Source organism: Amblyomma mixtum, chromosome 3, assembly GCF_055824585.1.
Source record: "Amblyomma mixtum isolate Tamu chromosome 3, ASM5582458v1, whole genome shotgun sequence".
NCBI classification, from domain to species: domain Eukaryota; kingdom Metazoa; phylum Arthropoda; class Arachnida; order Ixodida; family Ixodidae; genus Amblyomma; species Amblyomma mixtum.
Genome location: NC_143014.1, coordinates 130,664,395 through 130,808,573, shown reverse-complemented (window position 1 = coordinate 130,808,573; position 144,179 = coordinate 130,664,395). Strand labels below are relative to the sequence as shown.

The 144,179-nt window shown below is 44.5% G+C and overlaps 3 protein-coding genes across 6 annotated transcripts in view; 1 reads left to right on the top strand and 2 right to left on the bottom strand.

Moving 5' to 3' along the window:
* Nucleotides 1–15,275, bottom strand: part of LOC149351829 (lysosomal alpha-mannosidase-like) — a 347,210-nt gene extending 331,935 nt beyond the window's left edge. Inside the window, exon 1 of the mRNA XM_089581157.1 lies at nucleotides 15,086–15,275. Within this exon, the coding sequence (XP_089437283.1) occupies nucleotides 15,086–15,235 (150 nt within the window). The 5' untranslated portion in view covers nucleotides 15,236–15,275. The remainder of the gene's footprint in view (nucleotides 1–15,085) is intronic.
* A 33,789-nt stretch (nucleotides 15,276–49,064) lies between these two features.
* On the top strand, nucleotides 49,065–107,867 carry LOC149351828 (uncharacterized). 4 transcript variants are annotated; one of them, XM_089581152.1, is made up of 18 exons: nucleotides 49,065–49,210; nucleotides 49,869–49,941; nucleotides 52,644–52,709; nucleotides 58,227–58,256; nucleotides 58,337–58,411; nucleotides 62,964–63,008; nucleotides 68,950–69,000; nucleotides 71,246–71,343; nucleotides 74,063–74,171; nucleotides 74,666–74,745; nucleotides 75,342–75,509; nucleotides 79,618–79,799; nucleotides 84,351–84,477; nucleotides 86,656–86,798; nucleotides 87,655–87,694; nucleotides 93,656–93,733; nucleotides 94,389–94,502; nucleotides 97,165–107,867. In XM_089581152.1, the coding sequence occupies exons 1-18, from the start codon at nucleotides 49,131–49,133 to the stop codon at nucleotides 97,421–97,423; spliced, it is 1,818 nt and encodes a 605-aa protein (XP_089437278.1). In that variant the 5' UTR covers nucleotides 49,065–49,130; the 3' UTR covers nucleotides 97,424–107,867. The 4 variants fall into 4 exon arrangements, with proteins under 4 accessions (XP_089437278.1, XP_089437279.1, XP_089437280.1 ...); XM_089581153.1 differs by lacking the exon at nucleotides 58,227–58,256; XM_089581154.1 differs by lacking the exon at nucleotides 68,950–69,000.
* A 4,469-nt stretch (nucleotides 107,868–112,336) lies between these two features.
* On the bottom strand, nucleotides 112,337–113,951 carry Trmt112 (tRNA methyltransferase subunit 11-2). Its single transcript, XM_089581156.1, has 4 exons — nucleotides 113,704–113,951; nucleotides 113,525–113,626; nucleotides 113,066–113,158; nucleotides 112,337–112,541 (listed from the first exon to the last, which is right to left on the bottom strand). Exons 1-4 carry the CDS (start codon nucleotides 113,779–113,781, stop codon nucleotides 112,440–112,442), a joined length of 375 nt encoding a protein of 124 aa, XP_089437282.1. The 5' UTR covers nucleotides 113,782–113,951; the 3' UTR covers nucleotides 112,337–112,439.
* Between the last annotated feature and the right edge of the window lie 30,228 nt (nucleotides 113,952–144,179).

Genomic DNA, 144,179 nt, shown 5'->3' with positions numbered 1-144,179 from the left:
CACTGCGGTATACATGTTATGCCGTCGTCGTTCGCTGGCATATTAAGGTAGTTACACAGCCAATTGAGCGTGCGATCACTAATACCAATAGACTTCAAGGCTGAACGAATAACCTCGTGTGCTATACGCGTTGTCAAATGCTCTTTTTGACAGCTATATATAGGAAAGCAGTAATGGTTATGTACTGCTCTGTTTTCCTGTTTTTTTGCGCAGCTTGCAAGGGCGATGACATTTTTGATGCTGTTGAGACCTTTCCGAAAGACTGACGTCGGTAAAGAGTGAACATGTTCGTCAAGTTCCACTTCAAGCATAAGTGCTTCCGATCCAACTTAAAAGTGTAGTGAGACGGTACAGGCGCTTATATCTGTAGGATGCTTGCCAGGCTTGCGGACTGGCATAACCCCTGCACTTTGCCATTACTGTAAAACGCGACCATGCCAAGAGCGACGCCGGCAAGGCAGCAAAGAGCATAACAGCAAATATAGGGCAGTTTAAAGCGAGGATGCTATTCATTCAAATGAATAAAGGGAAAAACGCAAGCAATGCGATAATTTAGGGGGTGCTATCAGTATGACGACCGAAATAATTCCCGACTATTTTCCATGTCGTCTTTTTGCTACCTTTGTTTCCTCACTTTGCTCGTGAAGCATTCTTCTTACTACTGGCAGCGCACTTTTGCGGACTAATGCATTTACTAGAAGTTCCCAGCGAATATGTGGCGTTACGCTGCAGCACAACGGGATGACACTTCGGCAGAAGCTGTCTGTGGCAGTCTATCAAAAGGCACTTCCTTGTTTCTTTTTAAAATTTTGCTGGCTATACTTCCAGTCATCCTTCCGTGTTCTTCTCGTCCTTGCCCCAGCAGATTTATTCATCATACACTCTACAGGAGTTGCTGCAGCTAGCAATGCGACTTTATATCGAGAGATTTATTGTGCCCTGCGAACGTAGTACGTATGCAGGGTGAGTTGAATTAGGCCTGCTGCCTCTTAGGGTATACCAAGGAATCGTTTGCCACACGACCAGCCACGACGATTGCGTCATGTTGACCGTTAGGTGGCCAGCCGCCGCCAATCCGAAAACTTTGCGCCGTACACTCCCACATTGCATTTGCGCAACAGGCTTTGTGAACCTGAGAGCGTCACGTTTCCCTTTAAGCTCCTCGCGTCCATATTTTGGGTTTTTACCTTCGTTTTTTTTTCGTCATTTTTCAGCGTTTTTTTTTTTTCGTTCCCTTCGGTGCAGGGCAGTCAACTGGAATCCTCATCTGGCTTAACGGTTCTCCTTGTTCTCTCCAGCACTCTAGCTCATGAGCGGACACGGCGCAACACTGGGCCAGCACACCTCGAGCGTAGAGCTCCGGCTGCGTGCTCGAGCCCATTGCGCACGGCCAGCGGCCTAGTCCGACTCATGCACCCCGGGTCGTAAAGATAAGCGTGAGAGACGGCGGCACAGCTACGTGGGAACCCCGTGCTTCTCTCAGGCACTTTTCCACCCTGTCGTTGCGCTCACTTCGCCGCTCTTGGCAGTTTTCCTTTCGCGTTCACCCGCAGAGGTCAGAATATCCGCCCTCATTTTACACTGAAGCCAATTACTCAGATTACCGTGTTAACCTGAGCTCGAATACACGAGGCAGTTAAATACAATAAACTACCACTATCTAAGTCAACTCATCGAAGCCGTTGCCGCTTGACAGTTGGGTGCCGCGGAAGTGCCTGCGCGCAGACACCGAATGCAAAGGTTGCGACTTCTACTGCGGCAGCCGCACTCTGACGAGGCCGGGGCAAACCGACCTGGTTGTTCCCCACGTCACGCGATCGTAAGGTCACTCGCACGGTCGTCATTACTTTCTCCGCCTATAAGCGAGGCACGGAACCAGAAGGATGGGCGGAATCTCTCTCCCCTCCCTTTCACTACGATGCGGCTGGGTGTACGCAATAGCCGGAGCCCCAACCAGGTCCTCTGACCTTGACCGTCGGGCAGCGCAGCCGACGCGGCGCCGACCGGCAAGCGATAACAGCCGACGCCGCCGCCCCGGGGGCGGGAAGGGCCTGGTCCCCCGCGCGGCCCCCTCCTTCCGCACAGCGCGCACCTAGGGAGGGCGCACGCGCCAGCTGGACGGGCCATCCCGACGTGGGCGAGGCACTGCACGCGGCGGCGCCGATGATGGAAGACGCTGTTCCGCGCTGCGCGCGCCCGGGCGTAGCGACACACTTTTGTGCGTCCCTCCCTCCCTCACCCCCTGGACGCCGAGAGAAACGCGCGCGCTGACCTTGGAAAGTGCCCCCGTGCCTTCCCAACAAACTTTTCCTATCGAGCGGCGGCGACTTTCGTCAGCGCTGCACGCGGTGCCGCCACCAGCGCCATGCCGTCTTATTGTCCGGCATGAAATCACCTGCGCTGGAACTCAACTCGCGATTACGATTCCCTTTCCTGACTTTCGATTGTTTAATTTCTGTTCTGTTTCCTCTTTCGTGTGCGAAAGTTATATAACCTTCGCAACAACAGTAGCGGAGGTTACAAAAGTCGGCAAAGTTTGTGAACAGCCTTCAATCAACGACGCATCAAGTGTGTGCATGGGGGGAGGGAAGCAGTGCTTATTTGTATGTTTCTAGTTGCTTTTCTGTAGGGCGTCGCGAACAGGTGGCGACGGGTGTGTATAAATCCCTGCACCTGTGCACCAGAGGACGCTGCGATGGAATCACCAGCATCCTCCGTAAACAGCCGAGGAAAAGCTAGGGCCGACCAGAGGAGAAGCACGAGCTGAGCTGACAGCTGCGCAAGTCATATGAGTGTAACAGTGACGACGCTGTAAACAGAAGCCAACGGAAAATCCACCGTGCTGTAGAGGCGCAACTGGAGCGTACAGATATTTCTGCCGTTTCTGTTGACAGCATTCGGCAGTCATCATCAACGCAACCTCATTTAGTAAAGAAGGTGATCGACAGGTTAGGCGGTGAAGTAAAAAGGAACGGACCGTAACCTGGCCTCCCTGGCTTATTCGAAAAAACAAACAAACAAACAAAAGAAGAAAAACGTACTGACTGAAAGCAGTCAAGCAGTACATGGAAGTCCGACATTGATTCTCCCTTTAGGCGTGTAAGTCCGACAGCGGATAAAAATAGCTGGTAATTATGTATGCTACATCGCTAGATATGCGCTGGCTGCACGAAACAAAAGAACAAGCGAAATGAGATCAATAAGTTTGTTAAAGATTTTAAAAAAATCTCCGAAACCAAAAGCAGTCTGTGCAACATTGCATGGCTGGAGCCGAGACCAGGATGGCTGCATCACACTGGCGCCAAAATGAGAAAAGAATGATAGCCAGAAAGAAATAAAAAAATAATCGTAGCAGCCTGAAGATAACCGCGCAGTATCGATCAGTCGTAAACTCTACAGTGAGGCAATGTCGGAGTATCCAAGTTTCCTGTGCGAAACGCATGCATTTTATCGAACCACGAATGTATCTGGCGCGTGAAAGCCATGCCATAAAATCTGTCTGCATTGCGCGAGGATCACATACAAGCTGCTAAATTTTGCAAAGCCTAGCCTTTCCTTTGATTTTCATCAAAAAAAAAAAAAGATGTCAAAATTGGGCAACCGTACTGCCCCAAAACAACTGTCTACAGGGTGGAATGAACTTCGATGCTTTTTTCCACTGCGTATGCGATATAATATGGCTCACGACAGGAATAAATTTAGAATGCAAGTTCAAAGCGGAGACAAAGTCACTCGCTGCATGTTTACCTGACAGGCTGGTGCGGAAAATTGCATTTTCGAGTTTTCAAGCGAGTTTAACTCGCGTTATCCGCTCGCTGAGAAGGAATTGGTGAACTGCGTCTTATGTATATATATATGTCAGAAGGACTTCGCTCAGGTATTTTCAAATTCTAATTTTGAGGTGGTCAAATGTTTAGGGGAATCCCCCAAGGTGGAGTATATTTGTAATAGCTTTCCTTTGCGCTTGGGTAGATGCCAATGAGTAATTACTCCCTTATTAGAAATCTACTCCACCTTGAGGGATTCCCCTAAAACATCTGACTAACACTGTTCCCACTTCGAGTTATTGATTAGGTCGCTGTCGCCCTACCGTATGCTAGCCGTCCCGGTTAGCTCAGCTGGTAGAGCGACTGCTCTGGTGAAGCGGTGGTCCCGGGTTCGAACCCCGAACCAGGGCGAATTTTTCAGCGAAGTTTCTGTGGAAGCTGTCATGCTTTCTTTTGAAGACGTATGGCTGCGCTTGGGAGGATGCGAATGAGTAATTTCTCCCTTATTCTAATTTTGTGGATCGATACTTTAATTTTGAAACACACCTCATGTCGGAAATTTCCAGACGTCGGTCTTCGCGTTGAACCTAATTTCTACATAGCACAGACAAGGTGTCAGCGTTAAGTCTCATGTCTAGCTTTCTAAGTACATCCAAAACTCACAAATTATTGCTCTGCTGTAGTTGCAACACCGATTTTGATGAAAATCTTTTTTAATCGGCATCATACGGAACTAAAGAGGGATACAGAGCGGGGAATTATTTCCTCACTGCTTTTCACCACAGTTGTATGGCCCCAGTGAAAGTGACAAAATTGCGCACGCTAAAGTTGAAGCTTCGTGCCACCGCCAAGTGAAAAAGAGAAAAAATTGGTATTAGAGCGTTCAGATCGGGCAAACCTGGAACCAGTACTTAGACAAACAAGCGAATTCAATCGACTGCTTGTGGATGGCGCTTCCGAAAATTGGCGAGTGGAAAAAAGCGGCTTGACGGACAGAGTGACTTAGGGTGGAGTTCCCCGATACCTGTAATCTGCAGTCGTGTTCACATCAATTCACACAGTTACTGTGCAAGATGATCCCCTTTACCTTCCTGCTTTCACGCGCAAAAATTCGTGGCATCTCCTTCTTTCCTTCCACTCTTCATTCGCTCTGAATGTTCGTCTCGTCATTCTAAACGAAGAAGGCATCTTCTCTTTCTTGAGATGGCAATTTGAGCATCTGTAGAAGGAGGTGATGAAATCACCAGTTCTTTCGTTCTGCCAAACAAACAGCGTCCGCTTTATATGTTGCAATGGTATTTTACTTGTATTTTTCAAATTCCACGTTGCCTTTCGATGATGATGTACAAAATTGAAAGCGGCATTTTAAGTTAATCATCAGTTTGCACAGTAAAAAATCTCAACTTAGTTTTGAAAGTCTTAATCAGAACGTTAGCTAATCGCCGGCAAATTTTTTTTACACTTTGTTCTTTTTTCTGTGCTGGAAGAGACATACCAGTGGCTGCAGCGGTACCCGAATACACCATTCGAGACGCTCAGAGATGAAGCGTGGTATAGCTATAGCCGCGGAAAGATAGGAGAGGGCACTTTTTGAAGCGTGGGGCAATATTTATCCATGCACGAACGCTTTGGAATTTTCGAGTCTGACATTCTGAAAATAAATGAGCCTTCACCGTTATCGCGTTTAACATTTCCCTGTTAAAGAGCGAAGCGTTTATCTCCTTGATAAACAGCCGTCTGTGAGCAGCTGTCAAGAAAGCTGCAGGAAAATGCGTGGCCTCGCAAAATAATCGGCTTTCGAAGGAACGAACCGCCGTGTGTTCGAACGTAGAGTCTGCCTTACTGGCTACACATTGAACAACGGATATTGATGCACCAATGCATTTAGTATAATACGCACCTTCTGTTCAGCAGAAATAAGACGATCCGCGCACTAATTTCCCGTGGCAGAACCTTAAAGCGCCGCGCCAGCGACTGATGTATGGTCTTGCATGTAAGAAATGAGAGCACAGATGGGAGCGTATAGGAAGTGCCAGACATCACGCTCGCACATCTTGTGGTGTACAGCGTTAGGTAGTTAGATTTAGTAAGTTTTGCACCTAACCAACGGCAGCACCAACCCAGTACGTATGCGCCTAGCGCCCAAGTCAATACTGCCACGAGTACGGGTGCTGATCATCTACTTTGAGAGGCACGGGGATCGATACCCCGCACCTCCACCAAGATGTTACGCCCAGGGGTTTATTAAGACCGGGACAGAGGATTGAAAGCAGCTGGGCCCGCTTGCCGAGCACGAGACGCCACCAACCTCGTTCTCCTCATGCTCGGCTTGTCCAGCAACGCCGACCACGCAGAATGGGTATCGCCTTTCCATGGGCGTCACAATGTGCTAATTCCTGGTGGGTGGCCAGTCACTGTGTTTCGCCTTCTCTTCAGCTGCGAACTAAACATGGATGCAAGAAGAGTAGCCGAGTTCACTAGAGCGTCGTCAAACCGCGAGGGGGGAGTCTCGGCCAAAAGTGTTGGAGGCAGAGATTTTTCACACCCAAGACCGTTATTAGAGGGAAACGAGCCTGTATATGCACTAGCTTTTAAAACAATGAAAAAAGGTCTTATCTCCTGCATCCTGTACTGCCGGCAGCTTAATATTGTTCGGTTTCTCGCCTTTTCGAAGAAAGGCAGCTCTTCGTTACTGAGACGCAAAGCTTTGAACGCTTCTGCAATGGAACGGCCAAACAGCGCGAGACCAAGACGGGTCAAGAAAGAGCATTCATCGACACGAGCGCTGACTTACAACTGTTTGTCTTGCTTACGCACTGTGTAGATACAGACACGAAGCGGTAACAAAACATGAAAAGACCACACAGGATGACTGACACAGAGTGATACCGCTCATTACTTTGTTGATCGCCATTCATCTAAAAAAAAAACATAGCTTCATTTTTTCGGAAGCGCGAGCGACGCCACGCCTACGCATCTGTTCCCCTAAACGCGGAATTTTCACCGCCTCGATGATCTCCCGTACTGGCTGATCTCTGTGACGGAGATAATCTCGCTTTGCTCGAACCCAGGAAGGTATCGCCTAGACAGTGTCCGTCGCTTAGACTGAGTCCCGCATTCACGGCAGTGCGCGCTAAGGTGGCCCCGACTGCTTTCAGTAACATCGTAACCATGATCCTCCAACCCGCTGTTTACGCACTTGTCTGTCTGTCCAGTATACTTCTTTCCGCAAGACAACGGCACGCGATAAGCGACACCCTCATCGCACGTGACAAATCGTTTCTGGTGGACCATTTTGCTTGCTTTTTCGTGCTGGTTTGTGCGCGGATTTGTCTTTTTGCAGAGAATTTACAATTTCAGCGGTGCTGAAAATACAGCTTGAACGCCTATTCGTTTGCCAATTGAGCGTTTAGGTTGCGCAAGATCTGGTGAATATTAGGGATTACAGCTGTTCACTTGTATCTTCTTTATTTCCTGAATACCGCACTTTTTTCATTTTTTTTTCTGAAGATGAGAGAGTTATTTATTGCTTGCCGTTGTCTTGTGGAGACCAGTATATTTTACAGACAGGCAGATGCCTAAACAGCAGGCTAAATGAGCATGGTTACAATGTAAAGAAGGGACGCGGCAAATAAGACAATTTCCAATATTTACGCGTAAAATGCAATCATATATCGTACATTTACTTTAAGCAGTTTTTATGCTGATTCTAGAAGTGTAATCAGATTTAAAATATCTAGTATATTTTGCCCCAGTAATAATAAATAACACTATCGTGAAGTCACCCCCGGGATATTAACTAAGAATAAAATGCGGAATTTTTTAATATTGCCTTGTTTACGATACGCCGTTCTGTACACCAAAGTTTATATTTTGGGAGCACGCTAATGATAAAAATGAAAGTTTAACTCTACCGCGCATATTTACCTGAAAACTGTTTCTACAGAAATAAATAAATAAAAGAAACTGCCAGAAATGCTTATGATATGAAAAAAACTGAGAGCTTTACTGCGCTCTCCAATGTTTCAGGACCCGTGTGCATCAAAGAGAATCATTCTATTTTTATTCATTAAGTATACGCGACGGCATCAGTGACAGCAGAAGAAAGAAAAATGAAAGCTGAGCAAAACTGCACTCAAAATTTCTCATCCCAAATTTGCTGCGCCAGCAACCTAAAATTAAAAAAAAAAAAAAACACCCTGTCCCGCCACCGTGCATCGTGTAGGCCTTTTTCAGGCGCCGCGAGTTCTTTCCGGCTGCTTGCTGCAGCGAACGTGATTCTAATGCAAATGTCACTTTCGTTGCAAAGCTTGCTCCTTCGCAGCCGGCATTAAGCATGCAAACTGCTTCTACCACGCCCCTTTCTACGCTCAAGAGGAACACAAAATTATTGCTTTGACCAGATCGCTCAGGGTTTCGGACCCGGAGACATCCGCACCTGCCGGTGGCCCGGTGCCGCTCGCAATTTTCTACGACCGCACATAAAAAAAAACGTCATTTTCTAAATTTCTATTGAATATTTCACCGCAGTATTTCGTCAAGAGATAGATGGAGGCGCGAGAATCAGGACAAAAAATATACAGATAAATCGAAAGTGTTTCCAAATTGATCATTTTGGACTGCCGTCAATGTTCGGGACTCAGTCTACAGGCGACGGACTTGTTCCAGGCGACGCGTGCCTGTGTGCGAATCACCAGTCACGGAGGTGAGTAAGTTAGGGAGACCATCGAGGCGGTGAGAACTGCACGTACAGGAAACAGGTGCGCGTGCGCGTGACATCGCTCACGCTATCTAGAAAAAGAGCTTATGTTTTTAGATGGATGTTGATCATCAATGAACTGAGCACAGTTACTGCATGTCAGTCATCATGTGCGTTCTTTTACTTTCTTGCTGGCGCTTTGCGTGTTTATCTGTATACCAGGCATAAAGAAGACAAACAGATGGAAGCCAGCGCTCGTGTCGATGAGTGCACTTTCTTGACCCGTCTCGGTCTCACGTTGTTTAGTATGAACAACCAACTCGCCCGACAAGCTTCAACTCAATTTGCGCAGCGGGGATGTCGTGATCATGTGTCGGCGCTTATAGTTCTCCATAAGTTCACATGATTTCCGCCAAAATGGTAGGCCGCCGCGGTGGCTCAGTGGCTATGGTGCTCGGCTGCTGACCCGAAAGACGTGGGTTCGATCCCGGCTGCGGCGGCTGAATTTCTTTGGAGGAGAAATTCGAGGCCCGTGTGCTGTGCGATGTCAGTGCACGTTAAAGAACCCCAGGTGGTCGAAATTTCCGGAGCCCTCCACTACGGCGTCTCCATAGCCTTAGTCGCTTTGGGACGTTAAACCCCATAAACCAACCAAGCCAAAATGGTTTCTGTTTCTTTTTTCTTTTTCTCTTTGTCCGGCTTCCCAACCGACTCACGCGGACTGCCTACCAACTGGTAAAGCATTGTCATGACCTTCGCCTTGTCACAATGGACGTTACGCAACGAATAAAAGCAGGCCGTTAAAGGGGGGAGGCAGGTACCGTATGCTGAGCACTCCGGCGCAAAGATCAAGTCAACATATGCGCGCAGTACGTGATGCAAGATAACATGCATTGTAAGTCGAATGTCTCATGCTGTTAAGCTATGCTCGCTACGATTGCGGCAGTAAATCTAGCTTGGCGAGAGTAAAGTGGACTGCGGAAAAGGTTGCCTCTTGCGAGTGACTTCCAACGGGACTGTCCTGAAGCGGCTGAGATAAGCGCCCAGAAATTTTCTTGCTCCTCCTCAGCCGCCACAAGCTCAACGCAAGCTATCCAATCGCGCAGCCGCGCTCGTCTCCAAACGACAGAATATTCCGCTCTCTCTGTTCAAAACGTTTTGTTTGCAGAAATGTTTACGCGCGGTTCTTTACTATATCACAGAGCCCTTTACCCAGCAATTAAATTTTGGGAGTCCCCCGTGTACATTCGAATTCAGTGATCACGTTGAAAAGGAGGAGGGAGCCTTTGCCTTCAGAAGGTCGCATGGATGATCTAAAACCGTTCTCCTTAAACAGCACTTGTCGCTCCGTCCTTCTACAGCCGCAACGAGATGTCACGCGACGCCACTGCTTCCAAAGGCTAGCCTTAACTTAGTGCGCTAGTTTCTTCACTTGTTTTCTGCTTTTGACGCTGTCTTCTGTCTTGGCGACGGTGTCCGTCACCTTCGCTCTGGGGTTACTATCTTATGAAGGTGCCGCTGCGCGCAGCGTTGACGAAATTTGACCACAATCAATCAATCAATCAATCAATCAATCAATCAATCAATCAATCAATCAATCAATCAATCTGAAAATGCGACAGTGCAACCACGTGTAAAGGAGTACCAACGTGCCGTGTCGGCATTCTAACCGCAGTCTATACTTCTGTATTCCGCGCGGTCCCATCAGTGTAGTTCATTCCCTCCCTTCGGTCCCGTATGTGAAGGGCATTCGGTTAGCACGTTTTGACGTCAACCGCTTCCTTGCAGAGGGTGACAGATGAAAAAGTTGGTTTCTCAACGAACTGACTCATTCACTCAGAATGGCCACAGTTGTGCACGTTCAAAACGAACGTCCTGTGTCCGTTCTCGCACAAACGCGAGCTGTTGTTGATGCTGCTGTCACATCTGCTCGTTGATCTTCGAGCTTTTCAACTGGGCCGTTGTATCAAGCAACCCATAGCTGCTGCGAGGCCGCAAGATGCAGCTACCAGCGGGCACAAAGCAACGCTGAAACAAGAAACAGCCCTCCACTGTTCGTAACAAACAACCAGATCGCAGAGGACGGCTCAAAGCTGCAATGCGGCAACCAAAATAGCCGCGCAGAACGAGCACGAAGCTCAGTGGGTGAATGAGCGAATAACGAAGCGCGCTGTGAAGCACTAGGTGCGTGAGGTGCCTCATAATGATCACGGAAAGGAAAAAAAATAGGGGGGGGGGGGGGGGGGGAGGGGGGGACTTGTTAAAACCTAGTCGCGAGGGAGAGGGCTGGTGGCTGCGACGGGGCCCTCGGGCAGACACTCGAACAGCGGCTTTACAGCAAATGCGTCCGAACGTGGCTTCTTTCACTGCAGAGCCGTTGAGTTCAGCAACGAAGGCAAGAAGCCCTCTAGAACGGAAGGCAGGGGAAGCGCGCGTTGCTGTCTTGAAACGCATGGCGGTTAACGCGCAGTGGTCCAGAAGAGAGCATGTGGCCAGGACATCGAAGGGCACAAAGAACCAGCGCTGCATTTGGACTCTCGGCTGCCTTGTATGCGGCGGTAGTAGCCGCTGATCCCGCAGGCGCACGTCTATGCGATTTGTTCGGCCTTTCCAATTCGGTGCGTACGTGGAGACGAGATTAAACTGCGTGGTTACTTCTCAATCGAGCTAGTTTCGTTCTGTGCTCTTTTTTTGTCTTTTTTTTTCTCCAGAGTTCAGGCGTGCTTCTCAACGCCTGATGAAATAGGACGATAACAGGCGGCCAGCTAAGGTATTTAAATACTTGTCCAGAAAAACCACTTACTCACACTGGCGAGAGGACTAGGAAACTAACCAGTAAATATGCAGGAAACAAAAAGGGAGACATAAAGAGCTTTAGAATCGTAGAAGATAAAAACTGGATTAATTCAATGAAAATGAAGCAGACTGCAGAACTATATTGAAATTGGAAAAAGCAGACCAGGAAGAAATCGTTAATAACTCAAGAAGCAGTGCTCTACTCTTTGAAGCTAGATCGGTTGTCTGAGAACGTGAAGCTACAAAAAGAAATTTAACCAACAAGATGACACATGTGCAGTGTGTGGTAAATCTGTAGAAACAGTTGAACATCTTGTACTAGAATATGGTGTATGGTATCCATCCGAATGTTGATGCAGGCATAGTCACTGTCCCCGAGGCACTGCTATTTAGAGATAAAAATGGTCATGTGAATGAATCTGCGGTGGAAGTTAGCAAAATGCGATTGGTAGATTAGTGGCTCAAAAGCAGAGAGGAGACATGAGCTTAGAAGTGTGGGATTAAAAGTTGTACGCAAAGAAAATGGCGAATTTATAGACCGATTTATTACACCGTCAAATAAGTATAAAGAAAAAAGGCCCACCATGGTGGCAACTGCCACAGCCCCGTTTCAAAGGGGACGCTCCTGTCTTCCATCCTTCCTCCGCCCGCCTCGTTGTACGCCTCAGCAGGTGTTAAAATGCACACAGATGCCTTATGTGGGCCAGCGTGAACTCTGGGACGCAGGGACGTAGAGAGGCATTGAAACACGGAACACAGCGCTGACTAACAACTTTAATGAAAAAAGGGGCGAAACGGGCGGAAATATATACAGTGGCATAAAGGCGGAGAGAAGGGTGGAGAGAGGGCAAAGCGCATGGCAAATGGGGCCATAACAAAAGCAAAAACGAAACCTTGGAAAAGATGACGGAACAGCCGTTAATCGAGAACGCGAGCCCCAGTGAAACGAGACAATCTGAGGCCGCGTTACAATTCTGTGTTTCAATGTGTCTCTACGTCCCCGTGTCCCAAAGTTGACGCTGGTCCACATATGGAATCATACCAACTGGCCCATAAGAAGGCCATTTTGCACAGAGATGGCAGCAGTGCGACGTGGACTTCGCCCAAACTGTGTGTCACCCCTGTCGATATGATTCTCGGCCGCATCTTTCCGTATCGCTGACGGGCGTAACAGCTTGTTGTTAAGATTACTAGAGACTGGGAATCCGTGGTACTCTGCCACCCATACCCCTTTGTGTTTGGCGCATTATGGCCTGCGTTACTTCCAACTACTACTACTACTATGCTGCGGCATACAAGGTTACTATTGCCACATGCGATGGCGAGGGGTGGGGGGAGGTGCTTTAATCGTCGAATGCGGCATACCGTCGCGCAAGCCATGCAGAAACAAGCTAACTGGTGAATTTTGGCCGACTTAGCGCGCGTCAGTATCTCGTTGGCGCAAAAAGCGTGAATGCGCCTTTTTTATGCGAATAAAATGTATGGTGGGATTCATGCTGACGGGTGATATTTACCGTCATAGTAAGAGTCTACAAGACCTTCAAAGGTGTACTTAATGCGACTGTTTTTGTCGACTATATTCTAGTTTATTAGCACACCGCCAGTTTCTTGTCCTTATGTATCAAACGGCAGCGTACTACCCTTTCGTCATCTTCTCTATGCAAAGGTATGAATGTTCTCTCTTTCATCTTCGTCTATTTCAAACAAGAAAGGCTTGTCAAGAGAATGAAAACAAGTTAACTTTTTGGGCTGTCCATTTTTCTCACGCAGAGGTGAAAGAAAGCCCTCAAAGAGATATTTCTCCGCCTGTACTTTTGGTTCGGATTTTTGCACCCATAGCATGCGCTTCAAGTTCCTAGTACTTACTCCTTACTTTATTCAGTCCCCCGAAAACAATCCGAATACGTACTTATACCGTCGCGGGCGATTTATTTGGCGCGTATTTCTGCACCTTCTGGATAACTTTTGTGTCGTATATATATTGCTATGCTTTCTGCGTATATCCTTTGTACGTTCATTAAACTAAGGGGCCTTCAGGGCTTATCCTTCCAAAAGGACCGCGCCGGCAGGGAGTCAAGACGTTACTTTCTCGGCCATTCCTTATGGGATTAGAAAATATACGCTATTTTTCCCCCCCTTTTTGTACCACCCAACGAATCGAGCAGTACTCCGTCTATAATACCGCGTAGGAAACGCGCTCAGAAAGGCATAATTATATTCTTCGACGCCGGACAAGACTCGCACTGACGGCTCATTCGAAGGCAACGAACGTCGTGCGCGAATTTCTTGAGGCGCCGTTCTTCGGCACGTGCGCAGCCTTTGGGCAGGGAAAACGAAGGCAATGAAATCACTCGAGGTGCCATTGTTCTCTCGCTATACATGTGCCCATCTCCATCGCCGTTTCTCTAATTCGGTTTTCGGAATAACAAGCGCTTTGAGTCGGACGGGCGGCAGTAAATTCTTTTTTTCAATGCGGAGAGCCTCGAGCGTGAATCACGAGTGCTCCTTTATTCTCCATCCTTTGGACGTGTCGAACAAAAGCGACGAAGCCGCTGCCAGATGAGGCGCGAATTCTGCGCGGCTGACTTGACAAAAATCAAGGCTCCTATTTCAGTCTGCTCGCAAAAAAAAAAAAAAAAAAAATACAGAGAAGAATCAAGAAAGGCGGCAAAGGAGACGGGTCTGGAGTTGTTTATGCGGCTATTCCGTGGGCGCTGCGGCTTCTCGGGGTATCGAGCGAAGTGCGCTTATGCTGCGTGTCATTATCCCTTGTACGTGTCCATGCTTGATATACAGCTCCTGCCATACGGCAGTTTAAAACTTCCTGGTATCAATAAACATTAGCCTTCGTTTCGCGATCTCGAGATAAATGAAACGACGAACTTGAAGGTCGTCACGAATGAACTTATTGTTTTCTACGTCGTCAAGGCGTTCAGCATCTCGCGGCCTTGACCCGAAGTGACGAGAGAGCGAAAAAACGTCGCGAAAGACCGTACTTACCTGCTCCCGCGTCAGTGACGTTTGGTGAGTCAGTTTTTTTTTTTAGGTAAGTTCTTACGTGGTATATAAACGAACGTTCTGAATGTACAAAAACAAAAAAAGTTTCGCGCCCGTGAACGTGAAAGGGACGCACACTAGACGAGGTTCGTGTGGTGTGCGTCCCTGTACATCGAAGACCTGGCGCTAGCAGTTATGAAAAACAAAACAAGAGCAGTCGCAGAAAGCGCTCGAGAGTATGGAGCGATCGAAAATAAATTAATAAAAGAGAAGAAAACTCAAACCTTCTCAGGCGTGGTACGGTTACTTTAGACCTTGTTTAGACATCATGGTCGCACAGCTGGCACTATTAGTTCTTGTTTCAGCCGCAGTATATCTCTTTCGAGAAGTAATTACGTTGCCGATCACATTGCTCTGTCAGTTCTTTTGAGCAACAGAAAAACGCCAGTACGAATCAGTAAAAGCATGTCCTTCCAGCGCTTTCTTTACTTTCTTTTCTCGAGCATTTGAGCTGCGCTTAAATCGACGCGCACTTATTGCGCTAGGAAAGAAAGACTGGCATTTAATTTTCGCGTTTGTTTCACAGCGTGAAAAGAGAAGTCTCCTTAACGTGCTTCGGATCTGAAATGGAAATAACTGCCAATGCTCATGACAGTCCAGTGCTCATAACCTACCCAGCTGACCTACGACACCCTGCCGTCTTCTTTTATTTATTTTTTTCGACTCATCCTGCTGACAGCGAGTCGACACTTTCATCGCTTTCGGCCGCAAGCAGACGACAAACGAGTGACGCGCGCGGAGCAGACGACGCCGTGAGCGCGCTCACCTTGTAGATGCAGGCGGTCTCGTGGCGGCGTTCACGCTGCGCCGCCTGCCGATGCTGGAGGCCGGCCAGCGCCGAGCAGAGCACGAGCGAGAGCATGCCCGAGAGCAGGAGCATAGTGGCCAGGCCCTGCACGACCGGGTCCCTGCGCATATCCAGGGCGACTGACACCAGCAGCGGGAGCGAGACCCGCTCCTGCCCGTCCTCCTCCCTCAGCGACGCCGGACGCCCGCTCCGCGCACCGTCCGCCGCCACCGCCTCCACCGAGATGGCGCCACTGCAGAGAACAAAGTGAAGTGACGTCATAGAGGCGCCAATTTCGAAACTTGTGTTCCGTTTCATCGATCAGCTACGCGTGATGTAACAAGGTAGATGTGCCGCAGGGTGATAGAAAGTCTTTAAGCCTCATATTTCTTTTCTTCTCTTCAAAACTGCTGCAATAGGCCGCTTTACGCTACAATCCATGCCAGACCAGAAACACGCGCATACAGCTGCAAGTAATATGAACGCAAACACACGCTGCTGGCCAATTGCGCTTCTGAGTATGTTCTAGACACAATGGGAATATACCGTCGCGTTTCAGTGCAGTTTGCTTGACAAAGACAGACAGCAGTCAGAGGCATTATTCTCGATATTGCAACTGCTGCTTAAAATTGGTGGCATGCCACGTCTTGTTTGCGACGGGTCTGGAGTGTTTTACCATAGCCTAGGAGTGCTAGTTCAGGCGTATGCTGGATTAACGGACGCCTCCTGCGCCTGCACAGTGCCAGGTGCAGTACCATACTGGGCTACTGCGCGTGTGCAGCCGGCTTCCGGTAATCCGGTGTACGTATCCACTATTATGTCTCCCCTGTGCTAAATCTATACATTTAGAAAGCCACGGGGGTGCGGCTAGCCCGCATCGGCATGCATTCGCTTGTTCCTTTTCATATGCATATTGCATATTGAATATATTCATATTCATCAGTACACGAAGAAAGTGCGCTCGAAGCGATGTGCACCGTGAAACGACGGCAGTGTGGATATAGCACTGACAAGAATAAGGACAAACGAAAGGGCACAAACAATACTCGTCCTCGCTAATCTTTTGTTCTTTCTTTATCCTGACAACTCTAATAAAAAAAATAAACTTGAGGACGGCGGAAAAAAATTCTGAGGGCACTGAAGTCTGCTTACGTGCAGTAATGCGAAAGCATGTGTTTTGAGGAAAGGAAGGGTTTTTGAGGAAACGAAAGGATGCAATAGCTCTGAGATCTCGACATCTCTGTGGACACCTCAACCACGCCTTAAAGCATACAACTGAAGGTGCATATGTCATCGATCCGAACCCCTGTCGCAAGCTAGCCTCCAACTTAACTAAAACATGTGAGCTATATTCAAAGAGCAATGCTATGGCACCACCCAGAACTCTGTACGAAGAACGAAAATTTTGGCGAATGCATTCGTGAATACTGCCGCCAAATTTAGGTCAACCAGTGATGACATCGCTGGGATTTCGTCTGCACCTGCGATATCTGTTGCTCAAACCAGCGTCGTCGCTTCGGCGGACGCGGTTTAGCGCCCGCGCGTCTATTTCCATCATTCTTCCTTTTTCCTGTTTGCACATGGCAGCGACTGACTCAGCTCGGGTGCGACGTCATCACTCTCTAAATTATGCTTCATCCCGTAAAGCGACTTTGACGGTCATCACTTTAAATTTTGTAAGTAATCATGTCACGTGACTTTTGTATGACGCCATCACCTTGACACGTGACTCATTTTTAAAAGTGATCTTGTCACGCAACCAATTACTTCACTTAATTAGTCACGTTAATTAGTGATGACGTTATCGTTTTCATATCGTTATTTTCAACTTTAATAATTGCCTCCTTTTGCTTTGTTACACTAATTTTAATTGATTTTACTAATCAATGGTTGACAATATCCTTCTTCATCACGGCATATAACACTATTAATTTATTACTCATTATTATTAAACTTTTACACATTCATTCTTCTCGAGTGATGTCATCGTGTGCACACATTTTGCGGAAAAGATCTGCGGACGCAACTGAGCGTACATAATGATTTCACATTAATAAAGCTAGTGCTGTGGTCTTTCCTCCGCCCTTGTGCCTTTTAACTATAAAAATGAATCCCTGTCAGCTTGTTCCTTTTTTATATGACTCCATGAAGAAAAATACATTGGAAGATACTGTTGAAGCTGTGCCCGCGATGAGAGCATTGTTTCGTGTCATCTTCCAGCGGAGGGACATTCGTTTCTACACGGCGAGCTCTATCAGTACCGAGCTCATATTCCAAACTTTACCTGGGTCTGCGGATTTAAAATAATGTTCTTGATTCAGAACAATGAAATGAACACGAGTTCAAGTGATAAAAGGTAACCTTCTTTGGGTCTTTGTTCACTGACAGAAATACTCTGTTTTCGTTTTAGGCAAACAGTTCGCCAAGCCATTGGCGCAGGTCGAAATTTCTTTCAAAACTGGGATAGTGAGGTTATAATGTATCAAGCTCCTGGGAAACGGCGTTGAGTAAGGAGTAGACGTTACTATTTTCATCGTGCCTCCAGAAGACTAGAAACTAGAGGAGGAAGCAGGTTTTATTTTAGTTGACCTAACGGACATACGAGTCGCCGTCCTGTTCGGGTCTATTGTTGCCATCCCGTTGTTTAAACATTTTCATTTGTTCTCCCGGTTACATTTGCACTGATATAGAAAAGGTTCATCTTTCACAGAATCTGAGCATATTCTTGCTTCTCTTCGTAAGGTTTCTTGACGTTTAACTATGCAGAAATTGTATGTTGTAGAAAAACCGAATGCAGCGATGCAAGCACTTTCAGTTTTATTAAAACCATTCGTTTTTCTTTCTTAGTCTGGCCTTAAGCAGAAACTCTGTGTGTGTTCGTATGCGTGTGCTTGCGCGTGCGTGTGTGCATGCGTGCGCGCGCGTTTGTTACAATCCCTGGTTTATGAAACTTATTCCCAGAATTTACGATTAAATGACCCTCCATAGTTTTACGTACCTTTTGCCAAAAAAAAAAAACAAAAAAAAACAAAGTAGTAGTGATTCTAGATTTTTGGCGGGGACTAGCTTTTTTCCAAACAAGCGGCGCTAAGAGCGAGGACGAAGGAAAGATGAGAAAACATCATCTCATCCCTGCAACAAACACTGGCTGACAAATATGCAAGAACAGATGGTCTTTGCCGTCAATACACACAATACAGCTTATTTAATTCTCTGCAACCCCCCCCCCCCCCCCCCTCCCAGTTCAGAAAGCAGTGCAGCTAGCGAGAAAGAAAACTGCTTTAATGTTGCAACTCACGAGCAACTAGTCTCTTGCTCCTTGCACCAATGTGTCGGCTTCTCCGTGCGCATGGTTGCTCAAAGGTGAAAACATCAAGCGTTCCTCAGGGTGTTGGCGGCACTGTGAGAACATAATGAGTAAACGTCACTGCCGTGGTCATTTTATTTTAGTGCGAATAGCACTCTTTAACGACGTCTAAGCCCAGCCAAGAAAATTGTGTGAAGCTTGACCTTGAGGGTGACCCCCGCGACCGGAGCTGGTTACTGGCCGCGCTGGTAGATGGCGCCGCAGCTGCAAGGACTCTTGCTGAAAACGTTTCGATACCAGGCTAAACACACGCTTTCGCTCGTATACTCGGTTTAACTTACGTTAAGACCCTACCAGTTTTATTGTTAATTTTTTTTAGATGTTTGCGAATGACGGTGGGAGTGTTATGTGGACTACATTTACCACGCGCTAGGGACGGAGTCGGAAAGTCTTCATGACGTCCTCCTGACTCCGCACGGCCACAGTCATATACGCGCTCGAGCTGGCAGTTTTGTGCTCCTCCGGGCTTTCGGGCGTTCGGTTAGAGTGTGGTAAGACATACCAGGTCGCCATTGGAAAATGCACCTGGCTACGCTTAACGCAAGAACCTTATCCGTTAAAGGTAGAAACCGGAATTTGGCCGCCAACTACCGACCAATTACTGTGCTGCCAATTTTTTCAAAAGGAATAGAAAAGATAATTTTTCTCGCAAAAGTAAATTTCTTGAAGAAAGATAAGTTATCACGAACTCATAATATGGTTTCCGGAAAGACAGATCTACGGAGACAAGCTCCACTGGCACTAAAAGAAATTATTTAAAAAATATTGATAAACAGATGCTTACACTTGCTATCATCATCGATTAAAGTAAGGCCTTCGACTCCCTCGGTTACAAAATTCTTCTCACTAAGATGCAAGTTTATGGACTTCGTGGCAATTGTTTTAACGCTACTAAAACCTTAGGTGAGGAGAAGGCAATAATGCGTACTATACAGGCTGTCACATTCCTTCGTCTTTGCCCATTACACATGGCGTACCACAAGGAAGCGTATTAGGTCGTTTATTATTTAATATATATGTGAATGATATTGGAACGTAGACACTACAGTTTAGTTTTTTATATATGTCGACGACAGAACCGTGCTCATCTTTGGTTCCAATATTTAGCGCGTCATTACAAAATGGAATGAGATGCTTTATACGCTTTCTATTTGGTCGAAGCTCAATCGGATTAGGACCAACCCATCTAAAACAAAAGCTGTAATGTTTCATTCAAGGAATGAACCGGTTTAAACGATCGAAGTTATTAATTTTGATGGTCAGAAAATTGATCGTGTCAACCACCATAAAATACTCGGTGTCCATTTCTCTTCAACTTTAAGCTGGGATGTACAAGAAAAATACCTTAGCACGAAACTTTCTTCAATTGCAGAGGTTGCTTCCGACAGCAGTAAAGCTTCAAATATATAATGCATTTAACTTAATCTGCTTCTCTTTAGTTTGAGGCGCAAGTACTAAGTATAACTTAAACAAACTCGCAGTTATTCAGAAGAAAGTCGTCCGTTGCATTACAGATATTGAACTCAAGTCTTCATGCAAAGAATCATTTCCTTCCCTAAACATCGTGCGCGTATATAATATATACGAATTTTGTTCGTTACAGGCAGCCTACTACTATTCTCCACATACAGCAAACACTATAGCATCACTTGCGTCCTTAGAATAGCGCATTCCAAAAACTAATATAAACACAAGAAATACAGATAAATGGGTGATCCCGCGTTTTCGCACTTACTACGATATCACTCCCTGACTTATAACCTTCCTGTTACGCTCAATAAATATTATTTCGCTGATGACTTGAGCTGTAGGAGATTGGTATTTCCCTTGTTTTCAAGTTTATTTTGTTTTCAGAGTAACATTTTTGTATTGCATTCCAGATTGATGTTTTTGATTATTTTGTTGACTTGAGCAAAATTTTTTTTTCTGTTGTATATCTTATTTGTGCAGTGAAAAGTGCGAAGTGTATCCATGTAAGCTACTTTTTATACATTGTGGGTGAAGGTTCCCCCTACAGTTTTGTATCATGCACTATTACCATGTACTGGGTATCTTGGACCTCGCAAGCTTTTAGCCAGGAGACCTTTACAGTTCTTGGAAGAATAGGCGTGTGTGTGTGTGTGTGTGTGTGTGTGTGTGTGTGTGTGTGTGTGTGTGTGTGTGTGTGTGTGTGTGTGTGTGTGTGTGTGTGTGTGTGTGCGTGCGTGCGTGCGTGCGTGCGTGCGTGCGTGCGTGCGTGCGTGCGTGCGCGCCCATTCGCTGCCACTCCCTCACCACTCGCAGCACTAATTGAGGAAGACGATGGTGTGCAATGCACAGCGCGAGAGTGTGTTGCATTTTAAAACGAGGCGCGATCGGCTGCGACGATGATGATGACGGGCGACTTATCTGCTGTGACCTCGCAATTTAGGGTGTACAGTGGCGAATTATTTTTGTTTATGCCCCTTTAAAGCAGCAAGATAGCTATTTTTTCTGTCCTTAGTCGACCATATGTGCACGGATCGCAAAATTATACTGTTGGGTGATTTCAATTGTGTTTGTAGAGATGAGGACTGAGCAGTGTTAAGTAAGCGTTATGACCCTAGCGCTGACTGATTTCACATGTGAATACAACCTTGTGGGTGTTGGACAAGATAAGAGCGACAATATTCCTTTTGCTCACTTTCATTGTCCCTCTACTGCTTGGCTTCACAGGATTTACGTTTCATAGAACAGGTTAGCCAGCGCTTTTAGTTAGTGGGTGCGGCCCATATTCTACGGTGATCACTGTATGACGTCTCTTAAGATAAAGAGGTACAGTCGACGCATACTTTATCCTCGATGCGAGCTATGGAAGATGAATAACTGTCTGCTCTCAGATGAAATCTTTCAACGTGCTGCACATACTAGCTTGAGGGACACATCGTCACGTGGTGATCTCTCATTTTTGCAGAATTGAGAGTTATTTAAACAGGAAACAAAAAACTTGGCTATGGAAGCCATAGCAAGAATCGCGTGTTTGAAGAGACACCACCTTCGTGAACTTGGGCGTACTTCAGTTGAGCTACAGAGCTATAGCGGATTAGCCCAGGTGAATGTGTAGAAAATATCACCACCGTAAAAGCAGAGCTTCAACAACTTGAAACCGAAAGATACAAGGGGGCCTTCTTAAGGTCTAGGTCCCGTAGCTTTCTGGATGAGCAACCATCTCGTCGAGCCCTGAGTAATGAAAGGCAGACTGCTGTTGCTAAGGGATTATTGGAAATTCATTATGGAGGTTGCACGTACAGCGATGCTCCTGGTACTCCTGGAGCTTTCTTTTACTATTAGCGGAAACTCGTAGGTTGTGGGGGCAAAAAAGTGAGATCAGGTAACAGTTTCTTGTTTGAAGTCTTTCCTCGACTTGACAATGAGCAGCGGGCTGTAGTGGAGAGGCCTATCACTTTGGACGAAATTAAATCTGTCATTTCTGACCTGCAGGGTCAGAAATCTCCTGGAACATATGGTATTAAAAGCGAGTTCTATAAAAACTTTCCCCTTGCCTTGCGCCTTTTTTGATGTAGGTTTATCAGGCATCTAATGATGTTGGTTTTTGCCTACTTTCTATTCCGGGCATACTATATTAATTACAAAAAATACAGATACTAATCGGTTGAAAACAGTTGGAGGATATCGTCCCATTTCCCTCTGTAATGTAGATTACAAACTTTTTGCTAAGGTCTGCAGTATCAGAGGCCGCAGTGTCCAAACCTATATTCCTACTGCACGTTCGGTATTGGAGACAGTATCAGATGAAACTGGCCAAGTAGCTCATTCAGATTGACCTTGCAAAGGAATTTGATAAAGTTCGTCACGATTTCTTGTTTGCTCTCTTAGAGCATACAAATATTGGAGACGTTTTGTTCAGGGGCATAAGATTGTGCTATAAGGAATCCTATACAAGACTAATCATTAATTAAGAGCTAATCAAACCTATATCACTGAAAGCGTCTGTTCGCCAAAGCTGTCCATTATCGCCTTTGTCGTTTGCGCTATACCTTGAACCCCTTTGTCTTAGTATTATTAACAGCCCAACTATCCGTGGTTTCTCTCTGGCACAATATGAAATTAAATTTCAGTCTTTGCTGATGATGTCTCCCTCTTTTGTCCTGACAAAAAGTGTGTGCTTGAGGCAATACATTTGACTGAACATTTTTTGAGGTATCTGGTGCGACTGTAAAGTTAGACAAATCCAAAGAATTTTGGATGGGTCATTGGGGTACGAAGTCATTTTGGTGGCATAAGCTGGGACTGCGGCGCCCTTCCGTACCTATGGGCTCCTCTGCGCCAAATTCGCAACATTGGAGCTTACTGGGATTCACAGGTAATATCCATGAAGCGACAAGCCCGCGCTTGGATGAGTAAGGAACTGTCAGTGTTTGCTCGGGCTCAAGTTTGCAACATTCTTTTATTTGTGAAACTTGCCTATGTACTGCAGGATCTCCATTCTGCGAGTGGGAAAATGCAGGTGATGCCCATAATCTTCGCTACCTTCGTATGGCGTTCCCAATGGGAACCCATGCGTCGTGACAACTTGTTTCTTTTCCTAGAGTATAGTGCAATAGGCCTTGTTCACTTATCCGTGCATCAGTTTGTGTCGCGTTTTAACGCGATAGCGTTGAAGGCCCCGTTACCCAGAAAATGCGTCGTCGGTGATGTCGGCGTTGTGAGCGAAAAATAGGGCGGCTTAGGGTGACCACCCGCCGGAGAAGCAACCTAGGTGGGCCAACTATGTCACGTGACCTTGTGACGTCATCACAACCTGCCCACCGGATTGCGAGCAAACTGTCCACCGTGGCAGGTAGCTGTGAAATTAATGATTGACCGCGAGAATTTGCTCAGGAAAAGCAACTTGGGGCGCACAAGCCCCACCGGTGGCAGCGCCTGCCATCCCAGGGCAGTGGTGCACCCCTTAACCGCTGCACCATTGCGGACGGAGTGGTGTGAGGACTCCCAGGGATCTAGAATGCCAAGTTGAGAATGACCAATTCCACATACATGAGCATTAACTCATGAACGCTATCAAGTCATATTCTTAAGGCAGAGCTTAAGTGTTCCCACAAATTTTTGGGGCGATAGCACTTATAGTCGCCATTCCCCGCATTTAGGCGTTGTGCGTTTGTCTGAAGACGGTTCTGTGGCATGCTGCTCACCTGCCCACCGTGTGATGGGCAACTGGCCCAGGTGTGCCAGTGTGTGTGTGTGCGCGCGTGCGTGCGTGCGTGTGCACACACACACACACACACGCACGCACGCACACACACACACACGCACACGCACACACGCACGCACACACACACACACACACACACGCACGCACGCACACACACACACGCACGAACGCACGCACGCGCGCACACACACACACACACACGCACACACGCGCGCACACGCACACACACACAGGATAAACTATCTTAAGAGACGTCATACAGTGATCAGCGAAGAACTGCCCCTTTTTAGTAGTTATGCTTATCGCTGAAAGGCTGCTGCTATCTACTGGGAACAAGCACCGACAGCCATCGCTTCGTGTCGCGCGCATCCTCGACCGCGACACCTTACGGACAACAAGCCGTACATAAGCCCTGCCCATGGCGCGACCCTCCTTCACTGGCAGCAGCGGCAGCGCCCAAAACGCACCTTGAAATTTCCGCTGTCTCTTCGCAGGTTAGTTCTAAACACATTGTTAATACTTCCAACTGACCCCAATCCGTCTGCTGTTGCTGCTGCCATTTGATTTGATTGCATTTGATCTGATTTTGCTTGCCCTTTGCTTATGTGACAATGCCCGACTTCGTGCGTTCAAGATGAGTTGTGCGTTGAGGATGACTCTGTTGCATGCACTAGTGTCTTCCACGTAGGAACTTGTTGCGATGTGACAGAAAGAACGCTTCGTTGAAAAAATGATACTGCTCGCAAAACTTGGAAATGTTCAGCATGTCGGGGAATGACGGCCGCCGGCAGTAAGGCTGAAAAACGAAAGGAATCTTTCGCGAGAGCCAGTCTAACACTGCAGCTGGCCCTGATAAACGAAAAGCTGGAGCAGCTTATACCATTAAAAGATACCTTTGCTGAAATGCAAAAATCAGTGCAGCATACGTCACAAAAGTTTGATGACATCGTCACTCGCTTGGACAAGCAGGACAAGGAAATACATTCGCTCAGGAAAAAGATTGATAAGATTGGAAACGGATGCGCACTAGAAACCCAGAAACAGCTACAGGATGTTGTCAGTCAATTGTAATGGCGCAGTAGGCGCCTCGACCTAGAATTTCATGGTATCCCTGTCACACCTGAAGAAGAATTACTTCAGAAAATTAACAGACTCGTAACTGATCTTGAATTTCCTTGCCTGCCGCCAGGTGACTTCACGGCTCTTCACCGCCTACCCGCAAAACCAGACAAAATCCCTGGAATCATTGTCAGATACGCACGCCAGGCGGAACGTGACATGTGGCTGGAAAAAAGGAAACAGCTGAACGATACGAAAAATAACGCATTCATTTTGGAAAACCTAAGAAAACATAACCGTGAGCTACTGCAGAAAGCTAAAGGCTGGGATAAAAGTAACAACTTCCGCTTTGCATGGTATGCGAACGGAAAAGTGCTTCTGCGAAAGAACGTTGGAGATACGGCAATTGTCGTGATGTCGGAAATGACGTTTCAAGAACTTGAAGTTTGAAATCATAGTGAGTTGTGATCAAAGATGGTTGTCGCATCGTCGTATTTTTTGCAGTATAGGAAAAGATTTGCACCTTATCTGTCTTTTTTAAACCTTAACTGCCGCTCTGAAAGCACAAAAATTGGCTCTGATTTAGCTTTGGCTAAACCTAGTCGAGCAGCTATAGCTATAGACCCCCGGCTGCGCTTAGGCTTCGCTTGTAGTTAGACATGTTGTTATTAAACTTAGTGGTTTCCCACTAGACTAAGAAATGAGAGACGTTGTGGTCAACGAACGGGTAAAACTTTATTTTTCACACCACTGACGCTTTTATGATCCGTAAATTAATGGGCTTTTGTGGCGACATCGTCAAGGGCGCAGCGAGCACCCAACGGCAGGAGCGGTGGCCGCGCGGCGACAGCGACGAGCCGAGTAGCTGCAGAATCGAGGGCCGTTACGTGACCTCACAGTGCGGCCACGGCTCAAAATGCGGCGACGGCGAAGAGGCGAAAACCTGGCGTAATGTAGCTATCGCTACAAAAATTGTTTATCTCGAGCTATTCTTGGACGCACTCAATTTTACGTTCACGGTTGTCATCTTGACGGAGACATGGTATCGGGAGATTCAGAAATGTTTACGCCCTTAGGGTATTCTTATTTTTTTTTTTGTCACTCGACAAACTAAACGAGGTGGTGGTGCGTCACTACTTGCGCGCAACTCTTTCAATTGTTTTGTGGAAAACGATTACACCACTGTAAATGATGACTATGAAGTCGTAGCTGCACTCTGCGATGATCAACTGTTCGTTGGTGTGTACAGACCGCCTCATGGTGGTTTTGACCAATTTTGTACTTTTTTAAGGCGGAAGCCTTTAATGCCTCATCGTTGCAAGCAGGAGCTGTCGACAGAAATGTCACGCTTTTCAGTTGGTCGAAACAGTCGTGACGTCACAGTGCGCGAATTCCAAACGGGGCCAATTATACTTAGGCTACTAACCATGCAACCAATTAAAGGGATCGTATAATCATGCTCCAAGTAAGTGGGAATGAGTTCAGTTAATTGCTTATTTAACCAATTGGTTTAATTAACCTTTCTAGTCAGACCAGATAAATAAATAAAACCGAGTAAGAAATTGGCCGAGCTTGGGATTCGAACCCCGGTCTCCGGAGTGCGAGTCGAGCACGCTACCACTCCGCCATGCCAGCTCGATAGTTTGGAATGAACAAAGGTGCGTCTAGTGAATACGGTGTCTTCGTTCGCTCCCATCTTCCTCCCTTCCCGTTACGGCGAGGTTTAGGTGTCCACCGAGATATGAGAGACAGATACATTTCCTTTCCTCAAAAACCAATTTGCCAACGAGCAAGACGGATTTGTCCGCGTTTCAGATTGGTCCAAATTGTCCTGACGTCACCGCGCGCGAATTTTGACGGGTGTCCACCGAAATATGTGAGACAGTTACTGCGCAACTTCCTTTCCTCAAATAAAATTTTCGTTTTCTTCATTACGGCCCCTCTTTCTTCTTTCACTCCGACTTCCTCCCTTCCTGTACGGTGCGGTTCAGGTGTCCACCGAGATGACAGAGAGTTACTGCGCCATTTCCTTTCCTCAAAAAGCGTTGCGTTCAAAGGGCAACGCATCGCGCCGCTGAACGGGTGGTGGCGTTCCTTGGACTCCGTGGCAGCGCAACAACATGCTGTCGCGTTCCACTCCTAAAGGCGAAGCTTAAGCGTCATTAATTGGCAGTTAATTAATGCACCAACAGAATGTGAAGTGAACAGTCGCGTCGCAGAATGCAGCTCTCAGGCTTTCGCCTTTCACCGCTTTAGCCGCTAAAGTTCCTCGTAATTTTATGAACAAGATCTTTCTTTTGCTACAGAAAAGAGGCTGAAGCTGGTAATTTGCGGAGATTTCAATGTTAATTTGCTTGTCACTGATACAAAGCATACATTACAGACTATTGTAACTACAATGTATGTACGGCACTGAAATCATTTACACAACACCAATACACAACACCGATACTATAGCTGCCAACATTAGTGATCACTTACCTGTTTATATGACTAAAAACAGCAGCGCGTACAAATGGGAAGAAAGAAAAATACACCTTTGAAGACATCTTTGAGCTAAACTTAGAGAATTTCAAAACATCCTTGGGCAAGCATAATTGGGTAGGTATATAATAATTCAGAGACGCCGAGACGGCTTACGAAACTTTTTTGTCTAACATAAAGGTCATTTATAACGAGAGATTTCCTCTGAAGACCGCCAAGCAGGGAAACCGAATCCGGAAGCCTTGGATAACAAAAGATAGCCTAGAAAAAATTGATCATAAAAACTGTCTTTTTCAGACATTTTTTGAAACAAAAGACCAAATCGTCTTTCAAGATTTTAAATATCATCGTAATAAGCTTGTCAACATTCTCCGGGAGGCTAAATGCGCCTGCTATCCTTATCTATTTTCACAAGATACTAAGCGATCTGATCTAACTTGGAAGAAATTAGACGCTGTTCTTGGTCGTACTTGTGGCTTTAAAGAAATTCATTTGTCACAATGGCACGATGGTCTCAGAGTATCATCTAGCTAATCTCTTTAATGACTACTTTATATAGCAATTTTCACATCAAAATTTTGTCTCAGCAGAAAATGATGCACCACTTACGGACACTTCCCCAAACGCGAGTACCATGTTTCTGTACCCTACGGACGAGGATGAAGTTGCTTCCACATTAATGAATTTAAAGAACAGCAGCGTTTGCGATGCTGATGATCTACAGATAAAGCCTATCAAACACGTTGTAGAGAGTATAAAAGCTCCACTAGCGTACATATTCAACCTCATTCTTTCAACCGGCGCCTTTCCGCAATCAATGCAGACTGAGAAAGTTATTCTAATATCCAAAGGTGGGGAAAGAAATCTGATGAAAAATTGCAGGCCTATATAAATCTTTCCTATTTTTTCTAAGGCTATGGAAAAAGTGATTTACTGTAGATTATCCAGCTACCTCATTAAGCACGCTATGCTGCATGACTTTCAACACAGTTTTCGTAAACAATGTTCTACAGAAACAGCACTACTAGTGCAGAAGGAAATAATAATAAACAGTTTTTTAAATGACAACATAACACTTGGAATATATTCAGACATATCAAAAGCCTTAGATTCTCTACAACATGTAGCTCTCCTTGCGAAACTGAGATTGTACGGTATGCGCGGAGTAGTTTATAAGTTAATGGCATCTTACCTCAGTCAACGTCAACAGTTTGTAGCAATTGGTAGGTTTTCTTCAGATACTAAGGCGATAAAAACAGGTGTACCTCAAGGAAATATTCTCGGTCCGTCGCTTTTTTGCTTGTATATTAATGACTTATACAGCCTATTTAACAATCCGCAGGTTTCTTGAGTATGCTACGCTGATGACACAAGTCTACTGATCACAGCCAAGACAACACAGGAAATAGAAAAAAATTTGTGATAAGTCACTGCCCCATTTCACAGTATGGGCAAAACAACGTTAATAATAAATGCGGAAAAAAACTAAACTTGTCCTATATCGACCTAAAAGCAAGTATGTTCCTCACTTAAACTTGCGCTCGATAAGCGCCCGATCGAAATAGTAGATAGCATGAAAGTTCTTGGGGTTCATTTTTCTATTCACTTGACCTGGGATCACCACAATAATGAAATCTCTAAGACAATGTGACGAGCAATCGGCGTAATGAACAAATGTAGGCATATGCTACCCGAACAGATAACGCTACTGTTATATAATTCCCTAATTCTTCCACATCTTACATATGCGCAGTTGATGTGTGGAACAGCTACCAAAACAAACTTAAAGAAATTGTCGCTTTTACAAAAGAAAGCAGTAAGAATAATAGCTAACGCATCGTATGACTCTCACACAAAACATTTCTTTAAAAATCTGTCAATCATTACTGTTTGGGAATGTTACAAACACCGACTTACTGCATCGTATTGCAACGCAGCAAGGAATAATAACACCTTCTTTATAAATATTTCCACAATATAGAAAAATGCAATCGCATATAAAACGCGTCATCCGGAAAATGTGGCACATACGAACTCCCAGCAAAAGCTATTCGCTTCAATCAATAACCTACACGCTTCCTGTCGTCCTCAATAAATATCCTCGGCAGTCTATTGATGTCACCAAACTGCCCAGGAAATCATTGAAACAAATGTTTTTGTGGTGCAATTTACTTTATAAACCTATGACTGTGTCTGCATCATGTCAGTTCTTTGCAACTTGTGTGATCTTGTGGCCCTTTTCTTTCTTTTTTAATTATGTGTAGCCATTGTCGCTTTTGTTTTCCTCTTGTGAGATACCCATTTGACCTTCATGTTACTTCTGTGAATGAGACGATGTATAGTGGGCCAATGCTGCAGCTGTGAGTGGGGCAGTCGCCTCGTCAAGCTGCTGGCAGCAGCAGCTTTTTGCGGCTGCTCCATCGTTGTACCTTGTACGAAGGAAAATAAAATTTGATTTGATTTGATTAGGCGTCTTAGTGCTCATTTGCCTTTCCTATTTGCATCGACTGCACACATTCGTGAGGGGCCTTTATAGAGATTCCTTAAGGAAGTTGCTGACACCTACTTTGCGCTTTTCTTTAGATTACCTGTATAGCCTCTCCAGAAGGCAGATGACTCACATATTTACTGGGTATTTCTTTCCTATAGCGTTGTATCGGCAACCTTTTCTGGAGTTTCTTCACACCAGTGTTTTAAAATAAGTTAAGCGAATGTGCATTTCATCTCCGGCAAGGCGTTCTCCTTTAAACTTCGCACATCGACACTGCCTGCAAGGCATGGCTTCATGGTAAGGAGATGTTTGTGCCATAGACAGTAAATTGCCGCCTGTGCAACACGCCAGAGACCACTGACCATTGCTGTATTCTGTGTAGTGGTGCTATGTTCTTCTGGAACATATTACAGCGAACAAAGAACGACATTGAAAGCACACCCTGCTGAGTATCCGCTTTTCTGCCTGTTCAGAAAAATTGTGTTGTGCCATGTGATCTATTTCTGTTGATGGGACTATTTATTATCTGCATGGAAGAGCCGTATGATGGACCGCCATGCCGAATCACCGCGGTCATCGAAATCTTTGTTCCGCGAGCAGTGCGCTGGTGCGGGGAGCATATGCTTGCCTGGAAGAGGCGCCTAGCTGGCTCCCCTATCTAGATGCATGCGTGTGCCTCCACGAATTTTGATGTTTGGGAAGTTGGGGGCGTGCGGGGGTATGGTGGGCTCGCATTACGCAGCGTGGTGTTTTGTGGCATAAGCTCACCTAGATTTTCCTTTTCGGCAACATTTCCATGCAATAAAGAAAAAGCTATGGCGATAACCTAGTGCTCTCGTGCAGTGGCCAGTGAAGCTGATCGGTTCGCTGAGCCGCGGGTTTGAATCCCAGTCACGACAATGTTTATTTTTATTTTTTTTTTTATTTATTTATTTATTTATTTATTTATTTATTTATTTATTTATTTATTTATTTATTTATTTATTTATTTATTTATTTATTTATTTATTTATTTATTTATTTATTTATTTATTTATTTATTTATTTATTTATTTATTTATTTATTTATTTATTTATGGTTTGGCTCGGTTACACCAACGTAAGCGACGCGGCTCAATCCACGAACGGGCACTTAAGAGCTGCTCTCAAAAACGTTTTCCTCATGTTTTGCTTCTGTCCCATAGCCTCGCAAATATGCCTTCAGAAGCGATATTACCGCAGGATCAATCCTCCCAAAAGAGATTCTGGCAGCACCCGAGACGCTGTTTCATATCATTGGTGACTCATTTCCTGCAAGAAATTTTCGTCGTCCCTCTGTTATTCCAGGTTAGAGCTTATCCATGTCTGCACGAGCGGTTCTGTTGACTACGGCGCAACTGCACCAACGTTCTCGCAAGATCCTAGTTCACCCAATGGAAGCTTTCATGTCCTCTTTCCTGCCTTGATGCTGCCAGAATAGGCGATCGATGGTAGTGTGTGAAATACAGCCTTTGTCGAAATTAATCAGCCACCGGGTTTGCAGTGTCAGCTGCTTTGCATCGTAAGGGTTCAACATATATAGAAAATGAGAGGAACTCTCGTCCTCACCTCTTCGAAAGTTAGGACTTCCCTCAAGTGCTACAACAGCCCGATACTCGTTGGACTGTGTATTTACGACAAAGGCTGTACGTTCGGATCCCGGAATGGTGTTTTAACGCGATAGCGTTAAGGATCCCGTTACGCAGAAAATCTAGTGTCGGCGTTGTGAGCGATTAACAGTGTGGCGTAGGGTGGCTCAGGCAGCCATCCCGCGTAGAAGCAACCTAGGTGGGTATTCACAACATACCCACCGGATTGTTAGCAAACTAACCATCCTGGCAGGTGGCAGTTAAATTAATGGTTGATCGCGAGAGGTTGCTCGGGAAGAGCATCTTGGGTCGCACAAGACCCATCGGTGGTAAGGAGCTGTTATACTTGCGTCAACATATGAACGTGTCACCTACTGCGCATGCGTGATGTTTGCCCGGGTTTAGAAAAAAAAACAGCGTTCATATGCTCCATGCGTCTTCCTTGTGTCCTCGTCTGCATTTGCGCTGTATACATTTCCATCATTAATCACCAGCATGCGCAGACTGCCACCTTAGTGGCCCACAGGTGGCAGCACCTGCCATCGCACGGCAGTGACGCATCCCTTAACCACTGCACCGCTGCGCAAGGAGTGGCATGAGGGCTCCCAGGGACATATGACTGTAAAGTTGAGAAAGTTGAAAGTTGAGCTGTCGTATTAGAGGTCATCATGAGCTAGTGAGAGTTCGTTCACATGTAGCACATGAAAAAGCAAAAAGAAATGGGCGACAATTAAAGATGTCCTTTGTTCGCAGTTTCACAGTGCATAAAAGCCAGTGTGCAAACAAAGCACTTTCGTGAAGCTTCCTCCAACCACTATGCTTTTAGTGGCCGGTATGGCTTCATACAAATGCTCGGCGAATTTTTTTATGGTTAGACTGACTAGCTAAACATTGCCAGGATTGCAGCGTGAAGGGTGCTAGCATTCTGGATACTTATACTCAATCTCACAAGTTGTTCGCACCACTTTGAAAGGTAAAGCTCTCTCGTCGGATCAGGGCCAGGGAAAACAACAAATATTTCCTCAACTATTTGAGCAATGTTGCTTCTATATTATAAAGAGTTATTGCAGTAATTGAAAGGGTAGTCCAGGAGGTGTACGAAAGTACAGCGAGCATTTCATTTACCGGTTAAATTAACAGAGAAATTCTGTACGTGCACAGCACTGCGGAGGCCTTCTTCGAAGTGGTGCGCCGCAATTCGTAAACATGTCGTTCACCGAGTCGGCCAAGTCTCCTGCGCGCAGCAGCTGGACACTGGTGCTCTTTTCTTCCCAGTGATGGAGCCACCAGTCGCGAAAGTCGCAGCGTGATGAGCGCAGAGGAACACGTTTTGCAGCGCACGCCATTCTGATTGGTTCAGATCGCGGCAGCCTTCACAGCGCTGCGAACGACTTGTGTGATCGAGTCTGACATAAATGAGAATTCCGGCAGCCTTTCCACTCTTGAGAGTTCAGACACCCACTGAAATTCCTCCATAAGAAGACCCACCTCACCCACCGCCACTAGTAAAGAATGTGTCATCCCCTCATGAACTTTACAACAGCTTACAATAGATCCCAACAATCACCGTACACTCAAGCTTTCTCAGCCAAAGCTGACTTCCCTCGTTTTAAACGAATCACTCCCACCCTCCAGACAAGAAGACGTACCACCGAAGAATGCCATCTCCCCCCGACACACATAGGAAATTTCATACAGCCCCCTGAATGTGCCGTCTGTGGTCATACAAATTAGCGTGCTTGCTTCTCTCCGCAGCCTTTCTTTTTTTTTGCCTGCAACCTCCGGTTTATATTGACTTATTTAATTTCCAACGTTTACAGCTTTCTTGGTCACGTCCAATAGTGACTTCCCAGCCTCCCGTTTTGTAAGCCACCTAATAAAGATAAGAAAGCAAAATAAAGTGAAGACTAGCAAAACGGTAGGCTGGGAAGTCACTATTGGACGTGACCAAGAAAGATGAAAACGTGGGAAATTAAATAAGTAAATATAAACCGGAGGTTGCAAGTAGTCTTCATTTTATTTTGCTTTCTTATCTTTATTTTGGTTAACCTCCCTGCCTTTCCTCTTATTCCTCCTCCTCCTTATCTTTATTTATTTCTTCACTATTTTGCCGACAGAAGCCCCTTTCTGTCCCTTTCTTTTTTTTTTTCCTGTCTTTGATTTTCCATTTTTTGTTGTTCTCTACCATCTTTCTCTCCCTACTTCGTTATTTAAATCTATGAGCATTGTCTGCACCTCCATTCCCGATGGAAGCCGGCTTCTGGCGTCGACTTAATAAATGTTTCTCCAAGAAGCGTTTACAATTTTCACTCTATATACATATATGTGTGTACGTGTTGGCGCTTCGCCCCATCTCCTTGTCATCGCTATTTTTTCATGCTTTGTATGCCACACATTTGACAGCGCGTCGTTGTTCAATTGTCACCTATATTTTATTTTATTGCATACTTGAATCTTCTGGCCATTAAAGCTGATGCTGATATCATAAGCATATATTTAGGACGCTGACGGTAATTAACATCGCTTTTTTCTGATGAAGGCCGGTAACTGGTTGCCAGTAAGAGCCTCATCAGCTTTTAGAATTTCGGAAACGCAATTATGGTCGGTGCTGTAGCGCAACGAATCCTGGCCATTTTGCGTGTCATTAGAATGTCGTTTGGCTGTGGTTCGCGCACAAGAACTCCCACCAGTGCACGTCACTCTATACAGTCGTGCTCCTTTAATATGCACGCTTATGGCCCCGTCAAAAAGTGTCCATAAATTGGATCGTCCACAGAAATGAATATCCGGGAAGAAACAAGACTAATTTAGTGAGAAAAGTAGTTGGTGATAAGTGCTTGCATCCGTGCATACCGAGCAGAGCATTAATTATTCAATTTAAACAGAAGCTGGGCTGTGTGAAGGTCGTTCTGTAGGTCGGCATTGTCTTAAAGAAACCGAAGCGTTATGTGTGGCGACTCACTAGCCATGGCAGCAGGCTTCAGTAACTAGATTTAGCCCAAGCCTTTTTGTTTTCTTCATATGCTGAATTATTAGCTTATAAAACATTCGTCCGACCTAAACTAGAATTCGCATCAGCAGTATGGGATCCTCATCAATCTAACCTTTCTATAATCCTTGAAAAAGTTCAAAACCGCGCTATCCATTTTATTTATTGTGACTACTCTTACTATACTAGCGTGTCCTCTTTAAAATCCAGAGCATCCTTGCCTAACCTTGAAACTAGAAGAAAAATATCTCGACTATGCCTATTCCACAAGTTCTATCATTCACCTTTAGGATCATCTATCATATCAACAGCTCATCGTCCTTCTAGCCGCAACAACCACATCAAGACCGTATACCCACCCGCTGCAAGAACTACATCTCATTTCCGTTCTTTTTTTATGTCATATCATCTCGGGACTGGAAGATCTGCCGCCGGAAGCCGTACTCATCGTCAACTGCATCGACTTCAAGAAAAAGATTGGTTGGTTGGTTTGGTTGGTTTATGGGGTTTAACGTCCCAAAGCGACTAAGGCTATGAGAGACGCCGTAGTGGAGGGCTCCGGAAATTTCGACCACCTGGGGTTCTTTAACGTGCACTGACATCGCACAGTACACGGGCCTCTAGAATTTCTCCTCCAAAGAAATCCTAGCCGCCGCGGCCGGGATCGAACCCGCGTCTTTTGGGTCAGCAGCCGAGCACCATAACCGCTGAGCCACCGCGGCGGCAGAAAAAGATTGAGGCCATCCTTATGTGATCAGTAATCTTTATGTATCCTGTAATCTTTATGTACTCTGTAATCTTTATATAATCTGCATGTAATCCGCCCATCCCTCATGTAACGCCCCACAACTGGGGCCTTTGAGGTAATAATAAATAAATAAATAAATAAATAAATAAATAAATAAATAAATAAATAAATAAATAAATAAATAAATAAATAAATAAATAAATAAATAAATGCACGGATTGAAGGTCTTTTCGAATCCCATGCCACTTCGTTGTCACCTGTACTCGTCAATCTGGCGCTTTACAGCAGCATTCAGTTCCGTTCTTTCGAGCTTCATGCTGGCAATTTTAAGGCTCCGACGGGCTTCGTATCACCCTTACTAGACAGCTTGCAAACAATTTTCTACACATTTGTGAACAACCTGCTTGGTTGAGATGTAGGACGCTCTGGCCGTTAAGAAAGAGTGATAGCTAGTGCAGTGACTCCGTCGAAGTGCATCAGTGGGTCAAACTGTAACGGCCTGAGATCGCGGCGTTTCCACACCCCTACACGCGGTGATCGTGGCCGGGCACCAACAGGCGCTGGGTCTACGTAGCCGCGAGCACGGTGCCGCGAGAACACCGCCTTGAGCATTCGTACCGTCTTGCTGGCTTCAAAACTGTGCCATCGGCATTCTCAGTCTGCCCAAGGACTGAGTCCACCAGCCTGTCGTCTAGGGATGGTTGCGCCAGTGCAGTAAAATTTCTGTCTGGGCCCATCGATCTCCGGAACGCGCTGTACACCGGCTTTAGCAGGCCAGGAACCGACGTAACATCTTGCTGCCTTCAATACCCGCGCCATATGCACGCTTGCCTGCACTCCGCTAGTTCTGGCGGCGACCGGAGAACAAAACACTAGCGAGGCAGCAGTACAGCTCAGGCCTCCTTGGCGAACCGCTGAAAGGTGCAGAGGCACGGCCGGGCGGCAGCGGAGTTCTTTGAGGGCTGCGGGTCCGTTGAGCGCACGGGTACGTAACCCGAGCCGCTCAGGCAGCCCTGCCGCGCTGTTGATACTTTTGACTTGGGGGCAAGTGCTGTCTCGCTTTTGGAAGAAATGACGATATTCGGAGCGCTTCTCCCGAGAGCTGCGTGTAGTTGAGTGCAAAGGCGTTGCCGCAGTTTTCTCCCTAGCCGCAGACAAGCCAACTGTAGGTGTTCACTCTCTTCTTTTTGCTTTTAGAGGAACCGCAGCACAGGAGACAGCAGCGAACGGGCACTGGGCACAATCCAACCACGTGACGACTATCATTTCTTTTTTTTGTTTTTGGATCTTTTATATCGGTTGTACATAAACTTAAGTTCCTCGTCTCCGTGACCATTCTGCCTCTATCAAGCTCCGTCCCTGATGGGTGTCTCCATGGTGAGGGAGTTCATCGGCCACAAATCACATCAGCCTCCGGCATACCATGGTGGGGAATCGAGGAAAAGAAACTTTCACGCGTGTGCTGCCACGAAGTCGAGGTTGCTGTTTTGCATTGGTCGAAATACTGCTCAAACGCGGAAAGCATTAGGGACACCGCCATGGGATTCTTAGCTTTGGTAGCTAATGCACTCTCCATTGTCAAAAGAGCCAGTTTCCATCTAAACGAGGCGTATAAACACATTGGAAAAGATTGGTCATTGGAAAAAATTGCCCATGATTCGGTGTATCCATAATGAAGTATGTATTAACGAGGCACAACTGTATCTATGATCGCGAACCATGGCAACGCCGAAACAATAGGCTATATGTGATATATAAGCGTTGTATTTAACTAGACCAGTGGGAAAACAATGCAAATGTATAAAGAAGGCATGATGGGACAGTATAGCTAATACTATGCGACTGGCATACGCGACTGGCATACGCGGCAAGAGTTGACTGATTCGTTGACTTCTTAAACAGTGCCACATTTTCCAGGACCATTTGAGTTCGGAACTCTTATTTAGGCTCTGAAAAGAAAAAAAAATATTATATTCGAGACGCTGTATCACACATACTTTCGAAATTAACCACGACATGTATTTTTTGCAGCCACTTTTTGCATGTAGATGGGCTGATTATGGGTAAAAAATTCGTGAAGTTGGTGTCGCACAAATATGTGCATTTTTTTTTACTCAAGATTAGTGAATGGAACTGATTTCAAGCTGACGTTGTGGAGTGCAGTTCTGAAGCGCGCAGTTGTCCTCTCTTGCTTTTATCCTGCTGTTCTCCCGTTTTAGTTCGAGGTTTTCGTTTGCATAAGTTCATCATTCTTTCCTTTTCTTGTCCTTCTCTCGTATGGCATGAATTAGCTGTTGGAGAACTGCTCTGCATAGGATTGCTCAAACTGTGCACTTTTCTTCAGATGTTTGAATAGGCTTCAGGTGCTTTGCGGAGGAGAGAGTGGTTTCGCTCAGACAGACTTTGACAGGCACGAGCCGATGTAAAAGACGCGCATTGCAGCCTATGTGCCACTGTGGCCTAGTAGTTTTCACAAATGTAATAAAAAAAATTGCGCATTCGTGATAAATAATAAAATATAATAACAGCCGAATATACCAAACGAACCCGCTGACTGATACACATAAATGAATGCAACTCGTCTCTGTCACTGCTTAATAATCAGTACTCGAGCGAGCACGAAGTTGGCTGAAAAGGATGGTTGAAAGAAAAGTTTTCATCTAGCGGTCTTCTTTCGCTATGCCGGAGAGAGGCTGTTAAGTCAAACATACTGACGATATGTTTGTGCGTATCCGTCATATCGGCAAGTACATCGATGACGACCAGTGTTGTTACATTCTATGCCTAATCTAAAATCCAAGCATATCGTACGTAGCATCCCTCCCTCTCGGTAGTTTAACTTATAGTCTATGGGGCAGAACTTCAGGATTAGTCGATTATCGGTTCGCGTGTGGACAAGAGCCGTGCCGAATAGGCTGCCGAATATTGAGAACAGGTTCCAAATATTAAAACCTATATGATTTCAAATGTTTACATTGAACTGAACGTAATTACAAAAGTACCCTTGACATACTAGTGGCCGCCTCGGACACCACACCCCGGTCCGCAAACCGTTAGGACGGTCGGCCAGCTACATGACTGGCCAAAACATACACAGACCTCGAGCAACTACAGGAGGAGACTGTTAAGCCGATCGTAGAAGTCATAAATAAAGCGTTCGAGCTCTCATGCCAGAATTCGAGTATTCCCTCCTGCAAGTACATTGGATATTGTATCTACACTGTACATATCTATTGATTATACACCCTTAAATATCATAACTAGTCGTTACCAAGATAGTCTCATCATTTTAGCGTGTTTCACTCACAGGATTCTCGGCCGATAGATTTTTAGTTGCGTACTCAAATTTCAGTTTTTTATTTTTTATTTTATGAGGTCCAGCACCCGACCGCAACCGCACAGCTGGAGTGAGGTTGAGTGAGGTCGGTAGTTGCGTCTGGAAAAGTAAGCTGACGGTGGCTGAGGAGACCTCAACCTCAAGTGTAGAGGTTGAGGTTGAGCGATGTCACCAAATTTTATGTGAGGCTGAGATGAGGTCGAGGCATCTGAAGTAAAATGCCCACCTCTGCCTCCTACCCGGCAACACTTCCGCCGTTAACGCCGCTTAGGTGAGTACTGGTAACATAGGTGAGTACTGATACAGCTGTTTTATACTTTTCCCTTGGGGGATATTGGTAAACTGCCGTGCATGATCTGAGGGTAAAAACCAAATTTTCTTCACCCCATGGTTATTGTTCTAGGTTCTAGTTATTTCAAGTCCGGATCTTCGGCCACTACCTGCCGTAAGTGGACGTATTCCCTTACTACTTCCAGCGCCTCACTACCAATCGTAAACAGTTGTTCCCTTCCGAGACTGTTGAACATCACTTTCGTTTTCTCCATATTATGTTTTGTACCTGCCGATCTGCTTTGCCTGCCTAAATCATTGATCATGCTTTGCGAAGGTATTCTCCTTAACCCTTATTCCCGAAGGTTCCCAATGCTGGTCGCTGAATATCGCCTGTAAACAGGCATTGGCGAGACCGTTTCTCGCCGCCTGACACCCTTACTTTTTATTCCTGTCTTTATGGAGGACTATGGTGGCTGTGCAACCATTATACATATCTTCCAGTATGTTTGTAAAAGACTGTTCTACACCCTGATTCCGTAATGCCTGCATGACAGCCGAGGTTTCGACCGAGTCAAATGCTTTCTCGTAACCTATGAAGACTGTATATAGAGGTTGGTTATATCTGCGCATTTCTCTATCACCTGATGGATAGTGTGAATAGGTTCTGTTGTCGACTAGCCTTTACAATAGCTGCCTGGCCGATTTAAGTCTAACGTTTTCCTGACTCGTAGGCAACGGATAGTGAGGTGATCGATCTGTAATTTTTCAACTCTTTGACATCCCCTTTTTGATGAATTAAGATTATGCCAGCGTTCTTTCAAGATTCCGGAACGTTCGAGGTCACAAGGCATCGCGTATACAGGGTGGCTAGTTTTTTTAGCACAATCTCCCCACTGTTCTTCAATAGATCTGCTGTTACCTGATCCTCACCAGCTGCTTTCCCCCTTTGCATTGTAGATTGAAAACTCGGCGCCTATGCTTGCGGCATTTTATCTCGAAAGTTCTTCGGCAGCTTTAAACTGAGCGCGGCCGAGAATGGCGGTGATTCTGTTCTTCGACGTACGACCGCCGAGTACGTTTGCTACCACCGCCGCCGCCGAGTTGTTGTTCACTTCTTTGTGGCCATAGTCAGCCGAATAAAGATTCGTTCCAGCGCCACTGAAGTCTGCTCGTCCATTGTTCTCGGGATTGTTATCACCACGAGACAATATTAACTCTATAGCCGGCATGTCATCCGCATAGGAAAATTACCTTTTGTCACTGATGGCGGCAGTGAACAAGCTAGAGCCAAAATTTCAGTTGATGAGAGTGGCGAGAGTTTGAGTCGTGGCCTTTGATGTCGGGCATGAAGGTAGGGTTTTCTAAACCTACTTGAGCCTTGCTGCGTAGCCCTATCTTGAGGTCGTATATGCGAGCGTTATGGACGCCGCTATCCGAATTGACCGCATCGCGGCACTGAACCCTCCTTTCTTGTTTTTCAAAGAGTCGTCGAAAAAAAAACTACGGCGTGCCCTATTCTATGTACTAATTAGTCGTAAACTGTTTGAAAACAAGAACTATATTCACAAGAACAACGTGAACTATATTGATTCGTTCAGCGAATCGAATAGAAGGGTATACGATTCGCTATTCTAAACTTTCGAATATTCACACGTCGCTACTAAATACCCATTACGAGGCATCTTGCGAGATATTTTTGTCAGGGTGCCGAACCAGAATTTTTTCGGGTTCAGCTCCGTGTTCGGTTACGGAGAGGCATTCCGTTCCCGTTCGAACCGGTTTGAAACTGCCCGAACCGGTTCAACGGCTTCAGGACCCCCCAAAAAATCTGAACGTACTTGGATTTTTAGTCAACCTAGTTGTGCTCTTTTACTTTTCTGTATGAACTGGTGTACAAAAAAAAAGGCAGAATTTGTTTTATACAAAATGTTTTCATTTTACCCACTTTAATTAACTATTCGCGGCAAAGTGTACAGGAATTTACGGCAACAGCGGCAGAATAAAATCAACTAAAAAATTATGTAAATCTGTATGCATACAGTATGCGATAGAATCCATCTGATGAAGGACATAGGACGAATAGTTGGTGGATTTTGCTTCTACAATACCCTCCAGCTTCAGCCGTTTCGGAGACCCCGTTTAGCGAGTAATAGGTGTCCCCCGATGCTTGAGTACTTACGCGGGAGCCGTCAGGATAGGGTGCCTCGATATATGTCAGGACAGCCGCGTGCGCTCTCTACCGTTACCGCACCTTATTGAGAGAGGAAGCTGTCCTGCAGCGGCAGCTAGACACAGGCAAATTTCCGCAGTACCAAAACCAACTTGCCAGTCGTCTCACCGGCACACCTCCACCATGCATCTTTTGCGCAGCCCCCCCCCCCCCCCCCCCCCCTTTTCCAACAGTATGCTAATGCGTGATGACCCCCTCAACTGCCATCCCCCACCAAACAAAGCCCTCGTGGGAGCACTGGCTCTCCCTAATGCCTAAGAGCTTACCCAACACAGTTTTCTTAAAGCACCTGTTCGACATCGCCTTTGTCATTCGCTTTATACCGGGTGTCCCAGCTAAATGTAACCAAACTTTTAAAAAAGGCGAAGTGTCCTAGTCCAGTGAATCCAATTGAGGATTGTTCATAGTCACGTGGCCTAGTCTTGAGTATTTTTTCGCTCTTCAAAGTTAATTAATTCGGTAAGTTTAATTAGCTAACTTTTTAATTATTGACTTCAGGAAGGAAGTGTCAATGAAAAAGTTTTAGATCGCCTCGAAAAACCGCTAGTAGTGCTGTTTTCGTCAAGTTCCGATTTACGTAGGTTCATTTATTGGCCTTAAAAGAAAGTTATCACGTGACCAGCTGCTCGCTCACTTCTCTGCCCCAATGTGTACCCAAAGTCCCATCGAGGAGAGGACTTCAGAAAAAAAAACGGATTTTATTCTTTAAGGCGCGTCTTGGGACGTTGAAGTGGCACAGTTGTCATGTGAAAGCTTTTTCTTATTGTGCGGGTTATGGTTAAAGGCCGGTAAAAAAACTACTTTACGTAAATATTACTTTGCTGCAAATGTCTCAGTAAGCTGTTTCTCAAAGCGATCTACAACTTTTTCATTCACACTTTGTTCCTCAAGTCAATAATTAAAAAGTTAGTTAATTAAGCTTAACTAATTAGTCAACCTTGAAGAACAAAAAATACTGCAGACTAGGTCACTCGACTCTAAACAACCCTCATTTGGTTTCAGACGGCTAGGACATCCCGTGTTTTTTAAAATCTTGGTTTCATTTAGCTGGGACGCCTGGTATACGAGGTCTGTTAGAAAAGTATCCGACCTTTGGCCGTAGAAAAAAAAATGGCATAACTGGAGCGTTTGAAACCTAATTACCTTCAAAGTAGTCTCCTTGGGACTTCACACACTTCTCCCAGATGTGCTGCCACTGTTGGAAGTATTCCGAAAAGGCCTTTTTCGGAATGGAGTTTAGCTCAGCTGTCGTTGCAGCCATAATGTCCTCTCTTGTCTGAAATCGCGCTCCTTTCCATGGCTTTTTTATTTTGGGAAACAGCCAGAAGTCGCAGGGAGCCTTACCAGGAGAGTAAGGAGTGTGTTGAAATACAAGAGTCTGGTTTTTTGCCAAAAAAGTAAAAAAAGTGCGAAGAATGTTCAGGAGCATCGTCGTGATGGATGCGCCAATTTCTTGTTGACCGCAACTCCGGTCTGTTGCGCCGCACAGCATCACGTAGGCGACGGAGGACATCCCTGTTGTACTCTTTAATCATTGTTTGACCCTGGGGCGTGCGTACTCGTGGTGTGCCACACAGCGAGAGTCCAAGAAAGCAGTCAGCATCACTTTGACGTTGCTGACCACTTGGCAGGCCTTCATTGGTCGTGGGGACGTGGAATGCTTCTACTGTGACGACTGGGATTTGGTTTCCGGGTCGTACCCGTACACCCAAGACTCATCACCAGTGATTATGGTGTTCATGAAGTCGGGGTCACTGTTTGTGGAATCCAGCGTGTCCTGTGAGACTTCAACACGAAGCTGCTTTTGCTCCACCGTGAGCAGCTTCGGCGCGAATTTCGCCGCAACTCTCTTCATGGCCAAATCTTCGGTGATAATGGAATGTGCAGAAAAACTACTGATGTCCACCTCTTCCGCAATTTCTTGGATAGCCACACGACGGTCCCGTATCACCAGAGCGTTCACTTCGGCAATGATCTGGCCATTTCGGCATGTTGATGGCCGACCGGAGCGTGGCTCGCTCTCCATCGATGTGCGGCGATCTTTAAACCAGTTGTACTATTGCTTAATTTGTGTGCTGCTCTAAGCATCATCACCGAAACCCATCTGAATATTTCGAATGTTTTCCACTTGGCTGTCGCCCCGCTTCTGGACAAAATTTGATGCATTAGCGCTGCTCCTGTCGCACCGCCATTTTGCTTGCACTAAAAAACCGACGAGAGCACTGCGCACTACCTCACTCAAACGCTGCCTCCCAGCGACTGACGCTATCGGCAGGCGGGAAAAAATTCGTGCATGCGCACGACACTTCAAGGTCGGCTTATGCAAGCCCGCTTGCTTCATATCCATCAGGTGTTCGCAAAAAAAAATAAGGTCGGATACTTTTCTAACAGACCTCGTATCTCGAGTCCCTATAGCCTAGTATCTACAAAAACACAGCTAATCGTGACTTATCGGTAGTGTAGTGTGAAATTACGACTCTGTCTTGTTCTGATGAAAAGAGCATAATAAAAAAAAAGTACGCTTGGAGGGGTTGGGAGCACTTCGTGTCTGCACGGGCGCAAATCTGCAGCATCGTTGGGACACTGCTGCAAGTGCTGCATTGTGCGAGGAATAAGGTATGTACATGCGCTGCGTAGAATTTTTGTGACTTTTGCGGGGCGCTCTCAAAGGGAGCCTATGCGTCGACAGAATTCTTTGCTCCATTAGCAGTCTGGTGAATCAGTCGTGCACTTTTGGTCCACCGGCTTGTTTCTAGACCACAAACTTCCCCGATCCTTGTAGCTGTGCTTAATAGACGTCTAAGTGCTCGTATGTCTTTTCTGAACATGGTCATGAGAAAGGCCCCGCCGCGGTGGCTCAGTGGTTACGGCGCTCGGCTGCTGACCCGAAAGACAAGGGTTCGATCCCGGCCGCGGCGGCCAAATTTCGGTGAACGCGAAATTCTAGAGGCCCGTGTACTGAGCGATGTCAGTGCACGTTAAAGAACCCCAGGTGGTCGAAATTGCCGGAGCCCTTCACTACGGCGTCCCTCATAGCCTGAGTTGCTTTGGGACGTTAAACTCCAATAAAGCAAACCAAACCATCATGAGAAAGTTATGTGCGTATACATTTGATTCCCTTACTCTTCGCTTTTTCTTAGAATATATGTAGGGCCTCTCCAAAAGGCAGATGACAAAAGTTCTTATCGGTCGTTACTTTCTGTCCCATATACCTGCAGCCTTATTTAGCTTTTCTTGACGCCAGTGTATTAAAACGAGTTCAGCGCATGTATATTAAATCGGCTCCAGAAACCTCTTCTAGACTCCACACGTGGACCTTGCGCGTTAAGACGTGTCTTCGATCCAACGCTTTAAACTAGAACCAACCAAAATGGGAGTTTAAATGGTTGGCGTCACCCTTTAAACTCCATATGTGGAAACATTACTCCATCAATATGAAACAAAAATGAGAGAAATGACATGCTTCAGCAGACTCTTAAAAAAGGACATTGCGATCACGCCTTACACTATATGATCGTGTACATGTATTTTATGTTTGGAAGTGTTTTGTAAACATGCATTGCTAGTAGAAGTTGTGCACTTATTCTTGTATTCTGTTCGTTTACATATTCTTGCACTGTAAAAAAAATTTAATAAGGGGGTGGGGGGATACAGTTTCATCCTAGATATCCTAGATGAGTGTCAAACCGCTGCTTGCCATAGGGTGGCGTGACCTCGTCGGGCACTTTTCTGCCTTTTGTCACGTCCCCCAAGACAATAGTTTTGTATTATTGTTTTGAATAAAATTGATTGATTGATTGATTGATTGATTGATTGATTGATTGATTGATTGATTGATTGATTGATTGATTGATTGATTGATTGATTGATTTCTGCCTGTAATAGAAGGCTTCGGGATTCCGTGCGAACTTTTCGTGCATGGTGGAAAAGGCGCGTAAATACGAAGACGGAACGAAGGAACAAGGACGAGCGCTACTCCTTTTCGTGTTCATATGACTGTTTAGGGTGTAGAGAAGCCGCATAATGGATAAACACGCTGCGTAAGGTCTGCCTCCTGACTGGTTGCCCTTTCTTGACGTATGCGCCTCCCGAAATTTTGATGTGCTGGCGGAATAATGGAGTGATGGTGGCGTGAGGCTGTATGTCGAGACCACTGAATTCGACCTGGTCGCACAAGGAGCGTCAGTGAGGCCGCTGTTCTTCCATGCAGCAACGATAAAAGAGGCTAAAAATGAAAAAAAAACAAAAAAAAAACGCCAAGTGGTCTAAGACATCGGCAAATGAAGCTTTGCTTGCGACGCCATTGGTTCGAATCCTAATCGGGGTTAGAGTACGCTAGCTTTTTTTATATATATTTACTGAGCTAGCAGTATAGCCTTCTTTCTCAAAATAATCAGTGGTGTCTGTGTGTATCTGTGCGTGTGTGCGTGCGTGCGTGCGTGCGTGCGTGCGCGCACGTTTATGAAGCCTCCCCTCTTGAAGCACACTGCGCATACCCAGGCGCTCACTGTTAAAAATGCATACCCGAACTACGAGCCTTCAACTACCCCCCACCCACTTAAACCCTTTAGAAGCTACTCCTTCCACCAACATTCACCCCGCCACCACCTCCAGCTTCTAGAAAGCCTCAAGCGACCAACCAGCCCCTACCACCCTCCAGCCTCTGGAAGCAGCCTCCAATTGGTCCCCTTCAGGGCGCGCACTGTTAAAAATGCATCTCCCAAAAGCGAGCCTCCACCCACCACCCATCCACCTCCAACATAGGTTTTTGGAGGTCTTTAGAGGCCTCCCAAAACAACCCTTCCACGCTCTTCACCCTCCTGAAGACATCCACACACTACCCACTTCCACCTTCCGGAAACATCCACTGATGAATGTGCAGTCTTGATAAAAAGTCTTCAGGCCAGAGGCTTTTCGCTTGAGCAGCATAATGGAGTCATCACGGCACGGATAAAGACCAAGAGGTCTTGAAATGTTGGCTGAAGGTTTCTACTTGCAGAAGAGAAGCTTGCTGCTTGACCTACGCTTTAAAATGATCCGCTACTCGGGGCCTTCAGTGAACATTCATTTCACTAAAAGGGAGCGCTGTGGCCCGAAAACTTTTGACGGAGGGTGTAATCTGCTCACGCAGATTAGTCGCATCACATCACATCGTATATTAATTTTTTTTTGGCCAATTCCATGCGGAAGAAATTTTTTCGAATATTTCGGATAAATTCTGATTCATATTCGGCTTTGTTTGCCATAATGCTCTGCTTCAAGTTCTCCGCCGTTTCCAGATGATTGAACGTTTTTTTTTTTTTTTTTTTGCCGAGAATGAGTGCTAAAGACATTTGATTCAATGCAGCCGAGGCCTGTGCTAGCGAGCGCATGCATTTCCGCATTACCCCTTTGGTGCAATCGGTATTTAATTAGTTTTTCTTAAGCCTGTGTTTCCTTGCTTACTTCCGTCACATGAAACAAAGAATACTCGTATTCTGAAACAAAACTGGAGCAATTTGTGCAGTCGTTATTTTGCAATAATAGCAATTATATGGGGTTTAATAACATGCCGAAATGACACGGGGGTTATAGGGGACGCTGTACTGGAGGACCCTAGACTAACTTCGACCACGCGTGTTTTGGCATTTCGCCACAATCGAAATACACCCATCGCGGTCGGAGTCGAACCCGAGACCTTCGGGTGAGCAGCCGAGCGCTACAGCCACTGCTCTGTCGTGGCGGGTCTTATTTTGTGTCTGAAGTCTAATACAACGAATGCCTCCGGAAGTAAATGTTGCACGACGTGGTTGGGTAGTTGCACCTATGTTTCACGTATTTATGATACATGACACAAAGATAGGGACGCTATTCTCATTCGGTGCTTCATGAGTTAAGTGCTAACAATTTGATTGTAGCTATCTTCAAACATATGGAAGACTGAGACTTTAATAAACTAACGATTTCACTTCAGTCTGACGTACACTGCTTTAGAATTGTCGAAAGCACAATACGTATTAGATGCGCCAATTATAGGTTACTTACTCCTCTAGACGCCAGACTTCCAACAGTTTTGTTCTCGCGCGCTGGGCGTCATTTTCGCACTGCCTAGCGCAGACAGCTTTCGGTGGCAAAATTTACGCGGTAACATATCTCATTTTGTGTGAAAAAAGAAATAAGAAAAGTATGCCGTGTTGCTAAAAAGGGGGACTAAACCGAGTCCCGAACCGGTTCGGAACGGTTCCTTAGAATCGTTCCGGTTCGGGTTCAGCTCCAAGATGGCGAAAAAAATACAGGTTCGGTTCCAGTTCAAGGCAAATATACGGGTTTGATTCCGGCTTCGGGTTCAGGTTCGATTCCGGTTCGACGCCCTGGTTTTTATACGTTTCAAGGATGCCTGGAATATCTAGTAAAAAAAACCTAACAAGACTTTTGTTGATGCATTACATCGTGAACCACTATTTTGGGTCGGCCCGCCGTGGTGGCTCAGTGGTTATGGCACTCGGCTGCTGTCCCAAAATACGCGTTTTCGATCCCGGCCGAGGCGGTCGAATTTCAATGGTGGCGAAATTCTAGAGGCCTGTGTACTGTGCGATGTCAGTGCACGTTAAAGAACCCCAGGTGGTTGAAATTTCCGGACCCCTTCACTACGGTGCCCCTAATAGCCTGTGTCGCTTTGGGACGTTAAACCCCCATAAACTTAAAAATTTTAAAATAATCTTGGGTCTCAATTGGCGCTTAGCTCTCAATTAGTACTCGTATGAGTGTCAACCGCGTCGTTGTCACACATGAAATAACACAAAACGTCAAGCAATACAAAATCTTACACTCATTTCATTCTACGATGAAACCTTTTCGCTGATCCGTATGTACTGCACCAAAGATTCGTCCTCATATGTACATGGGGAGAACTGGTGATCAACAAACTTATCTAAGATATACTTGCGTCCATAATTATTATTTTGGTGCTCGGCTGCTGACCCGAAAGACGCGGGTTTGATCCCGGCCGCGGCGGCGGAATTTCTTTGGAGGAGAAATTCTAGAGGCCCGTGTACTGTGCGATGGCAGTGCACGTTAAAGAACCCCAGGTGTTCGAAATTTCCGAAGCCCTTCACTACGGCGTCTCTCCTAGCCTGAGTCGCTTTGGGACGTTAAACCCCATAAACCAAACCAAACCATACTTATTATTCTTTGTGCAGTAGAATTAATCAGGCTTAAATGCGACATTCTGAAGCTTGAAAGCCTGATTCCTGCCTAAACACAAAAAATAAACTGAATGGTGGAAGGCGTTTATGGGCACAGTATATATAGACGCATTCTACATAAAAAGGTCCAATAGAAATGCTGTGTAGACGTCAGCCAGACGCTTTATTGTTGGCTAAAAATTTCCTTTACACGTCCAGTGTAGTTTCAGATATATTAAATCGCTTTAGCTTTTCATAGACATCCATGGGACGTACTGTGCTCAACTGAAAAGTTATGTTTTAACAGACTAACATGAACCTTTTCATAATGACCAAAGCGCTTTTCGGCTGTCGTGCACCGTAACCATTTACGTGTTTGAAGAAACGCACAACAGACACCGCTGACATATATGTAAAGGGCCTGAAGAACCAGAAGAAAATAGTCACCTAGAACGGCACAGTGAAAATGTCATGATGTGGCAAAGCAAACGCATTTTGCCGATGTCTTCGCTTTGTCAATGTGTCTTCCCCGCCCACCCTATCTCCTTTTTCGAGTAAACGGGAAGAGGTTTGTCTACTACTACTTATTGTATATAAGCGGAGCTTTGCCTCCTCCAAGACGCTAATGTGTTTCTGCGCTCATACGATCACGTATATTATGCGCGTAGCATTTTAATGGAATTATCAAAATACCTGTTGGTACCTGTTTATTTATTATTTATTAGTGGCTGGTTAAACTTCGCGCGTAATTTGAAGCATTGTGTGTACTCTTCTGGTTCCTGCATTGTTATCAAGCAACACTGCCTTTCAGAAAAAAACTGTCACTCTCTGCGATCTTCAGGACATGAATTTTTGCAGGCTTTCGGCAGTATTCACTAGTGGAAGCCTGCTAAAATTTCTTCTTTCACAAAGCTGCCTGTAAGCGTGCTTTGCCACTGAACGCCAAGATTCTGCTCCAGAAGATGCCGCAGCGTCCCGCCAGACGGCGCCAGGTGAAAAGAGCGTGAAACGCAGCGGCGCAAAGCGCGGTGCAAGCTGCGGACGGAAACAGCAACAAGCGCAAAACGAAAGCAACGCACGCGGAAATGGCTGCTGTTCACCCGGAGCCGGCGGAGACCCTGCCGTCCGGCTGGGAATGCCGTTTTGACCCAAGAACGGGCCGCAAGTGAGTGGGCAATCCGCTAAGTGTGGCGGTTACGTGCTTGTCGCCTCAACCCAGTCGGTCCGCTAGTCGATCTGGTTCATCCGCGCTGTTTTAGGCCTAAACGCGCGCTACATAGGTCGGCAGTCTTACGGCGCTATCGATCGGATGCGTGCCGTGGTCTGCTTTCAAGCGTAACTAGAGTGCTATGATCTGGCGACGCTTCCAAGCAGACCCTTTGTTTATCAGCACACGTAGCCCTGTTTGAACCACACGGTCGCCATTAGCACCGGTGTCTTCGAAATGAAAGTGCCGAGGCCTTTCGGCCCGCCAGTTCTAAAGATTGCGCAGAGCGTGCGTTGTCAGCTGTCGATTAATGTGCGGTTCGTCAGGCTTGATCAGCGGTTACGTTTACGCGCGGCCGTGTCGGGCTGTGTACGATCGCCAGCTTTTGCCTGAATGTAAAATTGTCACATGCAGTTTCCATGTACGCATTCGTTGAAATTAAGAGATGCATGTATACTCGACCATCTTGTTTAATCCGATTTGGAGTAAACTATAGGCTAGGCCTTTGTAGGGTCATTAAAAGACAGCAAAATTTCTTTGTGAAATAGTCTGTGCTTATTTTTACTATGTAACATGACTGATACTGATTTTCCGCCTGGTTTCTTTTTGATCTTAGCTACTTCATAAACCACAGAGAGCACACGACGACGTGGGAAGATCCACGGCTGCGATATCCACAGTTGCAGCAGGTATAATCGGGCATCCACTCTTGTAATTCTTCAAGAACATACTTTAAGAAGACAGGTGGATGCGTCTTCTTGCTTTGTTCGATAACCTTGTACCCTTGTGCAGTGAGCAAAATGTTGCTAGAGGAAGGGAACTGAAAATACCAATTTCTGTCCCTTTTCTCTGATGCTTCACTATGAGTACCCAGTGTGCTGGAGTTTCTTGGTGCCTCTTGAGACAAATTTGCATGGATTGATCAATTGCATAGATTGGAAAAGAAGTTGCTGTATTATATATGCTACAGTGTTTTTAATGCGTCATTAGCAGGAAGCTTTTTGGAGGCGTTCTTACCGAAATGCGTGGGAATGGAGAGGTGTTTCACAGCCACTGATTTGGTCCAAACATTTTTTCTAATAAGGCAAATTATAATGTGTTGTCTGTTGGTAACCAAAGTTTTGATTGAGGCCATTAATGTTTTGTGCAGAATTTCCAAAAAACAGAAAAGTTCATAATATCAAGTTTTAATTCCACAAATCTGTCATTGAGTAACAAACACAGCTATTAGATTTTGTAAACTATAACTGTTAGAACACTTAAAAAGGAGAAAATTGACATTTTGAATTGAATTCTCTACTGTATTGTTTTCTAAAAACGACTTTTTAAAAATTCTTGTGGCTGTTTAACAACATTGCTGTGTAATTAAGATGTTGGCTTTATAGTTTGCAAAATTATAGATTTGCTTCCATATTTCAAATCTGGTAGCCTCGGGTGATTTTTGATACTACATTGAAAGCACAAACCAAAATTTTGCTTCCAGCAGATCCTGGATTTTCATTTTTTCTGTGAAATGTAGTAATCTCTACCAAATTTTGTGTAGCAGTCACCTGTGGAGAGATTTCTTCATCGTTTGATATTTTAATAGCATTAGCAAGTTTGAGTTACAAAGCAAACGTGGTTCATCTGTTCCTGTTCTGTGTATGTGTTTTCTGTATCAGTTAGCACGATATCTCCACTATGAAACACCAACTATCCCCCGCACTTGTCTTGAAAGCAAAGCTTTTAGCTAAAACACAGGCATTGTTAGGAGCATTGTTGATGTGTATGGGTATGTGTGTTTGCAATGCATTATTTTACTTATACTGAGAAATTGTTGATATGCATGTTTAAAAGGATGTAAGTGTGATCTGTGGGTGCTCAAGCTCTTTCTTGACTGCATGCAGTTTTGGACTTTTCTTTCTTCTATTTTTTGAACAAAATGGGCAGTTTTATTATATTTTGCATACTGGGATATTTCTTGTTTGTGTGCAGTTTTTGTACGAGATCATGTGTTTGTAATGTTGAACTAGGTATGAAAAGGGTGTTCTTTTTAATCTACTGTTTTTTATTTTAGTTTTTTTTTAATATTTAAGGAAGAGCAGTTGGGATTGATTGCAATTATTGCTGAATGAGTCTGCTGAGTTATGAGCCACTTATTCTCATTGACTTTCTTGAACCATTTTGCATGGAGCAAAAAGCTGGTTATGTAACAAGGTGCATTTGACACTTTCGTTAAAGGAGTGTAGGTACCCAATTTTTTAGTGTGTTTTCTTTGTAATATTAGTATAGATGCATTATCACGTGGTATTCGCTAATGGCTGAATAATTTATTATCAAATTTCTCTCTGATGCTGTTTTATTTACTGTTTCAATAGCTGAACGACAGCTGTGACGTCAAAGGTCCATACAGGCCATATGAGCCATGAAAAAGCTGTTATGTAATCGCTGCTTTGTTGTTTTAATTCACTACTACACTAAAGACAGCCTGCTTGAAGAGCTGGAATGACAATACAATGAAAATGCAGCGATTATATTACGGTTTTTTCATGCCTCATGGAACTTTGATGTCACAGGGCTGTTGAAACCGAAGCCGAAACAGCATGCGAGAAAAATTCGATTTTAAATTATTTAGCTGTCGTAGGCGAAGTACCATATGGTGATCCATGTATAGTAATGTCTTGCACATCATTGCAAAGAAGAAAACATGCCACCAAAATTAGGTGTCTATACTCCTTTAATATAACTTCTGTTTTTAAGAACTACCAATGTCTTTATTGGTAAAAGCTTTCAAAGAAAACTTTCAATATCAGTCAGATATTTTTAAAATTTTGTGTTAATTGAAAGGTATGCAATGAACGGAAAGCCGAAAAAAAAATTGGCATCAAGTATTTTGTGTACTACACTTTTCTGGGGAGTTATGTTTATATTTTCATAGGAAAGAAGCAAAACATTCGGTTTCAATGTCATCCTAAATTAGACACATAATTTAATGCTGCTGTCTGCCTCAACTCTCTTTTGGTTAGCCGTATACAGATGAATAGCAATTTGCGGAGGTTTTTAACTGGTGAGAAAAAGCCGACTGTCCACTCACACTAGGTCGGACCAGTCACATTAACTATGGACTCCATTACTTGTTCATATTCATTACACCTGTAGTAAATTTCTTATAACAGCACACACTCTTCTACGGCATACAGGTATGGCTTGCTGCATTTTTGGAATATTGCTGTATGTGCTGTTCGACTGTATGATTTAAACATATTGTCTGCTGAAATCTTTGTCAAAAGAAAAAAAAAGACAGAGTAGGCCAACACTGTGGCAAAATGTCTCACCTTGGAGGCATAGCTGAGGCATGTGCCACGTGTTTCCCTCTTTCTTTCTCTCCTGTCCCCTTGCCACCCAACTGCAGGGCAGCTATGCAAAGTACTACCTCTACGGCAGTGGCAAGCCCACACCAGGGCAGGCTGCAACCAAGGTGCAGTTCCCTTCTCTTCGTTGTCTCCCTCCACTGGCCGTTGCAGCTCTTTTGCATCTCTCCATGCGCACGTCGCGCCTCCCAGCTTGCTGGTTGTTTTGCCGGCCACACGTTCTGCCGGCATTTCCTCCCCTGGCACTTGTCCAGTTCTCGCGTTTAGCTGCCGTACTAGTTGCCACCGCAAAAGAAAACACAAAATTGTGCACGCTAGCAGAACTCCCCCCTGCATGCCCCTCTTTCTCCCCACCTCACGCCTGTCTTCGCACTGAAAAAGACGGAACAGACTCTCACTGGTGGGAGAGTGAGCGGTTCCTTTCTCTATGAGGCAGAGGGAGGGCTGTGTCTCCCCCTCTCCTTCATGCTTTTGCCTTTCCTTTCTGCTCGTCTGTCTCCATTTTACTGCAAGCTGACGGGAGGGGTGACCCTGCCGTCATCGATGCAGCTCTATATATTGCCCCCTGCTTGCTGCTTGTCTCTTCCTCCGCCCACCTCCTGTCTGCTGTTGGTCTTGCTCTCTTGTTGCTCTGCTATGACATGCTTGTCTGAAACTTTGTGGCAGCTTTCTTCACTCACTTCAAGTCCCTTTCCTGCATTTTCATGAGTGGTGTGCTGTTAAAGTGAACATCCCCTTTTTAAAGAGGGACAGACAACTACATGCAATTTTTCTTGGTAAAACTCAACCTTGTGGATTTTTCTGGGTATGTTGGTGTTTGCCTTGCAGCAGAAGACACATTTATTGCTGCTGAGAAAATTGCATTTAAAACTTTTCCCACTGCTTCATTCAGACTTGTGACTACACCGAAAAGGACTCTGTGATCGCCATTTTAAAATGAATGGCTGTGTAACCTGGCCTCTGGAATCAGTGCCTCAAAAAAACTGCGTTGACACACTGTATTTTACTTGTGGAATTGGCCGTTGATGGCAACACCTTGCTCATTTTCTGGCCTTTTCTAGCTTATAAAATCCTCCATTTTCAGTGAAAGTAGCGTCTTTGTTGTTAGAGTGCAGTAATCTATGAATACGAAACCTAAGGTTTGACTACATCTTGTCTGGTTGGGTAATAAATTCATGTCAAAAAGAAAACAAACTCTGACCTAAGGTAGTTATTAAAAAGGTGAAAAGACGCTTTGGCTTCCATATGAAAGCCTCATTCACTTTGACATGAATCGATCAATACAGGCCAACTTCAGTTTGTCCTCACTGTTCCTTTTAAGCAAACCCTTAGGAAGCATATATAAAAAATGCATTACCAATGTCTGTACCACTTGAAAAGGTAATCTTACCCCATGGCACTAATTGAATTGTGCATAAGTTTTCTGTGATCAGTTATTTCTTCGTGCATCGGAGAAGTTCAGTGCATGGCTCCCTGTTTTCCACTGTGACACTTTTACATAGATGCTTCTCCCAATCTAGCATGAGGATAAGTGGTGTTGAAAGAATGAAAGACTTAAAGGCATGGTGTACAGCTGTTATAGAACTTTGTCTTGTTTATAATATTTAAAGAGACCAATTTTATCAAAAGTCCCACAGCACCATTGCAGCTGTTTGGAAGCCAGTAGCTGCAGTACTTAGCGAATGCTGCATGGCAACTATGCTTGGATGAAAAAGTTATGAAGAAAGGAAAGGCGCACAATTTATGCATGCAGCTAAGAATTGCATATTTGTATGGTGCGATTTATTTCCAGACCAAAGTTAGTCTATTTAAAAGTAGCAATATATTGTAATGAAACCAAAAGTTTTCACCAAGAAATATAATTCCAGTGTCTTTTTTTTTTGTTATCTCATTGCCAGAAACTTGTACATGAAAGATCTGCAGTGTTTATTTCCTAACTCGCCTCTAGAGTGCTCCAGGAAACACACCAACAGGCAAAACCTTTCTTTATATAAGCCATAATGTGGCTAGATTGAGTACTTGTCTCAAAGTTGTCTCACGCTTAAAAGCAGCTGTAAACCAGTGAGGACTGTAGCCACCATGGGTGCTGCACAAGCTGTGTACATATGTAGTGATGCTGGTCAATTAGTAAGACAAGCAATAAGTGCAGTGCCTTCTAGGAAGTAAAAAAAAGGCACAGCCTACACTGTCTATCAGTCTCTGCTTGATGCTGCAGAGTGAACTGCTGTGATTGCAATAACAACTGGAATTTTAGAGTGCACAAGAGTATCCAAAAAGAGCCTGTCACCTTTCAGGTGTCCTAAGTAGAGCACTGCACGGGCCTCAATATGAGGCCCAAGCCCGGCCCGGGCCCGCGACCTGAAGCCCGAGCCCGGCCCAGGCCCGCGGCTTCAAGCCCGGGCCCGGCCCAGGCCCGCTAAATTATCGCTGTAGCGAGCCCGGCCCGGTCCGTGAATCCCAGAGTGCAGCCCAGCCCGGGCCCGGCCCGGCCCGTTTCACAGTAACGCTTGAGGTATACCACTCACTCTGAGCAAGTTGACTGCTACTGGATCGATAAGAAACTGGCCGACAAAGGTTCTGAAACCACAGTTTGGCATGCAGAAAGTTGGTTCTTTTAAACCCAGAAGGAAGTGATTAAGAGTTGTGCTCGGCAGGCCCGTCTTTTGGACAGTGATCTCGTGTAGGTGCGCAATGTTAAACTCGGGGAGTTCGGAGAGCCAAACAAAAAGAGCTGCATACGCGCGCAGTAGACTACTTTGCATTCCCCCATGATTTTAATCAGTTATATTTTGCCGCCCGGATGTATAAACATTAAAGCTGCCTAGCAAGCAGTGGGATGACATTTTTTTGGTGGACGCGATCTCAGAGGTTGAACTCATAGCCGAACTGGTCGTTTTTCAGCAGAAACAAAAAGCTGAAAGGCTTGAGTATTTCACGGTGTGTGTTTTGAAGACCGTAAGCGTCCTAAACTAATATGTTCTTCCCGAATGCATTTTAATAGTGCATAGGTATGTTTTGGGATGACGAATGATCAATTTCCAATTAAGAACGGTTGAATTTTACTCTTATTGGTGGAGCAGAAAATAACGCGCGAAGCGCGTGATAACACTTGACATGACAATGAGGATGAAGAAGCGAAGAGGGGTAGACTTATGAGATCAGATTTACAAACTCTCACGAGATTTTTTGGCTATTTTATTTACGAGACGTTCCGGTCAGCTGATCAAAAAGAAAACCAAACGCGCTTTAGTTCTTGAATTTTACCTCATGAGAAAATTATAGCTATAAAATAAAAGCTATGTTTTTGGTGCTTAAGGGCCCAAGGGGAGTCAGGCTGTGAGAGACACCGAAGCAGAGAGCTCCGTATCATTTCCACCACCTGAATTTCTTCAACGAGCAATGATACTACAAAATACATGGCTGTCATGCTTGCCGCCTAAATAGAAATGCGGCCGCCGAGGTTAGGAGCAAACCGTGGTTCCCCGGCTCAGTAATCAAGCGCCTTGACCACTAAGCCACCGCGGCGTGGAAATAAGGAAATAGATAAGTCAATGAATAAAGCTTAGTTTTTTTCTCAGCGCATACCATGGCCCATAGCTCATCCGTGTCGCTGCTCCAATGCCGCAGTTGTGTACTTCACTGTGCAATAGTGAGTGACTAGTTGGACACTAGCCGTTTCTGTACGGACCCAAGCCTGACTCGGGTCCGCAGCTTTAAGCCCGAGCCCGACCCGGGCCCGCAACTTCAGGCCCGGGCCCGGCCCAGGCCCGGCAAAACGAATCATGTCTCGGCCCGGCCCGGCCCGCGGGCCGGGCTGGGCCCGGGCTTTCGGGCCGGCCCGAGCCCGTGCAGTGCACTAGTCCTAAGGCAGAGTGAGATGTGCAGACCAGAAGCACATTCAGTGAGAGCATAATTTAACTTGACAAATCTGTTACTTGTTTTTATTGTATGCTGATGGGTGCTTTTGGTCAGTTGTGCTGTGGATACAGCAGTCATTATAATCTCACAGCCCTTAATCTCTAACAGTGCTTCCTCTATACTTTAAACGGCAGTAATGTTCACTCACTCCACAAGGGGGCCACCTTGGACATTTGTTGGTGTATTTGGCAGTGAGGCGCTAATTATTGGGAGTGGTGGCTACGTCACTGTATGAGCTCCTAGCATAGCTGGCTAATGCTCCTCTACAATGCATGGCCTTACAAAAAAAAGATAAAAATTTGTCTGCCCATTTCCTGTGCTATGTCGCTAGTTGTGAGGCGCTCCCTCTTTAATTGCAAGTGCCCAGTGGGCACAAGGGTTAGTGAATGAGTGGTAGCAGGAAAGGGTAATAGGAAAGGCCTTGGTTTTGCCAAAACGGTCCCACCTGACTGGCGTTGAAATATATGAGGGGTTGGCTTCAATTACTGCTGCTAAAACTGCAGCAAACCAATTACTCCCGAAGACCAAATATAGTATCTAGTTTATTCTCCTGGCGGAAGAGTTTATTTTTTTCATGTCGTTAACCTGTTGTGGGAACCTTTGTTATTTGCCTTTTAAATTACTCACTCATGGTACATATGACTAAGCTTACAGGTTCAGTGGTGAGGCCAAGTACATAATAGTAATTAATCTTTGGAACAAGAAGTGCTACTAATTTTGAAAGACACAGGTTTGCACTTGTTGCTGAACTTCAGTGCTTAGCAGGTGTAGTGTGCATAGTACCAGTAGTGTGCATAGCAGGTGTGGGATGAAGAGAGCTAATGCTCTTAAGCTTTGACTTTATGCTGAAAATTTTATTGTTGTTGCCTTTGTTTATCAACTGTGTGTAAAGCCCTGCTTGTTCGAGTAATACTACATTTTTTTCTATATTTGCATCCCAAGAAAGTCTGCAATATTTGAGTCAAACCCAATGCCCTTTACCAAAGTGCATTTCGGTGCTGCAAGCAGCTAAAGTGAGGTACAATATGAACACTATAGTAGCTACCCTTAACCCATTCCACTCATGTTCCAGATTTGATTGCGGGCAATTGAACCTTTGTCGCCCTCCATTAATTTCCTTTTAGTACTAGTTACGCAAGGCAAGCCTTCACTAATGGGTGAGAGTGAACAGTGCTTGTAAAAAGCGGGCCAACAGAACACCCTGTATCACTGATATCACTGGATCAAGTACTACCCCTCACTGGCTCCTACACTGGGCTCCTACATTGCTCCAAGGCTGCTGTGCATTTCAAGTGGTAGCTGTGAAATTGAAAGGAATTTTGACATTTACAGCACATGCAGAGAGGCCTGACAGGTTGTGAAATTTTTTTTATGCCCGACAATGAAACGGTAGTAATCAATAATTATTGTCCTTGTAAAGAAAGTGAAAAACAAATTCTGGAAAAGTTTTAAGAAAGGCCCAGTTTCTGCTTGATTTATGACTCGACAAGTGGCACCTAGTTTTCAGTCCCCAATCTTTAAAAAATGTTAAACCAATAACGAATAATCTTTATATAATTATGCTTTGTAACAAAATTTTCCTTTCCAAGTTTGTGCATGCTGTCGTGGTTAACCATTCTTTGTCCAATGTCCGTTGTGCACCGTTTTTCTTAAATGCTACCTATTTATTAATTCTACTTTTAATTTTCTTTTCTTTCCTTGCACAGCAAAAGTATTTTCAAGATGACCTTGCAATGGTAATTTTTTCTGCCTGGATTCTAAGAGTGCTCCAGGTGCTTGCCTTCTATTGATCACTTGCCATCATTTGAATCCACAGGCATGCCCCCCGTACTATGGTATGGTCTACTACCCACCGCCACCACCTTCAACAACAGTTCCCAATTCAGCAACAGTAAGCCATGCTTTTTTGCATAACTTAATGTTTGCAAATGTTTACCTAATGTTTACTTAATGTTTACCGCAGGTGTGACGTAGAACGTCACACCTGCGGTAACTCAGGACGTTCCACGTCCGCCGCTTATGAACGTGGGTGGCGCTGATGAACACTCTCAAGGTTAGGTTACTTGTTAACATAAATACCCCCGAAAAGCAAAGATTTGACAGCCGTCGCCGTAGCTCAGAGGTAGAGCACCGGACGCGTAATTCGGAGGTCGTGGGTTTGGATCCCACCGGTGGCATGTGGTTGTTTTTTCTTCTGCTTTTCTAATCAATTAGCATTAAGCGATAACATATTCAGTAATATTCTAAATTGATCAACACCAAAAATTAAATAAATACATTAAAAAAAAATCCCCTCTGCCCCTTGGTTTCTGTGGCTGTTGGCTTCTGTCATATTTATAACGAGCCCTTCATTCCCCTTCCCTTGTTTGCTTAATTGCTTAGCGAGGGCCTCGGTTCTGGCAGCCTTGACGCCATAGGAAGCATAAGAGGGTTCTCACACAGCTTCCACCCTCTTCGTTCGTTCGATGACGTTCTACGTCACACCTGCGGTAACTCAGGACGTTCCACGTCCGCCGCTTATGAACGTGGGTGGCGCTGATGAACACTCTCAAGGTTAGGTTACTTGTTAACATAAATACCCCCGAAAAGCAAAAGATTTGACAGCCATCGCCGTAGCTCAGAGGTAGAGCACCGGACGCGTAATTCGGAGGTCGTGGGTTCGGATCCCACCGGCGGCATGTGGTTGTTTTTTCTTCTGCTTTTCTAATCAATTAGCATTAAGCGATAACATATTCAGTAATATTCTAAATTGATCAACACCACAAATTAAATAAATACATTAAAAAAAATCCCCTGTGCCCCTTGGTTTCTGTGGCTGTTGGCTTCTGTCATATTAATGTTTGAAGGGATAATAAAGGCAGTTTTATATGTCATGCATATTTGTTTGAAAGAACGCAGGCGTTCAGTACCTCTAGATCATTTTTATGAAATTTGTTGCAGGCCTTGGCTAGTTTTTTTTTTTTTTTTCTGAAAACTTTTTAAAATTCAGTGTTTGTATTTTCCTAAGTATTTAGTGACTTCGTTCATGGTATCATGCTATCACTTTGCACCTTGAACTGAAACCAAAATCGCTTCAGAGAAGTGTTGCTGCAAAGTATTTTTTTTTTAAATAAGGTGTGCATGAAAATAGCGAATTGTTTTCGAGAAAAAAAAAATATTGCATTAAAACTTCATATTGATGAAAAATACAGCAACTAAAAAAAACCTCGGAGTGTTAACTAGTGGCATGCAGAATCAAGATGGTAGTCCATGCAATGCCTGGATTAGGTTGCAAGCATTGTTGGATGCCTTCTTTATTTTTTTATAAATAAATTAAAAATCTTGACCTCTGGAGAAATGTCAAATAATGGCCTATGGAAATTACTCCACAATATACAGCAATAAGTAAAATTCACTTTCCCTGTTGCATGCTGTTTTCTTTTTATTGTTTTGCAAGTGAATATGCTACAAAGTGTTATAAAAGAAAAATGCTTGTGGAGTAAAATATAAATAACGCATATATTCAACATGCCCAAACATAGAGCTTCCGAGAAGTTTATGAAGTTCATCAAGGTATCGTAGTTCTCTTCGGAAACCTCTGAAAAAAAGAAAATGGTACTGCACTTTGGAGCTGTCTTTGTGACCATGTGCATTTTGCATAGGTCAACATTACCCTACTATAGTAAGTGCCCATCGCTAGCAGGTGTTCATTGTGTGTGTTAGGTGATGCTGCAGACGCTATATTTTCCTTAGTGAGAAGGCTGCGAGTTCATGTTGCTGGTTGGCATCATAATTGCAGATTATAACCTTGATTTCAACTGCTATAGTGTGTTTGCCATGTTGCATCGAAAACTACTGTTGCCATGCGATAATGCCTTATCACCAGAGAAAGTAATATGGAGAGCAGTGACAGGGACTGATGGTTTTGTGGTATTGGACCACATGGTAATAAGATGTCCATTCTTTTGAAGGGGCACTTCTTTGCTTTGTTGCATTTCTCTATACATGTTGTGTCTAAGCACTTCGAAGTGCCTCTGATCAAAAATGTCAGTGTAACTTTTTACACTGATACATTGTTGTTAACTCTAACTGCACCTATTCAAGTCTATCAATTTAATTGATTGCAAGGAAAACCTAGTGAACATGCTTCTGGCCATTTGTCGACACGCAATGTCGTCCTATGTAGAGCTGAGAAATTGTGCTCCAGTTTCAGAATCAGTTTTCTTGTCTTCCTGAAGGGTGCTTTTTTTTAACCTCTTCATGACAAAACTTTGTGGTTCAATCATATCGAGCAAAGCATCTTCATTCTGCACTAAACGCACTCAAAAACTAGCGATTCCACTGCGATTCCAGTGTACAAATCGCTGACTTTGATAAAAGTGATAGTGACTGGTGTGGAGACTACAACCATTCAGCAATTTCTTGGTATCAGTATTCAAGACAGTCAGACTCAGTTGATTCATGAAAAGTCTATGCACAAGCTTGATGTCATGTAGAAACATCAAAATTGCAAGGTTTGCAGTGAAAAGCGTATGGTTAAACATAAAAGTAGCATTTTTTGCAGTGCCTGTGAAGTGTGGATGTGCCTATTATAACCTTCAGGGACTTACTTCTTCATAGGATGTCAGAGTAGTCACAGTGGCTGTCCCTTGCAATTCAGGAAGACCTGAACCAAGAGTTCTGAGTTCCCATACCTTTTGCTGACATATTGAGCTATGGGATGTTTACATGCTGCAGTTTTTTATCTCCCAATTTTTGGCTTCATAAATTGACCTTTATTTTCAAGTTCTCGTGTCGGTCACTAGATTTTTGCCATTCAAAGAGCTTTTTTGTAATGGTACTCTCACTGTCTTCTTTTCTTTCCTTAAATCCTTGAGCAGAGAATAACTTTAGCTACATTATAATATCCTATTATATAAACCGAAAGGTTTGTATTTACGGCTCAGTAACTTTTTTTAAGCACAGCACTTTGAAACTACCTTTCTTCTGAAGCAACGAAAAAGTTACTGTGTTTGTTTGCTCTTCTCTGAAAAAGAATTGCAGTTACATTTATTGCTGAGTAATGAACTGCATTACCGGTAAATGGCTGGCGACAACTGTGACTAAGCCAAGCCTTTGCAGTGTAGAACCTTCAATTGGTAGTGTGGCTTATTCACAAGGCAGAGTTAATGCCTTTCTATCAGCTGGGCTGATGCTACACACTTAGGTACTACTGTGTAATACTGTTTATGAGCATGTCTCCTTTTCTTACTGTGTATGTAGCTGAGCTTCTCAAATGAGAAGCTGGTTACAGAAATGAGAGCTAAAGGCCCTCTAAAATTTAATGTAATAATATTTGTTTGTATATCTGTATTAATATTTATTTGTATTAATTTTTGTTTGTATTATTATTTTGATGACAAGCCCAGCCTAGTGCTGGGCTTTTCATCACTGTTAAATTAATTGAAGAGGAAAAACAGTAGCTTGTGTATGACTAAATGGTGGTTTTTATGTCTGGCATATGCAGATTTTGGCCTTTTATGTTGCGCTTGCATTTATTGAGTGATGTGCCATGTAGTGGTGCATAGTTGTTATGGTGATCATGGCCACCAAACTGCCATTGTCATTGTGGCCTTTCAAAGTTGGTTAGGCCTTTTGGGTGGGAAACTAACTTTACTCACTCTTCTTTTCTTATTCTGTTTTAAGTGTGGCAGCTGTTGCCAGTATTATGTCAGTGCATTTTACCCTGGTTAGGCTATGTGCCACATTGCTTGTGCTCGGAAGTATTAGGAGCATTTACAGACAACATGTCACTAATTATTAGCAGCTTATTTCTTGGATGTGGCACACACTCAAAATTGCTAAAACACCCATCACTGCCTAGCCATGCTGCTGACCGTACTACACATGTGCTGCAAGTAAAAACTGGGCCATCTGGTTTTATAAATTATGAGATGCACATATAATCATGAAGTTTTTGCTTATACATCATATAGGGAGCACCTGATAAGTAGTGCAAAAACTTGTGTGGTGTCAGAAATTATGGTTTTCAGATTTAATGTTGCATGCTTACTTGCTTCAGTTTTTGCTACATTTGTTCTTTATTGTTCTTAGTTTGTTTTGCTCTGTGCCTACATTTATGGCATTCAGTTGTAATTGGCCTTTTAATTCTGTTTGATGCTTTTCCTTTTGTATTTTGGTTTTAACTAAATTGTGGTGCTGCAGATTTTCTGGCACCATTAATATTGTTTCTGTTTACTTGTTTATACAGCAGCCTGTTATTGTGCCTTTGTTTCTTTATTTTTTGTTTCAGACAATTTCTTTGAAGTGCTGGAAGCAATTAGGCATTTGAAGAACAGGTAACATACATGCTTGACTTTTGTGTTTTTGCGCAAATAAATACAACCTAGTCTTATTCCATTTAGTGCATCTTATGGTTCCCTGTTATTTTTACATGTGCTACTTGTCTTTCAATGCTTCCATAGGCGTCACCTAGAGAAGGCTTCTACACTGCAGCAGCAAGACCAGTGGTATGTATAGACTGTAGAGTGCCTTAGCTCTTTGTCCTACATCATATTTCTGCCTTATTTTATTCTGGAGCCTAACACTGTTGTGAAACTTTTTGCTGGTTTTGGCAGCTTGGGAGATACCTTCTTACAGTCTTGCATGTGTGCTCCTTTTAGCAACCTTGTCCGACATGGTAGTTTTACATCATAATGCACTTCTACGTTGTAGTAGTCACAGCAAGGGATGCTTTGGAGTAAACTGGCTGTGCTAACAACACACAGACAGTGTGGCAGGGAAGTAGATGGAAAAACACTTCTCTGTTGCTCTATGTCTGTGTGTGCCAGTTTTATGTGTCACCTTACTTACTCTCTTGGGTGCGTCTCCTTCTGCTGCTGTGTAGAATGGCTACTGCATCCGCATCCAAATCATAATAAAATATAAGCGTTGTCAGTGTTATTGCATTACAGGATGTTCTTTTAGTTATCTGGTATTTTTACTGCGGGTGACTAGGTGGATAGCTGTTTGCAATTGTTTAGCTATAATTTCTTGCAATATCTGCAGTAGCTTTTTGTTTTATATCTGAAAACACCATATCACAGGGGATTGTAGGTCTAAGCTGATAGAAATTTTTGAAGTTGTGTTACATAGGGATGCTCGTAGCCTTGATTGCACCATTTAAGAGTTTATTTTGGTGATTGAGAGGCTGAAAACATTGGCAGTGGGAACAACGCGGAGTGAGGGAATTCTTCCTGCACAAAATTCATTTCCTGTAGAGGAATCTATGACAAAATAAAAAATATCTTGCAAGAATTTTAATGGGTGGTACCAGCAGCAGCTTGATGAGTGCATGATGCAGAATGTTGGGAAGTGCATTAACCCAGTGGAATTCAACAAATTAAGTACTGATTCTCTTTTTTTCTTTTCTTCAAATTTAAGCATAACCAACTAGCCCCGTAACGTGTGTTAATAAGTACTGATTCAGTCACCATGGACTATTAGCTGTGAACAAATGGATGCATACAATTAGAAAGCTGTCATGTCAAAAAAGAGCCCATAATCAGGTCATCGTTACATTATGAAGCCATTATATTTTGCTGTCTGGTCCATATATGGGGAGGGGGTCTGCAAAGAAAATCAATAATAGGTGATGCGTCGGCTTGCTTCTTTTGAAGGTTACTACTCCACTAAACTTCAAATTACTGGGTTGTTCATGCACAGCAATGGCAATTTGTTCGCGCAGAGCATGTAAATAAGCTCTGTGAGCTTTAATACAAGGTTCAGGGCAAGTTTTTTTCCTCAAAGCTGTGGCACAACACAGCGGAAAGTGAATATGCTGCTTACTTGGTCTATCTGATTGTATAAACAGGTATGTATGCTGCTACTGAGGAGTGTTGGATGGCACTGGAGAGTCTGCTTGGCATACCATTAGATGGAGCTGTAATGTGCCGTAAGAGGTCTAGGCACTCCCTTCCATCAGCATGTCTGCGATATTTTAATAGAAACTGCACATGCCAGTAATGAAGCCAAGCATTATTGCATTGTAGCTAAATATATTTAACACGTAAAAAGTACTTGCATGAGAGGGCCACCAGCAGTGATGTGTTTTGTCACCTACATCCTCTCGCCATGCTACTTTTTTTTATTTTTAAAGCTTTGTCCAAGTTACATGGGACACGTGTATGATCTGGGTATGTAAAAGTGTTTAGACCTTTGTGAAACTCCTAAGTCAGCTTTCCTTAAAAGCAAAAACCCCTTTTTCATGGGGAATGCAGCCATCCTAGGAGCAGAAGTTGGGAGCAGGGCTGAAGACTTCCCTTTCAAGCCTTATGTCATGCACGCATCTCGTGAGCAGCAACTTGGCATAGCTGCGTTTCACCCTTTTCGCGATTGCAACGTGGAGAGAATGAAGGGCACCTGTGAAGCAATAGCTTGGCAGAGCTTTGTGTATTCCCTTAATTGTGACTGCAATGCTAGGCAAAGGCATGCAGGGAAGGCATGCTTCATTATTCTGACAATAGGCATCCGCAGCGCTGCACCCAATTTCCTCCCCCAAAACAGGTTTGGCTGCCATGGTGAAGAGGTTTTTGTGCAGAGAAGCTGACTTTCAGAGTTTTGCAAAGGGTCCTTAGGTGTAAACCTAAGAAGAAACCAACATGGCATGTGACTGCCCTACCTCTATAGAGGGCTTACTAAAGCTGAACTGAATGTTAGGAAGCCCCATTGGGAACTGCCTGCATGATGAGTGGTTCTTAATGTGTATTATTTTCATGTCTGTATACTATGTGCTTATGCTTCAGTTTTTTTTTTCTATGAATAGCTCTGCTTCATTAGTAACGAAATTTCATGAGTTTCCTTCAAGGATGTGCTGTTTCTCGAGCCAGCGCAATAGGCTGCACATGCTTAGCATTTACTCACGGTGTAAGAGTATATTTAAGTATTGACACTGACTGCCGCCACGGCAGAGAGTGCACACAGATAATGTTCGCGCTGTAGTACATGCACCGACCGCAGCGGTTCGGGGGCAGTGTGGGGCGTGGGCCAACTAGTTGCGTAATGGGGTATGCAGCGTGCCTGGCTTTCGGTGGCATTTCAAGCAGTGTTCGTCTATCTTTTGTGCTGCCAGAATTAGGGTCTCTGTTTCTGCATTGCAGTGGGCACCATGCACAAACAAGTTCTGCTAAAACTAGGCTTTTGTGTTGCGGTTCTGTGCTTCCCGGGTTGATTGTTGCGCAAGCTCCCGTGGTGCTACATTCCAACCCTGTGGACGGTCATTACGGCCTCTGCGCCTAGTGGCTGTGATGTGTTGGTTGTTGTTGCAGCACACCTGGGAAGTCCAGCCGGGTCCAGAAGTCATCTCACCGCGATTATGGGTAACACGTGCTTTGTACCCAACTGCAGTTTGGGCTAGCAGACTTGGGTGGATTGAATGCCACTTTTTAAAGCTCCTTTGTTGCATGCTAGCCTGGAACTGTGGTGCAGGGTAATCACCAGAGCAGATAAGATATTGTAGCCGGGAGACCGTGTCTATTATGTAATTGTCAGAGTGAAATTAAGTGGATGCAGGCTTCTGAGAGGTCTAAGTACTCATAATCCAAGAGGACAGATGTAGTGAATTGTCAGAACTGCTGCCATGGTCTGGCCTCCTAGCTGCCCAAAAATTGCCCATCAAGCTGCGACGAAATGTGTTTTGTACTTAACCTTGCGAATAGATGAAATCGCATCTATCAGCAAGGATGTTTGTTGTACTCAATTTGTTTGTTACACAAAATGGCTATTCAGGCCTCAGTGGATTAATAAATGTGAATTGTGCAGTTTAACGTCCCGATTTGGCACATGGGCTATATGAGGGAAGCCAAGGTGGAGGGCTCTGGATTAATTCAGACCACCTGGGATTCTTCATTCTGCACTGACATCGCTCAGCATACGGGTGCCTTTTGCGCTTCGACTCCATCGAAATGTGGTTGCCGTAGCCGAGATTGAACCCGTGTCCTCCGGCACAGCAGCCGAGCACTTTGACCACTTCATAAAGTATAGGCGTCACGATGTCAGTAAGCAAAACAATTGGCACTACAAACGATGGTCTGGATTCTGCCTAGTCCACTAAGTCACGTTTACAGCTTCATCTTTTTGCCGGCCTTTTCTTGAGATTATCAGCAGCTCGGCATCGTCGGTGTCGGCGTAAAAGATGAGCTCGGCAGGAAGAACGCCACGGACATTTTTGCAAATCATTCTCACGTTGCTTAGCTAAGCGTGCACTGCACTAGCCACTAAAATGTCGCGTTCTTGGTTTCCTTTCGCTTCCGGCGCTCACGCATATAGTGGTGCAATTTTGTTATCAAGCATGAGAGCACGGGACTGATTCCCAGCTTCGGAGGCAGTATTTGTGGTACAGGCAAAATGTTTATCTGTTTATCTGCACGGCAGGCCTCATATTGTCACAGCGTCGGCTGACTATGCTGCTTAAGCAATATTTGAATGTATGCATAGGCTCTTTGACCCAAATGTGGGAGCATGCGTGTTGAGGCTGACCGTTTATCATTAAGAGGCGGTGTGGCTAACCATGCTCTCGCCATTCGTACGGATGAATGAAGAAACCTTGCAATGAACGTGTTTCGATAATGAGCTCAGAAAGACCACAGGGCCGGGTCCTCGCTGCTGTTCCACCCTTTCATGCAGTTCCAGCAAGTAGAACACGAAGTAGTGTAAAATGGCTCGGTGTCAACATCAGTTTCAATCCTTCTGTGCATGGATTGATACATGTGCTCTTAAACAAGCACATGTATATGTTGCGGCACTAAATGATGCCGCAACACCTGCAGTACGGCCGCCGCAGCTCGGCGGCTTGACAAGCCTACATCGCATGGCACCGTTTGTTCACGTTTAAAAGAAGCACGAGGAGTGGTGAACAAGATCTGGTCGCGGTGTCAGGCGGAGAACACCTAAATATATTCTTACACCGTGCATTCACTATAGACATATATAGTGGCATTGAAAGTAGAGCCTTTTCAGGTGAATGACCTGGCTGGCAGATGCAGAAAAAAAATAAATTCACTGTTATTGAAGTAACTCTAGTTTAGAGCATGGTTATGCAAAAGATAGTCGGGCAGCTGACTGAAAAGCACAGTTATGCTGCTCCAGAGTAACTGAGAAAAACTTCACAGTGTGCAGAACTCATACTCTAGCTGTTATTCTGTGAACATTTAGCTTTGTGTAATGACTTTTTGGGAACTTGTCTGAATTTGATGGGCAGTTTTGCAGTGTTATGCATGATAACAGGGAGTGTTGTTGGTGCTTGAAAATGATTTCAGTATTCCTTTTGAAGAAAACAGTGTGCAAAAGCATGATTTCTATGCATCAGTTTCATTTGAATCTAAATGTGAATTAAGGCATAGCCTATCCCAGTGGTCTGGCCTTGACATTTGTTGTTATGGCAATCGTGACGTATCGAATGGTCTGCACTGCATAGAAATTATTTAAGGCTTTGGTGAAACATTCAAACACAGCGTGCACTTGAACCCCCCGATATCTGCTGGCTGCAAAATTGCCCAGGAAAAGAAAGTCTGTTCCAAGTCTTGTTGAGCACTGTGGCACAGCTTTGGCAGCACTTGCCTGCTTTTGCTTCACCCACTGGCAAAATGTATGGTTTGTGGCACGTTACTCACTGCCCCCATTGCCTCACTGAGCTGCCGACCAGTTTCTTTTTTTTGCTCGGCCTTGTTGGGACTGTTCCACCTGCGAGTTTCTTCTTTATGTGTTTAACTTCTCATTCTGTGTTGCTGTGCATAAGTTCACTTGCTTAACTGATGTTTTCTCCCTCATTTCTCCTGCAGCTTGCTTTTCTTAGTGTTGTTGCAAAAATTAACGTACAAATTGATGAGTGCTGGCCTATTGTTGATGTTGTACACCCGGCCAATTCCTTAACAGTATCGTCTGAGCGTCGAACAACCAGCTGCATAGCTGTCTGTGACAAAGTGAAGGGGCGAAACAGGTGGGAATATGCACATGCATGCTAAGTGTATTCCATTTTCAGCCTCTTTTTCTGCTCCGCTTTGTCACAGAGTGCTGTACGGCGGTTTGTTCAACGCTCAGTTGATATAAACAAACAATTGGCCGGGTGTACATGTTGTTTTTACTGAATGGCTTTTCACCAAAAGTGCTTTGCTATCTGCATTTACTGTCTGCATATTTACCACTAGTTCCATACATTAAGTGTACATGTTCGATGCATACCACAAATTTCAGTTCGTAATTCCTTTTGACATGTTTTAAAAATGGTGCACGACACCAGAAACAGATGCCTGGAACAAAAAGTTATTGCCAGCACATTCCAGGCCAGCAGTTTTTTGTCAACTTTGAGAAAGTTTTGAATGCGCAAGCTTGCTTTCAATGGCCGTGAGCAATGTAAAGAGCATTTACATGCTCCCATGTTTCTTTTTCTTCCCCCCCTTTCAACTTTACTTGTAGGGCACCTATTCACCTTACTTTGGAAGTCCCCGAACACCATATCGTTTCAAGGTGACATGCTTCACTGCAGCTCTTTGTTTGCTCTCAGTAGCTTCTTTTGTGCCTGTTTCATCATTAAGCATGTGTTGTTTGCTTTTGTTGTAACTTGTGCTTTTTATTTGCCATTGCACAGCCCAGCGTGTGGTCTGCCATGCAAACAGTGTTGTGCAGCCTCTTCAAGTGTCTTTCAGTGTGTGTTTTTTGTTTTTCTTTTTTTTGTGTGATCTGCAGAAGTATTTGTTTATTGCCTGTCACCTTATTGGAAATACAATTAACCATGCTATATCCAGAACATAGATGTACTGTTGCACTCTGTATGACCTGTAGTGGGCAGGCATGTGCCAGAGTAGGCTCTCACATTAGATTTTGACGTGCTACACTCTCATGGAAAGGGAGCATCGGTGTTTCCACAATACCTAGCACATCCTTCATTCTTGATGTCATTGCAGTTGTCGTATATCTCCCTATGACTCAATACATGCATGTGCAAGAGCAAGTGCATCTCCTTGCGGCTTTACTGTTTAGTTTTGCAAGTCAGACTCTTGGCAAAATTAAAAGGGAAAGTTGATCATAGGTGGGCCATTGGTCATTTCCCATTGGTCTTGGTAGACCGTAGTGGGTAGTTCGGTGTTGGACACTTAAACATTGGAGTAAGATGTAAGCCATTTTTCTTGCAGCACTCTGTACAGGGTCGTCCACTTGCAGCTTGAACACGTGAGCAGCATGGCTGCGCTTGAACAGTGTATCCGTTGCATGTCTGTATCAAAGTAAAGTGGCGGACGATGAGAAGCACCTGCTCTAGGTCCCTCTGCTTTTGCACCACTTTGCTTCGATGCTTGGCTGTATCAGACGCACTGGTTATCCGAAAAGCACAGCCACACCTCTCATGTGTTCAATCTAGGAGTGGAAAACCGTTTAGTTTATTAGTATTAAGAACTTGCTAGTTGGCCAGGATGACCACTGACAGACTTGGGGAGATGTGCATTGCTATGCCAGAGCAGCACTTTACAAGTCTGTGGCAGCCTCATTGATATGAGCTAGCATTAAGTTTTTCTCTCTCTCCTCACTCCTTGGATCCTGTAGTGGAGCCAGACTTCCACTCCGCCTTTTACCTTTTGTCTCCCCCAGAGCAAGCCACTGTTTTGCGTTGTGTTTTCCCTAATTATATTCCGAGTGGGCCCCCTTTGGGATAGCCATTGCTTGTCTGCCTGGATAGTTAAGACGAGTCATTTGCGTTGTTAGCACAAAGTCTGAAAATTAGTGAAACTTGAGCCTGAGAGCTAAAGGTTAAAAAAAGTTGTTCATGTAACTCTGGAACCGTAGTACTTAACATTATCATAGCATGCTGAAAGCACCCCTCATTTGATCAGACAGTGTCACTGTGCAACAAAGGCGGCATTGCTTGAGATGAGAGGATGGAGTAAAAGTGCAAGTCCATGGTGTGAATGTTGGCCGTTAGCCAATTAAGTTTTGACCACTGTCACTTGGTGCTATTTTTTTAGGCAGTTAACAGCAGTGCCAATGTGTTGATGCTGGTGCTTATGACATTTGCTGTTCTTAATTATTGAAAAGCATGGTTTTCAGTACACATTTTACAGTGCAGTGCTATGCATTTCACAGTGATGGTCAATATTTAGGGCCACTATTGTTTAGCATGCATTGAAAATAACTTTTTTTGATGAGCCCTTCATCATACATAGTATTATGCCAGTTGTATGGACATTCTTAAACCAGAAGGTCATAGATACCACCATTTTTACTTGTTAATGTCAGTGTGTTCTCATTCTACAGTGCAGCATGTGGTGTTTACAGCCAATTTGTAAGCAGTAGAAGAGCCATGCAGACTTCACTGTTGCATAAGTATGTTTCGAGAGCACTTCTGGGTGTGGCAGTTAAGACCATTTTTTTTTTCTATTAATTACTCAGAATTCAGGATTGCAGTGCCCCATAAGAGTGACCACGGTATAGTACTCTTACAGTGCAGTGTAAGTGCTAAGGCTCATAATTGGGCTAGTTGAGTACTGAATCCAGACATAGTAACTAGCACAAAAATACACAGACAGGAGAGAAATGACAAGACACACACTAGACTTTCAATTGAATTTTGCTACAGGATGGAAGCATTTCTACACTAATTTCTTCTTGTTCATGCAGCACTGATGTAAGTGCTTGTACACAAACACTTATTTTCTAGCAGCTGTGTATAAAGATTTTGTAATATATAACACACCATATGTGTTGTGAATTCCTTTTGCAGTCAGACACAGCAGTTCCAGTTGATGAGCAGCTTCTGATGAAACTTTGCCTTCAATTTCCAACTGTAGAAGAAGGCCATATCTTCACTCTGCTAAAGCAGTAAGTTATTATTTACAAGGTGCAGTGTTATGTCAGTGAATCAAAGTTCAAAGTTAAATCAAAGAAATCAATTTGGAGCATTTAACCCCTTGAGCTAGAAGCGGAAACATTAGACATAGTGCAATCAAGAAGAAATACTATCTAGTAATGAAATTAAACTCTAATGCAAGCACTTTTTTGTTATTTGCTTGCAAGCAAATGCTGACATTCATTTATTGGCAGAGCAGTGATTCATTTGATGGCTAGTGGGCTCAACATTCTTTACCTGGTTGTCCTAACAAAGGAAATGCATGGCTGGGCTTCATGGTGTTGGCTGTGTGCGAGTGTGTAAGCAGTAACTGTCAACTGCCAGTATGCCAAAAGAGTTTGTCACCTCCTGCATGGCACGTGTGCAGACGAGCATTACTTCAGTTTCTTTACATCCCTGCACCGACATCCTGAAGAACCATTCTCTAAGGCCAAAATTGTCTAATTCTTTCTGACTGTGAAAAATAGTACTGATGAGGAGGTATTTATTTTGTCATTGCATGAGTGCAGCATCTCGAGAAAAAGGTGCTAAGATTAGCAAACTATGGACTTTGAACTCTGTCGATAGAGCTTAAAGGTATACTGAAGAAGAATCTGAACTCGTCTTTTTGCCGCGGGAACTCGGTCTATACGTTCCGAACGTTCTGAGACACTTCTAATTATTGCCCTGTGTGGCCAGTTTTCCTAATTTAAATTGGATTAACGTCCGGCTCCCAACTTTTTTTTTTTTTTAATTCCCCGCATACGGTGGGAGGAGTCGATGAATGCATGGAGTGCCTTTCAGGCAGTCGTGTGACAGCTTTGCTTTCGCTTTTATTATGTTTTTTAGGTTTCCGTGAATAAATAGATATAGTTAGAGACTACATAGGTAGCTGCAAATTAGGCCCATGGAAATAAAAATACGCGTTGACTCTTTGCTTTCGCCGATCACTATGTATCACTCCACTGATGAGCGGCAAGCCGCCATGGGACTGGTTGAAAGGTTGGTTCACTCCTCCCACCGTCTGCGGGGAATTAAAAAAAAAAAAGACGGGAGCCAGACGTTGAATCGGATTTAAATTAGGAAATCGGCCACACAGGGCAATAATTCGAAGTTTCTAAGAACGCTTGGAACGTTTAGGTCGAGTTCCAGCGGTAAAAATACGAGTTCAGATTTCTCTTCAGTGCACCTATAAGGAATAGAGAGCCATGAGGTTAGGGAATCAAGGAACACAATACTTGAAAGCCTCAGTCTTTCTTTATCATCTTGGTCTCTCTGCCACTTGTTTGAATAGTTTGTTTAAAGATAAAGTTGTTTTAGGTTTTGTTCGTTGCACTTTAAAGAGATACTTAAGGGAAATATGAGGAGCAACAAGAAGTTCCGCTAGACTGATAGATAATTCTGTAGCAACGGCACCAGCATTTTTTCTGCGTGAAAAGGTGACTGTGTTGCTGAAAAAATTGCAAATGAAGCCTGCAGTTTCCTCCCCGATTTACTTCTCATGTAATTTGGTTGCTATGTCATTTTTATAATGACCTAAGCTCTCGTCAAGTTAGTGAAAGTGAATGAAAACGAAACCACTTAAGCCACTGATTAGACAGCTCTTTTTTGCAATATTTATTGTCAAATAGTGTCAGAATAACGTTCATCTCCCTTTATGTTGTGAAGCAGTGAAGCCGTCCTCTTAAGACATGGTGCCCTTACTGTTCGAAAAAAAAGTGCGAATTAGCACGGTGCCAGGCTTGCACTTGTGAAGTTGCTGTGCATGACAGCTTCACACAGTCCAACTGGGCGATATGCAAAATGTACACTTCGAATTTTCAGATTTTTGTGTCTGGACAACACTAGCCACGGTTTCTCATTGTCAAAATGGTGTTGCTCATGAAAGTGATGATCCAGTCATAGCCAGTGAATAATTCTCTTGATGTAGCTAACAGGCATTCACAAGGGGCGTCACTGCATGCCTTACAGTTTTACATAATTTTCTTGTTTATCGAAGCACTTATCTCAGTGCAAACGACATATTCGCAATCTCAGTACACTAGTCACTCTTGCTACTTAGACTTTGTACTCCCCTTAAGTGTCCCTTTAAAGGAGTATGGACGCCTAATTTTGGTGGCATGTTTTCTTCTCTACTATGATGCGGAAGACACTACTATGCATGAATCACCACGTGGTATTCACCTGCGATCGCTAAATAATTTATAATCGAATTTTTCTGTCATGCTGTTTCGGTTTCAACAGCCGAACGATGGCTGTGACATCAAAGTGGGGTTATATGTCACAAGATGCATGCAAAAACGTCAGTGTAATTGCTGCTTCATCGTTTTATCACTACAATGCTGAAGCTAGCCTTCCTGAAGAGCCACAATGACAGCGAATGTTGAAGCAGCGATTATGTTGCAGTTTTTTCATGCCTCATGTGACCTATAACCACACTTTGACGTCACAGTCATCGTTTGGCTGTTGAAACCGAAACAGCTCGAGAAAGGAATTCGATTATAAATTATTTAGTGGTCATAAGAGAATACCGCATGGTAATCCATGTATACTAATGCCTTGTGCATCATTACAAGCAAAAAAACGTGTCCAAAAGTCAGATGTCTGTACTCCTGTAAACATTAATGTGTTCTGGTGATTGTTCCCAATTCCTGAAACTCATATCTTTTCATTATTCTTAGTGCCCTGCTTGTGTTTTGCTTTTCTCACTAGATACCACAATAGGGAAAATGTTGTGGTGAGCGCCTTGCTGGCTGAGGGGCACCCTCGTGCCCAGACACACCCCAATGCCCATGAGCACTTACCTCCAAAGCTGCTCAAGGTTGTTACTCTACTTTGTTCATCGTGCATGTCCTGTAATGCTGCTCACAAGCAGCTCAAGTACCCTATTCGGCAGATGTTTAGTGCGACTAGAACTATGACTAACACAGCATAATTAATAAATATTTCTCATTGTGGTCATGTGCCTGAGCATAACTGCTCCTAAAGTAAGTTGATTTTACGGTGCATTTTAGATATTTTTAAGGCGACTGAATTTCCAGCAAAATTGTTGTCATGCCCGATGGCCATTGCAATTGTAGCGATAACTGGGACTGGAACCAGCATCCTGTCAGCTGGGAGCACAGTGCCATTGCCAGTTCTTTGCTTTTCTGAGTCTCTTAAGCAATCTTGAGTGAAGGGAAGCTTGTGGGTAAAAGAATATGTAGTATAGATGAGTTTGATGTGTACTCAGCTTGGGCGTCAGTGACGTTAGCAGGCACAAGGCTATGAAGTAGAATGGTACTAACTTTTGTGATTTTTATTTTTCACTTGCAGGTTGATGAGGCTCTTGTTGCAAAGCTTCATGGCTTCTTTCCAACCATAGACCAGGAGACAATAAGAGGTCTTCTTTACAAGTAGGGTGTTTTTTCTTTTATTGCTGCTTGACCACAAACTCATTTGCTCACATTAGAAAAAAAATGAATGCTACATAAAGCCCTTTTGTGGGCAGCATTGCACAGCCACAATGTTATACTTGATAGCAAATAAATGGACACTCTTCAAATTAGAAAAAGAGGAAAAAAAATCTTTTGTTGGGCTCACATAGGTCGCTTGTTCACAATGACAGTGTGCTTGCATATTGCATGTTACCTAATACATGCCTGTGCTTGAGCAGCATATGCTAGCAGTGCCTAGGATAATGCTGCCCAGCTAAGCCCATCAGATACGTATTGTGGTGCCAACTTTCAGATCCTGTTTTCAATTTGCATGTGCTTATTGTTCCAGATACAGCGTCTGCCAGTAAATGCCGAAGTGTGTATGCTTTGAACTTTTGCTACTCAACATATGGCTGTCTGTTTTTATTTTAAGGAGGATTAGTAACGAAGAAAAACTAAATTTGAGTCTGTGGTGTAGACTAACGAGGATGTCTGCAACATTTTTTTTGAAGAGTGGATTGTGGCGGGGGATGCCATGACTTGCTTCTCCTGAAGGCGCTTGTGGCACTGTGCAGGCACAACAACCAAGAGCATGAGGTGATCCGGGTGCTGGTGTCTGGCCCAAACAACTACATCATCCGGCACCAAAGTCCAGCGCCAAGCTCACCGAAGATGAAACTGCGCTACCTCAAGCTGCTCTTTCCTGAAGCTGATGAAGCCATGTTGTTCAACATGCTCTACAAGTACTGCTCTTTCAGCTTTTTTTTCTAGCACTCTTTCCACTTAGTGATAGTCCACTGTTTACCACAATCATTGCTTTATGCTCGACTGTGAAACGAGGAATGGCACAGAAATTGCTTCGTAGCGTGCACCTTAGTAGGCTGAAGGGAGCAGTGATTGCAGCAACCTTGCCCAACCAATGCATGAGGACTATGAGTTTAGTTGTAATAGTACTGCAATGGTACTAGCAGGCCTGTGCACGTGCTCCGCAGTCTCAGGTGGGAATAATCTAGGCTGTCTCAGAATTGATGTGTATGGTCATACTGCGAGGAAGGTTTCATGAGTGGCTTGGAGGCCTGAAGAACCTCGTAATGCAGAGGAAAGGCAGATTTTGTTGCATTCAAGTAGGGTCTAACACTTGTACTGCGATAGTGTTAAAGGTCCTACTCAGTGGAAAACCCGGCGCCACTGTTGGCGTGAGTAAAAATACCCTGGAGAAGCAACCTAGGTGGACCACTTAGGTCACATGACCTTGTGGCATTTTCACAACGTGGCCACCGGATTGTGAGCAAACTGCTTACTGTGGCAGATGGCAGTTAAAGTGAGCTGGTTGGTTGCGAGAGGTTGCAAGAGGTTGCTTGGGAAGAGCACCCTGGGTCTCGCAAGCCTATGTTTGAAACAGCCACCTGCTGGGGCAGTCGTGCATCGCTCAACTGCTGCACCACTGCGTCAGAAGTGGTATGAGGACTGCCAGTGATCTATGAATGCAAAGTAGAGAGTGATCAATTGCGCATATATGAGCATTGAGCCATTCACACTATTGTGTCATGACCTTAAGGCAAAGCTTAAGTGTCCTCTTGGGAGAGCTTTGCTGGCCAAAAACTTGTGGATGTAGGGTTCAGTTTGCTAAAGTACTGGGAGCTGTTGGTGTTCTCCTCTGCGCCTAAGTGCACAGCTCAGGAATGCTTGGCTATGTTTGATGTCCCTGTTGTGTTGCTAGATGTCTTGAATCCTTTGTACTTGACAAACCTGTGATGACAACCACGTCCCTTTGGGGTTCTATTTTAGCAGCCAGTTTTTTACTTCCAGGCAAAGGATGCACCTTGTGAAAACATGAAGACGCTGTTTGAATGCTGCATGCCCTTGCCAGGAACAAGTTAGATAAGCACAATACGGACCACATAGCTTTAGTCAACAACTTTTAAGGCAGTGCTTGTGCTGCATGCGCATGATAAAATAAGAGTAGCTTGCTCACATATTTGACATGTCATGTTTTCCGTAGGAGAAAAGTTTTTTTTTTTCACGTTCCAGTGCACATTTGTACTCATTTCACAATGCTTACTGTAAACCCCTACAAAGTGTTGTCATACAGCCATCACTGTAAAATATGTCATACACTGCAGTCAAGCATTTGTAACATATGAGGCTTTGTCGTGGTAAAATGTAATAGGCAGCTACTGTTATATGCTAAAAATATTGTATGTCGGATTTCTTCTGACCAAGTGCTTTATGTAGCTGGCAGAGTAGTGGACAGTACCACAGATTTAATTCTGTTCAAGTGGCCACACAGTTGGAGCAGTCATCAGATTCATTTGGGAACTAATATTCATCCAACGTAATATGGCGCTTGTGTTCTGTCTTGTCCCTGCCGTTTGCGCTATGGAACCTCATGTCAATTACCCACTAGCCTGAACTATCACCCTTCTAAGTTAATGTAGTAGAACCCCGCTGTTACGTTCCCAGCTGCTGCGTTCCCTTCTGGCTCCCATAGGAACTTGTGCAGTACAAATCCGGCTGTTGCATCGCAACTGGTGCAGCTGCTGGGTACATCGTGAATGTCGCCTCGTGATAGTGGCTTATTCATTTTGGCAGCTTACGTTTGATACGTGCGGAACGGCTGGCATGCCGGCCAAAGCGGGACTCTAAACTCTATGGACGCTTGACCGGCACCGCGTTTTGGTGGCCTCCGACGCGCTGTGTTCAAACAAACCGACGCCGTGCACGCTTATGGGTGGCCAGATATTTGTTGTGGCTGTCTGTGCAGTTCCATTGCTTCTGCGACGTGCACGTGAACAACCACAGGCACAAAAAAACGAAACTGTGTTGTGATAGAGGTTGCACAGGCAGCGCTGTGCGAGATGCGGTTGCACAGGCAGGCTCCGAGGGTTTTGGTTCTGTCATCCGCTTTTGTTTGTGTCGCTTGTAGCTGAAAAGACGATTTTCTAGGCTCAAACAGATGAGGATTGTGTAAGTAGGATTAAAGCAGCCGCTGTGAAATCAGCGTTGAGGCGGAGGCGTGCTCAAACAGACATACAGAGAGCCATGGCAAGGTGTTTTGAACAGTGTGCGCATGCGAAATGATCGCGAGAGCCACAAAGCCTTGCAAATCCCAGACAAGCATGTTGCGCTTATGAGAAATAAAAGAAAAATTCTGCAGACATCGATGTACAGTTGTCCACACGCTTGAGTAGTGCTCCAAGGGCATGCTCTGTTCTGTGTTTGTCACAATTGCTGCTGCCTGGTGGGTCAGATATAACTTTTAAAGACATGAGGAGTTAAAAACAATGAAATAGAATGAGCATACATCATAAGGTCTTGTTTTGAGCTTTAGGCCACTCATAAATGACAGGTATGCTCCCCACTGTGCTGTTCGAGCCAGCTGTCAATGTAGACAGGTGTGTGGATGAATTTACAATTTTTTACACGCTGTATTCGGCTACGACTTTATTTTTTTCATGTTCTGGTGACAGCACAGTTGTGGAGTGCTAGTGTACGATGGCTGACCTTATATATGGGTAGGTTGTGCAGAAGTTGACAATAAGTTAAGTATGTTGCTTGTTTTCACGTTGCCATAAGATATGGGCATATGGTTAGAGGGTAAAGTGAGCAAAACTTCTGTAGTTAAAGCAATCAAATTCCTTGTCATGAGGAGATAAGTCAGTTAAAACAGATTTGCTTAGCTTTAATTGGCACATGTAGCAGAGTGCATCTAAGAAACTGTCCATAAGGCACTTTACTTGTTCACTTTATCAGATATGCTTCTTACAGTTGCTTCGTGTGGTGCTCGATGAGGGTTGATGCAGTGCTTTTCTACACCGTAATAAACCAACCCATGTCGGCTTCTTACAAAAGATCTCTTATTACAAGTGACCCCATCCCCTCCTCATTGCTGAGGAGAAGGCAGAGATTAGCTGCAGATGTTTCGCCCTTCTTGCACTAGCAAGAACTGGGGTTGAGGCAGCCTGGCTACATCTTTTATATATAACAACTCTTACCACAATTTTTAGGCGTGATACACCACTTCACAACTGTTCACAATTGGTAGCGAGGTGCTGTAAGTGGTAAAGGAATATGTGTCATTAAGGCAGGTGGTGATTGGTGATCCAGATCATGAGAGGGAAATAACTAGAAGAATAAGAATGGGGTGGAGTGAATATGGCAGGTTCTCTCAGATTATGAATGGCAGTTTACCAGTATCCCTTAAGAGAAAAGTATACAACAGCTGTATCTTACCAGTACTCACCTATGGGGCAGAGACATGGAAGCTAACGAAAAGGGTTCAGCTTAAGTTAAGTACAACGCAGTGAGCTGTGGAAAGAAAAATGATAGGTGTAACGTTAAGAGACTGGAAGCGGGCGGAGTGGGTGAGGGAACCAACGTGGGTTAATGACGTCACAGTCAAAATCAAGAGTAAGAAATGGGCCTGGGTAGGGCATGTAATGCGAAGGCAAGATAACCGCTGGTCCTTAAGGGTAACGGAGTAGATTCCAAGAGATGGCAAGCGTAGTAGGGGGCAGCAGAAAGTTTGGTGGGTGGATGAGATACGAAGTTTGCGGGATGCGGTGGCTGCAGCTGGCAAAGGACAGGGTTAATTGGAGAGACATGAGAGAGGCCTTTGCCCTGCATTGGGCATAGCCAGGCTGATGATGATGATGATTGACTTATTTTCGCCTGAGCTGACTGAAAACATTCTGTTTGGTACTCTTTGGCCTTAGATGCCCTTGCGCCAAAAAAACCCATCATCATCATCATCAAACACTAATAAATGTGAACTTTTTGCCCTAAGCTTAAAGGTCATGTTCTGGTACTTCTAGTTCACCTTGATCATTGTTGAATCTCTGGTTGTTCCAGCTGTGATAACAACGCCCAGGAGGCCATGACACGGTTGAACGACTTGGGCTACAAAAAACGCGATGCACCACTGCCCAAGGGTACACCTGTCAAGCAGGCAGCAACACCTGCCAAACCACCCACTGTGGAAGTCCGCAGGCCCTCCCAAGTTGTCCCACCTACCAAGGCAGATCGACAGAAATGTGCGTTTCCTTAGCAGAATTTGAAATAATGTATTCGTTTCTGTGTCCTGCGGCAGGCACTAGCCATGTCTTGCACTCTTAAAGAGGCTTTATAAAACACTTTTTGAATTTTTGAACACTGTAAATAAATCTCGTGAATTGGTAGATCAGGGAATACTGTGGGTGTTTTGGCTTTGCAAGGCCTGCATCCTGTTGGCTGAGGAAGAAGTCATAAGGCTCCCCAACATTTCAGCCTGACATGGGTGTTCCAAACAGTGTGAAGAATTTAGTCTTGCTCCTGAGGTTGCCGGCTGATTCTTGAGTCAGTTTGAAGCCCCTGCCATTCCTCATGCTCAATGTTTTGAATTTTCATACCATGTTCTCGTTTACGCATGGAGCTTGAGCACGAGTTTTCATGCCAGCATGTTGAAAGGAGGGGGTATTTTCGAACACAAATGTCCAGCATCGCTTTGAGATACTGTGTACATCATTTCTCATATTGTAGAGATTATTGCCAAAGAATAAGGTGAAATTCACAGGATAAGAAATTGTTGCCACAAAATGCATCAATTAAGATTGTGTCTTATGTCAACAGGTGCTTCAAAGAAATGTTTTTGATGATTACCCTATTAATTTCTGGTTTGTCACAAATTTATAGCAGTATGAATTTGTGTCTGTCTGGTATATGCTTAAACTTGTTGTGTTGAAGAACTTTTGCCATTTCTCCTGGTAGGTGATGCATACTAGAAGCTGTTAAAAGTCCAGTCAGCCAGGAACATGTGTCTTGTCAAAAAACATGCATCGTAGGGTGAACTGCTGAGACAGCATATGTGCCAGTCAACCATTGATTTCAGGCAGTAGTAGCAATAGTATAAGGATGAGCTTGACGAAAGTCATTGTTAGTCTTTGTTCAGGCTGTGCAGTACGGTAGAATCCTGATGATACTAATCTCATGCAGTTGCAGAAAATATTCATATCACCGAAAATTAGTAGTATCATCAAAAAACAAGCAAAACTCACATGCTTAAGTACCAGAGATGCAGTTACACAAATCCGCTTGCAGCTGATGGGATTTACTTGCTACCATGTGCCAGCGCTCGGTGCTCATGGGGCGTACTGCATGACGCAGTCGCAGTATCTGTGATGTGTGCCATGTGTATCAGGGCTCGGTGCTTGCAACAGGCGAAGGCTGCACTTAGGGCTTGCATTCATGGCTCGTGCGTTCTTATCATCCGTAACAGCGCAGGAAAATGTTTGGAACATAAAAATTTTTGCACATTGTACAGAACGCACTTCAGCTGGGGAATTTGCAAATTCATATCATACCAAAATTCATATCGTCTGTAATCGTGTCATCAAGACTCTACTGTAATAGAAAAATATGTAGAAGTAAATCCTGCATGCAAGCAGCGTACCTGCTTACAGAAGTCGCACATGCCTACCAGTCTTTTAAAAGGGAATGTAGTCAAAGGGGCACATTCATCTGCATACTACAACAGACGAATCTGTAAATGTAGTGTTGCAAATTGGTTTATATCATGGTGCTTTTAAAGTAGATAAGCAAAGGTTTGTGTCTATGAGCAGCCTACATATTTTTTTTCATGATGTTATTTTTACAGTTGTTCTTCTGCAGCTTCTTTATTTCAGTATATTCATGAAAACATTAAGTAGTAGCATTTGCAGAGGAATTCATTGCTTCACAAGTATTCTGAGTGCATTTTCTATGAGCAAAAACAGTTTCTACCTTTGAGAGCAGTTGCTGTTAAGCTTTAATAAGGGGTGTTTAGAATGGATAAGCATTACAAATGAATATTACCTACATGGAATGAAAACTAAAGGACAAATAAAATAGATGTACCCGGTGTGGAACTATGTGAGCAGAGAAGCTTGGGTCATTCTATGCCAAATGACCCAGCAAGTTCTTGACCATCATAGATTTTGTCGGAAAAAATCGCAAGTTCTCCACTCTTAAAGATTTCACTTTGCCAATTTACTTTTTTTTTTTAAATATTTGAACACCTTGATAGCACTTTTATTTTCTGATGTAATGGATAGAGGATGAACTGAGCAAGATTTTTTTCAAGAAGTATTTTGGTTGGTTGGTTTATGGGGTTTAACGTCCCAAAGCGACTAAGGCTAGAGAGACGCTGTAGTGGAGGGCTCCGGAAATTTCGACCACCTGGGGTTCTTTAACGTGCACTGACATTGCACAGCACACAGGCCTCTAGAATTTCTCCTCCAAAGAAATTCAACCGCCGCGGCCGGGATCGAACCCGCGTCTTTTGGGTCAGCAGCCGAGCACCATAACCACTGAGCCACCGCGGCGGCTCAAGAAGTATTTTAAATTGTTGAATACTTCTAATGTTGCTTATGAAGGCCAGAGGATTGCATCGATTGTCAGAAAACATTTTATTTCGAAATCGCTCATACCACGGGAAATATAGCACACAGAAAAACACAAAAATTGTGAAGTTTGAAATCTCTTATTGAAAAAAGGCCAAAACATAATTATTGTCTACGCGAATGTTTTATATGGGCTTATAGCACATTCAGAGCATTCATAAAATATTTCTTATCGAAAATAATGAACATTGTCATGAGGAAAAAATGGGAAACATCATAATTTTAGCAAAAACATTGCTTTTGAGGAGCAAGAAGTTCTTGGTGGTCCACATAAAGTTACACAATACTTTTAAATGCAAGAAATTATTTTTTGAAGTTCCAGCTCATCAGAGCGACTCTTGTAGTCTTACGCTATTTGTGGATGTTCGCATTTGTTCTGGTCGAGCATGCAAACCAAATTTTAGTTCTAGTTTTATGGTTTTATGCGGTTTTTAAGTCCCAAAGCGACCCAGGCTATGAGGGATGCTGTAGTGGAGGGCTCTGGACAATGTCGACCACCTGTGGTTCTTTAATGTGCGCTGACATTGCACAGTGCACATGCCTCTAGCATTTCGCCTCCATCGAAATGTGGCCACTGTGGCCGGGATCGAACAGGTGTCTTTTGAGTGTGCAGCCGAGCGCCATAACCACTGAGCCACTGCGGCATCTCAAAATTTTAGTGGCCTGACTGCACTTAGTACCTAATAAAAATGACTCTGCAGGATAAGAAAAGCACTCCAGCAAGTCAATCTCGTGTTTTCTTTCAGCCTTTCTTTTTTTTTTTAATTAGCATTGCCAAGGCACCCTAAAGCAACTAGGGTAGGCCTAAAGCAACCAGCTCTAATCGATTTGGTTTGGTTGGTTTATGGGGTTTAACGTCCCAAAGCGACTAAGGCTATGAGAGACACCGTAGTGGAGGGCTCCGGAAATTTCGACCACCTGGGGTTCTTTAACGTGCACTGACATCGCACAGTACACTCTAGAATTTCTCCTCTTTGGAGGAGAAATTCTAGAGGTTCGTGTCGCAGAGGCTATTTGTTCAGAAGAAACCTGCTGTTGCACTACATGGGGCTAACGAAGTACAGAAGTGACAAAGGCCCTTTTTTTGCTTACTGTCAGCAACTTCAAACATTATAAAATGATTCGAAAATCATTTTCAGAACATTCAAAATGATTTCTCATGTTTAAGGAAGCATACTCCTTTGAAACATGTATTTGTAGGGTAGGGGCCAAGGTGTGTACGGGTATTTATTGTGTATTTTTTCGTGGACCACAAAGGGAACTAACTGAAAAGCGACATTTTTGGTCAGAATTACGGGGTTTGGCATTATTTTTGACCTGAGTATTTTTTAATTTTCGCTGCGGTGTGCTCAGTAAGCCTATATAAAACATTTGCTTTCTTGTTCTGGTGCTTTTTCAACAAAGAATTTCAAATTCCACAATTTTTTGCATTTTTCTGTGTACTATATTTCCCATGTTGTGAGCAATTTCTAAATAAAATGTTTTCTGGCAGTTGACGCGATCCTCTGGTCTTCCATAAGCATGATTAGAAGCATTCATAAAATTTTAATACTTCCAGAAAAAATTTTTGCTGTCCATCCTCTTCCCTTTATATTGGAAAATGAAAGTGCCGTCAGGCCGTTAAAATATTTCCAAAAAGAAAGTAATCCAGTAAGCGCGATATTTAAGCGTGAGGGGGACTCCTGAGCTTTTCTTCAAAGAAATCCGTGATGGTCAAGAAAATGCTGGATCATTTTGGTAGGGAACGACCGACCCTCTTGTGAAGAAGGTCTGTGCACTGTGACAGGGCTTTGCTGACCATTACTTCATGTTGCTTTCCACTAGGCATGTTTACAGCTTCTCCCTTACTCACTAGTGGCATTGCAGCTTTTTTAGAGCGGGACGGAATTCAGACATATGACATCATCATCTTAGTCACCTTGATGTTGTCTGAGATGGCAGAAATTTAGCACTCGCTAGGTGCCAGAGTGTGCGCATGTGCACAGCTGTGTATAACCGCAGTACCTCGCACAGAGGTGCGCATGTGTTTTCAGCTATGTAGCTTTGCCAGCACTACACAGCCTTGCTAGCAGCAGTTAAATATGGGTGATCACAGGCAGAGACCAGTGGGAAAGAACATGTTGGGAATAAGAGAATTTCTCTTTTCCTAAGTGTTGTTCTGTGGTGCAGTTGTGTCACGCCTGCATGAGCAGTTCCCTGCGGTGTCCCAGACATTGCTCAACATGGCCCTGGAGAGCAGCCAGTTCAATGAGGAAAGGGCCAAGCAGTTCCTGAGAGCCATGACTCCGCAGGACAGGTACGCTTTCTACACATCTTTCTTCCAGTGCTCATATTCAAATGCATTGGTGTCATACTTTCCTAGTAATGATTTTGGTTCATGATTCAGCACTATTGAAATTGTACTGTGAAACGGTGTAAAAAGCAAGTCCAGTAATGTTATGTAAAGAAGCCAAGAAAAATAAACTGTGCACTTTGAGAGTTTTTGGTGTTAATGAAAATGTTTGCAGGGTGTAATGAAAAAGAACCTCTCCTAAAACAGGAATAATATAAATGGGCACACGAACCTACTGGGGACAGCAAACCATAGGGAGTGCTGTCAAAAGAAAATGATCCATGGTTTGCTGTTTCATTGCACGTGCTGACAAAAGTTCCAAAAAGTTTCTGCCCTGAATCGCATGTTCCAGGTTGTGTCACAGTCACTTGAGCCAATCTAGAACAGCTTCTCTACATGTGACTCGTTGCACATTCAGTGATTAGTACCCTCTTCTGTGCTCTTGCTTCAATCATATCTTGTTAGCTTGTTGTGGCTTGGATATTTTCAGGTATATGTGCAAATGTGTTGTTTCAGCTAATGATCATTTTACATGCTTGAACAAATCATGTTTTAACAAAGATCATTGAACAGATTTTATGGCAAAAGTTGCACATAAGGCATTGCCGTTAGATAAAACACACACTGTAGCTTGTTTTGCCCGTAATGAAATGCTGTTTTAAGGGTTCAATGGCTGCTTGCTTGGAGAAGTTTTTTGAAGAATCTCCGGAGAAGTCATTGATATTAAGGGAGCTAGTACTGTGGCTAAATGAAGCATCTGGTTTAATGATCATAATCCCTCTTCCCAAGTTCAAATGTTGCTCTCAGTTTGTTGCGTGTTGTTTTAGTTATGTGTCTATCACTGTTTACTCTTACTACACTCCATTTTTCCTGACGTGCTTACTTTTATATGCGGCTGCAACTGAAAAGCAATTGTTTTAGCTGTGTGTCTCGTGGGCATTGCATGGGTCACTTAAAGTGACACTCAGATGGGAACTGAGGGCTGCTATACATGTGGCTACTCTTACTTCCCACGAACTATAGTTGACTGGAATAACCTCACTAACGACGCAGTCACGCAGAAGTCATTAAGATCATCTGAAGAGCACCTAAAATAACTTAATGATATTGTTTTGCCTTTATGTATATGCATTTATGTATGTGTGCTCACCCTGCTAAGGTCTAGAACAAGGACTGCAGTATGTATAAATAAATAAATACAATAAATAAATAATTCCCCCAAAAACGGCATTCAGGAATCGCAGTGTTGGTGTCATGCAAAACACTCAACATTTACTTTCAAGAAATGGCACATGTGTAACTGCAGCATGACTCGAAAGCTGACATTAACTTTGAGGGCATTTAAATTTACTTAGAATAAATTACCTGCACATTTTAAAAATTTTGAGTGTATAATGTTGGGGGCTGATGACATTCAGATGTACAAAATCATTGATGGCAACACTGGTGCCACTAGTTCTCGATGCTTAGATTACTGAAACTCTCAGCAGACATTTATTGTCTAGTGTAATAGCAGTACTACTCTTTCTACTTCAACAGAGTTTTATAATCTCGAGAGACCTTGGCTCAGTTGCCAGTTCAGTGTGCCTGTGTGACACAAGTATTGTCATGTGTGTTATTTTCCACTTAACGTCATCTTCAACGAGTGGGGAGCCGATCGCCGGCAAAGAGGAAGAGGCTCGGTGGGAAATCGCTCGTGAGCCCGGCCGCGACCGCTTGGACTGTACCTGGCGCCTGCTCTCCTGTGGTCTCCAGTGTCCCCACGACCCGCATCGTTTGAACGACCCGTGACAGTATTACTTAATATCCTGTAAAGTGCCACGTCTAACAAAACAATGCACCACACACTTGTTTGCAAAGTTTATCTGTTTAGGATTACAGAGAACATTAAGCCGTGGCGACAGAAGTGCTAATATGCTTGTGACTTGTGCAGTTTTCTGTGTGTACACTGCGCCTATAGCAGGAAACAGTCTGCAGTACCATGCTATTTTGATTCTGGTCATTCAAATCAGTGCTGAAGTGGGAGAAGCGTAATACTAGAAGCAGCAGGCTGATTTGCATTGTGCAGAGCATATGACATCTCTTGGCTGCTTGTCTGCTAGTTCCCTGTTAGTACAAAGAGGGCATTCTATTTTTGTGCAGCCGTCCACTGCTTGGATCTGAGGGCATACAGCCGGGAGTGCTGGTCAAGAGCACGCCCCCCGTCCCGCCCCGAAGCCGCCATGCCTCCCCAGCCCAGACTGATGGTCTGACCCTTGTCACCAAATCTGCACCGTCCACTAAGGGTCAGCAGCACTTTGCTACCACAACATGCACCACATCTCTTGGCTGTCTCACGAGAATTCCCCACCTTATGCTTCTCCTCTTGTGAATGACTTGTACAGCTGTACACTTAACCATAACGCTTCAGGCTCACTGGGCAGATTAGAGAGTGTAACAAGAGTTAGGAAGTGTAAATGCTGTCAACTGTATATAAAAGTAATATACTTATATCACAAATATAAGGTACATCATTTGTTGTTGGATATATGTAGCCATGGACATGCTGCTATTTTATAACATTAAAAGGAAAACAGAAGCCAGACTTCTTGGATATCTAGTTGCTGTATGGTCTGTATTGCAAGTTTGAGTAAAGTTCCCATTTGTAGACTGCAGTACTGCTCCTGCTGCTTATCAGGAGGTTCAGCGCCTCCATTTGTCTTGCCTCGTGGGCAGTGCCTGTATGTCGCCTGAAGGAGCAAATAAATAAATAAAAAAGTACTAGTTCGCACTGTTGGGCCAGTTAGTCACTCATCATTGAAAAAACTGTTTTGCGCAAAACAGACAGACGAGAAAGAGAACTCGGGCGAAATGCAGACTTACAGCTACACTAAATTAAAACGCCTTCCACCTGGGAAACAAAAAGAAAAGAAAATAATGCTGTCAGCTTTTTTTTTTCTTTTTGTTCGAGAAGTGGGACGTGTTTTCATTCAGCATAGTTATAAGTTTGCGCTTCGTCTGTGTTCCCTTGCTCGTCCCGCCTGTCTTGCGCAAAAATTTTTTTTCACTAAGTAAAGTTATTTAGGCACAGTGAAGCATCTATTTTCAAAAATGTTTGGACTGCAAATACTGACATGTTTCTTTTCTTTTTTTCTTTTTCAGAGGGTTCCTCCAAAGAAGAGACCCAATTTATAACTGTTAGGTAATTAACTCTCCTGTGTTTTAGTTCACTGGTTTCACAGCGCTGTTTTAATTTAGTAGTTTGAAAGCATTTCATTCAGTCTGACTTCTTAGGAAGTGTGTTCTCATGGTTGTGGCAAATCATTATGAAGCGCCTGTTCTTGCGGCTGTTTCTCTGTTGCACAAGTACTGCTCTTTTAGATACCATAAAACTTGTATTTTGGTAATCACCACCACTAGCCTTTTTGAGAACAGCACTTGTATAGAGCCTGGCGATGATTGCAGTTCCTTTAAACCTTAATTTTGATTGCTACAGTGGGAGGTATGCTAATGTCGCCCAGGAATGTCAATGCTTGAAGTCTTCTTTGGCAGGTCTCTTTCGTGGGGTCCTCAGTAGCACTTGTACTGGGCCACAGGAACATTACAACAGTTGTGTAAAGTCAAGAAAAAAAATCTGTCTCCTGCAGAGCATGCCACAGTCTATTCTTGCCTGAAGGGAGAACTTGGTCCAATGGCATGGTAAAATGCACATTGTCAGAATTTAATTTAAAGATGCTATACCTAAACCACCAGACAAAGTCAGTCGACTATTAAAAGAACCATGAAATGGTATTTGCTGAGGTTTGGAAAAGCGCACAAGTGGTCAGTATTCCATCACTCGTCATTGCATCACAAAAATTTTTGAGGTGGGAGGCCACATATAAAATAAAATCGTTAAATAAACAGTTAGGAATCTTATTTTACCTGATAGAACATGTTTTGTTAACCTTATCACATTGAAATGTAAACAGTGGCACTGTTTAATTTTTTAGTTTTTTATTTTGGAAATGCCAACAGTGATAAGTAGAATAAAGAAAGCTTTGGAATTATGTAGCTGTGTGTGTGCCCTATGCAGTGAACTAGGATAAGTGTGTTTCGATTAATATTAAAGATGCAATCTTCAAAAAACTGAACAAATTGAACAGAAATGACTTAGTTTGATTACATCTACTCAAACAATAAAATGCAGTGTCAAAACTTTTACATCAATTTTATTTATCCTAGTTCATTGCAAGTCCCTGTAAGGAATAGGCACACAAAATTTCAATTAAAAATATTCATTTGTAGAAAAGTTATCAATACTCGCCTAACACAATGTTGAGCAAAAAGCTGTTTTGATAAAAACGAAGATGAAGTTTTGAAACACTGACACAGACCTATAAGTAATTACATAGAAGCATGAAATGCACCGCACTCATAGCTGGGCCACCCCGAAGACACAGTGAAGTTTTCTTTTGCTTGCGTTACTGCTCCTTTTTACATTCTTGCCTGTTTTAGGTAGCAACCTGATGGAGCTCTTTGTATCCATTGGTAATCTGTGGTGATGCAGGCCCTCTTGATTGATGCCCGCCTCCTATATTCAGTGACCAAAAGCATCATTCAAGTTGCGAGTTTACTAAATAATAAGCCCTTTGAAGCCCTTATTTGCATGTCATATTTTGCCATGTAAACACTTAGGAGTTCATCTGAGCTCGGATCACTGACTAGAGCTTTGACATTGTTATTCATCTCGTTTTGGAATACCTCTTTTGTGTGCATATCTCCCTTAACCCAGTGCTTCATATCTCTCCAATCCACATGAGCTGTTTGAACCAGGTGGTGCAAGCCGTGCCTTTGATGCTCTTGTGTAGAGGTACAGTCACAGTGACTGGTTGGTGTGGCTTGTTTATTTCTTCAAACATCTCCCACGTTAGTTCGGATGGTGATGCAGTAGCAGATTTGTAGCTGACCAACCATGGGATCAGTCAGCTTTTTTTTTTTAATTTACTTCACATGCTATCTATCCTCAAGCTTCGCACATTTCTTTTGTGGCCATTGTTCGGTAATATATGTACCTAATCAAGTGTAAGGTTGGTTGGTTGGTTTATGGGGTTTAACGTCCCAAAGCGACTAAGGCTATGAGAGACGCCGTAGTGGAGGGCTCCGGTGCCGGTGGCGAAATGCCACCCAGGTTGGCTTACCCTACATGGGCAGTCGCATATGCCCGTCTTTTTTCGCACGGAGGATCTTTAGCAGTCAAGTGTAAGGATAGCATACAACATAAACAACGTTAAAATATAATAGTGGGAGAAATATTTACCATAGAAACAATAAACTGCCAGCATTACGGACAAAAATAAGTTATATTTGGTTTCAAAATACAGGTGTATGGGTTCAACAACTAGCTGTAACTTTCAAATGAAGCAAGGTACAGATATATTTCTTTTGCAACATATTTCAGAATGTTTATAGATGTTTAAAACATAAAAAAGTAGAACACTGTTATTTTGAAAGAAAATCAAGATTTGAATGTGGCCTCCTACCTAACACTATAGCTTCATTAACACTGAAGAAATCGGCGGTTAGAAGTAATACTCCTCCTCTCCCCCATCAACTAATACTCGCCGACACACTAGAAAAAAAAAAAACTTGGGGGGGGGGGGGGGGGGGGATATTTAAGCTCCGCCTTAAGGGTATGATGCGATAGCATTAATGGGACCTTTCAGCGGACTGGGGTCCTCTTTGCACATCACTTTGCAGACATGGATACTGTTCTTTCTTTCACCATCGCATAATGCTTTAACACTTCCTCCCATGCAAGTACTCCTCTTTTGTTCTGCCTACGTGCCCATATATGCGGAATTGGTAATTCCTATTTTTAGGCATGTGTGGATAATGGTTTTTTTTTAGTTTGAAGCGAATTCGAATTGAATAGTAAATTTTCTTCTAATAATTTCGAAGCAAATATTTCGAATGCTTCTAGCAAACAAAAAAGGTTGAATGGCACTATGAGCAGTTTCAAAATTGTGTATTTTTTGAACACACAGGTCATTACATGAAAAAAAAAAAAAAGTATAATGCACTGAACTTTATCACACTCATTGAATCTGTGTCGACATCCTGCAAAAGTGGCCATCGGAAATTGGGGAAGTTGGCGTACATGCGGAGCCGACGTATTTGTGAGGTGTGAGGCCTATCTATGAGACCCGCAAGTGCTGGCCTTAACTGCGATTGCATCGTTGTGCAGCAGCTAGTGCTTTTAAGCACCGACTCCATGAACACCTGCTAGGTGTATGTACTGCTCGCTCAGCGCCACCTTGCGTCAGGCGTTGAAAAGGGGCAGGTTACTCATAACCTGGTGGGCTACCTGTTTTTCTCGACATGCCATTGCTGACAACAGGTTCTCCTCTGAAAGGAGCTCTTAATACTGTGGCATTAAAAAAATTTAAAAAAGAAGAGGTCGGAACTGCATCTCGCCGCGCCCCATCCCGCTCACATCAGTTGGGCATGTTCAAAGAAAAGGCTTGCACAGATTGCCCATTTATGTCATCGGGGTAGGGGCAGCCAAGAACGCATGGTGAGATGTGGCCTTAATAGGTTGCAAGCACCAATTTTTAAAAATTATTTGTAAATTATAGGGTTCATGCAGAGCTTTCAAAATTTGACTCACAAGGACCTCCTGTACCGATTTGTTGCATTAGAATATGACCACCAAAATAATTTCAGGGTCCCTTAAATAATGTCAAATATGTGAACTTCACCAAAGACGGAGCTTCTTTAAGAGAGAAAATGGTGTAAATGTCCAGTAGTTGTGGCTATGGGTGATGCCTCTTTTACAATGAGCAAATTAGCTGAGCCTTCAATAAAGACTTCGCTGTGAAAAACTGGCTTGAAAAACTGGGATTTCGTCACTTCCATGTTTTATTTGCAAGTGATCGTAGGATTGTATTATTTGAAGTGGTCACAGAGACTGGGAGAGGGAACCCATGGGAAAAAGTGGGCGGAAGTGAGCACCTCCGACTGCACCCCCATCCCCACGTCACCACAAGCAGCGGAATCTAAACCACAGCACATGCTGCTTCTCTCCTGTTCGCAACACGGTCGTGTGCATCTTGTAGGCTACCTCAGTGACTCTTAAGAGAGTGCCATTAATTCAAGTGTCAACAGTGAGGATTAAATGGCCAACTCTATCTAAGCCAATCCAGCCAATTGCTGCTGTTTAAATCTAAGATGGCGCCTTCTGCGGCGATGAAGAACCAGGTGGTTGCGACAGGATGCCCGCTTGCATCTATGTTTGGTCGATAAACCCAGCTGCACAGTATTGCTGGCATACATTTTAGTCTGAAAAAATCAAACTTCTCAACTCTGCAGGGTCCTAAATATTAGTCTTAAATATGTACATGGTCCTGTGAGGTGTGTGATAATTCCTCGGTAATGTCCGAAAGATCGCACACATTCAAATTATTGGAGTTCGAAAAATCTGTCAGCTACACCACCCACACACTGCACTCATACATCCACTCACTTACATCCACTCACACTTGCAGGGGCTCACATTTGTGTGAGAAATGAAATGAGTGCACTTATTAGTGAGCCTGTTAATCCATGATTGGATGATTGTATGTGTGAACAGGTGTTGAAAAGGCGTCCAGGGCTGGTAGTGGCTGGTAGTTTTGTTGAGCCCTAACATATGTGCGGCACCACAGCTCTTTGTGTGGTTTTCTATTGCAGTATTTTAGTTTCCCACTGTCTATGCTCAACCTTTTTTTTTTTTTTTCCTGAACGAATTTATTAATTCAGTCAGTTTTAAGACCAGTGCACCCTTTGCTTTCTTTTGGTTGCCTCTCAGCATTTTGTGCTGTGTGTTCAAAAATGTGTCAGCAACTCAATTCCTTAGCCACAGTGGGTAATCTAGCCAGAGCACTTAGAATTTATTCTCACATAGTCATAAGAGCTCTCGTCCTAATATGTACTCATGTACTCGCACTAGGAGTATCTCATGTCCACTCACATGCACTCCTACTTGCAAGGGTTTAATTCCACTCATACTGAAAGGAACTCACATTGACTTGTGTGAGGTCAGAAGAGTGCAGTCCTGTGTGAGCCTGCTGACCTGTTATGAGGCACACTGTGCTCTGTTATAAGAAGACTGGGTGTAGGGGTAGGGGTTTGGGGGGGGGGGGGGTCATCTTTAATATTAGTGTGCTGCTATGGGGGGAATGCCACAAGCTAGGGCCAGCGGCTTCAACATCATTTGTAGGGGCTGAACAGTGAGGAAAGGCTCATGATATGAGACCATGGGAGTCGGTGACTACAGCGGTGACTACAGCTCACAGACTACAGCTCATCTTCGCTCATTCTTCGTGCAAACTGCTCGAGACTGGAACGGCCTGCCAATCAACTCCGTGCACCACTCCGATCCACTGCACTTCAAGGCTGCCATCCAATCTCTCATTAGTGAAACATTCAGCCCATCCCTCATGTAATACCCCATTCCTGGGGCATTTGAGGTATTGATAATAAATAAATAAATAAATAGCATCACAGGCCAAGGTGGCACCCAGGAACCGCATTGAACAGCTAGGTCTCACCACATACAGATGGCAATGGGGCCAAATGATTGCTGCAGCTTGCTTGACTGGTGACTTCTTGTCTTGTGACAGCTAGGTGCTGTCACAACCTTTAGGCATGTGTTCCAGTAGGGTTTTCATTTCTTTATAGAAATAGCAAATACAGCCATATTGTAGTCAAACTACAAATGAAGGCACTGGACATGCTTGCAAAGCCACTGCTGAAAATTAATAAGTGTTAAAAAAAATTTGGCTGTTCTTTAAAATAAGAATGTTGTTACTTAAATTTTTAAATGATGTGCTAACATTGCTATTTAAAGACCACAGTTATTCACACCTCTACATTAGTCTGAATTGTCTTCAGTCATCTTCATTGCACTGTTAAGAAGGAACTGGCACTAACTAGTTTTAATTTGCTGCTACTACTGTGCTGCTTTACCTCTACTACCTTTACTGTACTCTTTGAAGCACATTACCAGCTGAAAAATAATACCTTTGCCGCCTAGGAATGGAGCTGCGTCGTGTGGCGAGGAAATTTTTTTTTGGCCTCATGTCGAGTTTGTTGACCACATGTGCCTGAAAGAATAAGCTCATTTGATGCACTTCTTTTTCAGTGACAAGGCCACATCCCCACCTCCAAAGTCTATAACCGAAAGAGCATTTAGGCCGAAGTTTCTTCGAAAGTTGTTCAAGTGAGTTCTTATTTTAGTCTTTTGTGATTAGTGCCGCTTAAATGTTCTTGTTAACTGGCCTGTATCACTGAGCGCATCTTTACATGCGTTGTTTAAATTTTTTGCAGCAGTCTGAAATTTTCTTTCTAGTCTGTCAGCGCAAGCATGCGTTCACAGGCTCAATTCCTGGTTGGCAAGGCCATGTTTTAATGGTGGCAAAAAGCAAACTGCATGTGTACTGAGGTTTTGGTGCCTTTGAAGAACCCCAGGTGACTGGAATGCATTCACATTGCCATGTGCGGCTCACAGTGCCAGGAGGCTTTGCAAAGAAAGCCAGGGTAGATGCAACTACACTAGGGCATGTTTTGCAGCAAGCAGAGAAATGAATTTCTGGCTCACTGGTGAAAAAAATGGCACTGAGCCCTTATCACCACAATTTGTTTTCTTACTTTTGTGTTGACAACCTTGCAGTTTGCAAAGAATCGGCTTATTAGTCGTGGCAGTAGCAGTCCTCTTTGTTTATTAGATCTGCATTTCTGTTGTTCGTAACTGGCGAGACTGGGGGATGTCTTCAAAATTGTCTTTGATAGCCCTTGCTGGCTGTTAAATAATTTGGCCAAACAGCTGTGTAGCTATGAAACTGTTTGTCACTTAGAAACCATTTGGATATGTGCAGGTTCTCCAAAGGTACCAGCACGCACGAGGATCAGATGACGCAACCTTCCAGCCGGATCTGTCCTAAGGGGCCTAATGCCAGTCTTCTTAAAGGGCCTAATGATGGCAACCTCTTGTGAGTGATGTGCACAGTATCTACACTGTTCTGCATTGCACTGTAGTGCAGCATGAGACACTTGGAATCCATTGCCTTTCTACTGCCTACTCTAATAATGTGCTTTCAAGCCATAAAAAGAAAACAAAGATAGAATGTTAGCTATAGGTAGCTAGTTGTATGTAGCTTCGCATACACAGTGTTATACTTAAGGCCCCTAGCATTCTGTGGTGGGAAATTTCAAATTCTGTGGATGCAGAATAAGGAATCTGAAAAATTACACAAATGCAGAATCAAGAATTGGCACAATTTTGAGGGAAGCTTAAGGCACATAAAAGAAATATGCAAATTTATTTTCTGAGCTGCTAATATTTTTGTGTTCTTGTTTTGAAGGTAATTTTTCTGTTCACATTTTGGGTTGATGCTGGTGATATGTGCAAAGGCTAAGTGTTTAGTGTTAGTAAAGCAGGGGCTCAAAAAAACTCTATTGAAACTGTCTATATTTTCGTTTGAATTATCAGGTTATACATGTGGATAGATATGTAATATGGACTGGTGTTCGGAAATTACTGATGGCAGCAAAATAGACAAAAGTCATTGGTCAGAAGGAAAATGTCATTGCACAGAAAATTCCCAACATCCAAGATGCTTAATTATGCAATTTCTGTCAAGACCTAATATCGCTACATCACGACTCAACACAGGTTTCAAGGTCTCAGTTATATTTCTTTAAACTCATTGCTGATGTAAAAAGTTTTTATGCAAACAAATCAGCACATTTTATGCATTTTAAAGCACTCATGCTTGCAAAACAAATAAAGGAAAATGCATGTGAAATCAGAAAACTGCTTTGAAAACTTTTGTTTAGATATAGTCCTATGAATGCTAGCCCTACTTTACGCCCCCAGTCGAATCAGCCAGCAACAGCAGCGCCACCACATCTTGCTAACATCGGAGGAAGGCATTGATTTATACGAGGATTAGATGGTGTTCACGTTGTGTCTGAAAATGTTAATCGAAGCTTGAGTTGCTGCTTGAGTTAAGTTCGAGGGACTCTGAAAGGGGCTCTCAATAAAATTGCGATATGCCTAGGATGCTAAAGGACGCCACTTCACAGATATGCTCCACTGAGAATTTTTGTTTAATTCTTTTTGTGGAAGCTGAGTTGTATGCAGTCAAAATTTTAATTTCCGCATCTTCACGCCTTTCTCTCTCCTCTCCAAATTTCGCACACTGAAACATCAGCGCCCCTATGCTGGGGGGGAGAGCTTCCTGACCAGCCGGGGTAGCCACGGCCATTGTAGCTGCGTTATGTCTGAAAGAGTTGGCACGGCGAATCAATAACCCCCAGCTGCTGGCATCGCTTGCACGACATGACTTCATATGCCAGGTTTCGTGCGAAAGCCTGCCACCGTTGGTCTCCGTGAGGTGGAAAAGTGGGAATTTTTAAAAATGTATTGTAAATTCTCCGTTTGCTTTTGAGGTCTTATACGTGACATGAACACCCGGTGGCCTGTACTCTGCATAATGCAAGCATCTTGTAACCAAACTCGAACACCCTTTTCAGGGACCCTTTAAGCTAAGCCTGAGTTAATCTTAAAATACTTTGTTCTGAACAGTCTGCTTCGAAACATCGAAACATAGTTGCTAAGTTTGCATGAATGGAGGGCATGGTGCACAGTGTTTCTGTATTGCATTTCTTTTTTTTGCCTTGTGAAACATGATCAAAAGTGCCCTTCAGTTAAACTTACAACCTTGGGACCATTCTGAGCTTACTTTGCTCTGTCTTTTTTCTCCTCAGTTGTTGTATTTGTCTCCAAGAATTTAGTGAGTTACTTTAATTAGTTAGCTCTAATTAAGACCCCTATTTTTCCACCATGGAAAATTTTGAAGTCTGCTGATTTATTATGAAAAATTTGATATATGTCATGGAAGCATAACACATATAAAATGAATATATCTTTGTTGTTGAAACATGCATTGCATACACCAAATGTACCTTTGTTAAAATTGAGTGTGGCTGTTGCAATTCAGTGTTGCAAGTGGACACAGCCCTGCAAAAGTCGGGCACCTGCCTGTTGCTCACTTTCATTCCTGGACGGCCTGGTACCTCAACAATTAGGAAGTCCCCAAAATGGATGCTCAGTGTTATTTGAAACCAGAATCATTTTTCACCACTACTAAAGTCAATTCCAGATATATCGAATCATTGTTTATACCAAACAGTCAAAAGACCCTCTAGAAAATTCCATGCAAAAGTATAGCTCTACTGTTCACGTTTATCAAACTTCCTTTCAGCCAAACAATCAATATATCAGATGGTATGCTGCGCCCCTGCAAGTGATGCTTCTCCTATCAGCGCTTCTGTGATCACTTTTGCTTGTGGAACAAAGTCAGGTGCATGGCCTTGGACAGCTGCTCACGGAACTAGCCATGCGCACTCGTTCAGCAGAATTTTGTTCTTTACCAGATTCTAGCTTTCAGAAGAGTTCAAATAATGGAATTCCCTGTTGTTCCCACTGATTTCTGCAACAGCGTAAAAAATTATATGTGGCTGCTAACACACCATTCTGCAGGAAATGCTCAAATCCAATTGGGAAACCAGGGTCTCGAGTCCTAATGAATAGTTTCTTTTTTTAGGCCCAGTCCAAGTGTACATTGGGTTGTTTTGTCCTTTGTGTAGGCGTGAATATGTGTCATGGCAAGGTCCGGACCCTGACAACCGACGAGGCCCAGATCCAAGCTTGCGCCGAGGCCCAGATCCAAAGAATCTTACCAGCAAAGAGGGCTCCACCAAAGCTCGGGGTCCACAGGCATCAAGCCTGTTTCGCCGGGGGCCCCTCAAGGATATCACCTTCCGCTCCTTTTTACGGGGATCCTCTATGTCCTCTGGTGGTAGCGACTCTCCTCAGGGCTCCAAGTCCTCCTCCTCCCAACAGTGATTGGGACAGAATCATACTTAGGCCCAACTTTCAGTGGTAGCTAACTTGAAAGTATAGCTAACGCCTATCACTCTCGGTGAGTGGAAACAGTACTCTAGATTTGAACTGTTTCTTTGTTATGTTTGTCTTCTAGTTTCACAAGACTGTGACTCTTGCTGGTCTAGTATTTAAAAAAAAAAAAAGTTTTGTGAACATCTGAAGCAGGCCAGCACAGCTGCAACTTCAACTGATGGCAGAACGAAAGTCTAAAATCTATATGCTGAGTTGCTTTTAATGTAGCACAGTTTTGTTCTGCTTGTTTAAGTGACTTTGTTAAAATTGTAAGAGGTTCTTTTACTGCGAATTTGGTAGTGATGTCTGAGTTCAGTTCAGGCATTTTATATAGTTCTTCATTCGTGCAACATGGTATCTGCTATATATAGACAACCAAAATGCTTGTGCAGGCATCTTAGTGCTACCACATAAAGTTGTCACTAAGTATGGGGCCTGCATAAATGCCTACTTGGTACACATGGTCACTGAAACCTTGTTTGAGCTCACAGTGTGAAATGATAAGAAAAGGCAGAGGTGTATACACACCACATACAGGGTCTTGCTGCACAGGTCCTCAGCCACTTAATTCAGACACTATCTTCATGCAATCCAAGCCTGGCTCTTAGCCTGTTTGTGATAAGTTCAGTGCAGCTGGTGTAGCTCATTTCACTGCCTTTGACTAGCATGCTGTTTAAGTTATTCCATAATTTCAAAGTATATTGAAAAATTAAGAGCCATTGAAGATATCAGAAGCAGTCATCTTTATTTCCACTCAAATGCTGCTCTGTATCATAGAGAGTTCAGCAAGTGCAGTCACGTCTTCTGTATGAGGTGTTGCATAATGAAATAGTTGTAACCTGTTATTTCCTGCCTCCACAGTTTATGCCACTTTTGTCATGAGTGCAATGTTATCAGCACAGGTATCTGCGGAAATATTGCCTCTATGCTGCAAAAGTTGTTAAGGGTTATGCAGCCTGTTTTAACACAGCTGGGATGTCCAATATACTGTGTTTGGCAATTTTATGTGATTTACATCCCAGCTTGCCACAATGTGGACACAAGCATCTGCTTTGCGGTAGTATGTGCTCTCTGAAAACGGATACAGTGCAGGCTCATGTTAAGGTTGGCGTGACTGGTAGTTTTAAGAGCACTCATAGCAAAGCTTGAGCTGCATTAATAAGCCAAAAAATAATATTCAGCACTTAATATTTCAGCCACTGTGTACTTTTTGCAGAAACATGCTTCAGTGCCTCATGATGTCTGCAAATGTGTACTCCACTTCATAAAAGACTCATCATAAACAGCCACATCAGATTACAAATTGAACACTGTCCACCCAGAAGGCAACTGTCCAAAAATATGTTATACACAACAAGAGATTCCAAAGCTGCCAACATAGCAAATGGTAAAATGACTTAGCCATGGTGGCAGAAAATGTGGAAGGTGGTGAGAATGTGAAATTTTAATGAAACCTTGCTGAAAGATTCTAAGGTAGTTGTGGTCAAAATTACTGATTTATTTATAGCACAGCTCAAATGCCCCTGTTAGGGGCATTACATGAGAGAATACTCAGTACATTAATCGTAACTAAGTAGCAGCAGGCTTCCCTTTTCTAGCAAAACGTGATGTCAGAAGAAGCTTAATTCAGCCGCACATCGAATTTTTCCAGCTTTTTAACTACGCAAAATACATTGCAATATTCTGGTTCCTTTAAAAGTTCCCATGATGCCTTGCATAGAGTCGATGGCAATGGGGCCCGAGCCCAAGCAGGCGGCTGCCGACAGGAGAAGAGGAGAAGCCACTCAAAGCGTAGTCTAGAGGTGAAAGAGGATTTATTTGACAGGGCAAGAGTATAACTAGACAAACACATAGTTGACAGGCAAGAACTTGGAATAAGCTAGATTTGGGTGACATAGGAAAGTGAAACTGAAACTAATGATACACCACCACCTTGCTTAGCAAGGAAAGCCATGTTAGTACACATTTGCTTTCTTTTTGCTGACAAACATTTTAGTGCTATTTCAGGCTTTAAAAGTTTCTTACAAGGTAATTTGCTGGTCCTTTTGCTACATCTACAGTGTGCTTATCTTATCCTGTAAGCATGGGCAGGAGCATTTATAAAACAGAAAAGTATAGACGATCAGTAATGCGATTCATGCGGCAGAGTGTGCGTTAGCATTCGTGTCCCCTCTGGACAGAGCAACTGCAGCCGCTAATGGGGTCAGACTGCGAGCAGGCAGTGTGATCAAGCGCCCGCCTCCCCCCCCCCCCCCTCCCTCTCTCCCCCTCACTCCTCTGAAAGCAGAGAGAGGGAGTTCCCTCCCTCCATTTTGCCACCTGCCAAGTGAGGCTTCAAATGGACGGACGGACATTTTTTCGACATGGGGGTTCTAATGTCAACGCATTAAAATAAAGGACCAAATCACGGTTTCTTACAGACGTGGCATTATGTAACATCGTATGACAGGTTTGCAAGGGCAGCATGCAGACTGCACAGCCAGGAAATTACTTGTATATTTTCAATACCTAATTGTGTTGGTGAGCCACTGTCATTTTACCAGAGTTAAAAATACTGAGTCTGGAAGCAAGTCACCTCTTCATTTTCTGAAAATACAGGTGTCTGCACAAGCGTTAAGAATGTGGGAGCCATTGAAAAGCTTGATTTCTTGGCAGTCTAAGCATGCAGCCACTTATTAAAGGGTGTGCTCTGCACTCTTCTGCACAAACTACACAGTGCACCCCTGAATGTCAGGCTGTGCCTCGAGACAGCTAAGAAATTTAGCTTTATTGTGGCTGTTATATTCCAAAGACTTTTGCAGGCACCTCTTAGTGAGCATTTTCACTGAAGGTAATAGCTTGTACTGCAGTGGCTTAAAAAGGTTTTTTTTTTTTTCAGCTTTTGTGGTTGTCCTGTTACTTGACTACTTTGGCGGTACAGTACAGCAACTCAGCTTATTTCTTTGCACTGGTGCAGTGATTCTCAGCGCCGTGTGGCAGTGGTAGGATGCCTACAAGATCTTTTTTTTTTTTTTTTTCTGGGGGTAGGGGGAGGGAGTTTACACACTTATTGAATCTCAGGAATAGTAGGAAGACCATGTTGACTTGAACTTGCTTTTGTTCAAATGCCATCTGAAACAACAAGGCGGGTGCTGCTTATGTTTGGCGGAGCTCTTAGATAGAAAGTAGAAGCCAGTCTGCCCCACTCTTGCGTCATTCGCTCTTTTGGTATGCCATGTCAGTTTTACCTGCAGACGGATCGCACGTAGGCTGTCATGTGGCCAGTAGGCTTGTGAACTGTTCCACTATGTTAGCATAGCTTGAAGAGCTCTCTTCACAAGTGAGCGCATTTAAAATTTTCACAGCGCTATTAGCTGCTGGCAGTTGTTTTCTGCTGGTTCTAACTGTGTGTAAATGGGAGTGGGCCAGTAATCTATTTTAGGCTTGTAAACCCCAGCTGAGCACCATTTGGCTTTTGAAGTGTTGCCTTCATTTCAAAATGCATTACCAACACTTTTCACTTCGCTATGTCTTTACACTTCAGAGTGGACAGTTTGCGAAAGGAAAAAAATCTGATCAAGCTCTTTTTGGCACAGTAATTTGGAGCATATTAAGTCAAGTTTGTCTATACCACGCAAGTAAAGTGGCAAATGCTAAGCTTGAGTTTTACTGTGCGACTCATAACAGCTTTTGTGATCCTTGGCTGCCCACGTAAGTGAAAGAAAGAGCCAAAGAAACTACAGCGCTCTAGCCTCATTTGAGTGAGTGCAGAAATAATTTTTAATACATGGCTCCGTCCCATGCTTATTCAGTGCTTTTTTTTTTTTTTTTCACCCACAACTTGTGTAATTTGCTATGGTTCTGGCATTATGCTTGAGTTTTTTTTTTTTTTACAACTGCTCTGGCCCTTGACGGAGGATAATGGCAGGTATACTTTTTCTTCATCCAAAGTTAAGCTTGCATTTGGTTTAGTAGGAGTAATAACCACTATTTTAATTGAACAAGTTCCCAGAATTTTATTCTTTTTTGGGAGGGAAAGGTTGTTAGTTCATGGGACTCTTTATCTTTACAATTTTGTCAAGTATTGTTACCACAGGAATAGTATAGTATCATTGGATGCCAGAAGTGCCCTGTCTTGCAGCATAAATCATGCATGATCTGTAATGTGCTTAGCTCAAGTGCTTTGTATGGCATTGAAGTTTGGCAGCAAGTGGGTACTGTTATAAAGTATGTTTTAGCTGAGATTTGGAAGTCATAGAACCAAAAGTACATTCTAGGGCTGCTTCTATATCACATGGGAAGACATCACCAAAACGTTTTTTTTTTTTTTTTCTGCTTTGAAAAAGAGAAAAACTGTTCCAAACATTTGTATCAAACAGCATGATACCAAAAAGCAGTGGTGCTCTGTCACCTGTAGTAAAATCGCAAATCGTTTGATGTACAGTCATGGATAAAAGTATGTGGGATGCGGGTTTGCAGAAAAAAATTATTTCTGTATAAATGAAAAGCATACAAGCATGAAAGGACATGCGTGCTCTATCGAGGCAATGTAATAATAAATTCCTTTCCACAAATTCGCATCCCATAAACTTTTGTCCACTACAGTACACTACTTGGAACAGAGCCCTTTTTGTTGTGTCAGCTGTCGGCTGACAGCTTATAGCTGTCTGTGGTGTTAGCTAGAAGCTCAAAACGCAACAGTTCACTACGGACAGTGAAGCTTAAGCAGTAAGAAAATACCCTTGGGCAAGTTCGGTAAGTGTTGTGTGTGTGTATGTGCATTTCCCGTCCAGAAAACGTACATAACAAGACAATGTGTTCTTTTTATTATGTTTAAATTTTTCTAAGGAAACTAGCTACAACCTGACATCACAGTTTCATTCCTGAGGCTGTCACACATGCATTTAAATTCATTAATTGTGCTCATCTGTTGTCCTGCTTAATGTCTCGCACATTATGTGTATAATGGTGTTCGTGTAGCATATGCCTCCTGGAATAGAAGATGAGGTGCTAAGCTTGGCGTCCATTCAGAGAAAAATGCTCATTGGTACTAGATGTCACTAGCACAAAGTACAGCTGGATGTTTCAACGTAAACTGTAACAAGTTGGCAGACTCATTTAAGGAAGCTTTCTTATTAGCATTCAGAAAAAAAAAATGCAAGGGACAAGTGAATAGCAAAAACACTATAAGTACAGATGCTACCATACAAGTTTCCAAAGAACTGGATGTTGAATGGTTATGTGAAGGTAACATATAGTTTATAACACACTTTGCCACTTATCCTGTGTGTTTTGGATCCATGTCCAGCTTTTTGAAATGACACTGAAAGGTTAAATTTAAAAAAGATAATTACAGTTTATAGTTCCTTAATGATATTTAATGTGTGTGGTATAACTCTCGACATAGCTGCATCACAGCTTACAAATAAACGAGGAATCTCCCATGGCTGAAGTGGCTCTGGGCCTTGTTATAATGTGCGAAGAGCTGTTGCATTGTTTTCATGTGTTTTTGCAGTTTTTACAATGAAGGTAGCACAGTTTGTCGTATGCTGTTTATGGCTTTGCTTTGAAGCTGTGAACAGTTATTAGTAAGTAGAGTAAAAGTGCATTTCTGGTTAATGATTTAGTCTCCGCAGGTTTTGCTTGGTTGGTATTTCAAAGCAAATGCAGCAAAAAGAACATAGAAGGCAGGACAGGTTATTGAAACCTCCACAGCTTAAGCAAGGTTGTGAACATGTGTACCAAGTGACTGCATGAAGGTGAGCAATTGAGTCAAGCGTGTTTGACAGAATCTCCAAAACTACAATACAGGGCACCCTGTGCGCACTGTTGTCACGTGCACATAAGATGGAACTATTTTTTCATTGTGTGTATGCCTGAAAGCAGTGTTTCGTCCACATCATGTATTACAATCTGTAAAGCAAACAGCCTAAAACATGATGAGAAAGATAAGATGCGAGTGAACAAGCATTGCTTGCACCTCATTGCATTATGTGCTTAATTTTCTGGCATTGCCATCAGGGACTAGGCCGAATTGGGCCTTGGCCTTTGTGTGAAAGAAAAGTGTGCTCTCTGAGTGTGGCAACTCGCATACATCTTTCACTCTTTTTGTTCCACTTGCCCTGAGAACCCTCATTGTCATGTGTGAAAAAACCTGTTGTACATACAAGCAGCAGCAGCAGATATCTATTTTAGAAATCATTGCTGTCGCAGAGTAACTGCCATTTTGTAGTGTGTGGTTGTCTGTGAAGTTGATTTTGTGTGTGCGGCAGATACCCTTTACTGAACGTAGGCCTGTACACAGTCCACTCCAGAGTGTAAAAACTGCAGCCTCGTATATATATATATAAAAAAAAAGACACAATGCACTACTGGTCAATTTTGGTTGCACCAATGGCTACATCTCTCTTCATTGGCAGGCTAGAACCATAACTGTTCTGAAAACAGCCAGCTTACATTTCTTCAACAAATGACCGTTGCCAACTGGCAAAGCACAGTCTGTTATTTGCTTTCACACGTGCCACTGTTTGAGCGCTTGATGGCTATGGTTTCAATTGATTTTACAGGCGTGAACCAAGTTTTTCTATTGGCTGTGCATTTGGATAAAAGCTTTTACTGTTTAATGTGGCTAAATTGAAAGAAAAGAATGAGATAAATTGTCAAGACATGTTTTGCAGTCATGTTTTCTCTTAGTGTGTATAGCTTGAATGAAGGCTCTGTATCACTTGTGCGCTTTGAGGAGTAAATAGTCGATATGCTGACGTACGTTTTATGGTTAGCGAGCGAGTCTGAAATGCATAATTCATCTAGCAGGTGACTGCACAGATGCCTCTGAAATTTTGTTTAAATATCTATTGACAGCATGCCAAAGTAAACCACATTGGAAATTGCTCATGTTTTAGCATGGCAGCAGTGTTTTCATGGCAGGTTAGTCTCTTAGAAAGCAGCTAAGAATTACCTCTGCACACTGATGGAGGTTGCAGCCATTGCCTAAAGTGGCTACATTTATGTGATTCAACAACATAGAAAGTGCATGATGCATTTTATGGGTTGGTGCTGCCATTTATGAGCTTAATGTTCAGTGTCCACAAAGGAAAAGCATTAGCACTACCACTAGCACATAAGTGGTCATATGTACAGCAGTGCTTTACAGAGGCAAGCTGTGGGAATAATGATGTATGAACTTTGCCAAAGTTTTAAGCAGAAGGGGTTTGCTTCTGGACCATACTGTGTGGCTTGTTTTGCAGCACTGGCATTCCATATCTTTTGAAGGTGAAAAGGACTCTTCTCATCCCTCCAGAAATTGGGAGTTTCACGGATGCTACAACATCCCCACTACACGGCTCAGAAGCAAACCCATTGGGCTCTTTGCTTTTGGCAAAGGCTGTAAATCACTTTTGTAAGAGGTATGCACACACTGGGATCGCACAGCTTGAAGTATTGCCATGTTACTTTCGACAGTCGAAGGTTATAAAGAGTTGATGTTTCAATCATTTCGTCCATGGTAACCTTTGTTGAAATTTCTTGACGTCCCATGTAAGTGGTTGCAAAAATATTTAAGCCAGGCCAGTTTGGGACTGGACCTTTGTCCATTTTGTGTACTAAACTTAGGTTGGTGGCTAATGTCATTCGTCCATTTTTGAAACAAATGCTCATTGATAGGTCCACAGCTGCTGGTCTCATGAAGTGTACTGTGTTTGGATATTTTGATCTCATGTCCAGTATTTATATTAAAGTAACATGTATGGTTGATAATGGGAGGTTGTAGGATGGTACTTTAAAATGTTTAACAGGAGCATACATTAGAGAAAAGTTTGACATAACATATTTTTCACCCCACACTTACTTTGACACATTGTGGAATAGAATACCAGATATTCAGTGCAAAATGTTGGCTGTGATTTTGTAACATTAGTGTGTGCTTTATTCTCAAACATCTGGTCTTCAAGGAATCAATATTTAAAGGGCTCCAGATTTCAGAGCTTCAAGATGCGAGCTACACTGCCTGGCTTGATGCCACAATATCTTATGATGCCCACCAGCACAAGTATCTGCATGTGCACTCCTATCTTCCCTCAATTATCAGCATTAATCATTATTTTGTTGCACCGCCTGCTACCGCAAGACATCATGGGATTCTGTGTTGTGGCTCTTATCTTCAAACTCTGTATCTGCCGCTAATAACTGCAGTATGAAACATTCCAAAAGGTGTTTTATCAAATGATACTTTACTGCCAAGTGCAGGCCTGTACTTTCATTTTTGTTCTCAGTTTATGACACACAGGAATATCATGTAGCACTTTCATCAGAGTAGCATTTTTCACAATCCATACTTCTGTAACCTAGTTCACGGTATTACTATCTTTTTTTCTCTCCCTAAGTGTTGTGTATCTTTTTAGAGAATGGCACCACCAGCACTGCAAAAAGGCAGAAAGCCACACAAGAAAAATAGCCATGCACACTTGAGAGTTCAGAGGATAGGCTACTGAGGCTTGATTTGCATGAACAAGTACTTATCAACATGTTAGCTGACTTAACAGCAGTAACTGTAGACTTTGCTAAGACACATGGGATCTGACAGATAAGAAAGAAAGCTCAGTTTGAGTTGTTTCTGAAGATGTAATGAATTTGAAATGATTTCAGAAATGTGCACTGTTACTAGCTAGGCCAAAGGGCTGCACTGTAATGTACTGTAAACCCACTGTTGCTGCTATCCCTTACCATTCAGTGAGCACTAAGAGACAATAGTCGCTTGTGTGCAGCAAGGGCTGGCTGCTTGTTGGAAGCAGTGGCTGGGGGATTCACTTTGCTGGCCAGTCGTAAATATGGTCTCCGTCCTGCTGCTCGAAGTGGCTGACTGATGTGTGTGTGAAAACTTTAGTCACTGTCAAGAATGTACGCATTGTGCTTGTATGAGTCTCGGGGCAACACAGCAGAGCCACTGAGATGCTTAGCTATGCTTGTGAGTGCTAGCATAACATCAGATTTGTACAGCTACTGACTTTGAAGCCAGAATGCCCTGCGAAGCTTGGACTTACTTTGTAAATGCTAGAGTAGAATGGTCTTCAGTGCCATTTCTTGTCAGGTAAATGCATAATTCACTGTGCTGACAGCTCCACTATGGTAGCTTAGAATCATGACAGAGCTTAGAGCTTGTCCAGTGTGAATGGCAGATGTCAAGGTGCTGCTTGTTTAAATTATGGGAAAGTTGTTCAAAGCTGCAGGCAAAGCTTAAAATTGTGCTGTGTTTCCTGTGGTAGAGTACAGTAGAACCTCATTACAGTAGCTCATTTGTGGTAAAATGCAGATACAAAAAAAGAGGTTTAGGTTATGCAGGATTCAGGTTTTTATGTTCCCTTGCATGGGTTTATTGAAAAGTAAAGGGAGAAGATTAGGCCAAAATCAAAATATGTGCAGCTTTTTGCGAGTAATGCACAAATGATAACCTTGCTAGTAAACAGATGATTATTTTCAAAAGCAGTCAGCAGGACAGTAATAGGAAAGAGACCTTTGAAATATCATTTTTCATTGAAATTAACTGTGTATAATGTCAGATATTGCAAGCAGAGTTGCACAAACTCAAATTTTTTTCAGGTGGCAGAAATAAGCCTATAATTCAGAGACTCTGTGAAGCTCTTGTACTGCAAAAGATATGTTTCCGATTAGCTGCTGAGAATTTTTTTGGAGAGGAATGGTATTACTGTAATGAGGTTGTACTGTATTGTGGACATTAATCTTGCAGTGTTATACTCAATCATTCCAGGCAGATCACAACCACTTTTTAACCGGTGTATATGCATTTAGTCTGCCAGCTATGTCTTTAGGGTTCCATATTACATATTCCACTAGTTTCCCTGGTCATCTGGCTACAGTCCTGTTGGTTCCACTAATCATGTATATTCTCTGCCTTCCTTTTCCTTTCTTTTTTAATTGGTAGCACAAAATGTTCTGTTTTCACAGTGTCGTCTGTTTATGTGACTGCACTGGTGAAGCCTTGCAGATAAATAAAGGCAGTTTGTATACACCTAGTGACAAGGAATATAGGTGTAGCAATCAGACTAGGGATATGAACACAGCCAGCATTCATAATTAAGGCCTCATCTCATGCTGTCCAAACCTTTACGTTGCCAAAACAAGGCTAAGCTGTGTCTAGAGTTTCATGTGTATGGAAAAAGTACAAAAAGATGAAACCCGTCTTCCTCCGCCCTATGAATGCCTTTTCGTGTCCCACAAAACAGGATCCCCAGGTAGTACAATGACAAATTTGCCAAATTTTTAAAGCCTATAATCTGTTTCCTGCACTGTCACCCTTCTATAAGGAAAGGCAAGACACTGTCTTATGCATAGCCTAAGAAGTGTGTTGGCACTTGTTTTGTGCTGTGGTTCCTTTTAGAATAAATGCTGTCCTGCCTGATGTGTGTGTTCCTTTATTGCTGCCTCATGTATATTCTGGGTCACATTCTATCATAGCAGTTGTTATACTTAACTTTCCATAAACATAAAAATATTATTTCAGGCATCCTGAAACATGTTTAAAAAAGTTGTGCCCCGCATATGCTGGTAAGAAGCAAGTGATGAAATTCTACCATGGCTGGTAAAATACGTCGCATTTAGCATGAAATACATACAAATCTTTTTCTTTTTTTTCTTTTAATTTTTTTTATTTATTTATTCTCAGAAACAGTACACAAACAGTTGGTTGGACCTATAGCCTTCACGGCTAATGAGGGGTCCAAATACAAAACAAGCACAATATTACTGCAGACCGTGTAAATAAAAAACTTCAAGATTAACACACACAATTGAATTCATTCCTACATTTCCATGGAAAGTAAATAGTGTTTTAAAGATGCCGAAAAGTTATTTTTTTCTTTAACTTCATTTGGGATTTCATTCCACACATGGGCTCCGCTGTATTCTAGGAGTCTCCGGCCGTACATATTGTAACAAGGTGGTCTCGTCTCACTAAACCTCTTTAGCAAGAATCTACAAGAAATTCTTTTCACTGTCGTGTGATCTCATTCCTTTTGTAGATACCAATTGCATTGTGCCCGTCTTTGTACAATTCTTTCCATGCACAATCGTTCGGGACCCCGCCGCGGTGGCTCAGTGGTAAGGTGCTCGTCTACCGAGCCGGAGTACCCGGGTTCGAACCAGACCGCGGCGGCCGCGTTTCGATGGAGGCGAAATGCAAGAGGCGCCCGTGTGCCGTGCGATGTCAGTGCACGTTAAAGATCCCCAGGTGGTCGAAATTATTCCGGAGACCTCCACTATGGCACCTCTTTCTCTCTTTCTTTCACTCCCACCTTCCTCCCTTCCCTTACAGCACGATTCAGGTGTCCGCCAAGATATGTGAGACAGATACTGCGCCATTTCCTTTCCTCAAAAACCAATTTACCACAGTCGTTCGGAGGCTTGAGACTGTAAAAAAATCGAGGATATTTGCATTGCTCTCCAAAACAATAGCGTGAACAAACCCTTCAGACATGTTTAGGTTAGTGTAGGTTTGCACTTAACGCTACGCATCTTGACCAATCAATGCAGTATTTTTGCTGGTATTGACAAAAAGTAGTGGCACACCTTATTTGTACTGTGCCCAATGATCTCGTGTTGCTGATGCCATACCACGTTAGTCTGATGTGCTAGTGGTAAATGCTACATTACCTTAGTGATTTCTTCAATAAATGTGTTAAAAAATCCAAACCAAACAGGCATCAGTTGAGCTTTTCAGTTAGAATTTGAAGCCTCAAGTGATCAGTCCTTAACAGCTTCTGTCGATACTGCAGCTATGTGGTAAGGTGTGTAAACAAAAGCTGAATTTAGTAATAAGTGTGATACAAAAACAGTAGCAGCAACAAATAACTGCATATAATGTGTACCTTTGAAATAAGGCATTGTTTAAAGTGTGTACAGCAATCTTCCTGTTCCATGCTTACACCTACTTGCCAAAAAATGGGTTCCACGCAAATTTTTTATTTGTTGTTTGGCTACATATTAGCTTGTATTGTAGAAGCGGCACATACAGTGCAGCACAGATAGTGCTTTTTTGCGTGTGATCTTGGCATGCCACGAAAACCACATAGGTTAAGAGTAATGTTGCCCTGAAGGACCCAAAATAGTATGACTTGGCTAGAAATACTCTAGTGCCAGCCGAAGTGTTACTTCATTTTGCTTCCTGCAGTATGTGGCCTACAAATTTGGCATGAAACACAATTTAGGATTTCACAGAAGAAAATGTACAGGCCTCCTGCAAGGCTCTGCAGATGGCTTCATTTATAATTGGATTTGCTCATGCTTGGAAGTCTGCCATGACAACCCTGTCAACAAAATGAAAATGGCGGAGGTGAAATTTGAATTCAGATGAAGAGCTCCCGGAATCTTCACCTTCCCCCGGGGCATAAAAGAAACAGTGATGGCTACTCCACAGCTGCCTCTTCCCACAGGAGTTCCAACTCCCAGGCCTATGTGGTTCGCACTCCCATTGGTTAGCGGGTGAATACAGGACTTTTTGGCTGCCTACACCTCATGCTGATGCTATATATTTTTTAAAGCAACCAACTCAGTAAAACTTCTTCAAAGTGGTCACTGGTATGCACATTGCAGCCAGAAATGCATTGGAGCAAAAAAGAGCAGGCAAGTCTGACATAACACTTTTTCTAGGCGCGTAACCCTTGGGAATTAAACAAGCTGTAGATGCTACCACGTGGTGCTGAAGGAATTTGTGACAACTCTACATGGCTCAGTAACTCAAAATATGGTAGGGCTCAGTAGCCCTGTCATATGCTAGCCATCCCGGTTAGCCCAGTTGGTAGACAGACTGCTCCGGTGAAGCGGTGGTCCCAGGTTCGAACCCTAGACCAGAACACATTTTTCTTTTAACTGTGAAGTGGCTGTGGAAGCTGTACAGCTTTCCTTTTTAGCCGTATGTCTGCACTTGGGTGGATATCAATGAGTAATTACTCCCTTTTAACAAGTCAAAATAAACTTCAGACTAATGAGTCTACAATAAAAGTCCATAAAATAACTTGCAAATCTATGTCTGAAGGAAGCCAACAGATACTGAAGCCAAGAAGTATAGGGGAATGTCTCTATATTTTTTAATTTGTGGTGTTCATCAATAGATGATTAATAGTGTTGGTTGGTTTATGGGGTTTGACGTCCCAAAGCGACTAAGGCTATGAGAGACGCCGTAGTGGAGAGTTCCAGAAATTTCGACCACCTGGGGTTCTTTAACGTGCACCGACATCGCACAGTACACGGGCCTTTAGAATTTCTCCTCCAAAGAAATTCTTATTTCACTGCTTAAAGATAACTGATTAGAAAATAGAATGCAAAATCTGTCGTGGAGTTTATGAACTAAGGCTGGACCAGTTTACAAATTACCAACGAAATAATATATGTTATTGGATGAATTCATGAGCATATCTGCTAAGTATCTGTGCGGGTAAAAACTCAAATATTCAAATTTTGGCTGAGGAGATAGCATAACAGCGGCTATAGACCATTTTCGTTTCGAGTAATGTGTATAGCCATGCTGAAAACACTGGGCTGTAAATACGAATATTCTTTTTCCTGCTGCACCCAGCAACACTTGCGGGTGCACAATAAGAAGTGGTTTACTGTAGTCAGCTCGGCAATCGCGCCTCTACATGATTCATATATTTTTTATTTGGAGTGTACGAGGCTGTGTGCAAGATGTGTATGACCAAAGCTTCAATAAAACATTCCTGAACATTGCAAGTCTTCCATTCTTTCAATAGGGTGGCAATCTGGGCTAGTTGGAGGATGTTCATCTTGAAAACGGAGTTACTGCGCTTCTGTTACCCATGTTTTCTAGCACAGTAACCTCATTTTCAAGATTAATTTTCAATGGGGGCTTCATAAGATGCAGCTTGTTTACTTTCTTACCCCATGTAGCCTGCCATTTACATTTCAAATTACTATGCATCATATGAAATCTGTACGGGGCACATTTAATCTGACTGCAATGTTTCAAGGTTGTGCGTTTCTACTTTTCCCAACAAGACTTTGCACTAAGCTTCTGTACCTACTGTTATATTATTTGTCTCCTATTAAGGGTCTGAGAATTTCTGCGCAATAGTGCCATAAGCAGGCTTGGGGAAGTGGTGTAGATAATGCTGTGTTCCATTTTTTTTATTTTTGTTATGGTGATGTAGCAAAAACTGGGCCGTCAAAACTGGCATGCACTGGCAGTTACATTTTCTCCCATCTCTCTTCCAACACTTCTCCCACTTCCAACATAACTGTCGTTCTTGAGCTGTGTGTGTAAAACTCCATGCAATTTTCGTCTTTTTATGCAGTGCAAAGGATTCCTGTAAAATTTCTTCCTGTCGTGTTCCTCTTTTATAGAAGTGATTTAAGAAGAAATCACAATACGAATGGTGTACCAGGTAGTGGATCATGTTTTGGGGCAACACTGGGTAGTTCCAAGTACGCCCAATTGCTGGCACCTTTCCTCCTCAAAGCAGAGAGGCTGAACATAGTAATAGCTTGTCACGCCATGATGACAGCCAATGACAAACATGCACCACAAGAAGTTCCTGTATAACTGCCATGCATTTGAAACAAGTGTTCTCAATCCTTGAGGTGTAGAGCACCAAAATGCCAACCTATGGGCAGGCACTACAGTTTGTGCTAAAGGATGTTGCTTTTCCCTTTCATTTTGAGCAGTCATAAGTCACTGGATGTTTCACAATTTTCTGCCTGATACTAAAGAAAGCACACTGCTAATGCTAAAAGCAAACGGTGTTTTTAACAGTTACAATTAATGAAATTCTTTAACTAATGAACAGACAAGCTACTTAATAATCTGTTGGCCAGCCATCCTGTCATTAAGAGATATTAATACACAGGTAGACCAAGTTCAAGTTGTGTAGGAGATTTTATATACATTTTTGTTTACTTCAACAAGAAAGAAATGACAGCTGTCAAAAGGGATGGCAGGGCACATCTCAAGAAGGGTTTCTCAGACTTCATCCTCATTCAAAAGCATGTTTGGAATACCATTGGTAATTGGAAATTTCCTTCCTGTTTCAGGGCATACAAGCTCTCCAGCAACAACCTCCACCTGAAAGAAGTAAAACAAATAATAAAGATCTACGAGGCAGACATTCAATTGTGGAATAAAAATTTGCAGTCTCAATCTTGGCCCTGTCTTATCAATGCAAGCAGCCCCAAAATGCTAATTCAGCCTGTCTGTAGGTTTGATTTTGGGAGCGTATTTTGCTTATAACAACTTAGTATCACTTTACAGCATTGTATACAATCAACATGCAACATGCACATAACCAACTGCAATTCAAGCATGTATTTAGGTACGAGATCTATCACTGAAAGCATGACTGAAATATGTCACCCTGTGCTAGCAAAAGATCCGATATCTAATCCTGCACAGAAAATGTGTTTGTGGACCAGCATACACAGTATGATGAACCAGGAGAAAGATGAGTGATCGTTCTGTAACAAGCTTCATCACTGAAAAATCTCTTACTCAATTACCTTATTTGCATTCTAACAGTACAAAATGCAAGCACTCACACAAGTGCCTTTTATGACAACGAAGCCATCCTTGGTTGAAGCATGGCCACTTACCTCAAACAATGTATGATGGACTTGCTTCAGAAATTCCTCGTTGTGCTCATAGTCTGGCACTAATGTCTTCGGCAGATGTGAACCACAGCCAATCTGGAGAAGATACAAACGCTTAGAGAAACTGCAGCGCAGTGAGCTACGAGTAGCACTCAAATCACGCGCACCATGCTCGTACGCGCACCATGCTCGTACACGACCTTAGCACGTGCGCTTGTTTCGCATCCGACGTTAGGCAGCAAGCACGACGTTAGGCTCTAGCCCAACACGTGTAACAAGCGCACGAAAGGCACCATAGACAAAGGGCATTAAAGCACAGCCGCATCAACCATTTCGCGGATTAAATCAGCCGTAGGCGTGGAAGAAAAAAAAAAGGGCTATTCAATAAGCAGCAGGTCAACGGAACCCGAGAGAAATACCGGACAAGACATAACTGCTAGCTAGGAGACCCAGCGTGCTTACGCTCTCGGCTGCTTGGTAAAGGGCGTCCCAGTCCAACTTGGGTATCATGCGGCACACGAACTCTGGATTAAAGTCCACAGAGATCACCTTTGTTTCGCTTGCCTGAAATAGAGAGGAAAACAAAAGTTTTCGCGGGGTTCTTTTAAAACAGGAATAAGTCAGAGTTAAAACGGACTTACAACAATGCCGAGAGGAAAACCGGTGTTGACTCCTTTTATGCACTTAGAAGTCATCATGTTGTGCGTAAGCAGCTTCATGTCGCCGTTGGATAACTAATACTACGACTTCACCGCCCGATTTTAAGCTATTAACTAGACCAAATCACTGTTTACAAGTGACAGTTCACCAAACTGCTTACGAAAGCGCTAGCATGGGTGAACACGCCGAACACAGACCAACGAGTACGCACATGGATACGCACGCGCACCATAGAGAAAGATATTGGTAAAGAGCGGACACTCCCATAGGGCCCAGCGGCCCATTTGACTGCAGCGCACCAAGCGGGCGGAGTCTCATAACATCCGGTTTCGATTTCAACGCGCGCAGTTTGAATGGCTGCATGCGCTGCGCCTCGCTGCCTGGGACGACTTCCGGTTCCGGTTTCAGGGGCGCCCGGTTTGAATGTTAGCATACGCCGCGCCCCGCTGCGCCGTTGGCAGCGTATAATTAAATAGATTTCGAGTGCTTTTGACCAGCCATGAACGCAGCTGCATCACAGCCTTTGCCAAATATTAGCACTCGACAAAAGACACCAGGTTTTTAGTGAAATGAGAACATTTATTTTGTGCAACATAAACAAAGCCGTGGGATGCGGAAGATGGTTCCTGGCCTCCTGCTCAAGGTGATCCTGTTGCGGCACCACGGCACCAGCAGGTGTTGCCGACGGGTGGCATCACCTGAAAAATTCGCAAGTATGGTCATTCTCAGTCACCTTATATTGTAACTCTGTAAACAGTGAAAAGGTGCGAAAGCGGCGAGGGAACGAAATTACGAGCGGAGTAAACATGTTTTTGCGAAACTCGCGTGCTGAACGTCGTTGCGCAAAGTACAATACACATACCGTACTACACGGCAGATACCAATCAGCTTTTTGCAAGCATTTCTACATTCCCCGACGTTATTGTCTACCTTCGAAAACCTAGGTGGACAGCAGAGTACGCGGTTTGTTCGAGAATATTTCGTACAAAGACGGCCACAACACGGACTACGAACCAGAAGTACACAATGTGTTAGGAGCACTGAGAAATACACGGGTGCAACGTATGTTTTAAGAAGCATAGAAAAATTGAACTATCGGCGCAACAGTTCTTGGTTTTCAAGCTCTTAAGAGTTTAGAAAGCCCGACGCGTTGCCTTTTTTGCCGGTTTTCAAAAGCGCATCCCTGTGTTGTCAATGCACGGGCGAAATGTGCGTTTCCACGAGCGCAGATAACGGACTCTTTCACACGTACTACATACAAACATACGTACTACAAGAGTAAGGTTTTCGAGCTTTTCGTGCGTCATCTTTTTTTTCCACCAGTCTTGAAAACTACGGTCCCGTACTTGCTGCGCGGGAACGGTCGTCTTCGCCGTTCGCCCACTTTCAAAAAAGTACATTTTAACCTTACACCGACAAATGTCACCCATAAGAAGTTACATATTGTCGGGGGCCATACAAAAACGTGACGTCCCGAGAAAGCGCGAAACCAAGCAAAACAAACCGCTAGGCACAGCGCGTCGGGCCACAGGCCGTGGGCAGGTTTTTTTTTTTGTTTCTACGCACCGACCGGCTAGGCTGCATCATGCAGCATCATTCCTCCCGCCGCTCCCGCCACGGCGTAGCATGACACAGCGTGCGCGCGCCCTTCAGAACTGCGCCGGCGTACTAAGCTAGAGTGCTCGAAATGCAGCGTAATTTTGCATAAAGTGCTTGAAATGTAGCGTACTTTTGCAAAAACAAAACATTCCTTCCTTGACGTTGTCACAAACTGCAAGAATGCCGTGAACAACAGCCGGCTGGCCACAGAGCGAGCGCGCCGCTTCACGAACTGCAGACAGGCAACGGCAGCCGGCGCGGCCGCCTAAATTGCATGCAATACAGCGTACTTCGACAAATAAACATTTCTCACCTTGCCGCCGTCATAAACAGGAGGAGTTCTGCGTCGAAGGGCAAGAGAGACGAAAAAAATTGCGGTCTGCCCGCACGAGCAAATACGCCGCACGCTTTCACGCGCACAAAACAGCCCACACGATGCTCCGTTGTCTGCCACTCGGATGGGTCTGAGCCGCCGCGCCGGCTACCCGCCCGCGCGCGCGCGTTTAGAGACTGGTGGCGCCATCCTGGAGTTGGAAGATTATCTAGTGGAGGAGGAGGATTGCGCGTCATTTCCTGGGGCCAGATTTCGCCGAGTGTCCGCTCTTTACCAATATCTTTCTCTATGCGCGCACTACAGAAGAGCCGTCGTTGCCGCCGAAGCCGAGGCTGCCGAGGCCCACTAGGTGGTTTACCGGAGCGGGCGCTAGTGAAGTCACCGGAAGTTGGACGGCATGTCGCAGAAGCTCGGTGTTTGCTGTGTATTTATTTGAACGAAAACATCTTCAACGGAGGTCCCCGCTGCTGCTGGCAGACTTTAGTCACCCCTCAAGAAGGGACAGAGTTGGTCCCGAAACGTTGGGCAAAATTAAAATATTGGTTGGCGTCAGTTTTTTCTCTCAACTTGCTGTGTATTTCAATGCAAAAAGTCGCGTCACTCGCCTTTCGTTCTCAGTTTTTTGTGTTGTTCTCGTGTAACGTCTGCTGTAATACCAAAGGAATAAGCAAGCTCAAAGCGAGGAATGTGAGCATTGTTTAGAGAGCCCTATAATTTCAGAGAAACCGAAGATGACAGGCATGTTCTTGTTTGGCAACGTCTGGTTAGCCTGGTGTCAGCCAACGTTTGTGTCAGCAGCGAGGTATAGGCAACCTGCAGTGTAGTTTGCAGGTACATGTGGCGCCGTCTCGTGGCCGAAGAGACAAGCACTGAGTAGGCAGCTCGGCGCGGCCCGACCGGCTCTGCTTCCCGAGGAAGGCGCAAACAGCGAGTTTGTGCAGCTTTGCGGATTTTCTGGAAGCTTTACCTCGGCCATCCTACGCCATGGATGTCGGTCGCACTCGTGAAAAAAACCAACCGGAGATACTGTTGCGTGAAGGACTGTCATACCCGAGAAGGGAACGGAGACGTGAAGCTGTTTCGTTTCCCTGCAAGGCCGTACGGGTCAACCCGGCGACTGAAGTGGATCGTCGCAGTGCGTCGTGTCAAGGAAGTTGCACTGGTGTTATAATTCACGTGAAGCTAAGAGGAGAAAAAAAGTATAAATGTGGAGCGGCTGAATGAAGCTATAATATTGAGCGTTCATTAAATTCGCCGCTAGTAGTTCTCTTCCTTGGTATCGTCGAATTGCGGTCGCGCTCCCGCGTTGAGAAGCCATTTTCTGGTTCTGTCAGAACAACGGTCTTCAAATCAGGATTCGTCGCGTTCGAAAGCAGGGCTCTTGGTCGCGGTTTTGTCCTATACTGGTACTCAAGTACGTGCGCTCAACGTTAGCGCGTACGTGTCGAGGTACCATGAATTAAAGGCAGCACGCCTCGCGGGGTGAGTCGCAGGTGATTAATTCAGGTCCCACTCCCGTATGCCGTTCCCTTATGTGTTTGCCCGTCTCGCGCAGATTTCCATGCTTTGCCTAAGGGGTGAGTTGATTTTACAGTGCTTTGTGTCATACAAATTTGGTTGCATTATATTTTAGTGGTGAAGACTTCTTCAACTGCAGCCCAAATGACAACACAAAAATATGTTCAAAACACTTTGTCCGTGGTGAAAACAGTACCACTGAAACGCATCCCGGTTATCTCCCGACAAGCAAGGTCATACATGAAACTGCCCTAACATTATTAACAACCTGAATTCAGCTGTAAACACCTCGATACCGCGGGAGTCATAAAGAGGCTCACTGTGTGGTTGCTTGGACGTTCAGTCTGGGCTCGATAGATGCAATTCTTTCTGTACACCCACCACTGTTTACTGTGCTTTCGATTACACGCTACGGGAAAAATTCACATAATCACGGGTCCCGTGCATCTAAACTTTGTCCCTTTATGTTTTTCAAAATCTATTTTCCAGATCAGTTACCAATGCAAAGCGGCGAGACGGTTGCTTACACATGCACTGTACATGCACAAGTTGAACGTCGTACACGTGTTTGCCCCGCTGAGACTGACACTTCGCCGAAATTTCAGCGCCGTCCGTTTCCTTCACTGAGTGAACATGGTTGCTCTCGTAAAGGCGACATCCTTTTTAGAGCTCCGGTCGCCGAAAATACACACCGATGGCATCAATAGGCTTGAATCCGCAATATAAAACAACCGACATTATCAAATTCCTACTGGGCATGCACGCCGCAAAGAACGACCGCCTACCCAGTACCAAAAAAACATATGGTGGCGGCGCTGTAAGCAGCGCGACAGCGGCGCCGCCTGGCTATTGCAGGTTGCCTCATAGTTTAGTTTAGACGTGACAACATATTTAAACAAAAGAACGCATAAAATCGACATAAACGTTTAGAATATTCTATTTCAGCTTGAATACTCACCTATAATAATACAATTGTTAGGTTTTCTTTTTATATTTAGTTGAAATGTTTTTCCGCCATATTTGGACACATGACCATTTTGCCATCGCTATTTTTGATGGAGGAAAAAAAAACTCTTTTTCTTCCTCCATGCTATTTTTTCTTCCTCCGTGATCGCCGGCCCTTCGGTTCGGGCCTTCTCGTTTCGACGGCTGCCGGCGCGCTGGTGCCCGGAGACGCTTCTCCGCCTCTCGCTTTGGATAACGAGCTGCCGGACGGCACAAAACATGGCACAAAATCTTAGTGTGAGTCCGCACAGAACGTGTTGGCGCTGAAAAATGTTTTCTTCAACCAAATCATTTACTCGTCCCTTTCAGACTGCCCGCATCGGCTCGAATGTGTCAACAGACCGCGGTCAGCTACCTGCGCGTTCATATATTATGCGAAGTATATTACTAGAGCTACACTACAGCCCGTCGAGCGCGGCGGTGGAGCTACCATTGACCTTTAGCGTGACCACGTGACACCACGTGACAACATGACGTCACAGCAGAGGGGAGAGGGGCTGCCGGCTCGCGCGGTCGGCCGCGGCGGTGGAGGCTCCACATCAGAGGCGCGGCGGCTGAGTGACAACATGACGTCACAGCAGAGGAGAGATGGGCTGCCGGCTCGCGCGGTCGGACGCAGCGGTGGAGGCTCCACATCAGAGGCGCTGCAGTGACCACGTGACTCTACAGCAGCGGTATAAAGCTGAGCTTGCCTCGCTCTCCGGGCTGCCACGGCAATCCTTGCTACACTTCTAGTGGTTGTATAAAATGACCAAGTATTCAACCAAGGAAAGCCATGTATTACCAAGCCTAGCCATCAATATGCTTCGCATCTGACTAGGCTTAACCTTAGCTAAGCCTCAGCCATTTTTCAGTCAGTTCACCTTCTAACATTATTGGCGGACTGCAAAACTTGTGTAACTGCCGATTAAAAGCGGGCCAATGCCTTAAAGCTTGCGTTTTAGAGCTCGATATTTTTGCCGACTGGAGGAATATGTGCTCACCGCTATCAAGAACGTTCGCTGCTCAGCACTGCACGCGACTTAAAACGGAACGTCCGCGTGCGTGCGATCGCCGACCGATTATTCAGATATCTACTTTATCCTCCGTTAACATTCCGGCTTCCAAAGAAAGAGTATGGATGTTCTTCGAGGACTCTTTCAGAAGCTCGGCGACCTTCAAAAGTGCTCCGGAGTTCAGCCCCGCAGATGTAGCCAGCCGAAATAAGCGGAAATATGCAATGTCTGGTCATGATAAATTTCACCGCTGTCCCATGCATTAGTGCACTTCTGTAGAGATTTGCAGTGGGCGACAGAATTGCATGTCGAAGTGCCTTCTTTGAGGACTTCTACAAAAGCTCAGTTGCCGCTTCCACCGCGCTAGCGTTAAAGGGGCCCAGAAACACAATCTTAGTTGACTGTTTTGCCAGTTGATCGCACACGGTGAGTTACAATGGTGCTATTAGCGTCGGTAATACCACATAATTCCGTTTTTTAACATTTTAATGTCCTCCCAAAAACAAATTCATGGCTCTGATGATGTCCCCACACAGTGGCGGGTTTTAGCAGCGGATATGACATAACCTGGCGCGAGCTTGATGATTGGACAAGCAGTAAATTAAATAGAGACACATACATTTTGTCACCTGTCGGTGTTTTATATTAGATCAATAAAAACAACTTGTTCGTCTTAGATAAAAGCCCTGCAAAGCAAGTAAAATAAAAATACACCACTAGTGGCGGCAACTGACAAAGGACAGGGTTAATTGGAGAGACATGGGAGAGGCTATAGTTCACTATAGGAGAGGCCTTTGCCCTGCAGTGGGTGTAGTAGGCTCATGATGATGATGATGAGTAGGGGCTCTGGCATGGAAACGACACTGCCAGTCTCAGCAAGAACGAGTTACAGAGAGCAGGCAACCATGGAGTGCAAACTTCCGCGACGTGCTCTGGCAGGCTGTTTTGATTGGTTGCGCCAGGTGCCGTTATTGAGAGAGCGAAATAGGAGTGGGAAGCCCCGCCAAAATCGAGTTGAGGGCAGCATTTTGTTTGCTTGTACTTTGAAATTTCTTCATTGAATAACTCCCGTTCCTGTGCATCGATTCCTGTAATTCTTTTTAAGTCAGCATCTGTGTGACATAAAGAATCCACCTGAAGTATAGCCGGTATCCCCCCAAGCAGTGTTTCGCAGCCCCTTTAAGTACGGATGACAGTTTAGTGAGCACTGTGCCGATGCCAAGGAAGCACCGATCATTGTCAACGGTGAGATACCTGACAGGTATGTACTGATGTTCTGCTATTCCCGCAGCTAATGCTGGCGCTGAAAACAACTGACTCGCGGCGTTTGTGATATGTTTATTTTTCCGTGGAACAACACATTAACGTTCTGTTCTGCTTGGAAGTAGCATGAACTCGCAAGACAGCTAATCCAAGAACGGCGCCAATTGTGTAGCTGTTTCTTTTATGTATCAAGCGCGTCTATTTTTCCGACACTGCACCACAGGGATATTAGCTCTAGATATTAATTCAACAAACAGCAAAATTCATTCACAGGTAAATTAATTCAATAATACGCATGACATCCGTATCACAGTTGGGTTGTTTAAGAGTCACTTCACGTTCGTACACAAGCTGCGCAGCAGTGTTTCGCACTGCGTGCCGGTGCTGCTAACGCCGGCTTCGAAGGCCAGAAGTGGCGGAACTCCTAGTGGCACCATCTGTCGAGTACAGAGGAAACTGCTCTCTGTAAACGGTCTATAGTTGAGGCGAGGTGGCGGCAATGGCTTGAGGCGGAGTTCGCACATGTGAATAGTAGAAAATGAATTTCGTCCAGACCATCGGCTCGAAGGCATTTAGTTCGTCCATACGGAGATACTCGATGCTGAGCAAGCGTACGACAGCGTACTGTACCCTATGCCGTGCTTTTGCCCATGTTTTTACCTCCCTGCCGGACGTGGGGCCTCCGGAGCTTCTGCTGGCCAACATTCTACGTCTCTGTGAGGAAAACACGGTCGTTGTGCACTTCGGGTCCTCGATCAGCCCCATCGCACTGAAGAAAGGTAGGCGCCAAGGGTGTCTGTCGTCGCCACTCGTATATTCTATACGGCAAGCATCGAGCGAGAGCTGCTTAGGTCGCAGATTGGTTTCCGCCTCAGCTGCCTTGGATGACGACCGCCGCGGACGATCTAGTACTGTGGAATACCCCCCAAGGATTTGCGATTTATGCTAAACAACTGCCAGAAAGTGGTTACTCGTCTGAACCCGTGGCTCAGTTCCAAGAAGACGGTGGTTTTCTGTTTGGCTGGAACCAACACGGTGGATTAAAAGTTAACCTTGGAAAATAAGACCTTTGCCCGGAGTTTATAGTTCCGATGTATGGGGGTGGAGATGTTTGCTGAAAATCCGTTACGGCCTAGGCTACCGACAGGCTGCCCTTACCTTCTGTGGCACTGATTTGATCAGCCAGTGGAGATTACGCTATGCTGAATGTGTGGGCTGTAGAGGTTGCCGAGATGGCAGGGTTGCAGAGTTGGGCCGTCTGCTAGGCCCAGCCTGGACCCATGCTAGCGGACGGAGCCGAAGCAATGAACACTCTCAAGACCGGAAGCCAAAGACCCTTTATTTCTGCCAGCGTCTTTATTTATAGGGCTGAACAAGCGCCCTCTACACCTCCCCTTCCCGACACAGATATTAGTTTGGGCTTAAAAAGAAATAAGAAAAAAGTGCCCTGCCCGCACCGACCCCCTTCCCGACACAGTGACCCCCATCACGCACACGACACAGCTCACTGTCTTGTCGCATCCATCACAGGTTCAGTCTGCGAGGTGTCCTCACACGTCGGCCGGATCATGTAGTTCGCCCAGGTGGTGACAAAGAGGGGAGAGCGTCCAGGACTTCTTCTGGCGAAGACTGTAGCATCTCACGATGAGGTGAGGGACCGTGCAACCTTCGAGGTGGTGTAGAAGCAGGGCTGCTGTCAAGTGCACTCGTCGGAGTCAACAGCGTGCTTGAACTCTGAGGTTCAGTGCTTGTGCCCGAGGACTCCCCTGATGCTGCTTGTGTTTGAGTAGGCAAGGTCGAGTGGCCGTTGTCATTCCACACAAGCTCTGTCGACAGTGGAACAGAAATGTCATTGACAAAAGGCATCAAATGAATCCTGTAGCGGACTAAAACCTTAGTCGGTGTCTCCACCACATAGGAGCGCGGTCAGGCTGCTGGATTAAGTACCACCGCAGGAGTTTTTACATCTCGGATCCAAACACGATCCCCAGCTTCTAGATCTCTCTGATGACTGACTGCATGTCGTTTCTTCTTCTGAAGCTGGCAAGCCTGCCGATCCCTGGAGTGGAAAGTCGTAGATGACGGCCATTTGAGTCTCAACTGGCACTTAGCCATTGGCAACCTTGTCCTCAGTCTACCTAACAACAGCTGCGCTGGGCTGTAAACAGTGACACCCGGAGTATTACGATAGGCCAACAATCCCAGAAATGGATCCGAAAACTTGGTGAAAATGTCTTTGATGGTGCGAACCATTCGCTCAACTTCACGGTTCGATTGCGGGTAATTAGGGCTTGACGTTCTATGTTCGAAACCATACTGACCCGCAAAGGTGGAAAAGAGCTTTGAAGAGAACTGAGGTCCATTGCCGCTTCTTACTAGCTTGGGTATGCCGAATCGAGCAAAGATGCTTTTGATGGCATTTATAACGTCAACAGAAGTAGTATTCTTCAGGTGAATGCCATCTGGATATCTAGAGTAATAGTCGACTACCAACAGATAATCATGACCTCTGTGCTTGAACAAATCTACGCCAACCTCCTCCCATGGCATCAAAGGAGTTTTTGTAACAATAAGTGGCTCCTGACGAGGAATTCGTGAAGCACATTGTCGGCACTTGAGTACCTTGTCACGGATCTGTTGAGACATGCCAAACCACCAAACAGCTTCTTGCGCCCGTTGACGTGTTCTATTTATACCCTGGTGACCCTCGTGGAGAAGTTCTGATGTCACCTTTTGGAGAGAAGCAGGGATGACAAGTCTGTGGTCCTTGAAGAGAATAGAATCTATGAGGGACAAATAACCTCTATACTCCCAATACTTTTTCTTATATTGTGGAAGCCTTTCCTTACGCGGCCAACCCTGAGTGCAGTATTGAGCTAAAAGAGTACATTCTCCATCCTGCTGTTGATGGCTGCAAACATCATCAAGACTGATTAGACGAGTCTCAGTAATTGCTGAAATATGCAGCTGTAAGAATTTTTCGACCATATCCACTTGTTGGGGAGGTGGAGCTACTGGAGTGCGAGACAGCATGTCTGCAGTAGCAAGCTGCTTGCCAAAAACATAAACAACTCGGAACTGATATCACATCAGTTTGATACGGAACCTCTGAATCCTAGGTGGCATCGTGTCAAGATCTGATTTCTCTAGAAGAGTTACTAGAGGCTAATGATCCGTTTCCACAATAAATGAGATACCACGAATGAACTGGTCAAACCGGTAAAGAGAGAGAGAGAGAGGGAAAGGCAGGGATGTTAACCAGAAGGATTCCGGTTGGCTACCCTGCACAGGGGAAGGGAATGAGGGGAATTAAAGAGGAAAGAGAGAAGTAACGGGAAATAATCACAGTCTGTCAATTAAGGCAAATTGCCCATGTCACTGCTAGAGCCTCTTTTTCGGTCTGGCTGTAGCGTTTTTCTGTCTGTGACAGAGCATGAGACGCAAATGCTACAGGACGTAGCTCACCAGTGGGCTGTTCTTGCAAAAGAACTGTGCCAATGCCAAAAGAGCTGGCATCACATGACAGAGTTGTGTCATAGCTAGGATGATACTTAGCTACACACAGTGAAGACGTGAGCATTGACTTGACCTTGTTGAAAGCTAACTCTTGCATAGGACCCCAGTACCAGTCGCTATGCTTATTTAGGAGTTCTCTAATTGGTGCTGTAGCCTGTGACAGATTTGGAAAGAAGCTACCAATGTGATTCACCATACCAAGAAACCGGCGAACACTATGAACATCTGTCGGAATTTGTAAAGAACGGATAACTTCAAGCTTGTCAGGACTCGGTGTAAAGAACGGATAGCTTCAAGCTTGTCAGGACTCGGAGAAATACCGTTTTCATTCACAACTACGCCTAGGAATTCTATTTGCCGTTGGCCAAAACAACATTTGTTTTTGTTAAGCTTTACACCTGCTTTGCTTAGACGATCCAGAACTTCAGATAACTTCTGGTCGTGTTCCTCTTTATCTTTCCCAAAAACCAGAATGTCATCAATCATATTAACAACGTTAGATTGGCCTTCCAAGATTCTAGCCATTTCCCTTTGAAAGAATTCCGGAGCAGATGTTATTCCAAATGGTAAACGACAGTAGCAGTAACGACCAAAAGGCGTTATGAATGTTGTGAATTCCTAACAATCTTCCGAAAGACGGATTTGATGAAATCCAGCAGTAGCGTCCAGCTTTGAGAAAACTTTGGTATCACCTAGTTGTCCTAGGACCCATCCAACCGTAGGTAAAATGTGCCTTTCCCTGAGAACCTCCTTGTCAAGTTTGGTCAGATCCCCACAGAGGCGGTATCCAACTGAAACTTTAAGAACTACCACCAAGCCTGCACACCATGCCGTTGGCTTGTCAATACGCCTAACAACTCCCAGTCTTCCAAGCGAGTCAAGTTCATCTTTAACCACTTTATGGAGGGGCAGGGGATTCCTATGTAGAACGCTCAGAGCAAAAGGTACAGTGTTCGGTTTTAGTCGGATAGTGTACTCCGCACCAAAAGTCCCTAAGCCTTCAAAAATTTCCTGCGTCAGCAACTCACGAGAATGAGGAGGAGCCTGACTTACTTGCGAACATGCCAGCGTATCAACGAAATGAACAACTCCAAGAGCTGTGATGGCTGGGTAACCCAGAAGTGGCGTCGACTGCGATGGCAGGACATAAACTCTCTGCTGTGAAATGCGACCTTTCCATTCGAGGGTAGCAAAAAATTGACCAGCAACCCTCAACTGCCGGTTGTCTGACCCGGTGAGGCGACTCTCCGGCGCGTCCAACCATGACGGAATGCCTGGAAAGGTGGCGAGAACCACAGTCACTTCTGCACTTTAAATTCAAGAGGAAGTCTGTTGACCTTGACACACACGAACTTGGCGTTCTCCGTCTTCTCCTTCTTGATAGGATGCACAGAAATGGAATGCGAGTGTCTTGCGGATGAGCGTTGCTTGGTGACGCAGACACTCTCAAAATGCCCTTTCTTTTTGCAGAACCTGCATGCAGCATTCCGCGCAGGGCAGGTATCACGTGCATGAGCTTCACGTCCGCAGAAGTTGCAGGGTTTTTCCAAAGCGTTTCGAAGAGCGTCTCTCGGGATGGATTCGCAACGGGCGGTGGCGTCCACATGCACAGACAAAGTACCGTTCTGCGCTTGTTCCTTGCTTTCCTTCTGTGTGTCCTCAGACAAGCGGGCATGTAAAAGCGCCTTCTCGAGAGTCAAATCCGGCGTTTGGCAAAGCTGTTCCGAAAGCTTAGTATGGAACAGGCCAACAACGAAGCGGTCACGAACCAGCCTGTCTTCGATGTTGGAAGAGACGTAGTTACATTTCTTTACCATCGAACACAGGGCGGAATAGAACTCGTCCATGCTCTCGGATGGTTCTTGTACACGCTTATGGAAGCGAAAACTTTCATGAACTTCATTTATTGGATGAATGAAGTGAGCTGTGAAGCGTTGCTTAACTTCGGCATACGACGCGCTTTCCAACTCGATGAGCCCAAGAGAAGAGAGGATGCGGTGCGCTTGAACACCCATGCAATTAAGAAGTGTGCAAATTCTTACTTCATCCGTTGCTGAAGATGCACCCGTGGCGACAGCAAAATCTTCAAATTGCTCCACCCACGATGACCAGGAGACCGAGTCATCGAAGTCGAACGCTGGTGGCGGCGCTAGGCCAGACAAACCAATGAACCAAGGTTGCGTCTCAGTCGAAGACGACGTGTCCATGTCCATGGTCTTGAGGTAGCGTAAGGATTTAAAAAAAAAAGATAAATCAGAATCCAAAGACTTCTGACACCATGTAGAGATTGCCGAGATGGCAGGGTTGCAGAGTTGGGCCAGCTGCTAGGCCTAGCCTGGACCCATGCTAGCGGACAGAGCTGCAGCAATGAACACTCATAAGAACGGAAGCCAAAGACCCTTTATTTCCACCAGTGTCTTTATTTATAGGGCTGAACAAGCGCCCTCTACATGGGCAAGCAGACAAAACTGCGGAACAATTGGCTCTCTGCTGCGAGGTCTTTCTAGTCCCCCACGGATGACAAATTGTACAGGCATTTGGGTCTCCATTTCCCACCCAGCTAGAGGAACTGGATTGCGATCACAGCAGCAAACGTAATATCCGAGCCCCAGTGGAGACCATCGATAAGTACCTTGCTGGGTGGTGGATGCTGTGTGCCGACGATGCTAGGAGCACCTCTAAAAACACTGGTTGGAGGTGTCATGTGGCAGCAGTCACTGAAATGGCACCATGCTTACGATGTGCTGCTGTCATTTCTGTTCCAGTTGTATATATGTGTGTGTGTGTGTATTCATGCATGTGCATTCATTCTGTGTAGCGAGTAACTAGTTGTGTGTGCTGTGTGCATGTGTTTGTGTACTCTGGCTGGGCACCACACCAGCTGTGCTCATCTGATTCAAAGTGCAAGTCTACTATCATCATCAGGCTGTCTCGGCTAGCTGGGTTCTCCACTGTATCACACGGTTGAAAGAATTTTCATGCAGGATCTCGGAAGATTTGGCGTGCATAGCAATTTCATGGAGTGCAATTTCTAACTACATACAGGGCTTCGATGGCGCACTGCGCTCGATGCCACTGTGAGGCCTCAAGCTGTTGAAAGCAAAGAAAGTTCCTTGTGCCCGCCCCTCAAAATTGTTTTTTTTTGGGAGGTTATGAAGATTGTGTGATGCCTTCAAATATGAAAGACCTGAAGTGTTCTGGAGCCAGACCATTTGTCTGGCTTTCATTGGTTACTGTCACTTAAAGTGAAGTGGAATATATCTGCACATGTTTTTGTAAATAAGCTCACCAGCAGTGCGGCCTGGAATAAAAGCCTTTATGTCCAACTTTTGTTTTTCAAACGAACGCAGCCTCTGACTGGGCCTTTGCACATCATCCTCATGCGCTCACCAACCCCAACATGCATCCCAACCATGAATCCTGTAAACCAATCTTTCGGCCTTTGCCTAGCAACAGCGACACCACATTAAGTTCGTTGTGTGCGAAATAAATAATAAAATAAATATTGCCGCGACTGGAATTCGAACCTGCAGCGGCGCAAACAGATCAGTTTCACTGGCCAATGCTCTAGAGCAGTGTGCTATCGCCACAGCCGATCACGCCTCGAGTTAAACTGCAACAGACTCTTGCACTCTGCATTGCACATTGTCATCTTCATCAGCTTCCAGGAGCGAATGGATCGGATCACCTTAGCCTTGATCAAAGCTTAAGCTAGTCTAATGTCCTTGCGAGACTTGCTGACGACCCAGCAAAGCAAAACCATGAGCCAATCAGGCTAAACACATGCTTTCGCACGTCTATTCCGGTTAACTATGTTAAAACCCTACCCTTTTTCGTCTATGTTCACAATAATTAGATCATTATTTCTTGTCTGACAAAGTGGGAACTGCAGTTGGAAATGGTGCATTGCATATCTTGGTTGCACATATGAGGGTGTATGCGCTGACGTAGAATGCGTGGACTGGGTGAAGGTAGCTTTGGGTTCTGTTTTTTGAAATGCTTGAACAAATTCTTCTAGGATATTAACAAGCAAAAGCTATGTACTACATTTTCCTAGCTGTGTCTTTGCAAGTTTTTCTTTCTTGAGCCCTTTTCGCAAAATTGTTTCTTCTGCTGCTGTTCCATCCACTCTTCCAATTTGAACCGCTGCAGTGGGTCAGTGGCTTTACTGCGGCACCAGGCCATGTCAGTAGGACTTCAGTCAGGGAGAAATTCAGAAATCCTCATTTTCTGTGATTTGCACGTGCACCCTAAAGAGCCCCAGGTGGTCAAAATTAATCTGGACCCATGGTATGGCATCCATCATAGCTCGCGTGTCGCTGACAGATGGTAAGTGACACAATTTACAATTTAATTTTTTTCCAGTTTCTAGGGAGCTCAAGTTAGTCTTGTGTCTGAATGTACATTTCCTTCATAGGAGAGTAGGAGTTATGTACGAAGGTGACCGGTGCCATAGGTGGAGCACAAAACTACGTGGGAACACTTAATTTCCTCCTCCTTATTATCCCTCAAAAGGATAGAGCAGGACAAAGAAAACGCCTGAAACATCTGAGCTCTAAGGCACTTGGGCTGAGTCCTAGAGCCAAAAATACTATGCTGATATGACTTATTTTGCAGTTTTTATAGTCATTTAAGTATGCCTGCAGTGCCAAATTTAAGAGAAGAACCTTGATTGTTTGGTGGAAAGGCTCCTGAGAAAGCTGAAGAAAAAGGCTACACCTTCTTCTCAAGGGCACCAGGAAGAGACACGAAAAAAGGTTGTGTCCATCCCGTATCTGCACAGTGTCTCTCACCATCCAAAAAAGATTGCAGCGTGACACAGTGTGCAGGTGGCGTACGTTCTTCGTGCATAAAGTTTGGAAAGTGTGTGCTGCAATGAATAAGAAGCTGGGACTGACCTCTTCCAGAAAGGACGTTCAGAGGTGCACTATGTCGTTCATTAGTTTCAAAACAGGAGTGGTGTGTAGGATTCCTTTGTCATGCGGAAAGATATACTATGGTCAAACGGCTAGGTGGGCATAAACGTCAGATTGAAAGGGCATGAAAATTTCCTTGACAGAAAAAATCCCCTTCTAACCTCATGCTGCATTGCTACGAATGCAAAGAACATTAAGATCATCCTTGCCTGCCTGACTTGCATAATACGTCAATATCATGCAAGAGTAGTAACCAGATAGGCAGGGAAATTTTCAAAGGATATTGCAAGACGTGTGTGGCAAAACCATCTTTTGCTTTGCAGAGAAACAAGACAGTGTTCCTTGACAAGTGCCTTGCCTCTCCAGTGTAATCCTTGATGTTTTCCTGTTTTTGTTTCGTTTAAGCGCGTTTTCACCTTATTTATTTCCTGAGTTTTTCGTTATACCTTCAGTTGTTAGACAGCACCCGTGTCATCTCCTCTTTCGTTGGTCCTTTGTATGTTTTGTGCTGTTCTTAAATATGAACTACATCCCACTCGCCCAATACAGCGTGCTGGCAAATTTAAAGCAACAACAATTTGGCTGCAGAAGCGATCTTTTCTTGTCAGGCTCAGCCCAAATCTACGGAAACTCAGTACCTTAGGAAAACACCAACAGCCCACTAGTCGATGAACACAGAGCAAATTTTTATGCTGAAAAAGTGTTGATGTCTACAAAAAGAAAATGTCTAAGTTCACAATACCATTTTGTAATTGCTGTGTAAAAAATAATCATGTGATGCGACAAAAATGCTGATTTCTAAATTTAGTTCCACGCCCCTTCCTAAAACAAAAATCACATCTGGCACGAAAAGCGCTCTGCACCCCAATATTTTTTTTTTTAATATAGGCATGGGCCAAGCAGGGGCAGGCTTATGGATCACTCTTGAAGGAGGTGATTTGGGGGGAGAATCCCATTTGGACCATGTATTTATGTGGCCTTTTTTGTCTAAAAAATAGGGTTCAGTCTGGTTTGCCTATGTAAAATTTCTTGCCTGCGAAAGTTTCCTCCCCATCCCGGCATAAATCCACCCCTAGAGCCCAGTTTATGTGAACAGAGGCAGTTCTCGCAATTTGGCAATTTTGGGCATCAACAGCACCCTTTAGCCAGATCACTACCACCTTCTAAAATATTGTGTGAACTGTGGCGGAGACGATCCAGCTTATTCTTGTTCATGTTTACTGTAGGAAAAGAAAGACAATATAATAATGCTGAAAGTTAGAGAAAACACTTAATTTCCTTAAGCATGATGACACAGTCTTCAAAAATGTGCCTCTCGTGATGTGTTGATATGTATAAAATAATAAAGTGGAACAGGGAGTCACACTTTTATTGAGATGAGTACCGAAGCACTTTTGGTTATCACTCTGGCAGTGATAAAGGAGGTGGAATTTGAATTAAGGACAGTGCAGTGCAGCGTGGAAAGTAAAATGACGGGGTAACAGTAAAGAGTATGAAGAGATCCTAATGGCTTAGTGAGCAAGTAGGAGTTAAGGAAATTCTAGCTAAAATCAAGGAAATGTGCATAGCGAGTAATGTAGATTACGGATAACCGATAATCCACTACACTAAAGGAACAGATTCCGAGGCAAGACAGGCGTTGCAGAGAGTCAGGTGGGCAGACGAGATTAGGAAGACTGCATGGATAAGGTGGCCGCATCTAGAGCAGGAGGACATGGTTAATAGGAGGGATATTCGAGAGGACTGCATCTTGCAATGGATGGAGTTCGCCGAACGATATGACATCAGATGCGTATAAGGATGAAAGTTATGTGCCTAGAAAAGTCATGCTTCCTTGAGCTAGCTTTACTAGTTAGCAATGGAGGCTCGGGGAAGCAGATGATTGCAATCATCAGCATTTTAATGGCCCAAATATAACGTTACATAACTAGCCAAAATTGACATTTAAAGGGCAACTGCATAGGTTAAATTTCAGAAAACGATGAGCTTAAAAGGGTCGAATGTATGAAACTTGAAGGTAAAGCATGCCAAGTTCTTTTGCGCTAGCATTTGAAATGGTGATGTAAATGCTACCTAAAATCCCGGTGGCCTTCATGCTTCTCCACAGTGCATAGAGCCAAGCGAGGGGGCGCATCATGACGTCATCGAAGGTACCGGTACATTTTCAATGTATAAACGCTTGTTTTCAAGGAAAAAAATACGTCATCAAGGGTAAAGGTCGCCTACCATTGTTCTACAGCATCCAACGAGGCACGGCGGGGTGTGGTCGACCGCAGCGGAAATTTGAAATCTTCCCTTCTGTGACATCACACCAACCTTCTCTGCATTCCTTCGGTGTTGAGAGGAGAAGTCTAAAATTTAATCTTCGAATACATCCTTAGTTTAAATGCTAGCGCCAAAACTCTTAACATGCTTTACCTACAGCTCATATAGATTTAAATCCTTGAATAGTGTGGAGTTCTCAAAAAGTGGTGCAGTTGCCATTTAAGACCGCATATATATTAAGCACAATTTTGAGTATACTCTAAATACAATATGAATGCTGCGCTTATAAAAGAGTAAATATTTCACATTGTTTGGTAAGCATGTCAGAATGCTTTATAATTTCATATGAAAATCGTACCACAACTCTGTATCAGTCAGATGCTTGTCAGTATCGGCAGCAAGAGCAGTATTAGTTTATAAGACTACTAAGTCATTTGTATCGGACGTGTTGCGTTATGGTAGGACAATTAAGTCGAGTTAGATTTCGTTACATCACTATGATATGGGGAAGGCATACAGCAAGTGCAAGCAGTAAAGGAAAAAAGAAAATTTACGTACAGAGCACGAAGCAGAAGAGAGGAATAAAAGTTTGAAGTGTAACCACATATGGTAAATGTTCACGAATGTTTATTAACACACATTGGACGTTTCGCTAACAAAGGACACGTGCAAACTGAAGTGCATATATCACATAATAACACTGCGGAAATACAAAGACGCTTACAGAAAATATTCTTGTAGTGTTCAGAGACTAGGTTTTTGTACTGAAAAACCTGTTGAAGTTAGTTTTTTTATTAATCATGAGGCTGTATGATGATGTATCATTTGTCAGCCATGTTCTGCAAGGCTGAAGCAAAGGTTCCAATGTACTTATTTTCAAAATTTATATAATTGTGCCGAGGTTGGCTTGAGGGGCAACAGTTGTAGGAAGATATATGGTCATGGTGAGAAATAGATTTTTTATGTTTCATGGCTTTGCTATGTGTAAGGTAAACCAACATTAGCTATGTAACATACAAGATTACTTTGCAACATGTAAATTTGATTTCGGGTAGGTTAGCTTGAATAGTATATTTCCCAAGACAAAGGAACAGTAGTTTTCCTGCCTGAAAACATAGAACAAAAGGCCACAATTTGGCTTTATCGCTCGAACCAGATTTAAGTTATTGAAAAGCAGAATGAATCACTGGCCTACTGAAGAAATTGTCTCGTCAAGGATTCTTTTATAAAGCATTTCATGCCACAAAAGCTACACGCAAGGCCTGTAGAAAGCTGGCGCCTACCCAGCAGCACTGGGGACTGAACCCAGCACCATCCACAAGCCATATGCATGCCCAAACTTCTAGGCTGCTGCCTAGCAATTACTAGGCAGTCTTACAATTTTATTTGTTAGGGTAATGGATAATTAAATCAGTGTACTTTTTTGAAGAAAAAAAAATTTTTACCACTTGCCTTAAGAGAGTAGCGTACATGAACATTTCACCTCTTGTCAAGGACATGTAGGTGTTGTGGCAGTAGTGATGTTGTAAAGGGGCAGGCAAGATTAGCCTTGCATTGAAAATTGCAGAGTTGGTCCACCTGCATCGCGTGGTCTGTAAACAAAATACAACTCCCAGCACTGCTCTACCACAGAAAGAACTGTGAGGTTATGCTTGTGGAAATGTCAGGAGCTGCCTCGTCACATTAAATAATATTTACTTCTTTTTCTCTGAAATCAAATATCTACTGAGCCATTAGAAATGACACAGAGTATTTTATGTGCTGCATGGAAACTGTGCTTTGCGGAAGAGAGGGAGAGAGAGACTTTAATTGATACAGGAGAGGTCTGCCTGGTTATTAGTGCAGCATGCTACTCCAGGTGAGGGTGAAAGATGACAAGATAAGAAGAAGAGGGTGGAAAAGAGAGGAAAAGGGAAAAAAATAAAGGGTGAAAGGTGAAATGAGGCATACTCAAAACTCACGCACTCACAAACACACATACTTCTCAAAGGGTGTCCCCAAACCCGTGTCCCAAAGAAAACCTAATAATGCTTTTGTCCCTTGTGCAGCCAAAGCCGCATCATGCCAGGGTTCTAGAACATGCTCCAGGAGCACGGGGCCATCCTGACGGAGTTCTAAAGCACTCAACAGTGCTTTGCAATAGTTATTAAAGATTTGGCAACAGCAGATCAAGCGTTGAAGATCCTCGTGCACACCACATGTCGCGAACCAACTTTATGAAGATAGAATTTAGTGAAGGCAATGTCCCGGCAAATTCGGTGCTGGCAATTGCGATGACTCTATCTAAATTGAGTAGCATGCGGAAGTCACAAGCGGGGTCGATATGAAGAAGGGGTCTATATTGACACTGCAGATCACACCACAAAAAGCGCTGCATCTGCCAGGATTTAGTAGCCAGAAGTCTCACGCCATCATTACAAGAAAGGGTATGGGTGGGAGCAAGGAGCTAGGTGTTGCCATGCGCCGACCTCGCTGCATGCACCTTCAGCATGATCGTTGTCTGTGAGGCCGCAGTGAGTGGGTAACCATAGCAGCACAACACGGTGACGTAGCTCACAGGCCTTGGTGTGTAATCTGTTCGAGTCGTCAACGATGTGCTCCTGAAGGCTTCCTGATGACTTTATCAATTATAGTGTAGAGCGAGAGTCACAGAAGATAACCCATACCGTCGGCAGTTGTTGCAGAATGTAAGTAAATGCTGCTCTTAGAGCAGCCAGCTAGGTACTCGAGGTGCAGTGACCGAGTGTCGCTGAAATTGTGGTGCACATTGACGGAACCCAGACGCTAACTGCTGATGAGATGGACATGACAGAGCCATCAGTGTAGATGGGGTGGTGCTCACTGTAGCTACCATAAATGTGCTCAAGAGCAAAGTATTTAAGTGCAGGATCGGAGTGTTTGTTTTTCTTTTAATGGCAGGGAATGTTGTCTTGATTTGCCATGCTGCATACCTCCAAGGTGGGGAGGAGGTTGTGACAGGACGCTGGTACTGTGATGGGAGAAAGTCAGAAACTTCCTCTATGCAGTACTCTGCGAGTGCACGAGCCACAAACCGCACATGGGCGTGAAACAGCTCCTGGGTTAACAGTACTGATACAGATAGACGTCTGCTCTCTGCTAGAGTACCCCCTCTGGAGATGTTCTTGGGAAGGCCGAGGCAGATTCTTTAGCTTGCATAGCTTCAAAGAGTTTCATATTTGTTTTGGAGAAACCCTGAAGAGCTGGAAGACTGTACTGCAGTAGTGCCGTTATTGGTAGCTGCCAGAACCACATGGAGTTCTTCCGTAGTGAACGGTTTTTCAAGGACGGCAGTGCTAGGTGATCGGGTAAAGCTTTGGAGAGGCAATGGCACCAATATGGCTGTTAATCGAGCAATGATCTTAGAACAGCAAGCCTCTGCTGCATCGAGACGCAAAATATTCACATTTACAACTACGCACCCGAAAGGATTTAGTGGCGCGGGCTGACTACTGCGGCTGCATACATGCTCCATAGCTCTAGAGACTGCAGGTTAGAATTCCAGTCACGGCAATATTTATTTTATTATTTATTTCACACACAGCGAATTTAATATGGTGTCGCTGTTGCTAGGCAAAGACCGAAAGATCGGTTGACAAGATTCATGATCCTGTAATGTAGCAAAGAAGGTCTCCTTGGCTAAGATCAAGGCAAAAGCCAAGAAAACATGTAAAAAGAATAATGTTGATGTCTTGAGGAATTCAATTGACAGATGTAAAGGACTCAGTTTACAGCTTTTTTTAGTTACAAGACGCACAAGCCGAAATGTCCTTTCCCTGTAATCGTATCTCAGAACGGCACGTGGCAAAAATCAGTAGCTGTATTTCTTAAGAAGATTTTAAATCCATTGACCTTAGAGGATCCCTTTCTGGTGAAAAAATCACAGGATGTAATTCAGGTCTTAGAAACCCATAAGAGCAAAGGTCTCACGGCTTGCTCATTTGATGTTAAAGACCTTTGTTACTCACTGCCGCGTGATGAGCTGTTTTCGTGCATCAAAGAATCCATCGACAAACACGACCTTGTTGCCTTCCAAAATGAGGCAGGCCTCTACGTTGCAGGGTTCTTTGAACTACTTGAAGTGTATTTAAAGCCAACATATGCTATCAGGGATGGTAAACTTTACCTGCAGAAAAAAGGAGTCTGCATCGGTTCATGCATAGCGCCCGTGCTTAGTGATCTGTTGCTCACACAAAAGGACAGAAGGCTCCATCGACAATTAGACGGGTCAAAAGCTTTGCACTGTTTTCAGTTTGTTGACGATTTCTTTGTTCAGTTAGACACCAATGTCCATAATTTTGAACCAGTTAAGCAAGAGATTCAAAATATTTTTGTGCAGTGCCGTCATCTACTCACATTGACTTCTGAAGTTCCTCAAAATGACACGATTAGATTTCTTGACCTTAGACTCAGCTTTACGCCAAATCATACTTGCTGGTTGTATGAACCACGAAGCAACAATCCTTTACTTCCATCCGCTTCGTCACATTCCCAGCTGGTTAAACGTGCCATGGCTAAGTCATGCTATAACAACGCTCTAAATAAATCATGCATTCACTCTCAACAAGATAGTTTCAACCACCAAACTGACTGCCTTGTGAAGGCAGGCTATCCCACGCAACTGCTCGTGTCAGTATTTGAATCAATGCTTGCAAGTTTAAGCAAAAACAAAAAGGACAAACTGACAGAGTCCGCCAAGGCAAAAGAAGAGACAACAGTTCCTTACATTCCTAAATTTTCCCATAAACTAAGGAAGATAGGCAATCGAGCTCACGTAAGAGTTGTTTTTTCGGCTCCCGAAAAGCTTGGAAAATTGTGCAAAGAAGTTAACGACGAATTCACACCACAAAAGTGCTCCATAATCATGAGAATCATTTTGTTGCATGTCAAGAAGGTGTCATCTACTCCATTCCACTTTCGCGCGGAAAACAGTATGTCCGCCAGGCGGGCAGATGCCTGAACGAGTGCCTGAGAGAACACAATAAGGGCATCTTGGCACCCCCTGCCGAGATTGTGAAAGCAAAACTTGCCAGCCATACTTCCAACAAACAAAAGTGTTGAGTAGACACCCCAACACGCTGACTCGAGAAATGATTGAAGCCGCTGAAATCGCCTGGCTAAAGGACGCATGTGTCAGCAGTCCCTCATTGAACGAAAGAATTAGAATTTCTGTCTGCAGGGAAGTAATGCTGCTGTATCATTATGGCTCTTCGTGTGCATGAACAAGTGTGTATCATCCCTATGTTTTCTTTTTGTTGCTTGGAGCCTGATCTATTTAATTCCACGTTCTGAGGAATAAACCTTGCAGGAATAAGTTGCAAGTCAGTGCCTGTCTGTGTGTCTTCCTTTAGTCCTTGTGCATTTTGTGCTGTTCTTCTTGAAAACAACTTTGTCTGTCTCGGACATCGAAGGGTCGACATGTTTGCATAAATCAACGATGTCTTCAATATAGCTCGGGAAAGTTTCCACCGGTAGCTGAGCTTGAGCATGGAGACGTTGCTCAGCACGAAGTTTCCGCACAGCGGAACGGCCGAAAACATTGGCGAAGCTAGTCTTAAATGAGGACCAGGTAGGTTGGCTTCATGGTTAGAAACCATAGGTTGGCAACGTCTTTGAGGCAGAAGAGGGCATTGCTCAACTTGACGAAATCGTCCGACCAATTGTAAGTGCTATTATATATATATTGTACTATCAGCTTATTGTATTATATTGTATTATTATGTTATCATTGTATGATTGTAAGTGGATGAGGCGAGCCAGTTGTCGACGTCATATTCGTCCGTACCACTCAATGGAGAAGGGTCGCGCTGGCATTGCACCCCGGAACAGAGGATAAGGGCAGGGATGGGCGGTGATGGTTGAGTCGGACCGTCTGCATGGTGGCCGGGGCAGCTAACGTTCGGTTCCGAAGTTCCAGGTTGAGGACCAGGACGGGGATCGAGACACCTCCACCAAGTGTAAAGGTGTGTCTTCGCAGCACATATCAGTGGTCGTTTATCGAAGAGCGTCACGACAGCAGGAGTCACCCAGGAACCAGAACTGCACTTTGTCGACCTCTTCATCCCACCGCTTGAACAGCTGCCGGTCGTTCCCATTACTGTATTTACTTGTGCCTTTACTTGTTTCCCTTGTTTGACCCGCTAATGACATTTTCCTATCTTGCATCCACTACTGCGTGGGTTCAAAAAGGGGTTATATCTGCAAATAAATAAATAAATGAATAAATTTTGAGTTGAAAAGTATTGTCCTACATTAACCGGTGGCTGTGAGCTGGCTGTGAGTTGGTTTCCATTACAGGGCACAGGGTGTTTTCAGTACAGCGGAGCAGTACATCAGAATAAAGGGGATCGTGTTGCAAAAATTGGGGTCGTTGAGTACTGTTAGTGAAAAATCCACGAAAAAATCCCCACCTAGGAGGCAGGTGGGCTACTTAACCTTGACATGTCATCACCACAACCTGCAATTGTGAGCAGAGTGCGTGGTTGCTCAGCAAGAGCAATTTTGGATATTTCGAGCAGTTACGTGGACTGGAGAGGTAGCTTTGCGTGCAAGCTCTTCCAAACGCAGCATTTTTTGTGGCCTGTAGGTTAGGTTAGGTTAGGTTACCTTAGGTTAGGCTAGGCTAGGCTTGGCTTGCACTACTACAACATTGCACTATATATAATAAATATTGCGGTGATACGGGTGTACGGGTGCAACACGGTCATTAATACCAATACTACATAAAATACTACTACAAAATATACCACAAATGAAAAATACCAGCTTTCCCTCTTATTAATATTTAGAAACTCTATGTAATGTGACTGTGTACTTCCCTGTTTTTGCTGAGTCATGGTCATGACTCCGCATGATCACTGACATGATCCACTCCCACACAAACCATTTATACATTGAGCACCAGACGCCGCCATACGAGCCCACGCGATACTTATGCAATCGCAAAATAAACGCCTTCGTTCGCAGGTGCCTCCAAAATATAAAACTATTTTGCGGCCGAGGTATGCAGGCTTCACAATTAATTCTTGTTCGCGGGTTTTCCACCGAACCCTCGCGGCGACAGAACCTTATCATATCTGTGCTGAGGTAGCTACATGTGCTTCAATTTTTCAATAAGCCACACATGCATCCTGAGCTCCAGTTCCGGCGAGACGCGCAGATAACTCCCCTTACGATCCATGACTGCATATTCGTGTATGATTGACCAAAGCACGCGACGAAACGGCAATGAAAAGAAAAGCCGCTTTTCCTGCTGGCTTCAAAAAAGTTGAGTGGGCAGTGAAGTGGCACCGGCAGACAAGCTAAACACATTCTTGAACTTTCTCAAGACTGAACCACCAGAGCGTGAAAGCGAAACAAGTGAACGAAACGGTGAAACCAACTTCGTCCGTTTTCAGTCGACCAGTCGGGCAACTATGTTGCGCGAACGCGCCAAGAACACAACGGAGCTTTCGAACGTGGCAACGTTTCTCTCGTGAAGCTGTGTTTTATCGGCTGTCGGTGATCGCTGAGGGTTCAAGGAGACATGTCATCCCCAGAGCGCAAGAAACTTCGTTCCAGCGGAGGTCAATTCTTCTCCTCGTGGAGCTGCGATGAGCGAGTCTACCTGCGCGCCCTATTCGAACGGTATGTCGGCACGAAGGTGCATATCATGGCGGACCTCGGAGCGGATCCTAGCGGCCGTGAAAATTTCGGTCGCTGGCCGATGTGGACCGACATGTCTGACGCGTTGCGCAAACGTCTGGACAAGTACGTGGAGCCACAAACACTGGAGGCCTTCTTTTGGCGCGTCATCGCCCGAGGCGTAGATGAGATTACGATGACCAACAGGTTGGACTTCCTTGTACTGGAAAATGGCTCGCTGTCATCAGATGAAGAGACAGACGAGAGCGTAGTCGGGTCTCCTAGCGACGATGAACAAAACTACAGCAACTACAGCCCTTCGGCAGACGAAACCGAAAGCGCCACTACAGACTCGTTCGAGTCAATGGCTGTTGACCGCGGCGCGCTTAGCGAGGAGCCGTTAGGAGCAGTAGCGTCGTGCTCTTTCGAGACGGCACAACGTTCTCACGCAGATTGCAGTGGCACCAGTGGAGCTGAACTTTTGGTCGTGCCGAAAGAGGCATGGGGCTGGGTTTTTGCGCCCGTTCAAGAGGTCTGTGAGCGGGAGGCCGATCGCGGCTGTGAACTGCCGACGGCTGCAGCTGAGCCGGCTAACGAGCAGCAAGTCGCTGAATCCGCCGAAGTTGCAGGGCCGGTTCGAGAACAAGACGTATTCGCACTTTGCAACCAGGTTCACCTGCTGAATGCAGTGGTTGCGGAGCTCGAAGATGGTGAGCTCTGCCTCGTGGTCGATGACAAAATGGGGTTCTGTGACGTGCGTGACGGAATTGATGGTGGCACGAGCGACAGCTTCAAGCAGTCGGCGTCGGCCTGCGGCGTAGCCCCACACGGCGCTCACGTGCTGAATGCAGAGGTTGCGGAGCTCTGTTTCGAAGATGGTGAGCTCTGCCTCGTGGTCGATGACAAAATGGAGTTCTGTGACGTGCGTGACGGAATTGATGGTGGCACGAGCGACAGCTTCAAGCAGTCGGCGTCGGCCTGCGGCGTAGCTCCACATGAAGCTGATGGCGGAGACGGCTTGATTGGAACGTCTAGCACGGCTTCTCCGTTCTTCGACAATGGTCACCACAACGACACCAGCACCGGAAGTAGGCCGGCCGCAGAAGCTGCGCTTCCGCTAGTGGAGGTTGCTGACAAGGCGGTCCAGTGCGATATGTTTTCGATGGAATGGGCCAATCAGATGTACAACGAGGCCCTGCAGCGTATCGAGGACTTACAACGTGAAATTAATGAGCTACTACGACGAGCTGCTTAAATGAAGCGACTCTCGTGCAACTCGTTGCGTGCGTTGTCATTGTGTTCGCCCAAAATCTCTGGGTAATCGGTGTGCTATCGGTGAGCCAACCAGTTTTCGCCAAGGGACCGTTTTTACATACTCAGTGCATTTTTGCATAATGTTCCCTCCGCCCCGAGAAAAGCTTTTGGGGCCTCTTTTGTTCATGTTTTTTCTCATGCTCATGTAAGAGCCATGAAGTTTTTTTTTTTTTGCTTTTGCCTTGTAAGGCAAATGTTTGTACCACTGTTCGCAGGAGGCTTTCAGAACTTAGAACTACCAGTATCATACTCACTGAACTGTGCTTTTTATCCATGAATGGTGTTCGTGTTGTCAACCATTGAATTCTGTTCAGTGAGGAGAGCTGCACCATAGGTGTGGTGTGCCGCAAATAAAGTTTTCAAAATGGATGTTTTTTTCTGTTCGTCTTACTTCCTACATAGAGGTGTGCGCCGACACGTCGGCGCGGCGCCGCCGGCTGTTTTCGCGGCGCCGCCGCCGCCGATGCAAACTGATCGGCGCGCCGCCGCGGCTCACAGCCGTCGCTTGGTCGTTGAAACTGAAACAGCATGAACAAGAAATTCCGTTATAAATTATTTAGCGTACCTAGGCGAATGCCACGCGGTGGTCCACGTATTCTAATGTCTAATGCACCATTTAACAGCAGAAAACACGCACTTAAATTTGTGTCTATAGTCCTTTAACAGCCTGCTGTCATCGGGCAGACGCGCTGACGGGAGCACCTTTCTCTCCCAATTGAGCGCCGCGCTTTGACGAACCTTCGCACAAACACGCACACACACGATGCCACGTGGCACTGAACATACTCGGGCGCGCGCGGCGCCCCGTTGAAAGGAGCCCCGGCCTTCGGTGCGTTCGGAGCACGCTGCGCGGGTCCTCCCATCAATCTTAATCGCGACTTGAGGGCTGTAGGCAGTGTGGTTGCGGGTGGAATCGGCGATATGTCTGAAGACGGCATCAGCGCTGGAGGTGCAACTTGCAGCGAGATAGGAATTTCTGGCCCTGATGTGTTTAAGATGCTGGTTGGAAGTTTTCGCATTATTCCGCTGCATTCGAAAGAGAAAAGTAGTTTTGTTTGGAAACATTTTGGGCACTTAACATACCTCACTGAGGGAAAGCACAAGGGAGTTGGAACCGACTACTACTGTGAAAGCTGCCTGGCTAAGTCATCAGAGGAGGACGGCTCAAAGCCTTTCGAATCGTAAGTAGAGCGCCTTTTGTTCTTTATGGAACTACTTTACTCGGCCGTTCTGCCACTTCATTGTGAGAATTTTAATATTCGCCTGTTTCCTCCGCAGCTGCAAGGTAAAACGCTACGCTAGTGCAGTAAGCACGTCGAACATGCAGAGACACTTGATGGACGCTCACAAACTACAAGACAACTGCAAGAACGGGGCAGCCAATACAGCCGCAACGGTCAGGGATTATGCCCTCTCTAGCCGCCTCCCCCGGCTAATATGCCCGGGGATGGCTTTGCCACAACATGGGTTGCTCTTCCCGAGCAACATTTCGCGACGAATAATTAATTGAATTGCCTCATGCCACGGTGGGCAGTTTGCTCACAATCTGGTGGACAGGTTGTGTGTGATGACGTCACAAGGTAACGTGACCTAGGTGGCCAACCTGCCGCCTAGGTTGCTTCTCTCGGGATTTTTCGTGGATTTTTCGCTCACGGCCGACGACGACGACGCTGGCTTGGGACGATTGGAAGATTGGTGACTTAAAAGCAGGGCAGTGGCGTAATGATGCAAGATCAATATCCAATATTGGGATTGGGTAAAAGTCGACAGAATGTTTTTTTAGGAGGAATTTCGATAGTACCTCTAAATTGGACAGGTTGCTTCAAAGGCGCCCTTTTCAAAGGCGATGTCCGTCCGTCCGTCCGTCCGTCCGTCCGTCCGTCCGTCCGTCCGTCCGTCCGTCCGTCCGTCCATCCATCCATCCATCCATCCATCCACCCACCTACCTACCCACCCAAACAGTCACGTGCGCTGGAGAAGTTGCTTAGCCTGCAGGCTTTTTGAAAGCGTATGTATTTTGGCGCGATGCAGCCAAAGGCCACAGCGCCGAGGGTAACCGCCTTTTCGAAATTCTAAAAACTGATATAAACACACACACACACACACACACGCACACGCACGCACGCACGCACGCACGCACGCACGCACACACACACACACACACACACACACACACACTGTTGGGACTGGGAGTCCGAGCCAGGAAACGGTCGAGGCGACGGTGAGTCAAACGACTTTTGTGTACAGTATCTACAAGGGCTTTTACATGATACAAGGGCCAAGAGCACCACGGGCTAGCACAAAGAAGAAGAGCGGCCCCGGCGGCGAGCGGAGCTCCGGCGTGGTGGCTCTGCTGCTGCCCGTCCGCTGGTCGGGTTCAGCGCGGCTCCGCTTTTAAAGCCGCTGGTAACGGTTACGGCAGCCAGCCGTTCAAATCCTCCAGTCAGGTCACGGCACTGGCCACCGTTCAAATTAGACCAATGGTCGAGAGGCGCCGGCCGTTGAAGGCTTGAGACAGGAACGGGTGGCCGGAGAAGCGCCGCGGGTGTCCGAGCCGACGATGAGGAGGGCGAGGAAGAAGGGTCCGCCTCGGCGCCGGCGAGACGGCATGAGTCACGCTGCACGCCGCGACATGCCCGAGAGAGTCTGGGCCTGCTTTGAGCGACGGCGGGCGCGCAGCGCTTGTTTCCAGAGAGGCCAGCCAGCGAGATGTGGGCTCCGGCACTACAGCACCACCGCCGCCAGACAATGCGCCACGAAGACGAGCTACTTCCGCGTGGCTCGGATGCGGGGCGCGCTCGTACGCCAGGCTCCTCCAAGTTCTCGTCCGGTGTTCAGCCGCAGGTAGCTCCAGGCTCCTTTCCGTGAACAGGTCCCGCTCGTCAGGACAGGATCACTGCTCCGCAGCTTTGTCGCCCAGGTGACTGGATCAGCTTCGCTCGGTCCTTCGGAAGAGCTTGCTTCTCAGCATCTGTCGTTGATCGTTCGGCATGTTGCCAAGAACCGACCAACAGGCAACACCCAACACGAGCAAGTGCCCTCTGTCGCCCGTCAAAACACCAGACTTAAAGGTCAAAAAACTCTGCTGGCTATATTTCTGTCCCCTTTTTGTTCCCTCTTCTACAAGAGACACATGTGGGATACAAGAACTCCTAAGTAATTAACTCGATGTGTCAAACATATGTCACATACGGAATAAAATGAATGCAAAGCAAATTCGCTCTCTTGAGATCACTCGGCCAGGAAAACACTCAGCTGAGGCCACAAATGAGGACATCAATTTTGCCCCGATTTACGAGCGAACTTGACAACCGTTCGCGAAGTGGCAAAATGTATAGGTCACGAGGAGGCGAAGGCAGCCTTGCTTAGAACACACGGCTTAGTGCGTCTACGCCAGCGTTTAACTCGGTTAAACGACACCCGCTACCGCGGAAGCTAATGACTCTGCCTCTTTCGCTGTAGCTGCGCTTTTCTCTCTCTCCCTACTACCGTGGAAGCTAATGTATCTGCCTCTTTCGCGGTAGACGCGCTTTTCTTTCTCTCTGTACTTGTCTTTCCAGTTTCTACGGACGGTACAGTACGAGAATGATTTGTTTTCTCTTACGACTTATCCCGTTCTTTGCGCTTCGCGCGCCAGTTGCGGCGTTCAGTTGCGAGTACGCAACGCTTCCGATGGGACCTTCCTTTCTTTTTCTTTGTTTCTGGCGGCAGGTGAGACCCACGAGGCTTTAATTTCTCGCGCACCCTTTTGCATTTTCGCTCGATGAAAAGTGCGCATCTACCCGGCCTTTTGATTTTGCGCCTACTAAATGGTGTTATTTCCACTCGCGGCTTTCCATCGCGATACCCATGCTTGGTAGAGCTTTTAGGCGGTTTCTTCTTGCGTCTGCCACTACGGCCTCGTACAATCTTTCGCTCTTTGAGCCGTCCTCGCTTTTTCCTTGCGCGCGCGTGCCGCTCTCTGTGGGAGCGCGGTTTCTCCCGTGACTGCTGTGGAAAGCGAGAGCCGCCATGAGAGAACGTGCCTTTGCGCGTCTTGCTCTCTCTGTGCTCGCGGCAAGATTCACCCCTGCCTCGCTCCTTCATTTTGA

Coding starts and splice junctions, on each gene's coding strand:
- LOC149351828 (XM_089581152.1), top strand. CDS start 49,131: ATGGCTGCTGTTCACCCGGAGCCGGCGGAGACCCTGCCGTCCGGCTGG. Junction 63,009..68,949: donor CTGCAGCAGCAAGACCAGTG/GTATGTATAGAC, acceptor CTTTACTTGTAG/GGCACCTATTCACCTTACTT. Junction 93,734..94,388: donor TTTCTTCGAAAGTTGTTCAA/GTGAGTTCTTAT, acceptor GGATATGTGCAG/GTTCTCCAAAGGTACCAGCA.
- Trmt112 (XM_089581156.1), bottom strand. CDS start 113,781: ATGAAGCTGCTTACGCACAACATGATGACTTCTAAGTGCATAAAAGGA. Junction 113,159..113,524: donor TTTACCAAGCAGCCGAGAGC/GTAAGCACGCTG, acceptor TATCTTCTCCAG/ATTGGCTGTGGTTCACATCT. Junction 112,542..113,065: donor TCCATCATACATTGTTTGAG/GTAAGTGGCCAT, acceptor TACTTCTTTCAG/GTGGAGGTTGTTGCTGGAGA.